This window comes from Paramormyrops kingsleyae, chromosome 2 (genome assembly GCF_048594095.1).
Source record: "Paramormyrops kingsleyae isolate MSU_618 chromosome 2, PKINGS_0.4, whole genome shotgun sequence".
NCBI lineage: Eukaryota > Metazoa > Chordata > Actinopteri > Osteoglossiformes > Mormyridae > Paramormyrops > Paramormyrops kingsleyae.
This window is the reverse complement of record NC_132798.1, coordinates 2,099,990-2,244,168: the sequence shown is the minus strand read 5'-3', so window position 1 is coordinate 2,244,168 and position 144,179 is coordinate 2,099,990. Positions and strand designations below refer to the sequence as shown.

General features: G+C 40.5%; 3 protein-coding genes and 1 long non-coding RNA gene across 8 annotated transcripts; 1 reads left to right on the top strand and 3 right to left on the bottom strand.

Moving 5' to 3' along the window:
- Positions 1-24,255: 24,255 nt before the first annotated feature.
- On the top strand, positions 24,256-40,052 carry LOC140581297 (uncharacterized). 2 transcript variants are annotated; one of them, XR_011984354.1, is made up of 3 exons: positions 24,256-28,048; positions 34,467-34,540; positions 38,583-40,052. It is a non-coding gene; the product is annotated as an uncharacterized lncRNA (long non-coding RNA). The 2 variants fall into 2 exon arrangements; XR_011984355.1 differs by lacking the exon at positions 24,256-28,048 and adding an exon at positions 31,595-31,628.
- Positions 40,053-57,987: 17,935 nt separating this feature from the next.
- Positions 57,988-82,624, bottom strand: LOC111842687 (endoglin-like). 2 transcript variants are annotated; one of them, XM_023809580.2, is made up of 14 exons: positions 82,473-82,624; positions 81,806-81,904; positions 75,777-75,940; positions 68,085-68,195; positions 65,144-65,297; positions 64,739-64,910; positions 64,547-64,646; positions 64,096-64,324; positions 63,656-63,753; positions 63,347-63,574; positions 63,186-63,249; positions 59,897-60,004; positions 59,711-59,746; positions 57,988-59,552 (listed from the first exon to the last, which is right to left on the bottom strand). In XM_023809580.2, exons 2-14 carry the CDS (start codon positions 81,858-81,860, stop codon positions 59,431-59,433), a joined length of 1,641 nt encoding a protein of 546 aa, XP_023665348.1. In that variant the 5' UTR covers positions 81,861-81,904; positions 82,473-82,624; the 3' UTR covers positions 57,988-59,430. The 2 variants fall into 2 exon arrangements, with proteins under 2 accessions (XP_023665348.1, XP_023665349.1); XM_023809581.2 differs by having other exon boundaries at positions 59,440-59,552; positions 59,711-59,776.
- A 6,369-nt stretch (positions 82,625-88,993) lies between these two features.
- On the bottom strand, positions 88,994-109,290 carry ak5l (adenylate kinase 5, like). The gene is made up of 14 exons (XM_023809606.2): positions 108,884-109,290; positions 99,274-99,460; positions 98,578-98,751; positions 98,304-98,476; positions 97,617-97,730; positions 97,300-97,491; positions 96,621-96,705; positions 96,326-96,393; positions 93,525-93,564; positions 92,460-92,495; positions 92,189-92,352; positions 91,318-91,434; positions 90,500-90,691; positions 88,994-90,142 (listed from the first exon to the last, which is right to left on the bottom strand). Exons 1-14 carry the CDS (start codon positions 108,941-108,943, stop codon positions 90,074-90,076), a joined length of 1,671 nt encoding a protein of 556 aa, XP_023665374.1. The 5' UTR covers positions 108,944-109,290; the 3' UTR covers positions 88,994-90,073.
- Positions 109,291-110,469: 1,179 nt separating this feature from the next.
- Positions 110,470-142,863, bottom strand: LOC111842693 (G-protein-signaling modulator 1-like). 3 transcript variants are annotated; one of them, XM_023809595.2, is made up of 13 exons: positions 142,729-142,863; positions 131,171-131,392; positions 130,493-130,628; positions 129,977-130,119; positions 128,727-128,850; positions 128,516-128,631; positions 128,166-128,321; positions 127,852-127,960; positions 127,079-127,202; positions 123,335-123,402; positions 116,347-116,509; positions 115,962-116,170; positions 110,470-112,967 (listed from the first exon to the last, which is right to left on the bottom strand). In XM_023809595.2, the coding sequence occupies exons 1-13, from the start codon at positions 142,785-142,787 to the stop codon at positions 112,767-112,769; spliced, it is 1,830 nt and encodes a 609-aa protein (XP_023665363.1). In that variant the 5' UTR covers positions 142,788-142,863; the 3' UTR covers positions 110,470-112,766. The 3 variants fall into 3 exon arrangements, with proteins under 3 accessions (XP_023665363.1, XP_023665361.1, XP_023665364.1); XM_023809593.2 differs by lacking the exon at positions 142,729-142,863 and adding an exon at positions 131,950-132,133; XM_023809596.2 differs by lacking the exons at positions 131,171-131,392; positions 142,729-142,863 and adding an exon at positions 131,129-131,157.
- Positions 142,864-144,179: the final 1,316 nt, after the last annotated feature.

The following is a 144,179-nucleotide window of genomic DNA, read 5'->3' as shown; positions in this document are numbered from 1 at the left end:
TGTAGTTGCTGCAATCTAGGTAATCACCCTTCCCTTTCAGGATAGGGAGAATAAGTCCTAGTTCCCAGTCAGCTGGGATGACATCTGTCTCCAAAACAGAATCAAAGATTGCAATGCCAGGAGGACAGCCTTACCTCCAGCTTGAGGTAAGTGTATCACTTCCTCACAGATTCTTCTAGTAAATGCCTTCTTATCTGCCCTGAGAGCTCAGTTCCCGGTACACACAGTAGTTGCCATCAAGCCATGCACTGTGACTCCTCTCGATAATATCCAGGGTGCCCGGTGAGATTCCAGAAGCACCTCCCTCAAAAACCTTCCGTGCTTATTACAGAAGGTCTCCCACATCACATTAGGGTCAGCAGGTGCACCCAAGTCTGCAAGTTCCTCAAACAAACTGTGGGAATACTCATTAGAAACAGCCTGATCTTGGAGTCTGGCCAAGTGTAGCCTCATTCTGCTAGTTGGTAGTAGCCTCCTGGGCCTAGGCTGAATCTTTATAGTAGCAACAACACGTCTGTGGTCTGAATTCACAAATTATGCAGTTCTGTAGACTTTCAGTTCTGCAGGAGCCTCCAGCATCTGCCCACAAGGATGTGATTGATCTCTTTTGCCACATCACCACCATTGGAGTACCAAGTCCAACGATGCAGCTTAGGGGACTGGAACCAAGATCCAGTGACCCGCAGACTCTGACATTATGCAAAGTCAGAGCCACTTTCACCATGGTCACCACAACTGTGGGGACCGACACAGTCCTCACAGCCAGCCCTGTCAGTGCCAGTGGTCACACTGAAGTTACACATGACCGGAGGAGTGTCACCTTGTAGGCACCCATCAACCACTGAACAAAGACAAGACACCAAGAGAGTTACATTATCTGTGTCTCATAATACACTTATTGAAAGGAGTAACAACAGACACCATGGAGAGGAGCCAATCCACAACAGCAATAGCTACTCCTTTAGTAGCCATCAGAGCGACCAGACCAGTAACAGGTGTTATGCTAAGGCAGTAAGCAATGTGAATTTCATATTTAGTACAGATGTCAACGTAGTTACACATGAATTCAATACAGTGGTTAGTCAGGTTTTGGATGAAACAGTGCCTTTGAAAAATAAAGTTGTCAAAACCTCCAGACATTCTCCATGGTTTAATGACCACACACATTCTTTCAAACAACAATGCTGTAGATTAAAGTGCAAATGAAAATATACGGGTTTAGACCTGCAAGAATACAAGCAAACCCTATATTGGGTGCATTCAGCCTATTACTCTAACCTTATTGATCGCAACAGAAATAACCTTCGCTACCTTTTCAAGGCAATAACTTACCTAACAAATAAGGTTGAACCTCTGCTATCAAGTAATATTGATAGGGAACATTTTATGGGCCTCTTTAATAAAAAAATTACAAACATTAGTCTTCAAACGTGTTCAAATGGCTCACAAGTAACTCTGACGCAGAACGCACACACACCCTTAATGTCTTTGAACTAATCAATTAACAGGAATTAAAAACTATAATAATTAAAACCAAACCGACCACTTCTCCACTGGACCCAACCCCCGCTGAATTTCTTAAAGAATCCTTGGGAGTTCTGGCAAGACCAATAACCACTATAATGAATGTGCCCCTGTCCTCAGGTGATGTGCCTGACCAACTTAAAGTAGCAGTAATCAGACCACTATGGAAGAAACCAAGTTTGGATCCACAGGAGCTCAGCAATTTCAGACCTTTCTCTAATGTTCTAGAGAAGATAGTTGCTGCTCAACTTCAGGCATACTTGGAAGCACAAAACACACTGGATAGATTCCAGTTGGGCTTCCGCTTGGGACACAGCACTGAAACCGCCTTAATTAAAGTTGTAAATGACATAATAATGGCAACTGATGCTGACAAAGCAACTGTGCTAATGGTTTTGGATCTTAGTGCAGCTTTTGATACAATTGACCACTTTGCTCTATTACAAAGACTTAAATTTGATGTCAGAGTGTGTAAAATGGTGTTTAAGCGGGTTAAATTCTATTTAACTAATCGATATCGATATGTTCATGTGTTGAATAATTATACTCCGCCGTCTATGTCACCAGTCAAATAAGGAGTATCACAGGGATCAGTTCTTGGTCCTTTATCATTTTCTTTCTACATGCTGCCATTAGGTAATATAATGAGAAGCCATAATGTTGATTATGCCGACAACACCCAAATATACATTTCAGTTATGCCTAATGACACTGCATCTACTTCGTTAGCTAATTGCTTTAATGAAGTAAAGACCTGGATGACTAAAAACCTTTTATCACTAAATACTCAGAAAAGGAAGATTCTGTTGTATGGCAGCAAGCCCGCAGATAGGAATGTTATAAACTCCGTACTCTACTCCAAGGGGCTGAACTTTTTCCCTCAGCAGCTACTTAGACTACTGTAATGCTCTCTTACCTGGGATCACACACCGCACATTAAAAACCTTGCATTGTATTCAAAATGTAGCAACTCAATTGTCACAAGGAGCAGGAAGTTTGAACACTTAACCCCTGCTCTTAGTTCCCTGCACTGGCTTCCTGTTAGGTTCAGACTGACTTCAAAGTTCTCCTACTTACATTTAAGGCACTTAAAGGTCTAGCACCTGCCTACCTAACAGAACTACTTCAAGTTTACAAACCCCATTGTCCATTCCAATCACAGAATGCAGGTTTTCTTGTCATTCCACATATAAATAAAGTGACAGTTGGTGGTAAAGCATTCTGCTACAGGGCCCCTATATTGTGGAATGGTTTGCCTGCCTATATTCAAAATGCTGAATTGGTCTTTAAATCTCGACTGAAGAATTACCTGCAATTTACCAAATAACACACTGAAACTATGGCTCCTGGTGCTGCTATACATGCCATATTTATCTACTATGCTTGTCCATTAATGTGTCTATGCATGTTCTGACCACCCGTGCTCTCCCCCTTCCCATATGTCCGGATGGTGCCTGGGGTGAGTATTTGTTCAGTGCCATGAAGGGTGACATGTTGATGTTAGATCTGATCTACAAACTGTAACATCGTGGGTGCAGACTTCAATCTGCACCCTACACAGGTCGGTGTGGAGAATCAACTCATTGATGGCCTTTGGCTTGACCTGATCACAGTCTATACCTTGCTTTTAGCAAGCAAACCCACTCTCTTCTTTCTCCTGTAACATTAGCATGTCCAGGGGGGTTAGGCAGTCAGTTGACCTTGGACCCCCCCATGGTTTTTCTCTCTACCTGGGAGTTTTTGTTTCTTTGTTTCTTTAATTTCTTTGTTTTTCCTTTTTATGGTTTTTGTATTATTTTCCCTTAATGATGCTGTAATGTATCACAACATATAAACCCATATAAAGCACCTTGGGGTGACTCTTTAGTGAAAGGCACTATATAGAAATAAATCGAACTGAATGAATCTAGCCACTCCCTGGTCTGCGTACCTTAGAGAGTGCCATCTACTGAAATATGGAGTTTTTGAAGTTCCTCCCACAGCAGGAGAAGATGGTCATCATGCCAGAGAGACAAGACGTTTCACGCACATACCTGGATGGGCCACTTCAAGTCAGGACCCAAGCTGAAACTATCGCGATATTTGAAATCTCAGTATACTGTATCTCAAAGAAATAAACCAGTGTTTTGCATGCTGCTCACATTCAAATGTTCAACATTTTAAAAACACAATTAAACACAATGACGTCACGAAGACGGACGTACTCTTCTGTCCCAGAGTTGCCAACTTTGGTCAGCCTGCTGTCATGAGATTTTCAATTAGAGACAAGTCTGCACACACATTTACATGTATGTGACAGTTTAATTACCTTGTAAATAGTCTGTATTGTTTGTTACCCAGACACTTCTTATGTAGCTAATTTTAGGTTTATAATACAATAATATAGATTTGCTGAAAGATTTCTTGCGTGAGAGTCTGAAAGTGTGAGTTTTATGCCAGATCTGTGAGAGTTGACAGCCCTGCTTTCCGGTTGTGTGTCTGACATTCGCTGGCTACTGATTCAGTTTTACTCAGCATTAGGAGTCACCTGCATTCATAATAATTTATTTATTTTTCCCGTTACAGTCTGCTGCCATGAAACATGGCAGCCCAAACACCCGCGCCCGCAACCTCCTAATATTTACCTGCAACTGTATTTTCAAAATAGCCTAATTGGGTGGGAAAACCGCAGACCTGACAACTCTGACATAGGTGCTGCCATTCAGCAAGCGACGCCTCAACAACATTGGCTCTCCAGCGGTTTGGGCTCCACCAGGGATGAGGCTCCTGAAGGCTTCCCACATCCCCTTGGGAGAAGGTTTTACGGTGGCTGCAGTGCCAATCCCGCCACCAGCCTCCAAAGAGGGGAGAATATTATATTATATTATATTATATTATATTATATTATATTATATTACTTGTTTAGGCAGCAATTATTCATCATTTAATAATTTTCTGACTTTGGAAAATAAATATTTTAAAAAGCCTGTGGGGACCAAGTGCAGTTATATCCTCCGTTTGAACTGAGCTGACTGAACGTTACTCTGTGATTTTCTGCTCAGCTTGAGTAACCCAGCTTTTCCTTGTGGCTATGTTCCGTTTGGATTTACTACATTAGAATGTACTCCCAGGAAGCTTTAAAGCTTTGCCAATCCAATGTTTTCTAACCTTGTGCAACTTTTTCCCTTTCTAATGACTCCATTTTAAAAGTATACGAGCCCCCCTTTCCTTCACACCGTGCTGTGTTGTGTTGACATTGTGTTTGATCTGCTGATTCAGTTGTGTGACTCCACTGATGCCAGATACAGGTTTATATATAGACACACACACACACACACACACACAAATATTTGTTAATTAACAAAATGAGGGATGGAGGTTTATACTTTCTGATGGCATGGAATGTTGTTCAGTTTTATTTTTATTTTATTATTTTTCAAATTTTATTTTCAGTTCGGCATTGAGCTGAGGCAGCGTAATGGATGGGTACTGTGAGAATCATCCATTAAATAATTTTCCGAGACATAATGACTGCATTGTGGCTCAGTGGGCAGCCCTGTAGCCTCACGCCTCTCAGGCTACGAGGCTGATTGCTGTCCCGGTTCTGCATGTGGTTCCCTCTGTGTTTGTGTGGGTTTCCTCCTGCAGTCCAAATGCCATGCGGTTTTGCTGAATTGGTGGCTCTAAATTGCCCATTGTGTGTGTGCATAGTGATGGGCTGGCATCCCATCCAGGTTGTGTCCTACCTTGTGCAATGTGCTCCATTGGATGGTTTCCAGGATCACCACAACCCTACATTGTTTAAGGGGTTACGGAAAATGAATGGATAATAATTATACCCAAATCATTATGTATGCTTAATTTAAATAGTTATTTATTTAATGTAAGGACCAAAGGAAACACATAGCTGTAAATGGTATTACACAAAATGATTAGGAATTCTCACATATTACTATATCATTAGGATAATGATCCTGATGTAGAAAAATGGATACAAATCAATAATTCAGTTTTCTTTTTGATTACTTATGGTGAACGTCAGAAAACCAGTGGCCGTACTACTGTGGTCCATAAGTGTCAATGATTCATTTCAGTGATTCTCTCATTAACACAGGTGACAGTGTTGATGAGGACTAGGCTAGAGATCACTCTGTCATGCTGATTTATTTAGAATATCAGACTGGATGCTTTAAAAGGAGGGTGGCGCTTGAAATCGTTGTTCTTCCTCTGTTAACCATGGTTACTTGCAAGGAAACACGTGCAGTCATCACTGCTTTGGACAGAAAGGGCTTCACATGGAAACAAAAACCCACATCTGACAAAAAGATCTACAAACACTGAAGCAGCAAACTTTGTGAAAACCAATACTTGTGTCATTCTCAAAAATTTTGGCCATGACTGTACATTCAGCTAACAAAATAACATACTGTCTTTTTTATTGTTTGTAACTGATCATTCTACAGAATATTATATCATATACAGAGGATGAAAGTTAACATTGAGAACACGTCTTACAGAAGAAAAATTAAAATTAAAAATTTAAAAGGCAAAATGAAAGTAGTACACAATGAACAAGTCTTTGTAGCTTTCTCAAATGTGCTAAAATGGCAAAGGTAAACTAATTTTTTATGGCTAAACAAAAATGCGTGAGACTTGGCTGGTCTGGGCTAGCAACATAATTTAAAACATAATTTGGAATAATATTCCAGATGGATAATGGCTTCTTCAAAAAGGACTTCACCTGTTTTATCTTAAGAGAATTGTTCAATGAAGAAAAGTTTAGCAAATCTTGATCTGCATAACACTTTCTTCATGATATATTACATGAGAAAGAGCATCAACTTTAGAAAGCAAAATTCTGCCAGAAACAGAGAGATCTTGCTGAGTTTTTGACTTGGAAAACACAGAGGTTAAGTATTCAGTTTTCCAGCTTTAATATCTTTTAACAGAGGCAAGTTAGGCAGTTTTTAATGACAGAATTATGATGCCCAGTACACAGACAATGATGCACACCAATTATTTTTGCAATTTAAGCCATTTCACAATTAGTGCAAAGTCGTATTAATAGCTAAGATAACAGGTAATTTTAGCTGTAACGAGATACTGGGTGAGCATGCACTGTACAACCTAAAAATCAAGGGGTATGTATTGTCCCCCTGGGTCCACTGATCAAAGCACATCTACTTTACTAGATGTTGTTCGATTTTAGAGCTATTAACCCACATGTGTATTGCTCCATTGAATATTATATGGATACATGTGGACATTAAAAAAATGTATAAAAATTTTCCCATAAAGAAATCTGGAAAAGCAGGGGGGTATGCAATAGTTGCCATAAATCCAAAATTCTCAACGATTATTTTGTTGCAGCTGAAATGACATATTATTTTAGCAATTAACAAGACTTTGCAGAAATTGTAAAATGCAAAAGTAATTAGTGTGCATCGGTGTCTGTGTACTATAAATCACAATTCTGTCATTAAAAACAGACTAGCTTCTGTTAAAATATGAGGCTAGTTTAACTGAGGTCCCTCCTCTCTTCTGTATGGTTCATCTCATTTCATTGACCCACAGAAACTTCTATTGTGTTGTGAGCGGATTTGCAGCTGTTTTTTTTTGTCTTGCATTGCATGTGTTTTCAAAATTTGCACCGCATCTGTCAATTGCAACGCGTCTATTAATTTGCCCTGTATTTTCGGAATTTGTAAGTGCTTTCTGTACAGCTTGTTTTCAGACTTTGTGAGTGAATATGCAGCTCGTTGACACTTAGGGGTTGCTGTACCTTAAGCTAATTGAAAATAGGTTAAAAAAATTCTTCTACCCTCCCTGGTTAATGTGATGTTCATTTTTACTCGCTCTCTCCAGTACATGCACACGCTGTATATTTGATATGCAGATTCCTGCTTTGCTCCATTACCATTATATTTACTTAATTAATTACATTTTTGCATAAATGAGGCATAAGATTCAATTTCATGGCTGCTGTAATCATAAACACTGGAATGCTGACATACGGGGCATGTGAAGTAAAGGTAAGTGTATACGACCTGGCCTTATTATTTCTTCAAGAAATGTCTTTACTGTGCTTCCTTAGTGGAAAAACAAAAAAACAAAGAAATAACTATTGAGGGGGCATTTGTGATCTGAGTCCTACCTGTGGTGCACCACAAAAACATCCATTTTCGATATGCCTTATCGCATTAGAGTCACTGTCATCTACAGATCCCTGGGGGCACAAGGCAGAACGTATCGTGGATGGGATGTCAATCCATCACAGGGGTCCAACTCACACATTTATACAATAAAACAACGAAGGCGATTTTGAGTCAGCGGTTCATCTGAAACACATCTTTTGAACTTTATCGAAAACTGTAGAATCACCCAGAAGCCCATATGAACTCATTTTGCAAAGTATGGATACACATAGAGAGCTAAGACCAGATTTGAACTCAAATGTGCCCAGTAAAAGATGCTTCCCTTAGAGAGCATATTATCCTATATTTAGGTCATACGGAGGATTATTTTGTAAGGGAAAAGCTTTCAGTTGCTAAAATATTCTGTGATGTGTTTTTGAATTTCCCCTCCAGAAGAAATGGAATTCAAGGAGGAAAAGATTTTCAGAACATATATACTGTACTTACACCGAGTTAATATTCTTCCAGACAATTTTTAAAATGTCTTGCAACATGAATACAGACTGGCCATCCTTTCTAATTCTGCTCTGAGGATTTGCAAGGTTATTTTAGGCGGTTTATCTTTTATCCCTGAATCTTTATGTTAGTGGCACATGTTGTCCCTCTGCTGTCACGTGCAATAGCAAACATTTCCAAAAAGGGTATGATGGTGCCTGAACATCTGCTTTATCTCATTGGAGAATCTGCCATGTTACAGTGGCTTGGATCAGGGCTTTATGGGTGGCTGGCTGGGTCTCCACTGCTTTTGTCGCTTCTCTTGGGGAATGTTTCCGCTGCTGCTACCTTCTCCTGACAGCATTCCTAGATTGACGTTCAACCTTTTTCAGCAGCCTGTATTTCTTCATCATTACAGTTGCAATAGACAACACCTTCCTGGTAGAGGAGAGCAGTATACTTCAGGATTTATAATCAGCAGGGTGGAATTCATTGGAATTCCACCCTTGGGTATAACCCTGTGACCTTTCTGATAAGTTCAGTAACCTCTTCATTAACCTACCAGCTTTCTACTTTACTTTGCGTGTAATACATTAGAAATGCATACTTTGATTCTAATGTCTCATAATAAGGAAACCATGACTAGAATATATTTATTATCTCTTGAATGTAGATTCTCTAAGGACACGCAAAGGCCCAGATGATTATTGGGAATTGCTGCTGTGACCGTAAGCCCTTCAGGGGATGATGAGTGGCTCTGTGGGCTAAGCTTCTGTGCCTGTGATCAGATGGTTGCTGGTTCAAGCCCTGGCCTCAGCAGAACAGTCACATGCCTGTGGGCCCTTGAGCAAGCCCCCCCCCCAAACAGCTCTAGGGGCAATGCATGCTGCCTGACCATGTGCTGTGACCCCCAAGCTGTGGGGAGCAAGATGGGGCTGTCAAAGGGAAGAATGCCAATGTACCTGCACTCATAGCTGTGCAAATGAAGTATTTATCAGTGATACTATTGAGCCCATAACATTCAAGGAATTTTAATATCAAGGCCTTGTTTTGATGTGTCTATACACTGAAAGTAATGGAAATGTCCTCTTGATATATATATTAAGTACACTGCATAGCAAGCTGTATATTATGTGTATTCCGGCCTGCAAAAAATAAATAAGTAAATAACTGCTAAGCAGCACTTCACTGATAAAAAATGTGAAAACTGCTAGCATGTCAGAGGAAAGTGCCTCATAGATAATTTCAGCTAAAGCAGAAATTGAGAAAAGACATGGTTATCAAGGAGCCAAAGAAGTCCTATAGGAGTCCGAGCTCACTGGCATTGGGCTGGACCACAGAAAGAAATCAAAAAGCAGATAGAAGTCTAAGTAGTTCAGATTGAGGGTCATGAGAATCGCAAACAAGTGAAAATAGGACAAATTCACAGGACTGCATCCAATAGCCAGTTTGCAGTGCACAAACCGGTGATAACAGCTTTTTAGTCTAATTTATGTGTGCAGCAGTGTATGAAGTATTGACTGCAGATTTCTAAGGAGTGGAAGGACTGCTTTTATTTGCAAAAAAGAAAAAAAACTCAAATTGATGGCTTCAGCAACTTTTTGCTGAGCATTGCACGGACATTATTCCACTAAACACAGCAAACCAGTGAATTAGCTTTCCTTAGACAAATGGCTAATTAATCCACTCAGTCCATGCATTAAATGTTAACATCAGAAATTCAATTAGACTTATTAAACATCCTTGGTTACATTATTCATACATTCCTACGCTTCTAAATGTACTGTAAGTAAAAATGCAGTCTATGTAGGTCTGGGATCTTTAGAACCTGTAACATCTAAGGAATGAACCACAGGACAAGGGGCAGCCATTTGCTGTTAAAAGCTTTTTCCTAATCTATTTCAGGTTTTAAATAAGTTATATTTTTTAATCATATCGAAACACATCTTGACTTCCTGATGTGACACATAGCCTTTTTTTTTCCAACAGGCAGAATTCACATTGTATTCTCCTTTTCTGAAATGTGTTGGGTTGTTGTTTAAGCCTGAACTCTGGATGTACTCTGCTGGCAAACTTTCAATAGTATTTTAATCAGGAATTTCAGTGCGTATGTGGCATTTATTAACTATATTTCCAGTATTTTATCCTGTTTATTTTCCCACAGAGTATGCTTGTTCGCTGAAGGTCATCCTCACCAGTGCGAGCAAACTTTGTCGGAAGAAAACAAAAACAATCCCAGGAACACTGATAAGGAAGAAACTTTAAAAAATGAATTTCATTCTAGCGCTTGTATTATCGCCATTGCAAGGGCTTTTGGGTTATGAGGCATGCTGCAGACCGGCTACTATGATGGATGGGAATAATCTTGCCAAACACCTCTGCACAAGGTGGAGATATGTGTGCGTGGTATCCATTGGAGGACACAGCGTTTGTTTAAAAGGACTTTAACAAACTCTGTCGCAAGCACGCTCCTTTCACTTTTTTTTCTAGAAAACTGCCTGAGGGACATTTTCAAAAACATGCTTCCCCTCTCCTTATAAAAGGAAAAAAAAGAATCAACCAGAACACATGTGAAACAGTGTATAGCGTGTGAAACAGTGTATAGCGTGTGAAACAGTGTATAGCGTGTGAAACAGTGATGAATAATATTAATTATGTTTTTTATCTTGCATAGTGTTTTTTTTTTTTTTAAATGAGCAGTATGATTTATTAATTTCCAGGACTATTGATCAGGAAACTACTTGCTTTAGGGATTTAACACTAATTTGTTAATTTGAGATAAAGCTGAATCTAATAATTTTATAGCAACAAACAGACACACACAACACTAATATGGTTTAGCCATAGAATTTTCTTTTTAACATCAACATTGCTGTTGCAGTAATAGATGCAGTAAGGAATACAACTAAAATAGTCCTCACAAATAATTCTTCATTTAATTTGGATGTATGCTATAGCCACAATTAGGAATAGTTCCCAAAAACAGCATTTTTCAGAACATAATAAAAATGTAATTTTTTCAGGGTGAATTAGTTTCAAAAACTAATTATTGTTGTGATTGCATAGTAAAATACATCTCTCCTTGGAACATAGGCAGGTATAAAATTTCTATAATTATTCCATCTTCTTTTCCTACTAAAATATTTTATTTTCTTGTGGGCTGCATTCATTTTGCCTTCAGCGAATTTAGCAGAAAATAAAGCAATAATAAGCAGTAAAGCAATTATTCTTAGTCTTTAAATTAGTGCAATAATATATATGGAAAGTAACATATGTGATATACAGTATGTATAGGTTAACAAGTTAAAATTATGCAAATGTACCGTGACACACAGCAAAAATATTGAGAACATAGTATGTATTAGGTAATGAGGTGCAAAAAATTCTTACTATCATTATGAACTGTGATGCATGTTTGTCTCTGTGTGTGTATTTATACAGCAAACATATTACCAGCATCATGTCATTACATCATGTGTCACATTAAGGGCATCTTCAGGTCAGTCTGTGATTTGGCTGCCCCAAGCTCAAATCTCTGCCTCCTGGCCACCACACTGTGAAAGCTCCAGTATTCCTTTATGGCAGACATGCATCCCTCAGCAAACTGCGCAAAAGCAGCTAAACATGGGTGCTGACCAAGAACACGATTCCTCACAAGTGCACTAAACTCCAACACGGAGTGTCCTGGATCTGCACACACAGGAAGTGCCCCTCCCAGTCTCACATGGATAGGTTATTCATAAACCATGACTGTGACACTCCAAGCAACACAACTAACAGTCGCATTAAAACCCTTCTACAAGAGACTAACAGTGGTAGCTTTGTAATGGTGATTTCTTCTGCGAGCCCCTTTCTGACAGGAGTAAACAAGGATATTCATGGGGGCTGTTGGTAAACTAGCCTCAAGTGCTCAGCTAGGGTATCACATTCACTCAGGAACAATAAACAAAGCATTTCGCCTGCAAACTGCAAGCAGAAGGGAGGACTGTAAGATAGAAACCTCTTCCTGTCATGTTCTGTTTATCTGGCAGTGAGTCGTGTAAGACGCTGAGCTTGCGATGTCTGTACAAACCCTGAGGCTGTTTTGAGACTTGAATGAAAAGTAGAAACAGGGAATTGGGTTTTAGAGTCTTACAGATTAAGAAAAACTACCCATTGGCTCCACAAAGTCATAGCCTGGTAAATTTTTAATAAACATATCTGAAATACCTGCAACCCCATAACTAAACATGATCATTCATTCCAAGTGTTTTTCTAGCATTTCAGTTAAACACACTTCTAATTTTATTGTTCAGTGTGATTTTTTCTTAGAATTTTTAAAACGCTACTGGATTACATATCTGTTTAGTTAAGGAAATCCAACAAATGCCTATTCATATGCCTAGAAATACGAATGGAAAATTGTTCATTCATTCATTCATTCATTCATTCAATGACTCTTCTGACCCAAGCTGCAGATGTAATGGAAATAGCTGATTTAATGTCCTTTCAGGGGTTTTCATTTGTATGTAATGGTAAGCAGCTGTGATTACAGTACTATTAATTTAATTAACTGTAAGGGGTAAAATATGTGCATATCTAGGTGCACCTTAAAAACAGTTAACCTGATTTTATGCGACTTATATGTGTGAGTATGGGAGGATGTGAGATTAGCTTAATCGGAGGGTCAGGCTGGATATTCACTGACGGAGGCTATGTCGTGTTAATCGACTGTTGGTGAACTTCTAAACTATAAAATTAGCTACATGCTTTTTGTATCATACTATTATATCAAGACAGATGGCAATTTACAGACTAAAGCTCACCCTAAGTCACCTGCCTCTGAGCTACAGTATAGGAGGAAGTCAGTACAAAAAGAAACCAATATGATCTCCACACACAGAGCCAGGGGCAGGAACAGGACCCACAAACACAGTGATGGGGCTATGGTACTGCCCACCAAGGCCCACCAAGGCATGCTGCACCAGTACTGTACGTATGGAATGTTGGACAGATACAGACAGTTTTGTTTTGCCAGTTACTCCATTGCTAACACTATTAAAAACATAATACAAACAGATATACCAGCCCATTCATAAAATCACAAACCTTTAATGTTACATGTCACTAACATACAGTATGACTGACATTGCTGAGAAAATTACTTAGAATCACATTTTACAGAGAGTTGACGGACATTACTAAACAGGGCCCCGAGAGATTCGCTGAGCAGATTGCAGATTGAAACAGCAGAAATGAAGTGCTAACAGTGAAGGTCATGATGCGTAGCCTCTGCCTTGCAGTAATAGTGCGATAATTCTTTGCTAGTTCAGAAGAGGCCCTGAGCAATGATGAGTATAGCAACTACCTGCAGTGGCCAGGTTCACTTACTTCACATTAGAGGATCCAGAAGTGATTACTATAAAAACACACTATTATGATGATATGACTGTGGCTTTTGCGATATATAAGTAGCACTTTAATGTGGCCGCACATGAGTGTCCTTGCTGATAGTTTTAATCTCTTATTCACTTGAATGATACAGGAAACTGTGGGCACCATATAGGCCTGTCCCCAGTAACAAATCATTTAGTAACATTTAGTAACAAATCATTTCCGCCTTCCTCTCACAATACTAATAAGATTATAATATAGGTTCTCATTTTGTTTTCCCTTATCTCCCTGCCAAACTTTAAGTTACAGTTCGGTCGCCACAGAGCATAGGACAGAGGTAGACTGGATATATAGGCGTGGGGCACATACAGCATAGGACAGAGGTAGACTGGATATATAGGCGTGGGGCATATACAGCATAGGACAGAGGTAGACTGGATATATAGGCGTGAGGCATATACACCATAGGACAGAGTTAGACTGGATATTTAGGCGTGGGGCACATACAGCATAAGACAGAGGTAGACTGGATATATAGGCGTGAGGCACATACAGCATAGGACAGAGGTAGACTGGATATATAGACGTGGGTCATATACAGCATAGGACAGAGGTAGACTGAATATATAGGCGTGGGGCACATACAGCATAGGACAGAGGTAGACTGGATATATAGGCGTGGGGCACATACAGCATAGGACAGAGGTAGACTGGATATTTAGGCGTGGGGCATATACTGTACAGCATAGGACAGAGGTAGACTGGATATATAGGCGTGGGGCACATACAGCATAGGACAGAGGTAGACTGGATATTTAGGCGTGGGGCACATACAGCATAGGACAGAGATTTAGGTAACCAGGGTTGATTCTATAAAATCATCCCACTGATCCCATTTCCTGTACGACACAAACGGGTGTGCTGTGCTTTCGCTGCTTCATTGTTGTGCCAGTTAATGACAAGGTTTTAAATGCCAGTTCCCCTATTTGTGTGAACCGCCCGAGTGCCTTTAATTTGCTTTCTTGCCTGAAACGGCTCCCTTGTTTAACTTTTTATCCTAGCTAAGCTTCTGAACCCGTGTGTCACGCTGTATGTGAGATACGAACAGTGATTCTTCGACCGAATCCCATGCCACGTACCTTTAATCTTCACTCCGGGTGAAAGATTGTATTGTTAAAATACATAAACAGGGAGGAGATGCTATAAGAAACTTTGTGTTGTTTTGATGTCTTTGTGCTAAGTTTTTATAAACAGCTATACAAATGAGAACAAGGCAAGTTTTACTAAGAAATGCACAGGGCTGCAGGTGGGGATTGATAAATAAAGTGGTCATTGGTCCTTCTCACATGCTTTTGTTTATGAAACATCTAGATTATCAGCAGTGTAATGGAATGGAATGCTTGTGCAAACATTCATCTTGGCTTCTGCACTGATGACGTTGCTCAGTAACATAACCTGCCTACACATGCAGTTGATGACACTGTTGATGTTGCTTAATCAGAGGATCAATAAATCAATTTGTTTTTAACATATGCTTTAGGTAGTACAGTAAATGCCATTTAATACCCACATTACAATGACGATCAGAGCAAACTGAAAAGTCAGTTATCATTATTTGATTGATATACACACACACACACATACTCACACATATATATACACACACACATTACAGTATGTGTGTGTGTGTGTGTTTGTGTGTGTGTGTGTATCTCAATCATACCTTCAACATCCACAAGGGTTAGGGGCAGAAGATCCCACAAAACTTTAAATTAAAATTCTTGTGCACTGATTACCTCAACCCATAACTGGCCTGAAGGATAGCAAAAAAGTCTATTTATTGGCAATTTTTAAACAAACACTGCTGTACTGTACACTTTGCATATCAAACTGCTTTGTCATTTCCAATCTAGACCTTGTTATATCCTAACATACCCTACAATCAGTCTAATTTAAGGCCCTGTGTGTACAATGAGACACATGTGCGGTGCACCCAAGCCAGGGTACTCAACTCTCGCGCATATAGCCTGACACTCATGCTGTCAGACTCTCAAGTTCATGCAGGAAATCTTACGGCAAATCAATATTATTCCATTATAAACCTAAAATTAGCTACATCAAATGCGGTGGGGCAGTTTGCAAACTATACAGACTACGTACAAGGTAATAAAACTGTTACATACATGTAAATGCATGTGCAGACTTTGAATATTTAAGGTATAGTAAAAGATGTTATATAGCCCAAATATTTAGATGTATGAGTTTCTGTGACCCACATCATTTTCAATATTGTTTTCCACATACGCATCATCTGTGAGTTTCTGCAATTTTTGGCAAGCTCCAAAAATATTTCTGTTTAATTGTACATGCCGAACTCATGAATTACCAAAATCATGAATATCAAAACTGTGAATCTGGAAGAGCAAATTTACATCACTCTGTGTATTTTACCAAAAAATATGTACCAATACTGAATGGCAGCTGTTAACTGACAGAGGGAGTAACAGACAGCCTCGAGGGCTGGAATGAGATCCATTCCTCAAGCCTTTAAGAGCATTTTCACACCCACAGTTCAGTTTCTCTGGTCCAAATCAGTTGAGTAGTTTTTAAACTTGTTGCTTTTTCCCCTCGGTGCAGTTTGCTCTGACATGGAAAGATCCAAGCGAAGTAACAATGCACCATTAGAATATTCATGCTGCTTGTTGGTCAGATGAGTTGGTGGCAGGAGCAAGAAAGTAAATAGAGGAAGGAGGGTTAGATCCTGGGCAATGCAACTGGACATCTGTTTCTTTTATGTATTGTTGCCTCAGTTCTTTTACTTTCACAGGGCACTGTACAGTCCACTGGTTGAATTCTCTCTCCATCAACCACTGACTGAACATTTTGAAATCTTCAGAGTTTTTATGAGTAGTTTTTAGGAGCTGACAGATGTAATCATCTGCCCAGATTTCAAGTAGGCAACATGCCTCACTGCTAGACCAAGTAAGACCTCGGTTCATTTCTTCTTCTCTGCCTACCTGCCGCTACTGGTTAGCGAACTTTGCTGCATCCCAGAATGCAAAGCACACCTGGTTATAACAGCTGTTTAGTTGAAAATTGCAGATTACACCTGTAAATTGGGTTGGATTGAGGTTGGGCCATATTCATACCACAAACAAACCACTCCAGGGTTTGTTTGAAACCAGACCGAGACCACCTCCTCTCAAGGGTTTCGGTCCAGTTCTTTTGGTCCACACACAAGTGCAATTACTGTGTTCAGACCTGCCCAAACGAATCACATGAAGGGGGAAATTGAATCAGAGTCCTATTTAACCGGACTAAAAAGTGCTGGTGTGAAAACAATTGAATTCGTAGGAAAGTCGGAAAAATAATAATACAGTACATAAAAATAATAATTAAACAGTAAAAATAAAAGTACCTGCATACAAAGTAGTACATTATAAGAGATAAGAGAGCAATTATAAGAGATGTTAGGGCTTCATCACCACTTTGATGCGTAACACATGACAAAAGGTCTCCTTCACAGTTAAACCACTTCAATATAACAGCCGGTTACTGGACCAGTTGGGAGCTGCCGGGAGCACATGCTCAGAAATAGTTAGCTTAGCTTAGCTCAGGTTAGCTTCCCTGTTCCCCAAACACACGCGACAGTAGATGCTTATGTGCGTGTTTCTTTATCTGACTTTTGTATCTGTGTCTGTCGGGTGCCATTTGTACGGTGTCGGCTTGGGGGGGTACCACGCATCGCCATGTAGGGCGTGAGATTATGGATGGTCTTTCGCGGTTCATTTACAGCCTTTTGAGTAGTGGGACAAGTCACTACAAATATTACAGTATGTGATTGTGTTGGATCCGTCTTCTGTGAAATTTTGTAAAAAAAAAAACCTCTCTATGGCCGTGTAACTCGAGAAAGCGTTAATGTCTTTACAGCTGGACGATCACTACATGTGTTACATTGAGGAAACAATCAAGCACATCTGCACATGAATGGAAACTGTGCCAATACCAAATTACACCAAAAATGTGGAAAGTGCTTTGTCGTGAGGCTTCCTTGCACAGTCAAAAAAGGGATTATTATTATTGAGAAAACATGCCTTGTTGTGTAAATTAGTGCAAGCCTGGCAGAGTAGATGTATGCACCGCAGATTTTGCTAGAAATGACTGGTGATACGACACTAAACGTGATTGATGGCAGACGGAATGTAATACATTGAAAAAGGGCAATATCTGTTATTATATACTCTCTGTACAAAATGTAAGGCAGGCCTTCCTATTTACATGAGCTAAGGATACATTATGTTATCTTGAAATGCACAAAAGAAATAGTAAAAAACTTATGATGCATATAGTAAATGGTACATATTGATGAATGAAGACGACTTTAGTGGCCAAAACATGTGGATTCAATAACCCTCTGAGATGTTTTCACAATAGAGACTGATAAAATCAGCACCAGCTGTGGTGAGATAAAGCTCTCAGATGGGTAAGATCCTAGATTTAGATGCTGTTTGTTTTTTTTTTCCAAGCATGAACAGCCTACAAATACCAGGCTTCCAAATGATCTGAAAATCTCCCTAAAGAATAAGTCTTCAATAAGGTGTGTCATCTGGTCTCAAAAGGAAATTCTAGCAAAAGTTCACATCTATTTTTAAAGTTCTCTTTTTAAAATGTTGAGAACATCTATCATTATATTACGTAATATAATTATTATTTGCCCAAGAGTATCAATCTTCAGTTAATGAAGCGATTAAAGGCCAACTTAGTTCCTTTGTGTAACAGCACAGTCTTTTCTAAGAACAAGTTTCATGCAAAAGTCCTTATGGTTGTTCAGTTATCATTCATAATATCCCCATTTTATGTTTGTTTCTTAAATGTCTATTGATGACAGGAAATTCCAATTTTATGGATGAATAAATACTCAAACGATATAAAATGTGCTACCAAGGGAGAAAATGAGATAATGGATAACAAGAGATTTTTTTTTAATCACTTTTTAGTATTTTATTTAATTAAGGATTGTAGAGAGTCTGGATCCTGTCCCAGATTACACAGCATATGAGGCACGGGACACTCTGGGCAGGATGTCCGAACATGAGACTGAACAGACAGCTAGAGCGCAGCTAGAACCAAACCCAGAGGCTTGAAGGCATGAGCTTACAGTGCTATCCAATGAGCTGCCAGGCAACACTGTTAGACCAATGAAAACCAGTTATTGGGCTGAGCATGACCACACACGCTGTATGGCATTGCTACCACATGACATAAGATCAAGGCTCATAAATATAATTGCAATAGAAATACAATTATAAATGTATTCTTACATTAATCTCCGATGCCTCTTTAAAATTTTACAGCCTTTTTTTCCTTATAGTGACCCACTGCAAAAAAGAATTTTTAACCTCAGCCCGAGGATTTAAAAGAAGCTTTATTGGTGCTCTTTTAACTTCTCAGACTTTCAAGACTGAGCAAGCTCACCTAACAACATGCACTTTTAGGGACATTCCTCTGGCTGTTTCATGGCTGCCACACAATATCTTCAACACAATATTTCAGGAAAACTGTATCAAATTATACCTTGAACTTTCAGATCATCTTCTATTTCTCATATTTTACAGGATGCTTTCTCTAGCAGATGCTGTCTACAGACATTTAAGGTATCTTTCTTTCTCATTATGGAAGCATTCTGCTCCGAATAACTGTAGTAGCAGTCATTAGACACGTTGTTGCTCTTACATGTGTTTTGATGGTTATGTGTTGTATTATGGAACATTTTTGCAATATTCATGAGTAGATTTCAAAACATCACCTTATTAAAATGTTCTTGTCCAAAGCAACCTTACCTGACAGGAATTCCCTTCAAACTCTTTGTTATTGTCAGTGTGCTGGAGCCGTCCCGGGCAGCAGAGGGCACAGGGCTGGCGCACATCCTGGGTGGGATGCCAGGCCATTGCAGGGCACATACACACACAAACACATGCACTATTTTGAAGACAACAGTTAGCCTAATTTGCATGTCTTTGGACTGTGGGAGAAATCATCAGTACCTACAGGAAACGCATGCAACATGGGGAGAACCTGCAAACTCAGCGCTCTGGTTTGTCCCATATTTTTGAAATATCATTTAATATTATTTTTTTATTATTACAGCACATGCATTTACCAACATTTTTAATATAGGTGAATGATGTTGATACAGCATTTAACAATTAAACGTCTGGAAAATCTCAAAAGAAAAGTGTTTGCACAAGGGTAGGGAATCACAAGAACACTTTCCTGGAAAAATGGCCCATCTGACACAAAAAAATGAATGTTTAAATAAAATATTCCTACAGAATGTTCTCTGAAGAGTGAAACATTTGTTAGCTGATCAAGTCTTAAATTTAAGGTGTATTAGTTTGAGTTATTTTTAAAAACAGTGTCACAATGCAAACCATTACTATGTTCCTTTTTAGGTTCAAGGCCATTAATGTTCCTTCATTTGGAAACTTTCATTGTGCGTCTTCTGCAGTGTAGGCATCTGCAATGCAACCTCAACAGGAGATTATGCTGTGCAAATTCATATTTTAAGAAGTCATATGTGGAGAAATATATGTGAAAGGGCTGATTCTGTAGTGTGGTCTTGCAGAGTTTACTTTCTTGGTTAGCATCTTTTTATTGATCTTATTAATTTGTGTTTTTCAGCCCTGTTATTACGAATAACACAGTATTGACTTGTCCAAGAGCTGCTTTCACTCTCCCAGCATTCCTGTCAGAAGTTAAATGATAGTGTTTTTATTCTTCGTGGAATAAAAGGAGTTCTTTAATTTTCTTTAGTGGACTCTGTTCCATTTGTCAAGGCTGGCCGTGAAAGCTTGTTAATAACTTCTATTAAATCTTTTCATTGCAAATGAAGTCTGGGTTAAATGGCGATGAGGGTGGTGTGTACCGGCTGGTCACTGACAGTGACCTTGTCAGTAATAGGTTTTTCATCAAGAGGCTTTGAATTCTCTGGCCAGGCTGTACACAATGTAGCTCAATTCTATTAACTGCATTCAAATAGCACGTCTGCCTTTATGGCAACAGAGGCAGGGCTGTGTCTGACATCACTGATTTCAGGGTCAAAAACACAGGGGATGCAGACGGAAAATGGCACTAATCACTTTCCACTTTCTGATTTCGAATAAAATTTCTTTGTCTTTTCCAAATTATTAATTACCATTTAGTATATTATATTTGGAGGGTTGTTTTTGGTCAAGGTTTCTTTGTCTTTTCGAGAAAATAGATGTCTTCATCATTAAATGAATCATATCGATTTTGATTTTTGTCCCGCTGTGACTGAACTCCTTGTACATTCAGTCCTAAATCATTGTGTCTGGTCATCCTTGGCTTAGTTATTTATGTATTTGTGATTATGCTTTATTTAACATCTCCTAAAACCAGGCAGGAATTGTCTAGAAATCAAGCTGGAAGTAAAAAATGTTAATGAAACGGGAAATAACTGAAACAGAAAGGTACATCAGTAAGTAACCTGACATTAAACATGAAATTATATTGTATTTTTTTGTGTGTCTGCAAGTTACTTGAAAAAGAATGTCATGATATATTGAAATGAGATTCCAAAGTTAGGCCCTAAAAGAAAATGTGAAGAAGGTGAAGGTTTTTTGTACTGCTATGGAAATCAATCATCACGTTTAATATCACACCTCCTGCAGCTGCTATTCCACATAACCATACAGAGCATGACTCATCAGTGCCAGTCAAGACTTGCTCTTAGGAGCCCTGGGAGTTACTTCCCATAATACACATAAAAAATACCGAATGAAAATACACACACACACACAAAAACAAATTCGCACAAAGCGCATAAATTCAAGAGGCATCCTCCAGGACATTGCAAGAGGAGCTCAGAATGAGCATGGAGAAATTTATTAAGGGTCAGCATCTAATCAATTAAAGTAATCTAATCAATCTTTTCCTTATTTATTATCATACAAATTGCATGGTCAAACCAATCACCTAAAAGTGGCCCATAAAGATTGTAATCCATTTCTATCAGCAGTGCTGAGACAGGACAATAGACGACAATTTCAATCACTTGTGACAAAAGTTCTGTAATCTGCAAGTAAATCTGGGAAGACTTTCATTTGTATCCTGCAACAATGATTCGTAATATAATTCACTGTGATATGATGCTTGTATCTCAGTTACAGTTTCTTTAAATGAGGCAGGGGCATTCATGATACCTCCATAAGGAAATACACGCTGCTATTACAGTATATCTATTTCACCTCAGACACCCTTTGCAGTTCCCCTTCCTTTGTTTGATCTGTATGACTCTCAATTGCAATGCTTGCATTTTAAAGGAGGGTTAGCATGCTATGGCTACTTGCAGCTACTTTTCCCAGCAGTTGTCAGTGAAGCGAATGTCCCATTTCCAACTCAGACCTTCAAGGATTCAAATGACTAAACATTAAAAATCACAGGATGTATTTTAGGATAGCAATTAAAGATTAAATATCCCCACAGCGATATTATCTGTTTCCTATTAAAGCAAAGAATATTCATATTTTTAGAATGAAAGTGTTCAGATATTTATACACTTTGCAGCACTCAGATATTTGTGTTCAATTACATTAGTCTTTGTTGCTGATGAAGCTTTTACTCATGGTAATTGGAATCCTAATCCCTCTACAAATTCATGAGGAAATTTTTCTTACATACGTTAAGATTCTGTTTTAAATGTAGCAAAACAAGGTCACTACTTGAGGAAGTTTTCAGACGATGTAATCATTTACACTTCAACCCATAGGAAATGTCCTATAGAAAGATAGCCTTTCCTGATTGGTGCACTTTATGGTGAGCATGCAGTGTACTGGTGACAACAGCAGTGTTTTACATTCCTTATCTATTTCTGTTGACCATGGCAAGAATGGCTTCATTTCTTTCATTGCAAGGGTTCTGTTCAGTTGTTTGAATATTATACACACTAGCATAATATTATAAATATCTGATACACTAATCATAATTATTAGTAATTAAGATACATACTGTGGCAGGGTGAGAAAGCAAACTAAGAGTTTCCCAATTATTTTGCCAAATGCAATGAGCAAAACCAAAGTCAAGGGCCACTGCCCTAATATAATTTGGGCTGATAATAACATTTGCTGGGGTGGGAGGAATAAAAAAACTGTTTGACATTAGGCTGAGGGAAAAACTTTTGCTCCTGGTGCTGTGTTCAGTACGGATAAAATCGCATTTCAGTTCCGGATGTGGCCCAGAGTCTGCATCCTGCTGTCAGTGGTACAGTATAAACACACACAAGAATGAACCTGGAGAGGCTGATCTTTTTATGTGCAAAGTGGGTTATTCTCTTTGGTCAAATGGATGTTCAAGGATGGAGGATGGTGTGGCCAGACCATGGTGAAGTCTAGGGTTGGATGCAGGTGGGGGGGGGGGGGGGTCACTGGCTTTCATAATTGGCTTAATCTTTCTGTTCTGGAGCTAGCTGCCCAATCAGAGACTCCCAGCCATGATTGATTAGGGGCGGGACCCTGATCTAGCTGTTCACCACCCACATGCTGTAACTAGCTCAGGGCTCCCTGTTGGGCAGTGACATCATGATAATATGAATTTTATATGTGTGTTTTATTGGATTCCAATGATGAGCTATGATGATATGATGACATGAACACAAAAAATTGATATAATATATTTATAGGCAAAAGTTGATCAGGTAAAACTTTCACGATAGCCAGTGTACATTATTTTGAATGCATAACAAATAAGCCTTTGAATCTTATGTGTATTAATGGATAAATTCTTAAATGCTAACATCCATTTGGCAAGTCACATAACATAACTCGCATAACAGCATATGCAATGTCACACAATCTGTATTATCGCCAAATGTCCTTATAAACTGCGACAGTTATTCATGTGAAACAGTATGGCAACAGTTACCATGCTAGATTATGCTTTATTTTAATGGCCTCTCATAAAGTACATGGTACACATGGATTTATCGTCTGCTGCTTTAAAAACCTTCACACTTAATGTATAACAGCCTTATGAACAGAAGGTGAACGATGCAGCTCAAACATACTGATAGTCAGCAGTTTTTCCTCTATAATCTTGTTATAAAATTAAGAAATAGCTACCATGCTTAGATGCAACTCAATTTATGTAGCCATATCCAGTACAAAAAACAATAGCATTTCCGAACACCTTGAAGTGCTTGATGAAGTATGATTTCTAAGCTATTTACACATTGAATTAATTCACACTCTTACGTTATGTAGACTGAGCTTTTGAGCTGAGTTGATTAATCTGAAAGAATCAGAAGTTGCCATTGCTCTTAAATTCCTCTTTAAACCCCACATATTTGAAACACAACTCTTTTCTGTCAGTGTGCCTCCACTTGTTTCTAAAACATGCCGAGTATCTAATAAAAAAAAATGAATCGGCGGAGAATCATCTCAAAACGCCCTTTTTTGCTGCGAGGCAGATGAGGCATCACCTGACGAAGCAGAATTGACCCAACCGCTGAGATGCTGGGCGAGTTCTGGCAGCGACGGGGAGAAATGGGAGGACGGTTTGAGGAATGGGGTGGGGAGGTGAGATATTAAGGTTTGGCGGTGGAGAACGTGAGAATCTCCTTCTCTCACCACACATCGCTCATTCTCTCCATGTCATTGCCATGTTTCATCGTTTATAGGCATCATTCGGTTTCATCTTTCAATGCGTCAGCTCCTGATCTGGGGCCTGAAGACACACGCTGGGATGAGCTCACAGGCAAACAAAGACAGTCGAAAATGCCGAGAACATAAAGACGGTCCTGAAGTCAGCCAAGCAGGTCTTTATGAGACCAAAGCAAAAAACCACACAAGTCTAAATTATACCTTGTAGACTTAATTTAATATTCCAACCTCTCGTTACATTTCATCGAGCCCCCAGCAAAGAAATTTTGAACAAACGCACTTCAGAAGCTGGTGGCTGCTGATTATATTTCATTGGCACGGAGACTGTGAGAAGCTTGACAGAGTAGTCTGTGTGAATCAATATGCCAGCCCACTGCAGGACTCTGAAGACTAATGCAGTGGGGCTCACTGCTGGGAGGGTAGGTAGAGCAGCGCATACGGAGCAACACATGGCGCGTCTGGGCTGGGCAGGACAGGCCGGCCTCATTACTTCTCAGGTTCGCCCCCTGTTGTCTTTCGATTACTTGTCTATGCATCTCTGCTCATAGATTTCTATTGGTGTTTCTCTGTCTCTATGGGAGAAGGGCTGTTTGTGAGTTTCTCTGAGTTCTAACGGCAGTATTTTACAGTATTTCTGTGCCTGGCAACAACATGAAGACACTGTGCCGTGTTGAAAAATGACACCTTTAACTGTAATTCATGCTCACAATCAGTCGACGGGAGAGTCAGAGCGGCTCTGCCCCGATCCTGTCATAACTGTGATAAGTTGAAATGTGTCTCGCAGTCACAGTGCTCTCATGTTGAGTGGCTGTGACCGAATGCTAGCAGGGTCCAGGCCGATAGATGCATGGCTTTTATTGAACCCTTGGTGGAAAAAGGTAGGGGAAGCATCTTTAAAGCAGCAACCCCAGGAGTGTTTCTTCTTTGTTCGTTTGTTTTTAGTTTTTCAAAATTCACTGTACATTTTCCAAGTTCCACACAATTTACCTATACTTCATCAATGTCAACACGACAATGGAGTAAAAGCCACAAGCCTACAAAGAAGATTAGAAGGATTAAAAGAAATTAGGGGACTATATTTTGTGATAGCCTTTCTGAATAAATGCATGAATAACAAGACATCATAGCCGTAGTTATTGTTATGCTGCGTAATTAAGAGAATATGGTAATTATATTGCACACCGGAAGAGCGAGTGATGTCCTTCGCTGTTCCACTTTGGATGCCTCCCCTCCCCCACGCACCTCCCCTGAAAATAATCTGAGACCCATTCCTCAAATCTTCCTCTCATTTTTCCCCATCGCTGCCAGAACTCACCCAGCATCTCAGCGGTTGGGTCAATATATGCATGTATTTGTGCATTTGTTTGCAGTGTGTTTATGTATTTGCACTACGCGTTCTGTCTTTGCACCCTGCCTGCTTGCCATTAAATTAATGTTTGTCTGTGCACTATGTTCTTGCTGCTATATGCACCAGAATTTCTCCCTGGGATAAATGAAGTACATCTTAATGTTAATCTTAAAAGAAGGAACCAACTGGAATTTGTGTATATGCATGTATTATATATAGTTTAATAACTGAATTACTGAATCATTTTGTTTCTGCAGTATATTGCATCCTTGCAGTTTTACCAGAAGACCAACAAAAGCTAATGGTTGTGGAGCTATCAGGGCTCATTGTTTTATGAGGCTGTAGAGCTGGAGGGCAGAGATGATCAAATTAAGGATCAACCAGTATATAGAAAGCCCTATTCTAGCCCAGTTAGTCCTAAATGGGGCCTTTAATGAGGGGATCAAAGGGACTTTGTGTCTTCCTCGCAGGGTTTAACAAATGAAAATGTCACTATTAGCAATGCTGGCCAATTTCATAGGTCAGAGCCCAGCTGTTTTTAAATAAATGCAGTGGGTGATACAGCCATTTCAATTTCCTCTGCTAAAGTTCCTCAAGTTGAAGATTTAGTCATGAAAGCAATGTAATTCTGCATGTCATAATAGGAGGCCCCATTATATTCCAAAAAAGAGACTGATGAAACTCATATTTGCGTTGAGTCTACAGCATTTGCAAAATATTCTTCCTCACTTTTTCCACATTATTTAAGTGATGTGTAATATAGGGTTTTAGCATTTTGTAGAGTGAAAAAGACAGAATGCGAGTTTTAATGGAATATTTCAATATGTGAAAAAAGAGATCAGCTAATAACTATTTAATGTAATAATAAATTTAATAAGGGTTTATTTGAAATAGCAGAAATTATATAAATTAATTAACTATACTGTTTAAATTATTTACGATATTCACTCATCCATACAACTTTTTGCAATTCATCTTTGTCAGTCATGCCATATTCCTATTTGGCCAGCAGGGGTCTCTGTTGGACATTCCATTTCCTCCCCTCTTCTTCCAGATCACTCACACCTGTCCCTCGTCTGATCCTTGTTACGCTTGTATATAGTTACCAGCCTGAGTGTTGTTCCCTAGTTTGTTTATTTTTCTTGCTGTGATGTTAGTGTTGGTGCTCTGCATTGGTTTCTGCTCATAAATAGTTATTCCCAGTGTTTTCTTTTACTGTTTACCCAACCCTCCCCTATGCTTCAGGAAGCCCTGGCCTCTCCAGACTTATCCTCCCACCCTCCTATTCTGACCCCTCGCAGTCCTTTTATTTGCTACCCATCGTATGTCCTTTCTGTTCTACGATAAAGTTTACCCTACGCTGCATCTGGATTGACACTCCTTCCCGGTCTTCAGTCATGACACCACTTACCCAATACAGGCTCACAGCATATGCTATACTATAAGCAATTTAAGGACAATTCACCGAAGTGCACATAGTACAACCATGCAGACTCTACACCATGTCACAGGCCAACCCTGGTGGTGAAAGGCAACAATGCAAACTACTGAGTCACCATATTCAGTCATAAAACAGAAAGATATGAGTTACTATTAATTAAATGCAGTAAAAAAATGCAGAGGACTGAAATGGCTGCGCCAGAGGTTAAACCCAGGTTTAACAATCACTGACAACAGGTTAAATTTAAATATTATAAATGTATAAGAATACACTTAAAATATTTTCCATATTCAGCATGAGGCAGCAAGATGGTGAGATATCATAAGCACAGAGAAAGCAGACAGCAGGTTTAAATTTATGTCTCTAGAGAGTAAAAAGGTAACAATAAAATGTGCCAATTTCATTTTTTTGAAGCTAAATGGGTCAGAAAATACTAAATTAGATTAAAATATAAATCTGGGGTCAGTGCATATTTTATAGCTAAAATACCTTGAATTGGTCATAGAAATAGACCAGCTGGAAAAAGATACCTCTACACACTCATGTTACCAAAATAAATATAAAACCAGCTGATAGCTGAGCTGTACCCACTGACGCTAAGTTTGGTTGGATGATACAAAGCCTGACAGTAAACTGACAAGATGGGGTTCTTAGGATGAAGAAATTCTGCTCTGGACATTATGCTTTTTTTCTGTAAACCTGTCCCTCCAAACCCACAATGTTAGTTCCATAATCTTTAAGTGGTTTTCTTTAAAGGTTCTCTCTCTCCAGGAACTCACAAATATAGGTTCTTACTCCAAACAACCTATAAAGTGTAAAACCAGGCAAACAAAGAAGAGGCAGACCCTGGGATGCGGGAGAACGGGACTTTAATTAGGGAATCAGGTGCACCAGAAGCCAAGGGGAGAATCCAAAAGAGTGGTCGTGATGGATTCCAGGGGTCGGAGAGGTCAGTCCTACGAAGAATGACGAGACGGGGCAACGACGAGATGTGAGGAACGAGGAGGACGGGTCCGGAGAGCAGGGCGAGGAGGGCAGGCAGGGCAGGCGAGTCAGGCACAAGACAAAAGAACGCTCAGTAAGGCTGATATACATGGCAACAATACTTCGCAACGTGTGACGTCACTTCCGCTTTAAGTAGGGGAGCGATTAGTCGGGAATTGGTTGCATCTGCCCTGCCCAATTCCCGTGACATAAAGTATATCCTGTGTCAATTAAGTATTATATTTTACAGTCTGCCTGGGATTTGACTATGTGTTTGTTGCGGGTTGTGTTTTTTGTGCAAACACTACAATAAACTGTTGCTATGGTTATATGGTGGTTGTAGTCGATAAAGCAATAGGTAGCTGTGTACTTTTCTTTACAGATAAATCACCTATAGAAAACCATAAAAGCCTGGAGCAGAATGCTGGCAAATGGGCAGTTCCAAGCGCCCTGGGCTTTATGAATGTAGAGAACAGATTGTGAAGCTGCTTGGTATGAAAAGATACTGTAAATGAAAAGACTTCAAGTAGGGACATCTAGAGCCCCCCTGAGTCCCTGCATGTGAATCTTTCCTTTTTACCCTTCTCCTACCTTTGGGAAATAGCCATTTTTTACTGTGCAAAGATACAACAGGGATGTTTTAAACTCACTGTGAGAAAGTTGTGCATTCTGATGAATTGGAAAAAAGACAAGGCATCATTCTTGCAATAATAATAATATCCATTTTTAGGAATAAACCATGTTTTGATATTCCACTAATCATATTTTAATAATATTTCAGCAATACTCCATACAATTACAAAGGTGAACATTTGTTTACCAGGCAGCCTTCTGACGTCGCCACCTGCCTCAGTTATTTGCCGGCACATTCCGTCAGCACCCATTTAGCTAGCAAAGCAGACTGCGACTCCTGGATCAGTCCCTTTCAATAAAATCTCCCTTTATTTCAGATAAACCCATTTCGTGTTGTCATGTGCAGGTATTCAGGAATAAGGTTTCAGCACCTCATTCCTGCTCCATGAGAGCACTTTACTTTAGAGCACTTTATGCACCTTTTATGCATGCATTACCTACATAATTCTGGACACACAGTTTCTTTAATCAAATGCACTGGTGAAATCTGACCTTACTGTTTCTTTTCTCATTTAGTCTCTATTATTGGCACTTATTGGCATGTGATGTTGACGCTGCTTTTTTCTTTTGTGCGATTGGCCTGAGGTACCAGAAAACCCAAAGCCATTCTCAGCGACGCTGTGCTGGATTTACCTAATTAAACGCCATTGTACTTCTGTGGCCTATCTCCTTTGCAGTGTTCTATCATTCCATAGCATAAATCTTGATAACACTTTAACTTTAGAGATATTTCACGATTACTTCAATGTATTTTTAACCCCCCCTCCCCAAATAATTTTAAAGCCTCCTCCAGGAGACATCTACATTGGCATTATTCCCAAAAGTTGCTTGTAGTTCTTACATGCTAACTTCCCTATCTGACCACCGCCCTTCTTATTCTATGGAAGAATTCCATCTCTGCTGCGTCCATCATCTACACCAGCCCTGAAATTTGCTCAAATATTTGGTTCGAGACTTTATCATCTTTACTGGTGTCATTTTATCTGCTGGATTCCATAGCTTCTGCAAAGGTAATTGGTTTTATTTTTTCCAGCCCCCTGAGACTGCTGTGTCAAATGTATCCCAGAATTGTCTCTGTCCGGCTTTGAGGACACAAATGGGTGCTGCAAACTCCTAATCCACTGAGATAATATCACCATTCTATATATTACTGCTGAAAGACAAGTCAGATTCCCATCCAAATCTGAATGTACTTTGCTGACTGATGTACTTGGGTGTCTGTTTCTGAGCAGCTCTTTCACCAAGCCAGACATCACCTTGGGTACACAGTGAACCAGCTGACTCCTTTTATAACTCCATCAAAATTCAACACTAACTCCTGATTTAAAGACTAGACTCTGACTCTGGTAGTCCCAGACACTCAAGCTTACAGTTGACTATACCTATACTCAACCACCATAGAGACCATGGCAAAAACCATCACAAATGGGAGTTAATAACCTGTATCAGTCTTTCCCAATCCAGTCCATGGGGACTTGCAGACAGTCCATGTTTTTGCTGAAGCTGGGAAGGAGCAAAAATGTGGACCATCTGGCAGTGAGCTGGGAGGGAGCAAAAACGTGGACCGACTCTGGATCCCTGAGGATTGGGTTGGGAAATACTGACCTAAATCAACATAGGAAAATGTTCAAACATACTGCAGGCTAAAATAGACTGAATATTTCCAAACTACAGATCTAAGCTCTCAGAGCCCCCAGTAACTTCATATGCCTGTCAGTCTATTTCATTGGTCCGTGCATTCAAATATGCATCACTTAACATCTGTTTCCCTCCTGCACATATTCGACAGATATCTCTTCAAACTCAACTCTCTCAGCCATTATGAGTTTCATAATTCTTATGTAATACATTTCATATAAATATCACATGTCAAAATTTACATAAACACTACTCGCCAACGTATATCACTATACTACCAGCCTGCATTATTACCCTAAACTTCAATCGCCTGCTGTTCTGCTATTGCTCTGGACATGATTCAGCCACATACAACATACTAACCTACCTACAAAGTTACATTCTATGTTTCTACTGCACACTGCCATGATCAAACAATGTCATCAATACATGGGGAGTATTGCTTCAGAAACGTTCAGCCAGTGTCAATTAGAAGTGTGATAACTTTATTATAGACACAGCTAAAGAAACACATTTACCAAATAGTTCCCACAATAATACTTACCTTTAACAGAATTGATCTTTTTAGATTTTACAATTAAAAAACAATCACAGCACATGCATTTTAGTTAGTCTCTTCTTATTTGTGCCTTTTAATCTATGTTCAAAGACTCATACCATATAAATAAATGTCACATTTAGATTATCCATGATAATGGCCAAAATTGTTAGTATTTGTAAATGAAAAATATATTAAGGAAAATGTGGTAAAATTGGCGAGTGGATGGAAGCTTCTACGCAATCATACATTCACATAAATTGAATCAAACTATTATATTTGTTCTGTTTCTTTCATTGTAATAAATGGGTTCCCTGAATATGCTGAATTGCTGTATGGGTATAGGACTTCACGGGCATGCAACAGGAACAGGAACTGAAGCAGCCCGACAGTCTTACTGTAGTCGCTGAGCCACCAAAGACAAACAGAGAGAGAAATAAGGGTGTATTATATACAAGCATAAGAAAAGGATCCTTTGGTCATAGACCAAAAACAACAAATTTCTTCAATTTTCTACATTGTCACATGATCTGTTATGGATATGTATTTAAATATGAGCTATATTATTACAACCCATGACCCTGAAGAGAGTGTATGACATATTGCTGCATATTAAATAAACCTTTATCACAACTATGAAGACAGAAGAAGCCCAAAGCCGTAAACAGCTGAATAATGGAGGCTTATGTAGGTTATATCCACAGTTTAAAAACTTTAGTTTTGCTTACTAAAACTGATCTAGCTATTATTCAATGTATAAATAAGGAATATACATGTGGTCCCTTGACTGGGAGCCTACTTACTGTTCTTATGCCTCTTTTTGATCTCTAGCAGGACAGAAGAGATTCAAGCCACATATTAGTAAGTGAGTATTCCCCTCAAATGGATATATCATCAATACAGGTATAAGCTAAGGAAAACAGACAGAATGCCCTCTATCACCACAAGCATGCTGGCAAGGTCAATTCCAAGGACTCACACACCAAAACTGTCTCCAGCTGTGTGCCTGTTGGGTAGCAATGCGGTTCGTTTAGACAGAAGTACACAGGCAGTAGGAGAATGAACACGCAAAACCATATACACTGAGCAGAGTGGAATCTCAACCAGTAGGGACACAAAATCCAATTGCATTTCTGTTAGCTCCCAGTTATGCTGGAAATATCAGGCCACAGCAACCAGTACCTCCTTACAGCTAAGGCTTCTGTTCTCCTCCAGCTCCAAGTGCGTTAGCCGATGGGAGAAAGGCTCAGTGTTTCTGTAGATTACATAAAATATGCCACAGCTGTGCTCACTAAAAACCCTTGAGCAAGTTCCCCAAAAACAAAAGTAGAAACAGTAACACTGCAAAATAACAACTAAATAAAATAAGTTTCAAAATAACAAATTTATAACAATACTTAGTGAAAATGCGGCTGGCATCCACACTTTAAATTAGACTACATATTTATGAATAACCAAACCGGTCTTTCACCTCCAGGCAAAGAATACCTCACATTTAGAAAATCCTTTGCCCACCTCTAAGTCTGGATACCAGCACACCCCGGTCTTTCTGCCAGTTTCAAACTGAGAGCCTTTTTCCTTAAGCACGGCTCACATGCATACATGTAATTAAACTTATAATTAAAGTGCTCTCTCTGCCTTCTAGGCTGAATTTTACCTTGCTATTTATAAAGCCATACCACACAGACACCGATTTCATCTTATTAATTTAAAACTATACAGAGTATTTATACACAGTAAGAGTCTTACATAGTGAAGAGTTTGCATTGATAAAGATTGAAGTAAACAAGATATTTGAATATGCTAAAATTGCTATAAACTGCTTAATAACCCAATTAGAACTCAGAGTTGCAGAGCTCTGCTCTTCTGGATTAGGGGAACCTGTGTTTGTAATTCTGTCTGAGTGACCTTGAAGGCGAAAAGCATTACAGCCATTTTGCTTTATACGTTGTATGAAGTGTTCTTTAACAAAATCCTAATCATAACAACACAGATGACATTATGTACTTGCAATTACATTTATGCCCCCGTTTAGAAGATTCCATTAATCTAATGTTTGCGAGTCTGAATAACCCATATATGAAACACTGAATTGGTGCTGTGTTTATTAATCTGGATACATATGGGGTATAACTGAGTATGTTCATTAGATTAGTACAGTATGTTTTGTAGGAAGGCAAAGAGTTTTTTTTTTGACATATTAGTCATCAACTATCCTTTCCCTTAATCAAAGCAGCAGTGGTAAACATCTCCTGCCCCTCTGGCCGGGCAAACACACTACGCTTAATGAATATACTCTGGCAAACTGATGACACTTGTGACAATCCATTAATTTCAGACCAAGGAAATCTGCCATTGTCCTCTGATGCCAAGAAAATCGTTAATCACCAGGAACAAAACAGTGGTGTTTGCTGTAAAGAGATTGTTTCATTGTTCTTGCCATTTTTTTCTGATTTTGGAATGAGTCTCTGACTTAGATGTCATCATTTTTCATCATTTAATTTGTTCTGAAATAAAGGGACATGCATACTAATAGGCAATATACAGAATCAGTTCAGGAAGGAAAGTTGCCAGAAGACACTGTTTTTGATTGTTATTAATAATTTAAAAGTAAAAGAGCAGTGTTTGTGAGCCGATTAAAGTGACCAGCTGGTGAAGCTGGCATTCAGCTCTGACTGTGTCGTGTCCACTGCCCGTCATTTACACTGCATAAATTAATATTCCTTGGCCTTCCCTGTCACCAGATTGGAGCCACACTGAGCATTTACAAGGTATCCCAGAATGATGCCTGCGTGTTTTCCTGCGTCTGCCCCTTTCAGCAGATTGACATAGTTTCTCTTTTTCTGTCACCAAGCCACATGATGCTTTGTTGTGCTGCAAGCTTCTCTATATTTCACAGGAATAGTTTCATACACAGAGCCACTGATGTGGCTGCTGTACAAGATTGGGCAAGTTGGACCAGCTCTCCACAGCTGACCTGGCACAAAGGAAAGCGAAAGTAACTGATACAACTGCATATATATATATATATTATTTTCCCCAAAACGTTTTGGTGTGACACTCATTTCATATCAGTCTTTCACTTCAAGGTTGTCAGAAACATTATAAAGAAAATCATTTGAGCAATAAACAGGATTATTCAATATCAGGGTGTACTGCATTTATTATAACGTAGTGCTAAAAAACTCTTGTAAGTGTATTTTCTAGGTCATAAACCTTCTAAAATAAATGTGATGTTAGGGCAGCGTGATAAACTAACAATACAACTAATATCATCTTCTGCAATCAGCATATTCCAACATGGTTTGGAATATGTGGTTTCATGGTTCATGGTTTTGTTTATTTAAGCCATTCTACTGTACTGTCATCCTCACCAAAAACAGTGGCTTCAAGACTGATGGGTGAACACGAGAAATTCATAGGAAATCAGAACAATTGATATTTGCCAATGCGATGCAATTTAACATTCAATACGCACTGAGCTGCATGCCAAGCAAAGGTCTATTTTTTAGGTCGAATTTAACAGCGCCACCTGGTGGCTAGTTGAAATACAGCAAATGCAAGGTAGGAAGGGTAACATCAGCATGTACAGCTGTACAGAGCATGTTTCTTATAATTCAGAAAAAAAGTGAGATAAGAAAATGATAGCATAGAATAATTTGGGCATCCATCCAAGTATCCATCCATGTTTCCATTGTTACAGGGAGCCTGGAGTTTATCCCCGGAGCCACAGGGCATGAGAGAGCAGCTCCTCAGATGTACAGTGAATGTATCAATGTAAGTTAAAACTTTCACCATGCAAGCCCTAACAAATGTATTAGATATTTTTTTGAATATTTATTGGAATTGTTTAAAATTGTTTTTTTTCATAGTGTGAATTTGTGTGACATATATTGCATCTTTTCTTAAGGATTGTACTTCTAGACATCATTGACTTTAGTAACATATAAATAGATTTAAAGAGGTTTGTAAGCAAAAGCTAGACATTTATCGCCATACATCACGAGATGCTGCATGATAAATTTGATTGGAAGCAGGTTGGTCTCTGGGGGTTTTTCTGCTTATCTGTCTGACAAACAGACGCCTGGAGGCACTTTGGTGTGATGAGTGATTTTTTTGTACTGAAGCACAAGCTGTCAGAGAGGTAGTGTCAGAAGACACTGGACTGTGAGGAAGAGCGCTGTGTGTGACATTAGCGAAACCTATGTCAGGGGAAGACACTGGACTGTGAGGAAGAGCGCTGTGTGTGACATTAGCGAAACCTGTGTCGGGGGAAGACACTGGACTGTGAGGAAGAGCGCTGTGTGTGACATTAGCGAAACCTGTGTCGGGGGAAGACACTGGACTGTGAGGAAGAGCGCTGTGTGTGACATTAGCGAAACCTGTGTCGGGGGAAGACACTGGACTGTGAGGAAGAGCGCTGTGTGTGACATTAGCGAAACCTGTGTCGGGGGAAGACACTGGACTGTGAGGAAGAGCGCTGTGTGTGACATTAGCGAAACCTGTTCACTTTTGTTGTTATGTAAGGTTTTTCAGATTCATTGCCACCATTAGAACTTCAAGTAAGTGATTCATAGAGTAATGTTCAAATGTTTGAGGATTGTATCACTTCAATATTTAGTTATGATTAATAATTTTTCATCAGCCTGAATGATTTTTTACTGTAAATTGGCATGATGATTTATAAGCTTAACCAAAACTATCATTATTACCCCCATCGTTACTGCTGCTGCTGTTATAGATATCAATGTAGGATGGTGTTGGTGCTTCACACCTTGATGGTTGACTGTTGAAATCCTATCCCAGCTCTCTGCGTGAGTTTTCATGTTCTCCCTGTGCATGTGTGTGGATTTCCTCCGGATAATCCGCTGCCCATCCCCCCCGCCCCATCCAAAAACATGCAATTGGACGAAGCAGCATCTCCCAATGTACCCCAGCGTGTGATTATCTGTATGCGTGGTTTCCTGTGCCGGATGTGTCCTGCCTCGTGCCTTGTGGCTCATGGTGACCCTGCCGGATAATTTTGTGGCATTAGAGCTTGCAGCTTCCTCGCATTAACTCCACACGTCTAAGCAAGGATGGTAGCATATCCTGCGATGATGCAAGAATCTGAGCAAGGCTCTGTCTCCTCTGTCAGGATCTACTTCAGATAATGGGGCCAATATCCCATACGACAATCGCAAGAATAATATCTGAACATAAAAAATCCCAAGAGAGCCTCTGAATATCGAACCAGCACTATCGGTTCGATAGCTACTAAGGCAGAATATGTGTCACCATAAGGGAATCCTGTGGAGTTGTTCAGACGGGATCTGCTTCACTGAATGGTGTTGTAACATCCATCAACAATCCATTATGCAGACCGAATTGGCCATAACATAAGGGGTTCTGGCCAGCTGGCAAAGTCCTGCTTGAAAGACTAGCCCGTAGAAACCCATTAAAACCAGAAGCGACATATTCTTTCCCAGAGTCAACACGCAACCCATCACATCCTGCTACCCCTAGAGCACACTTATTGTTGTTTCTTGCAAAATATTAGTGTCCATTTTGCCCATATTTTTGCACTATTTCCACTGTTTAATTGCATTGTGGTACTTCTTAAAATGTGTAGGATGTATGCATAAAATATAACAACTATGCCCATTCTCTTTTCATAACCTCGTATGTATACCATGTATAAGTAAGCATAAGTAAAAACTGTCATAATTACTCAGGAATATTTATGAATGTGTGAGGTGTAACTGTGCCTCTACCTCATAAACACCACCCCACTATCTTGGGTTTAGTGAGAAGATGAATTGCGATACAGCATAATATCAAGTGATCTCGGTTTAAGAACATGATTTTTGTCAAGTAAAACTAATAACAAATTAAATAACAAAACCAAAGCCATAACACAGTATTATTCACACAAAGTTTTGAAGGCCTGGATCCTGCAGTTAAATAACTGATGCATGTTCAGACCAGTCTTAGTGACTGACACAACAAAAACTTGCCTGCCAACTTACCCATGTTCCTTTCCTACAGTAAGGAGACAAAAAAGGTACATGAATCTTCTAAATGTTTCTTTGCTTTATAGATTCCTAGCCACCTGACAGCAAAGCAATATCCCAACCTGAGATATTCTTCACTGACACTGGGTTTGTTAGAGTTTATATATAAAAAAAAAAAACTAATATGAGCATTAATTTAGCAAATTCTTGTTATTGTTTCAGTAGATGGGCGTCCAGCATCACAGGCTGCTCTCGAAGCCACATGTTCCCTCTTCTCATGACCTCTGGTGGCTTAATTAAGTCATTCTGTTACTGTCTGCTCACCTATTCATTGGACCAAATGTGCTCCTGTAATAAAATACTTTTATTACTGAGTGCACATTGTTGTGGTGGTCAAATAAGCCTCTGTCCTCCATAGTATAAATTGTCAATTATGATAAAAACACATTTCCCATTTTCCGGCAGTGTTCAGGGGGCTAATGAAGTACATTTCCGTATTCCGCAGTGGATCTTGTGGCAATGGTTGGTTTCCTACTGGAGGCACAAAGACAAAATGGTAGCAAAATGCAGTATAACGCTGCTGTTGTCAGTCCAGGGTTTGTGGTGGCATGTCCACATTTGCCAGGCTAAGGTGAGCGTCTACCCAGGTACACCCCCTCCCCCAGGACATGTATTCTCATCCTTCTGCTTTGGTAGTCTTGGCTTGCATTTCACCCAATTATTGTATAACGTCTGCAGGTGAGTTTCGTTCCACTATCTTTTAAGGAGAAACTGGCAGCCTATTTGGCAGCTACAGTATGTGAGCTGCCTGATCACCATGACTTCTGCAGCATCACCTCAGCACCCCCTCCCTGACATTTAATAACAGCGGGTCTTTCTGCCAACACACTTGGTGCTATCAAATTCCCCAATGAGAATTAGGGTCCCAACTCAGGTCAAAACCTTCCCCTCCTTCTAAATTAACCCCATATTATGTGCGACACCAAAAGCATATCTCACATCTCTGTAAAAGTTGGCTCATTTCCTGGTAGCTATTTCACAAACCTTAGTAAGTACAGTCACACTGTAACTTGTACAAGCAAACAACAGACTAGGGAGTATAGGAGAGTACAGTAATACTGGGCAGGAAACAGGAAACACCCAACCGTCATGATGCTGCATCAGCAGTGTTGGAGGAAGTACTCAAACAATTTCCTTAAAGTAAAAGTGGAAATAAACAGGCAAAAATGTAGTCCAGTAAAAGTGGGAGTATCCCATTGGTGGTTCAAATTAAGTAAAAGTAGGTTAGTACTTGTTTTGCAAATATACTTAAAGTATTAAAGTAAAATATTTGAACTTGTAGTCCATGATGCAACTGTATGAAACATGGCATTACGTTTGTATGTATGTATGTATACTTTGTTAAATACAAAAGTTCAGGCATGATACTGTTGTATTTTCCAATGTAAACATTTCTAACATGAAATGTTACTTTAATACTTAAGAAGTAACATATGTCATTGTGTTAACTGAAATTAGTATACATAATTAACCAGCAACAATGATTAATGCATATCGAAGCTGAGCAAATCCTTTCAGCCAGACAGTTCTACAGTAGTACTGTCATTGATAAATGTGTGTAATTTTTTAAAAAACATTTATTCATCAAATTTACAGAAAACGTGCTATATCGTGATATTTCATTACCGGGATATGAGATTTTGGTCATATCGCAAAGCCTTATATGTGTGCGTGTTAAATACATTAAATTAAACTTACCAGTTAATGGCCACAGGATGCAGATCCATCCATCCATTCATCCCTTTTCTGTAACTTGTCCTTTTCAGGCTCATGGGGAGTCCAAAGTCTGTCCTGGAGGCTACGGGCGCAAGGCAGGGAACAACCTATGATGGGGGGCCAGCCCAACGCAAGGCACAATCACATACCATTCACTCGCACATACACCAGGATCCAGGTTTTAACACTTCTGTCATGACATTATCACCACGCTATTCACAATTCACCAATAAGTGCTCACAAACATCTGAGGATCAGCTCTCGCTGTTTCCAGAGCCACTTTTCATAGTGAATCTAAGGGCGTTGTATGTAGTACAAACTGTATGGCAATCAATCAGTCTGCAACAGGAAAAACACACAATGCTGGTTTCATCTTGCTTTTATAAAGGTTTCTAAGAGCTGACAGGATTCGACACCTCTGACACATACTCCCACCTTAGAGTCTCTGGCCTTTTTTTGATGAGAAAAGCTCCGAAATCTCTGTATTATCAGTACCATAGCTACCGTTCCCTGACGTCATCCAAAAAAAAAAAAAAAAAACGGAAATGTGATGGTAAAATGTAATGTAAAGCTAAGTGGAAATGTTGTAGAGCAGTAAGCAAACGTATTTGCTGTAAGATGTAGTCGAGTAAAAGTCAAAAGTCCACGGCCAAATCTTCTTAAGTGAAGTACAGATATATGAAGAATATTCTTACTGTAAGTACAGAAATGACTTTTCACCACTGTGCATCAGGTCGTGGAGTACCTAGGAAATGTAGTATAAATCCTTCATTGGGCTGCACAGGCTCACTGAAATCACTGAAGTGTCAATCTCATCCAGTTATCAATGTCAACTACAGTGTTCATTGCCTCTGTCTGTCTTTAAACAGGAAAGTTGGGCAGCCAGAGGTTATACAGGACATACGCGTAAGGCATAGTTATCCCACCTCTGTAATACATACATTAACTTTGAGACATTTCAACATATCCAATCCAGCAAGCTTAGATTATTACCACATAAATAGTTGAATTATGTCCTCAGATTTCACTAAGACTCATTTTCTTACTTTAAGTTCCTTTCTCTCAGCCTTATGTCACCTTTCACATTTGTCCCTCCCACTGCATCTCCCGCTGTAGCATCATAATGACGAGGCCATCAGATGCCTTTCCAGACAAGAATAAAAATATACCCATGGGTGACCACTGTCGATTTAACAGTGGTGTTTTTATTTGATTCTCTGCACCTATACTGGAACCCATGCTTCCCATAACACATTACCAGTATTAATTAACTGTGCTTTCTTTTACATCCTGCACAGACCAACTTATCTTGTCTACAGTCAGATGATAAGTTGCAGCACATACCTGTACAAACTTTTACTTTCTTTTTGTTGCATGAATCAAAATAAATGAATCCTTTCGTATTTTTATGCCAAATTCAAATATCTTTCAGGAATTTCCATATCATGCAAGGATTTTGTGTGACACACAAACTTTACATTATACATAAATTTACAGTATATGTGGTGGAAGTGACTCATCTAAAATTTTCTGCTGTACTTGGCCTCAGAGACGTCTTTGTATGGTCCAGCAAAAGTCAGCCAGCAAACTGATCCCACTTGTCTTGATGTTGTTTTTCCATATCAGGGAGAGCAGGATTCTGTCTCAATATGGCTAAATGTGTCACTGCCTAAACTTACCCATACAATGAGACTTACAGTATTCAGTGCTCTTATGTAAAGTCTTGAAAATATTCAAAAGTACACCATGGACAGGATGCCAGTACATCACAGAGCGTAGGGATGGGGTACACCCTGGGCAGGATGCCAGTCCATCACAGGGCGTAGGGACGGGGTACACCCTGGACAGGATGCCAGTCCATCACAGGGCGTAGGGATGGGGTACACCCTGGGCAGGATGCCAGTCCATCACGGGACACAGGGCTGGGGTACACCCTGGGCAGGATGCCAGTCCATCACAGGGCGTAGGGATGGGGTACACCCTGGGCAGGATGCCAGTCTATCACAGGGCGTAGGGATGGGGTACACCCTGGGCAGGATGCCAGTCCATCACAGAGCGTAGGGATGGGGTACACCCTGGGCAGGATGCCAGTCCATCACGGGACACAGGGCTGGGGTACACCCTGGGCAGGATGCCAGTCCATCACAGGGCGTAGGGATGGGGTACACCCTGGACAGGATGCCAGTCTATCACAGGGCGTAGGGATGGGGTACACCCTGGACAGGATGCCAGTCCATCACAGGGCGTAGGGATGGGGTACACCCTGGACAGGATGCCAGTCCATCACAGGGCGTAGGGATGGGGTACACCCTGGACAGGATGCCAGTCCATCACAGGGCGTAGGGATGGGGTACACCCTGGGCAGGATGCCAGTCCACCTGATTGTACGTACACACACACACTTAAACACCCACTCACTCATACTATGGACAATTTAGAGACACAGATTAGCCCAGTGTATCTCAAACTGGTCGTCAAAGTACGGACCTGCAGATGGTCCATGCTTTTGCTCCTGGGAGATGGAAGAAAGCCAAAATGTGATTTATCTGACAGGGAGCTGGGAGGGGGCAAAAAGCATGAACCATCGGAGGCTCCCTGAGCACCAGTTTGAGAGACACTGGATTAGTCTGTATGTCTGTAGACTGCAGGAGGAATCCAGCATGACACAGGGAGAACATGAAAACTCCCCACCCAAACACTGGATGATCAAACAACGCTGGAGGTTTGAGGCAACAATGCTAGTCACTGAGCCACCATGCCAAGGGTGTGATCATATGTGGCACCAGCAAAACATTTTAAGGGAGATTCTAGTATGAAAAACAGCAATGGCAAAAGATGCATGGGAATGATTAAGCAGGATCAGAACATACAAGAGAACAAGGAAGGTATAACTAAAGATTTGGGAATGTTTAGAGATTCTTAGTGGCAACAATGTTACCGCATGTATCAGTTTAAAAAAAGCATACAGCTCTTATGCTATGCTAATAATAATAATGAAATGTGCTGTTAATAATGGCAGCAGTGGTTCAGCCCAGGGCTTGCCCCCGAGAAGCAGGCAACCGGCCCACACAGGGATATGGAACAGGTTGGCGGAACCCAAGATGAGTAACTTGTTTACCAGTCTATTTATAAACCTATCTGTCTATGCGCTCCAGGGCTGTCAAGTCCATTTAAGGAAACCAGGTGACCCTTCAGAGTCCTCTGATTCATTGTGGCCAAACTGATGTTTCAATAGCAAAATAAATAGACATTTATTTAGGGTTTATATATATATATACATATATATATATATATACATATATATATATATATATATATATATATATACATATATACATATATATACATATATATATATATATATATATATATATACATATATATACATATATATATATATATATATATATACATATATACATATATATACATATATATATATATATATATATATATATAAAATTGTTCACCAGTACAGACCTAATAAATTATAGTGAGTAAATGTTCTACAGAATGCATTGTTGCATGATGTCAGCTGCATCTTATGATTCGTAAGGTCACACTGCTTATTTGTAGCATCCTGTAAATACGATGAGCTTTTGAGTGAACTTCAGTAAACAAAATGGAGTCACAATGAAATCTTGTTTGCCTTTGAATCAAATTTCATTTCATTTTAAGGAGAATGTATGTGAAAGTATTTGGTGTTAGAATATTGGAAAAAAAATCTATTCTTTGTCACAAGAAATTGCATTGATTTCCATAATGAAATATAAGTATTGCATGGTATTCGCAGTTCACCTCTGAGCTGTAATAGGTAATTTGACTACTATAGGGATTAGTGCAATTACTGCTGCATGATTTCATCAATAAACTATTCAAATATTGAAGCTTCTGGTAAAATTATTTAATCGGTCTCCTACTAGGATATCCTGCTATATACAGGGGGTGTATAATGTGTATAATGTGATTTTGGATGTCACTCTTTGATAGGTCTGTATTCTTCCATTCTGTTCTGAAGTAAATCAACTTTAGGATTCCTGGTACACAAGACAGTGAGATGCTGAGACCAGCACATAAAACCATGGACTTTGTACTCATATATTGAAATTGAAAAGGTAATTAAATATGCCTCCCTGTAACAGAGGACAACAGGAGAAAGAAAAGAGGTTTCTCTCATAATATGTGAGCAATATAATTTATAGATAATTAGCTGGAGATGAGTGGGGTTGTTAACTGCATAAATATTAATTACGCTTTGAAACAGTGGAGTCATCAAAAAATAAATAAAAAACACAAGCTTATGAAAATCAAACAAGGTTTCACACAGCGAATGCCTCTCAGGTTTCTGGAAGCCATGTCACTGTCCTGCGTCCAGATGGTCCCAGTGTGAGATTACACCTCTAATAAGAACAGCTTGTCTTTTGTTGAATTGGATTCACCAGGTCCTGCTCCTCTAATTTTTCTCAGAGCATTCCCACCGAGTTCAGTGAAATCACTTAGCCTGTCCTACCGTATTCTATATCGGCAGATTTAAAGAGAGGGGGAGAAAGATCCTTTCTGCAGAGACATTGTTGAAAACCCCAAAATAAATCAGCTACTGGAAGCATAAAGGGTACTGCAAGCAGATAGAGTCCAGGTTTCTAGATTAATTTGTGTTGTTTCTGCTAGAACATAAATCCTTCTGTTTTGTTCATTTTCATTCCTAGTGTACCGCAAGACATATTAACACATATTTTGCCATGGGCCACAGTCTTTTGACAGAAATTGAATATTGTCTGCTTTCCTACAGAAAAGTCCCTCTCGCAAAGTGCTATGGTAGCCCGTTTAATTTGTTTTTATTGTATTATTGCTTTATTTTTTTTGTCTTATGTGGACTGAACGGCCAACACAAGGTAAGACACACAACATTGCCCAGGCCTTAAGCTCACACAGAATGAGACCAGAACCAGGGACATCTGGCAATGCAAAGAAGCCAAGAGGCCACTGGACTCTTCAGTTGCCTGCCAGCTAAACCCTGATGTGTTACGTGTTGCTCATCTATTTGTATGCAGAGCTGCGTGGGGCCACATCCACGGTGGCAGCACCTGACCGCGGGTTGGTTCACCTTTGCCCTCTCTGCAGTGGGAGCTGTTCATGGGATCACAGAAAGTCTTCACCCCAGTTTGGAAACTAGCTGAGAATCTGCCTGTTGTACCCTGTTCAGTGCAGCAACAAAGGAAATTTGTTGGATTTGAGCCTTTTATTGTTATTCTTTTCCAAGAATGAAATTCTACTCATGGTACAAACTTTGTTCAGGCAGATGTTGTGAACCTTATCTGAACATCTGTCAATAAGACTTTGTATGAGGTGGAATCAGATATAATTTCAAAATAATTAATCTGTTATAGTAAATTATAAAGGTATTTTAGCAATAATAAACTAATACTGTTAAATTTTTGCTATCAGGTATTCCATTATAGAATGTTATTTATAAATTAGTTGTTTCTTTTTTGAAAATCTAATGGTTGACTAATTTAGTTCTAGGTTTACAACAAGAATTAAAACATAAATTAAATTGTACATAATTTGAACACTGTACATTTAAAAAATATTTCATTTGATAGGGTTGCTGTTTCAGAAATGTTTTTTTCTTCCCTCTACCACAGCTACTGCGATGCAGGGTCACAATGAGCCTGGAGTGTTTTCCAGGAAAGACTCCAGCTCAAGGCAGGATACAACCTGGAAAGGATGCCAGTGCTTCACAGGACACATGCACAGCAATTTAGAGAGAGACCAGTTCACCTAAAGCATATGTGTTTGGATTACGGAAGGAAATCCACACAAATACACAGGAAAACGTGCACACACACACACACACAGCCACAATCAACCCTCTATGCAAAACTCTGACCCTATTATTTATGCATATTACATTTTAAATCAATAAATAAATAAACACTATGTGTTGGACAAATATGGAACCTTTGGTTTTCAAATGTAATTTCCATTACCCCTCATATATCATATCCTGTCCAGTATTATTTCTTCAACATAGTTAACATAGTAATGAAGAGAAATATCTTGTAGTTATAACTCTTTTCACATGTAATTAAAGCAAACAACATCAGGCACAACAGAGCTCATATTTTGGTAACAATAAATTCGCTCCACACTGCATTCAGACTGTGGGCTGCTTTTTGAATCCTTACAAATGGTTCTTACTGGTAAAATTACATCCACATGACAGTCATACAGTAATTATACACCACCAAACACAAACAGATTAAATAGCTACACGTTATTATGGGTTTGGAAGTATTTAACTCACTGTTATGTTCATAGTCACCATGTCTGCCTAAATTTGCCATATGTATAAAGCAAAATAGAATTGCTATCTTAATTGTTCGCCACATACTGTGCAAACAATTTCACTTTCAGGAGCTAATGCTCCTAAGCAATGGACATTTTTAAATTCTTTATGCTGCAACAAATGACAGTTTGAATAAAACATTATATTAGCAACTATCCAGGGTACACACAACTGGACGGGAGGCTTTACAGTTTTTTGTTTTCTTCAATACATTAATTTAAAAATGTCTCTGGTGTGTTCACTCAAGGATGCCATTGAGGGAACACAAAAGCAGGCTACAGTGAATGTTTTTATACCCGTGTGTGTTTACACCTGGCCACACGCACCAAGCTGCCAGTTCACACAAATCTCTCCACTTGAGCAAATTAATCCACTGGTTACTTTGTTGGTTCCAATATGGTTATACATGAGGATAATCAATCTAATCTCTTATTTGAGATATATATATATAATATATATATTAAAATATGATATAATGACATATGTAAAGAAGAGCCACACATGAACATTCCTTAAGCAACAGCATTTTAGAGCACATGTACTACAGACACATTCCACATGTGCTATAGACACATTCCACATGTGCTACAGACACATTCCACATGTGCTATAGACACATTCCAGTTTCTGTTCGTTTGCATGATTAAATGAACCTTTTTTGTGTAAATCAAATTTTCTTTTTATTCAGTATTTCATACATTTGTTTTTGCTAATAAAATGGCAGGTTATATATAATGAGACTCAATTGATTTTAAGCAGTTCCACTGCCATAAAAACAGCCATACAGAAATTTTATTTTAATTGAAATCTCCAGTATTAAATTACAATATAACATTGTTACATTAATTGTCACATTAAATATTACATGAAATCTGATTTTTTTTTTTTAATCTAAATTCTGAAATATAAGGTTTCTTTGGAAACATTGCACAGTATGTAAATACTCAGCCTTTATTCCCAGGAAACATTATCTTAAATTAAAAATCATCTTGAAACATCTTTACCTTGCAGCCAAACCATTTGGTTGGTCAGAAATTCACAATCATCAAAGTCAAAAGTCAATGCAACAATGACACCAAACGCATCAAGCTTTTTCCAGAAGGTTCCTGGGCCTTTAGAAAGCACACAAAGCAAAGGGGGAAAGGTGGGAAATAAAAGAACTGTTGGCTGTCATAACCTTTTAGCATTTGGGTGTCTTTGAAATTCACGGCTGTATGTTGAGGTAGTCAGATTAAAAGGCCTTTATTCACAATGACCTTTCTCTCACAGCCCTTCCTCCGAGAAATCTCCTTTCCACGCGGCCTGATGTCACAGCAGACCTTCCCCTGAAACAAAAGGGCAAACAGCCAGTTGATAAAGTCTCTGAAAAAGGTGCAGCCGGTGACAGCAGTGCATGCTGACCTCTTTGCTGAAATGTGGGGTTTCTATGCCGTGGTCCACGGGGTTTCACTGCAGTTCAGAGTATTAAAGAGCAAATTTAGAACAAAAATACATGTTAATTAATTTCACCATCTTTATTTCCTTCTGAATTCATTGTAAATTTGATAGGCAACACTTAAACTTTAGCTGGACACATAAGAAATCAATTGTATAGAAAAATGAATTATTCTACATTATTTCTTATATAAATCATATAAATTGAACTAGAGCACTGAATGACCAGGGTGCTGCAGGTTACCTTAGACCAGAGGATTTCAAAGCCCAGACCGCAATCAGGATGTAGACTGGGAGAGAAGTGAGGAGCAAACACTGATATGGGAGAGAGGTGAGGAGCAAACACTGATATGGGAGAGAGGTGAGGAGCAAACACTGATATGGGAGAGAGGTGAGGAGCAAACACTGATATGGGAGAGAGGTGAGGAGCAAACACTGATATGGGAGAGAGGTGAGGAGCAAACACTGATATGGGAGAGAGGTGAGGAGCAAACACTGATATGGGAGAGAGGTGAGGAGCAAACACTGATATGGGAGAGAGGTGAGGAGCAAACACTGATATGGGAGAGAGGTGAGGAGCAAACACTGATATGGGAGAGAGGTGAGGAGCAAACACTGATATGGGAGAGAGGTGAGGAGCAAACACTGTTATGGGAGAGAGATGAGGAGCAAACACTGATATGGGAGAGGTGAGGAGCAAACACTGATATGGGAGAGAGGTGAGGTGCAGGCCTTGCTCAAGGGCTCAATGGAGCAGAATCACTCCTGGTATTCATGGGGTTCAAACCAGTACCTTCCACCACAGATCCCTAGTCTCAGACCCACCGCTCCACACACTAACACAGACTCACCCAATAATAACCATATACTGTAGGTGAATATGGTTAACATAAAGTCGACTTAAAATGATTTTAAGTAAAAAATACAAGGTAGAACCACCAAATTTCGTACACCCATGATTCGTCATAATGCCGCCACCCCCCTCAACAACAGAGTGTTGAAATGATGAGTCAGCATTAAACCAGTCATTACGTTAGTTTCCCGTTATTATTATATATTATATTGAACCGCCTACATATGGACAAAGTTGCATGGTGACCATTGTATTGATCCCAATTAATGAACTCAATTAAGCCAGGAAAGAAATACTTTTCTTAGTCTTTTTATGATTCTCCAGAAGACTACTTTCAGTTTTTTCTGCACCCCGTCGTTGTCTTATTCTGCATCCCATCTCTTCCAGCACGAAAATACAATGTGACTCAAAACCATCTGTCTTAAGGGCCTTTTCCCCTTTATTTGCACCTGCTGATTTATGACAAAAGTGTGGCCAATTCTAAAGAGGAGTGACACAGCAACCAGTTCCTTGTCATTTTCTGTCTTAATTGCTATGATTTTCTCTTCACTGGTCTTTCCAATATTGCTACCCATGCTCTATGTGTAATAGAATTGCCCTGCTCATCTTCTTTCCATCCTGTCTCTATCTACTTAATTGCATTCTTCTAAGAGACATGATGTATGCTTGCCAGGGTGTCAACCGTTCAGCCCGTCTTCACCTCATTATCATTTTTTCTTCTTTTTCTTCGTTTTTTGTGTCTAATCTCCGCAATCGGCAGGCTCTGGATCCCTGGTGGTAGAGAGCTGTGTATCTTCTTTGTGTTCACTGCATACCACACTCTAACCTCCCAATTTGCAGCTGGTTTACTTTTTTAAAGACTTGATTGTACAATTAACCTAAATGCACTTGTAAACCAATATTTTAAATTTAGCTTTCCGGACAAAATATGATGTCTGTTAGATTCAAAAAGACAGTGAGGAATGAGTGTTTATTCATTCCTAATGAGCCAAAATAGCTTTTTTTTTGCTTTGCATGCCTATGTATGATTCATTACAGAAAACTGCCGCTTTCTAAAAGACCAGTTTGAGGTTTGCCCGATGGGGCGATGGACAAAGGTTTTGTTACGGTTTCTCTCCCTCTTGTATAGCAATGTCTACTGTCGCCTGGATACCCACAAGGCCACTGGGGGACTGAGAAAATGACCCTCCCCTCATCCCGTAAATCCCCAGAAATAGACCAGCTGACAGACTCAGTAGAGTGATTTCCTTCACCCATACATGTCCCATATCTCCACCCCACATGTCCTCAGTCACCCTTCTAACTCTAACACGCTCCTACAATAATTGTTACCTGACGTGTGCCATTGGGGTCAATTTGACCCCAGGGTAGGTGTGACACCTCTCTAATTACATCTTCCCCTTCCCTCCCTATTCTGTACATCACAGTTGACTAGGGGAAAGGACTGCAGAGGAGACTTCAGGTATAAAAGGCAGCAGCTCCTCGTGGTGTTAGTGCCCAGAGCACTTAAGGTCTGCACAGACCAGCGGGACGAAGTTCTGTGGAGCATCTTTAGCCTGAGCCTGAGGCTTGTAAGGGTTCCTGTACCCCAAAGCCCTACAGACAAAAAAACTGACATCCCACCAGTTGAAGACTCTGGAAAGGCTTACCTTGAACCACTTCAAAACCCTGGAGACCACAGCACTGGACCTCCTGCCGTTTGAGGATCAGTCAGACATCAGAGTGGAGGATGCGGTCATACGCCTGCTGTCCCCTGGAGGAAGCAGGGAGCACTGTGAGAGTTATGTCCTTTGACTTTAGTGTTTTAATACCATATAGCCCCTACTGCTTAGAGATCAGCTAAGAGCTGAACAGGTGGCCACCCCACCCTGGTAGTCTGGATTGTTGACTATGTGACCTACAGATCAGAGTATTTAGGGCTACAGAACTGCATGTCCAAACAGTTTGCGAGCAGTATGGGGGCTTCACAGGGGAGGTGCCCATGCTGCGTTCCACTTTACCTTCTACACCTCTAACTTCAAATACAACTCTGAGGCTTGCCATCTGCAGAAGATGTCAGATGCCTAGGCTATTGAGCGCTGTATTAGTGCAGGGAGGGTGGAGGAGAACGAGAGAACAAACTTGTGACCCAATGTAAGAGGTGGTGGGGAGGGCGTACTGACAAAGCACATTGTTTTGGCACAGAAGAGTGTCTTCAGTGGAAGACTCCTTGCTCCAAGCAAAACATTTACAGATCCTTTATTCCTGCAGTAGTCAGGGCTTTACCACACAGCCCTAAGCTGGGCCTAGTCGCCATTAAGGTCCATCTATGACCAGTCATTCCTATTGTCAATTACTTCTCAATATTTTCACCTGTCTGTCTTTTTACTCACATCTCAATATTTTGCTTATTCACATTTACATTTAAGGATTATATATTTGTTTATTCATGTCAGTACATTTTCTTTTATTTGTAAACTATTTATATTCTCACATTGCTGTGTCAATCTGAGCTGCTGTAACATTCCCTCTGGGGAGAAATAAATTACCATCTCATCTCAGAAATCTTACTTATATGTCAATAATTACCAAAAACAGACAATAAAAATGCTTATCAGTTTAAAAAAGAAACAAAAGGTATGCATTTTCAATAAATTTTAAGCACATAAAAATAAAAAAAACTAGTTGAATAAATCAGGATTATGATAATTACTTTAAAAATGTAGTATTATATGGTTATATAGTATTATAGCTCCCCCTATCCATTTTTTTTCACCCATCCATCTTCCAGCCTGTAAGCCAGTGAAGGGTCACAGGCCAACATTTTTATGCATCTATAATTTGCTAGGTGACTGAAATCGATCTTCAGTAGAGTCCAGCATATTTTTCTGATTAAATCTGATACACGACACCTCTGATACAGATCTCACACTGCATACAGTGATACAGATCTCACACTGCATACAGTACTGCACCAAATATCAGTGCCACATGGTGGCACTAATCACCAGCAAAATAAATTAGGAGCTTTTGGGGGGGGGTCTCCCTATACAGTGAGCTGTTTAATGCTTCATTTAATTGAAGCTGTCCTATATAATATTTACCTTCACCACATCATCCTTTTTTAATTTAAGCTTTAAAGAAGACAAACTGAAGATCATATAATTAAAACAAATCACAAATGCTAAACAAAACAACAACAACAATAAAATGGAATTTTAATTCAGATGTTTTACTTTTATTCCCATGAGCTGCGAATAGAGCAGATCATTGTTAGTGTAAGTATATAGTAAGTATATAAGTTTATAGTAGTAAAAATTACAAGCAAAAAAATTATAATAAATGGATCATATTACAATTACTGAGATAACCTTCTATTTTATATGTATACAGTCATAATAGTAATGTAATGTAAAATCATAATTTTACATAATTATTACTACAATTAATATTTTGTTGTTACAGTTTTCATCCTTATTCACAGATATATTACTGGAGCAATTTAGGGTACAGAAGGACAAAATCAGCCTTTGAGGTCTAGCTCTTTAGCAGATTAAAATCTAATACTTTGAGTTAATTGTTTACTCAACAGACCATTTCCTATGTTGTAGATTTACACATCCACACAAATAATTTTTACAAGCAAATGTATGAGTAACCCAGAATACATTTACAATAGCAGGACAGAAGTACCCCGTTACATTTATCCACCACCCAACTCCCTTATCCAGTACTGCGTTGGGTGAGCCTGTAGCCTGTTCCAGGCAAGAGTGGGCACAAGGCATTAGGACCGCTGTTTGGGATGCCAGTTCATGGCAGGGCACAAACACACACACACACACACACACATAGAGTTATAGGTACAGAAAACTGAGAGAATAATGATGGATATCAAACAATTGACCACCAGTTGATGGGTTTCTGCTTAACAGACCAAATTCCAGTCACACCACTACATGCTCTGCACTGTCCCCTGAGAGTGATTCGGTTCTTATTCTACATTTGAGCTCCATTCTAACATGCAGTGACTATAACTTCCCTGCCAAATGCCCAGTGTATCTCTGACACTGACAGTGTCCTGTTTTTCACAGTTTGGAATCTCTGCTAATTTTACAGCATTATGCATCTGAGGCTGTTTCACACTTTCTTTCACACGTACGCAAAACAGCCTGAAAAAACAGACTGTATCCACGTAGTGATAAAGTAACAATGAATAAAAGAAGCAGGAGGTTCTGGTGAGCTCCAAAACACTCTTTACCATCAGTCTGTCCATCCTGTTTCCGTATCACTTATCGATTACAGGATCGGAATGTTCCTGGATCCTACCCCTGACAGAACAATGCATGAGCCAAAGGACATTGTGTCTGGGACCCAGACCCTGCAAAGTTCCAAGAAGAATTACATCTGTGGACACATAAATATGTACTTATTATTAAAGTGTATTCAATTTGATTAGTTTTATGGATCTGAATAACACAACATATATCACAATGAAATGAGGGTCTAGCTAGACAGAATATGTGATGTTTCTGAAGAGAGCAGTTTATAAATGCCACCATAACTTCTCAGCCATGAACACCGTATATTATTCAGATCTCTAGTGAACTTCCATCTATCATGCCCCCCTCCACATCATTTCCTTTTTAAAACCATTTATACATTGAAATCTTTGCATGCTAAGTGGAAAAAAAATTTTGAAAAGTTTATCAGTTTAATGTATGGGAAATATTCTGCTCTAAATTGTATTTCAGCTAAAATGAAAATTCAATAAAATTAAAAAAGTAATAATAAATACTTTATTGATCCATACGGGGAAATTGTCTTTACACCTCCCTCAACTTGCTCTTTGTAGAGCTGGGGATTAAGGGTCTTACTCAAGGACATGCTGAGACTGGGTTTGAACCAGCGACCTTGTGATTACAGGCACACAGACTTCGCCCACTTAGCCACATTAATAGTAAATATAGCAGAAAATACATTTGAAAGAAAAAACAATTGATTTCTGATCTTAGCCAACAGAGCTGAGATGTAGTCGAGAAACTTAATATATACTGTTTCTTGAGAGGTAATGTTTAAATAGGTTTCTTCCTGTATGCATCTCCTTTTTGATGAAAGCAAGCATCTACTGTACCTATTCAGCAGATGGATGGATGGATGGATGGATGGTGAAAGTCTGCATCCACTACGAACTTTCAAAGTAAGACAGCTTCTGCGGCAACAGATTTGTGATCAATACGGTGCTCAATACTTTATAATAAGGTATTCATTTTGTGGGAATACAAGACATACAAGACCTTACTATCATATAGAACATGAGAGAGAATTGCAAAAAACAATTAAAAATGTATAGCGACATTTTTTTTTAATTATTAATCTTTTTGGAAGCATGCAGCATTTTGCAAGGACAAAACTATGCAAGTCTTTAAAGATCTCCCAAAAGCTTCCCGGAAATACACACACATTTTCAGTTCAATAATATGTTGACCTCTGTCTACACAAACCTACAGGTGACCTTTTGGATGTTGAGATTTAAAGGTGCTTAAAGATGAGTAACTTTACTAACGGTGTTGCAGTTTTCTGGGACAATATTTCTCAGCAGAGAAAATGCATTGCATTCTGTACTGAAGACTGCGTTAGTCTTGTAGCGAGCACAGAAAGGTTTTAGCGGATGCCAGCAGGAATTTTTCAGGATTATTGAACTGCTGGTAAACAATTTCATATTAAGTGAAACCTGGGAGGGTGTGAGGAGAGGTGTTTTACAGTAGGAAGTGGACCAAAATCTCCAGTTAATGGTGCTTTGTTCTGTTTTATTTTGCCCTGGTGGGAAACTTATTGAATCCAACAGTTTTCACAGATGAAAGGTCTTTATGAACCACAAACCCAAATATACTCGGTGACAAAAAGAGTTAAGCACCCAGATGGACTGTTGGAAATGAAATTAATCTGCCTGTGGTGAAAGGTCATGTGACTGTATTGCAAGGATTATAATATTAGATCAAACGGACAGCAGAGTTGGCAGTATGGGCACACTGGTGGTGCCATGTCAGTAGGGTGTGGCACCCCCTCAAGCCTGAATACATTGGCAGGATTGGTGCTCTCGTCTCAGCGCCACCATACACGGACACGACTGTCATATCTGTGGTAATGCAGAACCGACATTCATCACTGAATATCATACGATGCCAGTCCATGCCTTCCGGTTACGGAACCACTCCAAACACAGCCGTCTCTGCGCTGGTGTTAATGGCAGCCTGTGGATGGGACGGTGAACCCATAGTCTGGCTGACGCCAGACGTCGAGACACGGTGCAGGATGACACGGGGTGATGTGGAGAGTGCAGTTCCTGTGTCCGGATGGCAGGTGCAGATGTCATGAGGTTCTGTAATGCTTGGCTCAAAAACGACGATCCTCCCTTGGTGTGGTCTGTCTTGGGCAACGGAAACCTTTACAGTGTGTGTGGGTGCCCTCACGTGCCCATTGGTTCCAACATCAAGCAACTATGACATCTGCAAGTCAAGTCAAGTGGCTTTTATTGTCTTTTCAACCATATACAGTAATAAAGTACATAGTGAAATGAGACAGTGTTCCTCCAGGTCCATGGTGCTACTTATAACACTACATCCACACAGGACTACATGAAGTGCAAGTGTGCAAGAAGTGCAAACATTGCAAAAACAGTGCGACACAAGACAGTGCAGTATAATAAATAGAAGAGATGACAGTAAGACATGTCTTATGAGTAAGACAGGCTAAGTGTCAAGTGCAAAAGTGCAATAGGTTGTGCAAAAAGTTATTGAGGTAGTGGACTGTGTAAAGGTATGTATGTGTATCAGTCCGGTCTCTGATTGTTCAGAAGTCTGACGGCTTGGGGGAAGAAGCTGTTGCACAGTCTGGCAGTGAGGGCCCGAACGCTCCGGTACCTCTTGCCAGAAGGCAGGAGGGTGAGGAGTGTGTGTGAGGGGTGTGTGGGGTCCCCCACAGTGCTGGTGGCTTTGTGGATGCAGCGGGAGTGATAGGTGTCTATGATATAGGGAAGAGAGGCTCAAATGATCTTCTCTGCTGTTCTCACTATCAGCTGTAGGGTCTTGCGATATGGTGCAGTTTCCATACCAGACAGTGATGCAGCTGTTCAGGATGCTCTCAATAGTCCCTCTGTAGAAGGTGGTGAGAATGGGTGGTGGGAGATGGGCTTTCCTCAGCTTTCACAGAAAGTAGAGATGCTGCTGGGCTTTCCTGGTTATGGAGCTGGTGTTGAGAGACCAGGAGAGGTTCTCCGCCAGGTGAACACCAAGGAATTTGGTGCTCTTGATGACCTCCACAGAGAATCCATTGATATTCAATGGACATTGATCGCTCCGTGCTCTCCTGAAGTCGACAATCATCACTTTTGTTTTGTCCACGTTCAGAGACAGATTGTTGACTTTACACCAGTCCGTTAGCTGTTGCACCTCTTCTCTGTATGCTGACTCATCGTTTTTGCTGTTGAGACCCACCACAGTAGTGTCATCGGTGAACTTGATGACATGGTTTGAGCTGTGCATTGCTGCGCATTCGTGAGTCAGCAGAGTGAACAGCAGTGGGCTGAGCACACAGTCCTGGGGGGCTCCAGTGCTCAGTGTGGTGTTGTTGGAGACGCGGTTTCCGATCCGGACTGACTGAGGTCTCTCAGTCAAAAAGTACAGGATCCAGTTGCAGAAGGAGATGTTCAGGCCCAGCAGGCTCAGCTTTCCAATCAGGTGCAGTGGAAAGACTGTGTTGAATGCTGAACTGAAATCTATGAACAGCATTCGTACATATGTGTCCTTGTTTTCCAGGTGGGTGAGGGCCAGATGTAGGGTGGTGGCAATGGCATCATCTGTTGACCGGTTGGAGCAGTGGGTCTAGTGAGGGGGGCAGCAGGGTCTTAATGTGCGTCATGATGAGCCTCTCAAAGCATTTCATCATGATGGATGTGAGTGCAGCAGGACGGCAGTCGTTGAGGCAGGACTCTGAGGACTTGTTTGGCACGGGAGCGATGGTGGTGGCCTTGAGGCACGTTGGAATGACAGCAGTGCTCAGGGAGAGGTTGAAGATGTCAGTGAGGACATTGGAGAGCAGGATTGATGGAAGGGCCGGTCAGCTTGAATTAGCCCTTAGACCCCGGCGCGTTTGCCGCGCTTCCGCTTCCTTGCACAACGCTTACAGCAACTCCGTCTCCGGCCACCGACATCAGGCGATGCCGAGGACTGGAGATCTGGTCTCTTTAGCAACCCGAGGACGCACAGCATCTCCAGCAGATCATGTTGGATGTCAATCTCCTATCAAACTCCATCAAGTGCTGCTAATGCTATATAATGAGTCTATGTGGCATCCTCTGTGTCTGGCGACTAGACGTGCCAGCTGAGATTATTTTATGTGTTTCAGTTAGTGATTAAGGAAAGAATAGAGAAACAGAGAAAGCCTACTGGCAGACAGGTGGATTGAATGTGGTTTGTAGGAATGGCTTAGAAAAGGGTTTGGGGGCCTTTGATAAACATGGGCCTCAGGGCATGGGAGAGTCATAACCTCATGCTACACTAGTTTATAAGCTAATTCAAGAGATAAGGCCACTTGACCATATCAATGGCTGTCCTTTCCTCCAGCACTGCTCACTGATTGTCACTCTCTTAAGGTCACAATCTCTGTGAGAAAAGGGAAATACATTCCAGTCTTGAGGTCAGGTCAGGTTGGGGAACATGCGCTGATGCAGCAAGTTGCTGCACCCACCACATGGTGAAATTCCTTAGGATCCCAGCTGGCAACCCCCCCAGGCAGACACACGGTCCAATCCCACACTCTGGAAATGGTCAACTATCTGCCACACCCAGGTGTTACGTATCCAGGTCCTCAGCCAGATCCTCAGCAGCAAGACTCCTGTGAGCCCAATCACCCTCAGGGAACATAGCTGTAGTGCCGTAAATGATGCTCCCTGAAAATCAGGTAATATGCCTCAATCGGGACTCCTCTAACAACCGCTCAATTGATACAAAGTCAAAGCAATGGTACCCAAGGATTCTCCAAAGAGACACAGTCCCGAAGCAGTCGTCTTTGTCTCAGCTCACTGGATAGCATCTACATCTCACAGCCATACAGCAAGACAGGGAGCACCAGGATTCTGAAGACTTGGACCTTCATCCTCTTGCAAAGATATTGGGAGCATGACACATCCCTTTCCACCAACCTCATGACCCCCATCTGCTAACTTTACAGGAAGAGTCACCAGAGACATGAATGTCACTGCCGAAGTAAGTGAATCTCTCTATGAGGTCTCGATGGATTCTCTCCACAGACAGACACACTACTGATGGATGTGCCTAAGAAGTCATAAAAGGCCTAAAAGTCATAAAAGTCAACACCAGTAAATCTTTCTTCACCAACAGACTCCTGGAGAACCCCAAAATCAACTGGAAAGAATGGGGAGGTTCTCCCTCCACTCTGCACAGCAGTACCAGTGTGTAGGCTGGCCATGACGTCCAGCAACTTTGGGGGGATCCTGCAAAGTCTCAAGATGTACCACAGGGAAAGTCAATCAACTGAGTCAAATGCTCTACAAAAATCGACAAAGGCTGCAAAGAACCTCTGCTGATATTTGCTCTTGCGCTCGATGAAAACCCTCAATGCCAGGATGCGGTCAATGGTAGACTTCAAACCAAAAGTAGGAATACCCACCTACAGAAATCTGGCCACTCCCCGGTCTGTGTGCTGCCACTGAAACGCAGAGTTTATGAAGTTCTCCTGACAGCAGAGGAAGGTGGTCATCTTGCCAGAGAGTCAAGACGCTCCATGCACCGACCCGGATGGGTCGCCCCAAACTGGGACCTCAGTGCCCCACCGCCCTGGATCCCCAACAGGCCTGACGCTATTAGCTCTCCAACAGTTCCGAATCTTCTGGGGAAGAGGCTCCCCCATCCCCTTCATGATACGTGCAACCTTCCTGTGGGCAGCTGCATCGGTGCCACCCCCGCGGAGAGCAGTGCCTGTTTAGAGTTGTTTTACGGTGGCTGGAGTGCCAATCCTGCCACCAACCCCCAATTTATTTATTTTTTTTGTGAGCTGTAAGTTGTTTGCCTGTGTTGTAATGTTATAGGAGGAATTTATGTATGTTTTAGGATGGGATGTGCAAAAACAGATTAGGTTGAGCTACATGTTATCCAGTGCTGTTGGCCCTCTCTCAACTCTTTAAGTACAGATATATTTAAGTAGGAAATTGCATACTATTCTCACAGAATGACAATTCAGTTCCAGATTTAAAGGGTGTTTTAATAAAAACTTCTGAAAAACTATTATTGTTACAAAAAAGTACAGCTTACATTTTATATCACTGAATGCTGACAGAGAAAGCTTAACTTATCCTCTCCTGAAGTCCATGAGTGCTTACTGTTGGGGGAAGTTTAACCGATTGAACTGATGGCTTAGGGGGAATCAGGAAGTTCAGGGGTAAAATCTTGTCAAAGTACACTAACGGTCTCATGATTCAAATTCAAAATGGTTGTCTGCACATTTCAGCATCTAAGTGATTTCACCCTTATTGCAATTTAGGACCTTTGGCTCAAGAGGGGAGTGCATGTTTCCAAATGTGATAAATTCAATGAGGATTTTTTTTTATTATGAATCATCATAATAGTGAAGGAAAACAGAATGTAGGTAATAATTCATTTCTTTCAATTTTTTCTAGAGCAAGGAAATGGCAGTAACTGAACTGGAACTCACCAAGAGAAATGTGTGATAACAGAGTTATTGGAATCAGTAAAAAGCCGTTGACACACACTTAATTACGTATTCAGCAAAAGGTACAATAAACCGTGAATCATTTGGTCATGTATAGCGTATTAATCATTAGACCTTTTATTTTAAACAAAAATATATAGACTTATAGACTGTTACATTTAATACTCGAGTGGCATTACTCAAGATTCCCCCTTTGGTTAAGCCCACATATTCACACAGATATCATACAAAAACACTGTACAACTAACATAACGGGATCCATATAACTTCACACTTGCACACATAGACAATCAATCGTCTTAATTCATATTTGCCCTTAAATAACATAGAGATATGTAATGCAGTATATATGTAATTCAATACAATTTCATTTTGAAATACATTAAAATTTCACAGAACTTAGAGGAAGGAAAGGCAGGGGAAAGGTGCATTTACTATGATACTAAATGTGTCCTAAATTAGAAATGGAAGTTGCCTTAGTGTTCTGTCAAGTTTTAATTGGAGAGAATTTGAATACCTCAATAGGAACTTCAAAACATGTTTTCAACACAGAATTGCACATTTTTAGACAGTAATGGTTCAATAGGGCCAAAATGTGTTTTATTAAAGAAAAAAAAATCTAGTTTATGCTTTTACAATTCTTAAACCACTCATAATTTGGTTATAATCTGACACTGCACTAGACCATACGATATACAATAATCACTTGGCACATATACTCCTTTTCGATTATGTTTAAAAAAATAACTTTTATGTAATGATTTGTGTTGCTCTGACTGTTGCATTACAGTACTGGTTGTGTGCGTGACAGTAGAGGCTGCATTTACCTACTGATTGTCAGATATACATCATGAATCTAGCGTTACATGTGACACTCACACGTGTGTAAAGAGGTAGCGTTTCCTTTCTCATTCCAACAAAACCAACTTCTATTTACAAACGTATGTCATGCTTTAATTTACACCTGTTTTTTTTTTTGTCCTTCAGTTTGTTAATCTGTTCCAGGGTCTGGCTAAACCCTGCTTCCTCAAATGTACGTTGCTTTGAATAAAAGCGTATTAAATGAATAAATGCAGATGTAAAATTCTAGGAAATTCTGGGGCCAATATGAGGAAATACTATAAACAATTATGTTAAATTAAGCTAATCCTCTGAAACTGACCATGATTTCTCAACATGCTTTATTGTAAAAATTGTAGCATATTTCCTGTTTATTTAACGGGTGATATATGTTCTTCCTTTAGCTAGGAACTGAGTTTATTTAGGGCTTTCCTGGAATTTTACAGAGGTGAGTACGAAATTGAAACTCTGACCTTCCCTGAAACCTGCCGGTGTGTGAATATATGACAAGCAGCATCTTTTTCACAAAAATAAATCGCCATCTGGTTCTCATGGCCATATTTTCCTTAATCCAGAAAAAGAAAATAGTTTTTAGAGCGTAAAACTTTTCTCTTTCCCTAGATTAAGGTCGCATACTCAGCACCTGAACAGACTTGTCTGGCCGCATGTTTGTCCTGCCGCTGCATTTGCTCCTGCGCTATGCCATGCTGCTTGTGGGTGTGCTCTGGGTGCTGCCAATGCTCGGGCTGGCACTGCTGTCCTGCGAGGGCGCGCTGTTCCCGGAGACGGGCTGCCGCTTGGCCAAAGAGCTGGAACATCCTGTGGAAAAAGCCAAGCAGGAAGTAACAGTGCATCAGCAATGAAACCACTTTGGTGTCCTTAGTCAGCAGACTTCCTTAGATTTGCAGATGTTTGCTTGCTTGTTGCCATGGCAACAAAGCATGCATTTTAAAAAAGCACACACAGTTTGCTCTTACCTGGGATGTGAGGTGATGTCGAAACAACACCCATTCCTGAAAGGTACAGTTAACAATTCAAATAATCTGTAATATTGAAAACAAAAATATGCATTTTTATATGAGAGGCGTTTTCGGTGTTTTTTCTATAGTAAGACAAAGGTGGAAAAAAAGGATGAATGCTATGAAGTCAGATTAGTAACTCACCTGTGCGAACCTTGATAAACCACAAGGCTCCCATAAGAAGCATCCCTATTAAGAATCCTCCTAAGGCGACACCTAGGACAGCCGAGAGGTTGAAGTCGGGGCACGACGCTGTGTACAGACAAACACCAGAGAGTTAATGATGCCCATGATGGTACCGTAATTACCTATATTCATATGGACTCATTAGACTAAATAACAAATATATTAATACTGGGAATGTAGAAGTTAACGCCAACATGCAAAAAGAAGATTCAGCTGACCGGACATTTGAGGGATACCAGTCGTCTCTGAGATTTGTATAAACTGATGTTGACACTCCCCCCAACCCAGAAATCCAGAGCACAAAAATCAAAACTGTGTCAAACTAGCATACCATTGATTTTTTTCTTGTCGGTGTCTCTAATATCCTAAGTATATATGTTGTGACTCTCCCAAAACCACAGCTTCATTGTTATGTGCATTTTGTGTCATCATGAGTCCCTCCTGGATCTGGAAAAGATCCACCTACCCGGATGGGTCGCCTCAAACTGGAACCCATGTGCCGCCAGAGTGACACTCCTGGGTCACATGGTTCTGCTAGCCATCACAACCAGCGTGCATTTCATGACACAAGGACTATTTTTTCCCCACAGTGGTTTATTATTGCCTATAAGATTTCAGTAATCCTTATTCAGTTGGAGTTACAGCGACCTACCCCAGGAGACACTTAGTGTATACTGTGCTACTGCTGTATATCACTGTGTACAGGATGTCAGTTCATTTTCAGACACACACCCAGACAAATTACACCAGCTAAGAGTCAGCTCACAGAAAATGGGCATGCAAAGTCACTTGGCTGCCAGTCATTCCCAAGCGTGCGGGAAGATACACACTCATTTCCCAACACAAACTTTCTGCCACATGCCAACAGTCCCTGACTCCCCTTCCTCCCCCGGCGAATTGCCTGGGCTCTGATATCAGGAAGCCCACTGCTCATCCTGTGGCAGGACTCATCCTGCAGGGTTTCCCAAAACCTTCCCTAATTGCAGCGTTTACACCTTCCCGGCTGCCAGACGCCTCCTGCATCCTGTGCTGTGTGGCGCTGTGCTGCTTCTGTTTGTCCAGATGGAAAGTCCCGTACTACACTGCTTTTGAACTTTTCATGAACTCAAATGCTGCTGATTTAGCCCTTTTTAATCAGCTTCTCTGAAGCTTCACATCGCAAATAACGATTCAACACATTTACACCAGCAGACTACTGCTGCAAATCACAAGTGTTTCACTGTGATCATTGATTCAATTCCTGTCTGGAAGTGTAATCAGGTTTTTAATTCATATATTACCTTGGTTACTATGAGAGTATATTAACTAAAACATTATTTTCATAACAAATGTTCAATTACGAAGATTGACAATCTAACCAGACTGCACACTGACTGAGACCAATGTGGGACATTTACATATCAAAGCACCTTTTTGTCCAGAATAAATTAAATTCACAATGACCAGGACTGACTCAAACTATTAACATTATACTTTTAACAATTAACAACAATTACACGATTAACAAAGCAGCAGTAAAGCTTCTTGCCAACCCATAAGAGTTTGTCTTGTATTGAACCTTCAGAGAAAACACGAGGCACGTGCCATCCCTTAAAATACATGCCGTCTGTTTTGATGTTTTGTAAGTGTGTACCGGTTGCTGTTTAGACAGGAAAAATCCAGCGGCTCATCTATATAAGGACCCATTTTTCACTCTCGTTCATCCTGTTTTTTTTTCATCCCAGGAATTTAAAAATCGCTTTATTTGCGCAAATAGGAGTGAATAGAGACAGGATGCTGGAGCTAAGGTGGCTGGAATGCTGGGGGGCAGCAGGGTCACAGACAAAGAGACGTCCACTCTGCACGGCCCCCGAGGTGTCCCAGCGGCAGCCCCCAAACAGGAAGAACAGCTCAGTGGCGCTCCTAGCTCTCACAAAAAATAAAAAATAAAAATCAAAGCGGCAGACTGTCAAGCCCCCTGCAATGGATCCGGTCAACAAATTCCAGACCTGTTTGCGAGGCACAGAGTGCTGCTTCCGGAACAGAGACCACTGCAATCAGCAGCAGGTGCAAACAAATACGTGATTTACAGTATGTTTCACAAGGATAATCCTGTGTAACTGCCAACAAATCTTGGATCCAGGAATTCAAAATAAAAAGGTATAGTGCATACTTGAATGAACTTGAATAAAATAAAAAGGTATAGTGCATACTTGAATGAACTTGAATAAAATAAAAAGGTATAGTGCATACTTGAATGAACTTGAATAAAATAAAAAGGTATAGTGCATACTTGAATGAACTTGAATAAAATAAAAAGGTATAGTGCATACTTGAATGAATGACTGAATAAAGTATTTTGAAAAAATATAAACTCTGCAAAAATCAAATTGTATTTTGCAATAAATGAGACACCAATCTTTAGTGAGTCCCAGCTAAGTCATTTGCCACTGGGGTCACAGGCCAGCTTTTTATGAAAGAAAGTCGATTCATAGATCATACTCTCCAGTCCTGTGTTTCCCATTATCTAAGTACAAACAAACAGTGACAGTTGCCCAAGTCTGCCTTCCTGTATCTGGCCCAGAAGTCAGGCTCTTGTGGAAAGGTAGACAGTAAACAATGGAAAACATGTGACTATGTCGCTATCCTTCAGAATGACCTTGATGGGGGAGGGGGGTGCAAGGATTGGGCTGTAAGTAAGAATCTGCCGTGAGATGGTCTTTCCTTTGAAGAGCAACACTTTCCCGTCTTTGTGTGCTGGTGACAATAGCCCGTGGTTACGCTGGCACCTGCCCAACGTTCAGCATAATAAATCCCCCAAAGGCTAATCATTTCTGATTGCTTCCACGAGGTCAGGCATCTGGCCTTCCTAAAGAGCACGCCCCAGCGTGCATGGCTCACGTCTCTAACCCAGACCCCCCCCCACTGGCTTCCCTCTCCCCAACGGGATCACGTCTCTAACCCAGACCCCCCCCCCACTGGCTCCCCTCTCCCCAACGGGATCTCCTAGTGGAGTCCTACAGTTTTTTTTCTTTCTTGAGTTTTCACTGTGGAGATAATCAGAAAAGCCATGCAGTGTGACACACTGCAGAAATAAATGCCTCTTCCCTATTGTGCCTCAAATCATTGACTCATCTCCTGCAGAATTGGAAAAAGGAAATAAAAGCGGTCACCTCACTGATAAAACTATACACAATGGTGGCCCAAAAGCTTGTGAAAACTGATATAGGACTATAACGGCTGTCTGTTCAACATTACAAATACTTACCAGAAGGCACACTCGATTTGACAACTTCAACAGCTACTTTGACATAGTCTTCATCATGACATTTCTAGAAAAAAAGAAAAAACAGTTTCAAGTAATATGATTAAGCTGTTCTGGCACAAATAATATAGAATAAAGATATATATTTCACAAATGACTCTTACCATATCACTGTTTTGCCTGAGACAGATTTTGATCTTACACTGAAGATCCCAGACAGTTGACGGTGTATCCTGGATCTGCTGGAAGGAAAGGCTGAACCTGGTCCTGTTATGGCAAACATTCCAAGGACAGTGCTCTACTTGGAAAGGCATGGACAATCCCATACGGCAGGGATCCTGAGACAGCACTGAACACGCCACCACCTTGACCTCTTCACTCCTGCTGGAAATCTAATGAGGGTGAACAGGAATTGTCAGTGACAAACCTCTGAAAAGAGAAATGTAGAGTCATCCACATACTTCACTGATTACCTCTGCATATATCCTCTTTTCACTCTGGACCTTGGTCACGGGGTCGATATGAGTCTTGTAGTCCGCAGACTCAAATAACTGCATGGATACTACAGACCCTGGGATACAACGAAAGGCAAGGAAAAAAGTGTGAAAACCTTCTTAAATCTTTGTAATAAATTATGACTTTTTGTACTTAAAACCTAAACAAAACTACAATGGCTTCTACTTTTTAAGTCCTTCTGAAAACAATAAAAACGCCAAAAGACATGGAAAAATGTCTCTAAGGAAAAGATCTGAAAATGGTGCTTGCACTGATGACCACTAGGTTTATAGCATTTTCCCACCAACAAAATGCCTGAGAAAATATTATTAATAATAGACTTGAACAGAAGCAGAGAATAAAGGTGTTGTATGAAAGTGTACATTCAGAACAAAATTAAATATAAAAATATACATACCTGAACCTGGGGTTATCTGTGGATTAGACACATTGATTAAAGAAGATGGTTCTTTAATCTCCAGTCTTATCTTTGAAATGGCAGCTGTAATTTCTATATAAATGAAATTTAAACCTATTTTTTTCATAGCTAAATGCTGGACATCTTTATAACTGTCTATAACATTCTCTATTGAAGGCTGGACGGTGATCTGGGATCCATTAAATTTCATCTGCACCTGGTTGTTAGACTGGGTGGAGAAACAGACATGTTTAATTTACTGATATATATATACTGCATTGTATTGCTATTACTTATCTTTACACAGTCAGTATTCAAAATTTGGTTGAGAAGGCCTGTAATTTGCTACATCAATAAAGAAAATAGCAGGCAAGTTAACAACAATAACTTTAGAAATATTTAGAAAAAAGTAAGTCATTTAAAAATAGCTTCAAAAGTAATAATGTCTTACAATTAATTTGAATGGTTCTTCAACATTCCACACTGTAGCATTTGGTCCTCTCAAAAATAGTGCTGTTTCATTGTCCGAAATGACATGAATGAAAACCTCTCTGGGAAGAGAAGTGACATCGAAAGTAGATGCAGCAAAATTAAGCTACACATCATCATCTTTTTCTTAAATAATTCATAAACATGCACTTACTGGATGGGGACTGAATCTGGAATGTTGATAATGTGCATTTTCTTTCCAGGTGCATGATTGTCACTGGAGCACAGCTTAAATGGTGGTTTAAAAACTGGATTTTTAAGATACAATAGGTATTGCTTTGGGAAAAATCCTTTTTCAGCAATGCACTCCATTGAATTTATATCCGCTGCAATGACAAATAAGTTTAAAAAAAAAATCACTCAGCCCACTTTCTCTTTTATAAAACATATTAATTTTAATTCTTTAAAAAAGCAAATGTAATTATTAAATTATAATAAACACTAAATGTAATTCAACTGATCTATGTTCTAGAGTTGTGAGGACAACAAAATATCACATTTTTACATGGATTAAAAGCATGTTTTTTAATGCTTCTGCTTCACAGCTAGCCAAACTCACCCTGCTTTCCAGTAAAGATAATTTCAGATGGGTCATAAATTGTTGTAAACGATGTAACCCCTCCAAATCTTTTTTTGGCCAGTTCCAAGATATTCATATGACAGATTTCATGTACGACATGATCTTCTTGGATGTCAGTTGCATTATTTATATCCTGTGAAAAGAAGGTAAATGTGCTTTTCAAAAGAGAATGAAGTGTGTTTAAATGACAGATGTCAGATGGTGTAAGTTTTAAGTTGCTGTGTTTGGGAGCAGGAACCCATTAATAGAGTCAGTAAGCAAACAGAGCTGTATTAAATCATAGTTGAGATGAATACTGACATAATGAACTACATAGACTAAATAAACGACAGTTCCTGTAATCCAAACCAAATGTGGATATTTCACATTGGCCTACAGAGAAACAGTGGCTGCAATCCTCCTTGTTTTTTCTGTATGCTCTTGGGCTCCCCCTATGTGTCACACTGGTTAAAGGAGCCCCTGACCCCTTTTAACTTGTGGAATTGGATGATTTTAAATTTGGTGTTTGTTACAGAAAGTGTCTAAGAGCCTCATTTTTCAAACCATTTGGAGCCAAGGTCTCCCCTCTGTTTCCTGAGTGGGGACAGGAAATTAGACGTTTTTAACTTTGTGCGTCAGCAAAGGTCACTGCTTTTTTCCTGCACAGCCACGCGATTCCACATCCAATTGCTTTTTTGCTTTGAATGGCGATGAGCTCATTTATAAACGAATCAGCAGAATTAAGAATGTGGTGTGTGATATCAATAGACAATATTCTGTACCTCATGTTACAAAATAATTTAATCTTAAATACTGAGGGTGAAATGCAATGTGCATCTGTGCTACAATCAATGAAATTAACAAAATACATACAAATCTTTGCAGAGAGTTTATGGTTATATTTTTTCTCACACTGGTCATACAACAATTCCTTCAAATATTCATGGACCCAGCATCACCATATTCTGAAACCCCATAGCTTAAAAAAGAACAGTGAACAGAATGACTAAAAATGGAATTTTCAGACCCCCCCCCCCCCCCAAAAAAAAAAAAAAAAATCTTTAAGCTAATTCCTTATATGGACTCAAAGATTAAGATGGTATTGGGTCAGCCTCTTTTTTTCTGATAATACTGCTCAGACTGCATTTTTTGTAGATGAAGATTAAAAGAGGACAAGAGATATACAACATTGCATGCAGAAAAGTAACACGAAAAATTACAGGGGGGCAAAAAGGCAGCGCAGAACTGATTAGATTTATGGCCGAGGTTTAAAAAGGTGATGCCTCTCACGAGAGTCCAATAAGCGTGTGCAGGAGGTGGCAAGGACAGCAGCAATTCAGCCTGTCATCACATCCACATTGGATTTCCTTCTTTTGTTTGTCATGATAAAACTGTGATGTGTTTAAACCCAGGCTCCTTCATGCCTGATAATCTCCCTAACATTACTGATGTGTCTGAAAAGGCTTGGTAGAGTGATATGAGCAGAATTCAAGGAAAGAATTCCTTCAGCAAAACTAACAGCTCTCAGTCAAGTATCAGTCAGTCAGGTAAAGCAGACTGAGATCAGTCTGAAAAGTGTCGAGGTTCAAGAGGAGTAACTTTCTTTGCCTTAGCAATGCTAATACACATCTGCAGAAAAAATAAGTCACGGTACAAGTTTTTGTTCCCTTTATTTTTCAGTTTATATGGGTGTGCGAGTCTTAATTTTTTCTGCAGCTGTATTTCTGACCAGTCATAAGTAGCCACTTTGGAGGGTTGGTGTTAGTTACTGTAGTTAGTACTGGTAGCTCAGACAAATGTTGGTTGAATCTCTTTTGTATGTACAGTATCACTCAAAAGTATTAAACAAAAAAAATGCTAATAATTTGTTGGGGGAGGGGGTTTGTGAGTGGGGACTCAGAAGGTTGCCAGTTCAAATCCCACGGTTGGCAGACTGATGTCAGCATTGGGCCCTTGAGCCAGGCCCCTAACCCTAACGGCTCCAGGCACTGGCTGAACCTGCTGTCTCCGCTATGCTACTCCCATGAGGTGGCCTCCTTCGATGCTTTCCCAGCCGTCCTGAAGGAGCTCCCACATATATGCTCAGCATTCATTGGCCACTTTTCCTTCACTCTGTGGTGAAAATCCTCCAAAACCATTTCTACTGCGTTTAGCTGAGGTGGGCAGGTCACGTGACGTGACACTCTATCACTCTCCTTTGTACGTGGATGGTGTGTTCACACTTTTGACTGGCATGAGATGGGCATGTTTTTCACAAAGTGACATCTTGAGATGCACAAAGATGTAGCAGATCGCCTTTATAATATGACATCGCATCTGTTGACATGCATGTTCACTATTAATAAAGCCAATGTCTTTTTCTCTGTGGTGGTGACTTTGCATTATTCTAAAACCTATGCAAATATAAGGTGAAGAACAGTGCACTGAAACTTAAGAATAATACAGGTATTGTCCTGCAGTTTATTTTAACACCCTTTCTCTTCTTATGTACATGTTCTTCAGTCTTAATAGCTGTTTCGCTAATAAAAACAAGGTTAAATCATTTGCAAACTGGGAGGTCTCCCCCTACACTGCTGGTATTGGGCAATCATCTTATATGAAGTGTACAGTCTAAATATAGAACAGGAACGGTGGGTAGCTGTATAGCCAAATAAGAGGAACAACCCTAATGTGGCAGGAAGTGGCTACACTGTAAGGCTTTCTACTTCCTCAAACCCAAACACAGCAAAAGCTCATCGATTTGACAAATAACTCAGCAGCCTGGCTTCAGACAGAGGACTTTAAAATGTGTAAAGAAATACAATTTAATAAAAACCGATGTATAGACTGTACAGAAAAAATATCATAAAATGTAAAATTCTCTGACTGAAATTAATAATATTCCTGTAGGGTTCCACAACACTGAATCTGTTACTAAACATATTATAAAAACCATACTTACATGAAAGTTGATTTGTGTTCCGTCACGTTTAAAAGCCTGAAAGGGAGTTTCCCTGCATCTCTTCAGCACCACATGAGCTTTGTTAAGTTTCTGAAAATCCATTATGAAAAACTGGAAAAAAAACACAGAAAAAGAGAATCTTATTACATGTGTTTTTCCAGTACATTAAAACACCTTGTTGGAATTACCGAGTGCAGGTTTCTACCTTATTATATTGTATTACCTTGCATACAAATAAAGGTACGGCTTGTAAATGTAATACATTAAGCTGAGAGTGTCAGCTTAGTAAGTGAGCATATGAACATGTGGCTGAGCTCTGAGGCCTGGGATTGGCAGATGAAATGCTGTAACTTTCCCTAAGACAGGCCACTAACAGCATGACCGGCACTAAATGAGAGCAGGACACCTACTGCTTCACAGCCCTGAGCCTGCAGTGGCAGCCCTGCAATGCACTCTGTCTGACTTCCTGAAAGCTCACAGGACCAGCCTTTTCATTTTTGCCCTCGTTCAGGTCAGCACTACAGCTACATAACAGTCACCATGTACTTACAAAAAAGAACAGCTCCTATCACTCCTATCCGGATCCACTGACCCGACATGTTGCTGCCTCACACTAATGTACTGTCTACTATTTACTTATAATTGCTTATTCTTCATAATACAAAGATATATGCATTCCTCAAAAATATAGCAACCGTATCCATTTACATTTCAGCAAAATAAGCCAAGCATATTAATGGATAGTAATGACTATAAATTACCTCATACTGCCCAAAATGAATTATACAACCCAATTAGCAACTATTAGCAGATGGACTGTTTCCACAGGCTGCTAACACTTTCATTACAGTCATTTAATGTCTATGTGCTTAAATCTCAGAAACACTAGGTGAACGATAACAATTATCGATATTTCAATTGTTGGGTATCACCAACATGGGTAACCAGGAACAGTACTGGATATACTTGGTGTCCTTAACACTGTTTCAGATAGGGTTGGTTTGGTTTGTTTTCCTTATAAATGTTACACCAGGGACAGCAATATTATGACCAGATGTTTAGAATGTTCCCAAACAAAAATGCAAAGATCTGCATGTTTTGTTCATTTGCTAATACCTTCTGTTTTTTCAGTGATACAGGTGCATAAATTTAATAAAGTCTGAATTCTGGAAACAGTAAAATTAAATGGAATTTTAACACCCAGTTTACCAGAACAGCATACTCTTCACTGTAGATTAACCTGTATGTTACTACACCATATGTCTAAGTTCACGTGTCCATCAATAAAGAAGCAAATGCGACATTCAAAGGCTTAGAGATCTTGGCAACATTTCACTGGAAGAGGCACAAGTAACTTAGTAACTCAGTTACTATTCGAGTACAAATCATGAATAATTATAGTAACTGCATGCAACTGTTAAGATTGATTAATGATGAACAACCCTGGGATCAGTATGTAACCAACATTTAGTTTCTGGTTAATACATGGACAGTCTACTACTTCATTGTTTGTGCCCCCTCAAGTAAAGGGTTACCAGGGTCTTTAAGACAAGTTACAATCACGGAAACACAAATACCCAAAGCCACCATGAAATATTTCCTCAATGAAAAAGAACTTTATGGAAATACAGCAAGAAAGAAGGGTCTTCTGAGGCAAATTGACAAACGGTGGGGTGATGCAGTGGATAGCACGGTCTCCTCACACGTCTGGAACCTGAGTTCAAGTCTCCACCGTGACTCTGTGTGTGGAGTTTGCATGTTCTCCTTCTGTGTTTGTGGTGTTTCCGCAATGTACTCCAGTGTTTCTCCCACAGTCCAAAAATATGTTGAGTTTAACTGGAGTTTTCAAATTGCCTGTAGGTCTGCATCTCTGAGTGATAGATGTATGACAGGAACTGTGAGGAACTGGTGCCCCATCCTGGATTGATCCCTGCCTTGTGTCCTCTGGACCCCCTGTGAGTCTGAATAGGGCAAGCAGTCTCTGAAATGGATGGGTGCTTTTACAACTGATTAGGCTTGGGCATGCAGGTGTAGAGTGGGCACTTGTGTCAATAATTGAAGGGTGATCATTTTAACTCTTCAACAAGGAGTTGTCCCCCAGTTTCCATAGGGCTTAACTTCTCCATTGATAAGACCATTTAGGCTATCTCTGATTCCACAGTTTACAGTACACTAGATGATTTGTGTTTTTTTCTTTAAATACCATCATATACCATACACTGGAGTTGTCTAAAAGGTATGACAGTATGATAGATAATGACCCTGCCTACAACTGATGTTGCATTAATTCCACAGGTCCTGAAGGCAGATGGAACAGGTAATGCCAAGACATTTTGCAAGCTGCCAGTGCTATACATGCATCAAATAGAACCCATAAAATCCCTGACTACATCAGAATAATCAGAAAAAGTGTGGTTTTAAAAGTAGTGAGAAACACCCCGGTCAGGGAAAAGCATTCGTCTTCCGCTGTATGGAAATACTGGGAGAATCAAAGACCGTACTTGTGGTCTTGGCAAGACCGGTCTTGTGACCTTGCCTTCAAATAATGATCTCGCAAGATCTCAAGGACAGAGAATGCACCAAATGTGGATTGAGACAGATGTGCACTTGTCGTTCCACAATGCTGAATGCCCAGCTGATTACCCTGGCCATAATTTTTATTACTTAATACGTAATCAAAATGTCCAGTTCAAATAACTAATTATTTCTGCAATGATTACTTGTCCTTTATTCACAAATAAAGTTTACACTTAAAATATTCATATTTATTTCAACTCTGTAAAAATGCTATATGCTGGTGTTAACCATTCCAGTTCAGCAGTCTCACGAGTCAAAAACAACGTGAAAATACTATCTGACCGCAACGACAGACACGTCACTCCAATTAAGGTAACCCCGATTAAGGTAATAGTTATAGCTCGCACCTTCTTCCTCTGCCATCGCAACAGCACGCGATGCATCATGGGATTGTTCTCGTTTGGTAGGGATGCACCTGATGCCTCCTTAATATTTGGGGTGCAGCAAGACCTACATCCAGGGATTTGTACTGTGCAGCCATTTTGTATGACATAGAGGCGATATTGAGCAGAAGCAGGTGATCGGTTGGCACTGCTTTGGGTCTGCTGGCACGGCAGCACCAACAATTTGTTTGCCAGGCTCTGTTGGTAAATGAGTTCTACTTGGCTATACAGTTAATTTTCAACGGCTAAATATCTCAAAAACTTAAAATCGACTTTTTCCAACATCGTTCAACCCTGAAACACAATGCGTTCAAAAAAATAAATATTAATTGGTTATATGTATTATGTAAAATAATATGAGTGAACCTTCATTTTAGCAAAGACTATTTTAGATATACAGGAATCGCAGGAAGTAAATTAAATAAAATTATTTAAATCAAAGTGATGATAAAGAGAGGCTAAGCTACTCCACGAGGCTAAACGGCACACACTGTATTTATGGCTAACCTCGCATTATTGGGTGAGTTCTCTTCTTTTAACATGTATTTGAATTGCAGTCTGCAATACTGACAGATGACAACTTTATTTTCGTTCACTTTTAATGTGATGTTCTTCCACACAAATGATGATTTTGCTCTTTATTTGGACCCATATCCTCTTACTTTCTCCAAATTGCCGAGTAATAATAATAAAAAAAAAAAATTATCTATGCTTTTTAATAATCGAGTAATCAAGTTTAATCGAGTAATCGTGATGGCTCTGTTTACAAGTACAACTTTTATATCGGGAGCTTGGTCCACCTGACCCTCCCGTCTCCTCCCTGGTGTGGGAGCTACGTTTGTTACTTATGTGTCTCAGCTGTTCTTCCTAATCCTCATGTGAATCACGCCCAGCTGCCTCTCTTTAGCTCCCTCATTAGTCTCGCATATATGTGCTTCCCAGTGCTGTATTTCTGGCTCCAGTCACTGATGTCATATCTTCCTCCTGCTGCCTATGCCCTTCCTCATTTCTAGCCCTCCTGTTTCTGATCCCTTGCTATCCTGTTTGTTTACGTCCCTGTTCATTTAGTGCAATAAAACCCTTTTCTGTTTCGCCATCACAGCTGCCCTCGAGGCCTTCGTGACCTCAAGGCACGACAATCAGGCCTCGTTTAAATCACAGTTCCTTTTAGTTGTGAATGAAAGCAGAAGATGCTGTATAAAGTCAGCTGTCTGTCACCAAGCAAATTTTAGCTAAGTGAGGGATATATGCCACGCAAACACTTTACAAATCCATTCCTGACTTTTCTCTGATGCACAAACCACTCACCGATTTTATTTTTAACCAGAAAATGGCCGTTCTTCAGCAGTTTATTCATTCAGTTGCTAAAAATGAGTCTAATCTTGGCTCAGACAGCTTAGTGGTTTTCTTCATTAAATCATTAGATAGGGGAGGTTAAAATGCTACAAAAAGATCTAAAACTTAAAATACATTTTTAATTGAAAAGCTACAAATAGACTTTTCGTGAATTTTGAAGAACAGCAGTGCTGCAGTGGAGCTTACTGTATAATTTTTTTCTTTCAACATTAAATAGCTCAGGAAAATTCTGTTCCTGGAATACTTTTTTTCCCAGTTACTGGATGAGTTATTTATTTCAGTAGAGAGCTGCTAATTTTCTTGAAGCCTGAAATGTTATGCCTGTGAGCTGAAATGTTTTGGTTTGGGAGCCTGGTTCAGCAGCTTACATTCCAGTTTACACCACACTCCCCAGAGATGTGCGCAGAGACCTTCCTGAATTCAGCCTGGTGTTTGGAGATTCCTGTGGCGATGCGTCCATACCCCCCCAGACACAGAGGTCCCGGCAGCAAACTGACAAACCTTTCCGAAATCGTCACCATCCAAGCAGAACTGTTACAGCAGTCATCGAAAGACCATTAACTGTGTTTAAGCAGCACTGACAGGATACCACAGATAACAGCTGTACCACCCACATGTTCACTTGGGGCTCTGCCTAACTTTTGCCTGGAGTCTGTGAGCAATGGAAGATATATGTCAAATGTTGCAAGCAAGTTCCAGTCTCTTATTTATGTTATTTATGGCAAAGGAAGGGCATACAAATACGTCCTTGAATGCTTGATACTTTGCAATGTTGTAAGACTGCAAATATATGGATTACATTTAACACTTTCTTCTTTAAAAATGTGCAAACATAGAATTAATCCAATCATAATTGTGTAAATAAACTTGCTACTGAAAAATAGACCATCACTCCGGAACGAACACTGAGGGAGTTCTCTGCTGAGTGAGCATGAGGGCCGTCGTTCAAGGATGATGATATAACGTTGTTTCATTTTGTATGCTTGACTGATTGATTATATCATGAATAACTTTTGTTTTTCAACTGCTTCAATCAGTGAACAGGTGTAATTGATTAATCCTCTGCAAAATACAATTAATATTTTTGTGTATTTTTTGTATATTAATTTCAAGTAATTAGGATAGTTTGACTTCTGGTGATATTTCACATACAAAACTAAACAAACTGCAGACAAACTATTTGTTCAGTTCTCAAAGTCAGAAAGCTGATGGAACTTCAAACTGATTCTCTGAAAGTTCTGATTAACAAAAATGGTCAGACTCCTGTTATTTGAAGTATTTTTCAGTCAATATTTATGAGATTAGACAGTGGGTGAGCAATTGTTGTGGTAAGCAATTGGAAAAAAAACCCAAGGAATATTTTGAAATAAATCACAACCAACCAGGCCAAAGGCTACTTAAATCTCCTGATAAATGTCTTTTAGTCTGTAACATATTTACTCAACAAAGCATTATTATTTATTATTATTAATAATAATAATTATGATTACTACTATTTTAACAAAGAACTCAACCCTTACACCCCCCAATACTGTCTTCATTTAAACAAAAGCATCCAATCCTTGATCACTCACTCTTGCTATTTTTGCTCCTGCATTTTCAACATTGAATTGATTTCCTTTTCAGCTGTTTTTTCAGGGCACTTTCGTCAAGCTTTTCTGATGTAAAGCTGCTTCCCATTATTCTTTCACCCTCCCGTGACCCAAGACGGCTCCAGCAGTCCAGTCTAGGCTTTCTGCCAAGTGGCAAAAAAGTTTCCAGACTATGACATCAATAACGACTAAAGCGAGCTACTGCTCACTCAGCCAAGCTCCCATTCGCAGCTGATTACCCCCCCCCCCCCCCGACATACCCAAACATACTTCTTGCTTGTGCACTGTAATTTTTTATTCACTTCAACTGTAATTATTTTTCCCCCATTTGTGATGCATTACTGTTAAATCCCAGCTGAATTTAAACAACCATTAAATCCAAGCTCCTTCATGATGTCAGTATATCCTCAGTTAACTAAGCACACATTGCAGATTTCTCAGAATTTGTTCCAGCTTAGATGATGATGTCATTATGACATAGAAAGTGTGCAGAGGATGTGTACAGAAGGGGTTGCATAGACCAAGGTTTCTCAACCCAGTCCTCGGGGACCACCAGACGGTCCACGTTTTTGCTCTCTCCCAATTGGCAGGGAATTGGGAGAGAGCAAAAACGTGGACCGTCTGGTGGTCCCCGAGGACCGGGTTGAGAAACCCTGGCATAGACTGTATAATACCTTCCTATACCTGCTAACATAAGCATGCCTGTGTGCCAGGATGTTAGCAGCAGCTAAACAAATTTACCAAAAACTACTCATCATCATGTACATCACCATCTTCATCATGGTTGTTGTTCTTGGGCCAATATGGTGGCTCACAAGGTAACAGGAAAAAAGTAAACAAAAAATCTATTGCATCCTCACCAAAATAGCAAATGTGCCCAATGGAAAATATTTTAACAATATATCTTTGCAAAAGTTTAAATTTATTCCTAGGCACACATATTAGGTAGAAAAGTTTAATACACTCCAATAGTGATGTTTTCATCAAGCAACATGTGAATCTGTACTCTTAGAACAGTAGAGACATTGTGAAGCCTGTTTTCTGCATTTGGAAGATCCCCCAAAATCCACATTAGTGATATTGGTGGGATCACCAGTGGGGATCTTTCTTCAGAATCATTAATGATGGCTCACAAAAACCCTCTGTAGTGCTTTTTTTACTTCTTATGTTTCTGGAATGCTTTCGGGTTTAGTCTGCAATGGTCAGAGCATGTGTACCCCTGCAGATCTACAAGTTCTTACACAGAGACTCCTGCGGCGTCCCTCATTTCACTAATGGAAGTTGTGGGGAGATCTGTCATGCACTAGCCGTTACCTACTGGCCCAGATGAGACATCACACACATTTATTTAATGAAGAGAGAACTAGAGTCTGGCTATGAAGTTCCTCTCAAATGTCTGTCCTTCCAAATTTAATAACTTCTTTTTGTATTTCCAGCAGCTTGTCCTCAATATGGGGTTTAACCATAGAAGAATCCATGGTCATATTTTTACATCTACATCTGTGAAAGTTTGCAAATACTAAAACAACTCAATACTTTCAAGGACATTTAATATAGAGCAACTAAATAACAACTGAAGCATATATAGCAATTAGGCCACAGTAAATTTCTTTAGTAGGCAGGGCTTTTTATAATTTACTAATGAAGCTGCAAAATGCTACAAATGGCAGCAAAAATGTGCAAATTTCCAAGACAATATAACAATTCAGCATGCATCTTCACTAGGATCTGACAGTAGACAGTTCTGCACAAAATAACAACTAACAGCTTAACAGCAGACTTACCATGGGAGAGTTGGTGCTGAAGACCAGGTCCAGGATGTGAACTTCGAAACCCTCTTGCTTATATCTACTCCAGCACCTGGGGGACATGCCTGATGTCACCTCAACATCAATGCCCTTTTCACGGCTGTTGTCCCCTGGTTCCTTTGGCTCACATGTGAGGGATGCTGTATCATGGGAAAAAAAGTTCAGTACAACTGTCCCCATGCACCATCTCTTTGTGTGTGTGTGTGTGTGTGTGTGTGAGACATGTTTATATTATATTGTGGGGACCAAATGTTCCCCACAATGTAATTAAAAACCTGTTATTTTGATGTTGTGGGGACCATTTTCCAGGTCCCCACAATGATCTTTGAATGCAGTTGAAAAAATAAAAATGCCAAAAGTCTCGTATTTAATTTGGTTACTTATGGTTAAGATTAGGGCTGGGTAGGGGTTAAGGTCCTCATGGTTGGGATTAGAGCTTTCCCCATAGAAATGAATGTAAAGTCCCCACAAAGATAAAATTAGAAACATGTACAGTGTGTGTGTGTGTGTGTGTGTGTGTGTGTGTGTGTATACACACACTATAGTATTTGGATACACCTGTTTGCTGGTAGCAAAAAGCTCTTTTAGTGAATGCAAGGTGTTCGGAAAATGTGTAATTTTAGATGGAATTCTTTTGGCAGTCGGTAAATATTTTGTAGACGTAAACACCATTCATTCTTAGGAAATAAAGGTCAGGTGTCCTTTCCTAGGCAAAATCCGGCCTGGCTTATAATCACTGGTAAAGATGAAAGGTCTGTTTGGGTAAGCGGGCGTCACTGTGAAGATGCAGGAGGATTTAGACTGTCTGTCTGTCTGTCTGTCTGCCACTACTCAATGTCTTATTGTGTTTTGATAGTTATGGATTCCGTTATATAATTTATTATTTCATTTGCAGCATAAATTTTGAGTTTTCATTTTTTAAACAACATTGACCTTAAAAAGCAAGACATCACAATAAATATCTCATAAAATATAAACATTCTGGTATGTTGTGTGTTGATCACTGGGCATAAATGTAGCATATTAACAGATTTCTAGATGTAGGGTGGTCAACAGTCGCAAGAATTAAATAAAACAAACGTTAGCAGGTTATAACAATATTCATTATCTTCTTGTTTTACAAACCTAAGACACTTTACTCTCACACTCAGTACAATTGTACAACAGCATTCTATTAAAAGGCACCATTGTGTTTGTTTTCATGCAGTACAACTTAAAATGTTAAATTTCCATATCTCCAATACCAAATGTGACATAGTAAGCAGCATAACTGCCTTTTGTCCCTGTGCAGTATCTCAGCTGTCTGCCAGGCGCTTACTCTGGTCTTCTCGACTACTTCCTGTCTCCAAGGGTAACAGGAAATGCCCTGTTTAGACAGCATGCTGATGACGGCAGTAACTGGCAGGAGCCATGGCGTGACAAGGGGGATGTAAACAAGCCCAAATCACCAATCACCAATCGGCAACACTTTCCACCAAAATCTGGGATACCTCCAAAGGTGTTTAATTAACACACCTTTCCATTTACAGGCAGCTCTCGACTTATGTAAAAGCAACGCAAGTAAATCCGCATTTTAGGAAGCAACCACACAAAAAGGCAACATACATCCGTAAGTAAATTTACAATTTATCTTTTGATTTATGTAATATGTGTCCTTTAGTATGAATTAGTAATATATTTTTGTTTTACGTGATTTTGCTATTAGGTGTCTTGAATGGTATGGGAAGGTAAATTCGACTTATGCAAAATTTGACTTACATAAGGGTTGATAGCTGTCAACTTGTCAGTTGAGAAATGCCTGTAATTCACATTTTTTCACGTCTTGAGCATCGAGCACAAACTAGAAAGTCAAAGGACCCCTCCCTACACACACACACACACCACACACACACACACACCATACACACACCACGCACACACACACACACACACACCACGCACACACAAATTCTTCAGTGTCAGAAACATTAAAGCCCCCATTCTCCTTAGTTACTTCTGTAACCAACCAAGAGCAGTAGCTCTGGGCTGTCTTCATTTGGGGGTCCCTGACCTTAGAAGGGTTGACAGCTTCTGGCCTAATTTTCTATACATTACCTAATTGTGAATTCACATTTTCGCAATTTAAAAAGTGGTAGAATGTCACTGTATAACTTCACCAACAGTCCAAATTATCTCTTTGAACAACAGGCAAGAGGCCATATCCTGGAAACAGTAACTTCCTTTATTGAATCTTCTTTTAAAGAACAGGCAATTGGCACCTCAAGACCCAAAGCAGATAACAGATACTGTCGACAACAAATGCTTAAAAAAACAGGAAATAAATTAATAAAAACATGTATAAACATTCTTTTGGTTATACAGAAGATGCTGATCTCAAATAATACATATTTAGTAGGGATATGCTTGATATTCCCACATGAACAAGTATATTTATTTATGTTTATGACATTTATAAACTACCAAAAGCAACTGGAAGGAAACTCAACTGTGTAATACAGGGCTTTTTTGGGAATGATTGGGTTTATAAATTCAGTATTCCCATTACCAGAGAGAGACGGGGATGGGATGGGGTGGGGTGTGGGGTGGGATGGGCTGTGATGGGATGGGATGGGGTGGGATGGGCTGTGATGGGATGGGATGGGATGGGGTGGGATGGGGATACTATGACACATGTGCAAAAACAAAACCCAGGAACTGGTTAGCTATTAATTTATACAGGTGTTGATACCTAGGATTCCTGTTACTTCCATGTGAAGCAACGTCAACTCATTCTTGATAGATATTACATTTGGGTCAATATGGTTTAATTAAGGGTAATTCATGGCACAAAGCACATTTAACTTGTTCACCTTATCCTTTAGTATTTGGTTAGCCGGACTGACTGAGGTTGTTAGCCATAGAGAGAGAGTTGGAAAACCTCCACATGCCACACCCAACCAATGGAGAACTGAGTAATGCTGTTTTACAGAGTTATCCATCACAACGTTTTTCATTCTTATCATATTGTCAGATAGGAAAATGTAGTGATTCAGGTAGAGTTTCTCAAGAGTAATATAGGGAAATGACTTAATTACAATGAAGCCTTACCGCTGTGATGTGTCACTGATGTTTTTAGAATTTGGTATGATCAAAATGCAACACAGTGAACAATTTGCTTGACATCACTCTCAAGTTCAATCTGTCCACTCAAAAATCAGCCAAATGAATCAGTGAATAAGATAATTTGCATTATCAAGGCACTATAAACGAAAGTCAAAAATACAGCCAAATACTTCTGAATAAACGTTTTACATCCAAAGAAGCCAAGGTTTGAGAACACATGGGAGATGATTCCCAGATTGCACCCTGCTTCCCACACCTATTATCTCAGAGTTTCCTCAGCTGCAGACGGAGGGTTGACAATTTACAGTAAGCTAAACAAGGTCTTATCAAGGCACCACAGAGGCTTGTGCTGTCTCCCTGGGGCCACAGCACCTCATTCCCACTCAAAACTGCTCTCTGAACCAAGTCTGTCAGCCGCGTCGGACAAAATTACAGCAGGTTATGTAGGACCAACAAAAGAAATGCTCAGCACCTGAACTTCAACAGAACTACAGATTCTGTTTGTCCCCACATGTCAAAATTGCCACAAATTCCAAGCTAAATGGAAATAAAAGGCATGTAAAAAACATGTGGCTCCATCTCTGCTGGCTTTCCTTCAACATGCTAGAGTAATTTTCAAAAGCATAATTCTTCTGATGCTCGAACAGTAAATGAAATGGTCTCCTTTCTCCAGCAAAACACAGCGGAGTTGTAGGCAAGAGCTTCAAGAAATTTGTTCAGCTCTATAACCATGGGGTGGAGGAAATTCTTAACTAGACATCTACCAAACAGCTGAAAAGTTCTGCCATATTTAATACAGCAGTGTTTATGCACTATGCTATTATACGACTCAAAGCAAGACAGGAATTAGAAACATTACAGACAATGCAAATTAAATCCCATTCCCCTACAGTCTACATATTTTATAACAGCTAAATATTTTATATTTCCCAGTATAATACTAATAAATGGTGTATTTGTTACTTATGTTTTTTTATTATTATTATTTTATTTTTAATTATTTTATTTTACAAAGCTGCACGACCTACACAATGGCCAATTTGATCATAATATCAAATTTAGGAGAAAAAAGAATACATCAAAACACAATGATAATACTTCATTAACACCCCCTGGGGAAATTCTCTTTTTGCTTAACCCAGAGGAAACTCAGCAGCAAAGAGCAGCCACCTTGCTCAAGGGCCCCCAGACGCACGGAGGCCAGGCTTGAACCAACAACCTTCTAATCACATGCACAGTGGCTTAGCTCACTGAGCCACACGCTATGAGGAACACCCACAATCCCTCAGAGCAGCCCGAATGTTATAGCTGACTTACTGTTTCATTGTGAACGCAACATTCATCTGTATGTCCCTTTGTTTTTAATTCAAAATATATTACATGTTTGGATAATACCTAGTACTGGCGAACCATGACATCATAAACACCATTCCAGCTGTAGTGTGTGTTGCTGTGTGACAGGCAAAATTGGAGGGAAAAAAGTGAAAAACCAGCTTAAAATCTTCTTACAGACTGTAACAGGTCTGTCCTAAGACTCTGCCAGAATGCCGAACTCTACTTAGCAGAGCGAAAGTTCACTGGATTCATTCAGTGGATGAGAAACTGTCCTGGGCCTCCCATGAACTAAAAATAGGGCTTCTGCAAGACTATTATTTCTACAGATTCCAGCTGCTGGCTGGGGGATAGTTTATCTTGACATACTGTTAATGAGCCATTGAGGGCTCCGTCCTCTACATGACTGCTTGTCTGCCCAGGGCTAATAAGACGGCCAGCATCATTACACCAGCACTTCTCTGTAAAACCGTACATAATAATAAAGACGGAACGGCAAACAGTCGGCTGGGAAGATGAAATGAGCTGCTTCCTGTTTCCATTTATCCATGAAACAAATAATCAAATAAACAGAAGTAAGTGGCATATTTAATGAGACCGGGCCTGTCACGAATCCCTATTGGCCTATGTAAGAGAGAACAACCTTACAAGCGCAGATTTTAAGAAAGGAAAAGGGGAGTCGGATTGTTAATTGCGTTGAGATAGAAATCGGTCTCCTTAGGCGACAAGTGGTCGCGTCAGTTGGTCTCCCTGCCACCCAGTCTGGCAGACAGGCAGTATAGTACAAGGAAGCGGCTTATTTATCAATCTGTTTGATTATTTTTCTTTGTGGAGCTCTGTCTGAAACCTCTCCCCAAGAGCTCACCCTTACGTTATCGTAAGGTTATATAATGCTCAGCAACCCCCACCCCCAGGGCTTGCTTCCTGAAGAGTGAGCTTTTCATGTCTACCCGGGCCAAATCGTATTTAAATCTGTAATAGCTTTTGTACTTTTTCCTCTGCCGTAGCACCCAAAGAGTAGTAGGGTCTGACAGGCTGCTGTAGGACTCTCCTACACAATAACTCGGCTGCTAAGGTAATGGATCACAAATGTCTGCTTTAAAAGACTTTATAATAAAACAGTGCAGCACATCAAAATGATAACTGCAGTGCAGGCACACTCACCTGGTCACCTTTAATACTTATCTTATACTAAAATGCATGGTATAACATACACTTCCATAAAAATAATTCCTAAATATGTCATTTTGTTACTCATAATAATAGAAAATGTGATATATTATGTAGCGACTCACATGAAAAATAATAATACTGACACATATTTTATTTATCCAGCCATTCATTTTATATAACCATTTATCCAGTAGAGGGTCATAGCCACAAATAGTTCATATTTTTGTGTAATAACCAGAAGTGGAAAGTTGAGGTCCAGAAAGTAAACGGACCTTTCCACCTCTGGTAATAACTACTCAATACACACAATTATAAAACACAGATATGTAAGGGATTCCGAAAAGAACACTGCAAATGAACTGAAAATTCCAGAACAAAGGAAATCACACTAGACTCACCTGAGGACATGTCCCCAAAGATCAACAGAAAAAGAAGAGCAGCCATGGAGTCCATCTCAAAGTGAGGGTTTTATGTCAGTGGGGGCTTTATGAGTGTGTCTAGAAGGTCAGGCAAGAGGGTTACATACTGTGGGTCAAACTCATGCTTCTCTGCAAATCTCAGGTCAGGTCATTTGTTCAATACGAAATATGCAAATATAAACGCGGAAATACCCACAGTCCATCAGGACAGCATTTTTTCCAATTTACTTGGAAAGACGAAAAAGAAATATCGGTCTGACCGAACAATTTAAAAGTCAATACTGATGGTGGCGATTAAAAGTCTCAATCTACACATTTCAACAAAAAGCAGCGTCTTTTACCCGACCTGCCAAATTCAAATAACAGCAGCAATAAAACCATTACGATATTAACAAACTTATGTATTCTAAGGAAGTTAACTTCAGACTACAATTTAGTAATCTGTGAAAAACCTAAATCCTACAATCGTTACTTGTCATTTAAAAACTTAACTAGGCATTTTGTTCGTGGATTTTCGATTGTTTAAATCACATAACGGGAAAAAAACAACCAGAAACTGCCCCAAGAAAGAGCGGATGACTTATAACTCCCGAAATAATTAGAACTTAAATGAATTGTAATGCATAACAAAAACCTTAATACTCACGCGTTTGTAGCAGATCCTAAAAGCCGCAGTTACTCCACAGCCGCCGCGAATGGTTTCAGGGGGCGCCGTACGCTGCTTTTCGTAGCGCCCCCAGCCCCCGTCTCGCGGCATGCTGTCATTCCGCGGAGGCGCGTGACCGCCCAACAGGAAGCGCCTTGGGATGCGAGCTGCAAATACATGGCCGAGCTTTTACTGCAAATCGGCGCTGAGCTTTCGGGACGCTTCGCTTGTGACACTCTACCATATGCTATTAACCAGTGTTATTTATTTCCAGTACATAGTGGATGGCATACACGTTTTACCACTTGATTGGGTATTACCTCTACATTTTGTGATCCATTACAATTAACACTTTGATTCCTTAAGTTATTATACACGAAAAACTTCCTTTAGGCCTAGTTGCACAACTCCCAAACATATACTGTAGGTCTATTCATTACAGTATGGTATCATGCATCATCAGCTCTAGAAACGGCATGTATAATTTAACTTACTTTTACTTTATGCATAGGCGAATACTTGAATTATTTAAGTATTCGGTTATACAGAAAGTAAAATACAACAGTAAACATTACAGTATTTTTTAATATTTACATATTCATTTGTCAGGCTATTTGCCTTAGATGCAATTTTTTAAGTGATGAATGTTTCATGTTAGCCCGCGTTCTCTTATCTTTTTTATCTTAACGTGGAATGCCCCCTTGAGGAGACATCAGATATCGTACTATGCTGCACACTGGATCTGCATTTATCCATTCACCTTCAAGCCGTTTGACCAATAATGGAGGTCGGCACTGAATACCACAGAAAGCAATCGGAATTAACCTTTTTATCATTGTTATTTAGTGCCAAGATATGAAAAAAAGGAAATTCTATTAAATCGTATTTGCCATTAAGGATAAATGTAACAATCACTAACAAGCAATAATTACTAGGGTGATTATTGTGAAAATCGGAAACCTGTAAAAAGTGGTCAGTTAAACCTTGCGATTACTATATATGTATTTAGTTATGCTTATTATGATTATTGTTTTTACGTATATTTAATATCTATTATACAGCAGTTAGTTCTCACCAAAAAATCTGATAGGACAAGAGGTACGTGTTCTATGAGTGCTGCTATCAGAGCAGAGTCCTGCACCGGGTCGGGTACCCGCAGATAGTTGCTGAAACGGGCGGATTTTAATGTTCTGGAATTTTACGCGCGGGTGCACGGGCGGGTGTGGAGCTGTACTGTGCGGGTGCAGGTCTCCAAAAGTGGACCCGTGCAGGACTCTGTATCAGAGCAAAACCGCACTCAGCCGTTTCATAGCAGCTGTATCACTCCGCTTTACAGGTGTACTGTATATAAAGACCGTTACGTGTGCCTGTTACACTGAGCCGCTACTGGGCTGTTTCTCACTGGTTTGGTCTCTTAAGAGAACCTGCCCGCTCCACTTATTTAAAAAATGAACGTAGGCGGAAGTCAGATAGTAAAGCTTTATATGCATTCTGTTTTGTTGGATTTATTTTGATTTATTTCGGGCCTTGTTTTTATAAGCTGCCGAACCAAAAAAATATATTTTCAAAGTATTACTCCTTGTGCTATGTCTCCACTTGCCTGTATTCACGTTTATCTTCCCTTCTGTGTAAATGAGGTTATTCTCGCTCGCTGTTTTACCGCTGTCGTTTTAAGGATCGCGCAATAAAACAGTCTTCTAATAACTAATAAATTTGCTGTCCACCTCGTGATCACCTCGCCACTCGATCGAGCGCCTGGATATGTTATTAGACTTGAGTTTAATTTACAGGTCAAAGTTATTCCGCTTATAAGCTGGCTATAGTTGTTTCACTTGGCACCGGCGATATTAGAAAAACTATGGGTTATAGACTTAATTTTCCGGGTGTGCGGAAGTTTTGGACACAATAGCTCATCCCACCTTCGCTGACGTTACGGGAACTTTTTTTTGCGGAGGCCCGTACCTGTGCAAATAAATAAACAAAATATGGTGTATCTTATTAATTACTGTTACTTATAAATGCTACTCTATGAACTATTTTATAAAAGCAATAACATACTCGACGTAGTACGGTATATTCCTAAATATTACAGCTGTGATTAGGTCATAGGCACGAGGCTGCAGGCCTTTATTGCAATACAATATCGAGTACGTTATTGCTTAGATATATCTTACTGTTCTGGTAATATATGTATGTTAAAAAGTGTTGATTCTTGTATATTGAATACATCATTGGTGATATACACTCACCTAAAGGATTATTAGGAACACCTGTTCAATTTCTCATTAATGCAATTATCTAATCAACCAATCACATGGCAGTTGCTTCAATGCATTTAGGGGTGTGGTCCTGGTCAAGACAATCTCCTGAACTCCAAACTGAATGTCAGAATGGGAAAGAAAGGTGATTTAAGCAATTTTGAGCGTGGCATGGTTGTTGGTGCCAGACGGGCCGGTCTGAGTATTTCACAATCTGCTCAGTTACTGGGATTTTCACGCACAACCATTTCTAGGGTTTACAAAGAATGGTGTGCAAAGGGAAAAACATCCAGTATGCGGCAGTCCTGTGGGCGAAAATGCCTTGTTGATGCTAGAGGTCAGAGGAGAATGGGCCGACTGATTCAAGCTGATAGAAGAGCAACTTTGACTGAAATAACCACTCGTTACAACCGAGGTATGCAGCAAAGCATTTGTGAAGCCACAACACGCACAACCTTGAGGCGGATGGGCTACAACAGCAGAAGACCCCACCGGGTACCACTCATCTACACTACAAATAGGAAAAAGAGGCTACAATTTGCACGAGCTCACCAAAATTGGACATTTGAAGACTGGAAAAATGTTACCTGGTCTGATGAGTCTCGATTTCTGTTGAGACATTCAAATGGTAGAGTCAGAATTTGGCGTAAACAGAATGAGAACATGGATCCATCATGCCTTGTTACCACTGTGCAGGCTGGTGGTGGTGGTGTAATGGTGTGGGGGATGTTTTCTTGGCACACTTTAGACCCCTTTGTACCAATTGGGCATCGTTTAAATGCCACGGCCTACCTGAGCATTGTTTCTGACCATGTCCATCCCTTTATGACCACCATGTACCCATTCTCTGATGGCTACTTCCAGCAGGATAATGCACCATGTCACAAAGCTCGAATCATTTCAAATTGGTTTCTTGAACATGATAATGAGTTCACTGTACTAAAATGGCCCCCACAGTCACCAGATCTCAACCCAATAGAGCATCTTTGGGATGTGGTGGAACTAGGGTTGCAAAGGGGCGGAAAATTTCCGGTAAATTTCCATGGTAAGTTAAGCTTGGGAATTTTGGAAATATTCCATATTGGAAACTTTCCATGGAAATAATGGGAATTATGGAAATTAATGGGAATTTAGGAGAACTAACTGGGAATATATTATTTCCAAGCATAAATATAAACAGAAATCATAAGAAAACCTCCATGCAAAATGTTTTCAACAGATTTATTTGTAAGTACAGTAGAATAGAACACGTTTCAATAACTTGTTTCATGGATGAATAAAAACAGAAATGTTGAGTTCAATATTACCATCCCCTAACCCCGCTCATTCAAAAATGCCCCCTGTCCAAAAATCTCCACAAAGTCCCATTCAAAAGGTTAACTGAGTTAGCGACGTACGAAGAACGAGCCCCTGGAATGATCTTCAAAACAAAACAGCCAAATGAGGAAGCTAGCATCTTCTTTATGTTATACTAGCTATGGCTTATTTAGCATCTAACAGATGCTAGCATTTTATTTAGCATCTTATCAGATTGCTATCTACCAGATTAATACATTTTATGTGATATTCACAATTTAAACATTTAATGAATATATTTTCCCATAATATCATCAAAACTTACCTCATTTGTTAAGTCCACAGGCTCAAATGTGTGCCTTCAATACTCTTTGTCCTTCAGGCTCAAAAGTGTGGTCCATGTGTACATGTGATGGAGGCATGCACAGTGCCAGTAGGTGGTCTCAATAGCCATGCAGCAAGCATGTGCTCTGTACATGTGATTAAGGAATGGCATGGATATTCAAGTGTATTTGAATTGCATTTGTTTGTTTTTGTCAATATTATGCTAAAATATACTTTGCTCAACTATATTTAAGTTCCCTAAGAAGAGCCAACCTTCAATTTTGAAAATTCCCAGTTTATTCCCATAAATTCCCGTTTATTCCCATTAATTCCCGTTAATTCCCATGGAAAGTTTCCATCTTTGAAAATTCCGGGAATTTTGCAACCCTAGGTGGAACGGGAGCTTCGTGCCCCGGATGTGCATCCCACAAATCTCCATCAACTGCAAGACGCTATCCTATCAATATGGGCCAACATTTCTAAAGAATGCTTTCAGCACCTTGTTGAATCAATGCCACGTAGAATTAAGGCAGTTCTGAAGGCAAAAGGGGGTCAAACACCGTATTAGTATGGTGTTCCTAATAATCCTTTAGGTGAGTGTATATATATATTATATGGCCATGTAAATCAAGGATTACTGACGTGCACGGGCACACACACCATTTATAAATTTGGGGTAATTTATATTAAAATGATATTTCAGCCTTTTTGTAATCATTTAATAATATTCTCAATGAATGAATTTCAGTTCCTGACCTCTGTACAGCTGACTAATTGATTAGTTTTAAAATGTTTTAAACTGTAATTTGTATGGCACAAATTAAGCAGATGAAAGCATTTATCAGCACAGATGCCTGCAAGTGTGTAATGTTTTTTTTTTTAATGACCAAGTCTTCAAAGACCCTGTTAATCTGTTTACAGAAAACAACATAACCTGGAATTTATTAATTAAACCAAATTAGCAAAAGATTGTGTTATTTATTGATACTTTGGTCCTAGCGTAATTATGAATTTCTTCTTAGCAAAGGAACCTTAAAGCATAGATGATATTATTATTATGTTATTTGATTCTGTGAATGATTATCCCTTCCTCCTGTTTTGATATCAGCTGTTCTTACATAAGAAATTTACAAACGAGAGGGGGGTGTATTGGACAGATACACTGTGACTGTCCTGATGTTTCCCCACATGGGGCCTTTAGTTGCCATATCCTTCCTTAGAAGCTGCTTTCCATGAGTACAGCGATCCTCATAGGGTGGTCTGTATTTCTGCATGGAAGTGTTTGTGGGTCTCTTCATGAATTTATCATGAGGTCTAGGGTTCCTCAGAATAAAACACTCAGGTTACAGTTTGGATGAAGCAACACTGGCTTGTTTCCTCATCACGTTAAAGGCTCACATGAAAACATGGCAGAAATGTTTTATTGCAGTTTAAACTCTATACTCTGCCAAAACCTTTGACACCTATCTAGGGATTACCTCAGAGATTGTATTTTAAAAATTCCTTATTCTCTTAATGTTCTCTACAGTTTTCTGAGTATTTCAAATTTCCAGTTTTTGTCACTGTGCTTCACATGGATATGAAGGTCAGTTTTCTTCCATCCGTCCTTTCATTAATTTTCTGCACCCGCTTGTCCTATTCAGGGTCACCAGGGGTCCAGAGCCTGTCCAGGGGTCCAGAGCCTATCCCAAACACAGGACAAGGAACAATGCAGGATGTGGTGCCAATCCATCACAGGGCGCATTCATACAAGCAAACCCACTGGCAATTCAGCAACTCCAGTTAACCTCAGCATATTTTTGGACTGTGGGGGGAAACCGGAGTACCTGGAGGAAGCCCCATGATGACAGAGGGAGAACACGCAAACTCCACACACATGGAGCAAAAAGCAGATACTCAAACGCTGGCCCCAGACATCTGAGACAACTTTGCTAACCACTGTGCCACCCTGCTGCACTGTGAGTTGTCTTTTTAAATTCTAAATACATGTATTGTTTTATTGCCCTGTACAGGGACTGAAAAAAGAGACCTTCCCTATTAGAGAGCAGTTCTAGATTTCTTACTCACTACAGCTGAATTTTCAATGAATGACTGAAAGTTGCATTTATATAGAACACCCAGAGCGCCCCACCTGGATGATGCAGCCATTCTGCGCCAGATTCTCACCACATACAGTAGTAGCTAAAGTGGTGAAACGGCAGGAGAGAATTCACCAATTAGGTAATAGGGGATGATTAGGAGGCCAGATCTGATAGGTCCACAGTGGGCAATTTTAGCCAGGACATCAGAAGTTTGTTTCGCATCAAATACAGTACATCTACATGCTATTTATATTAGGATCCAGCTGATTATTCTATAAAACCTAAGAACAGCTAAAAATGATGTCGCATATTCTTGGACATCTGTGACTCAGCATTCCAGTGCTAACCTAAAAAAAACTTTATTTGGTAGCTTTCTTGTACTGTATTTAAGCGGCTTAGAACTGCAGTGCATTACTTATGTATCTACGTGTTTTTGCACATTTTGACAAACTGCTATTTCAGCAGTTAGTCAAGAGAACTTCCTTCTTGACATCTTTACGCTTCAGTATTACCCACTGGAGATTACCCACGTATGCATGTTTTACAGTGAAGAAGCTGAGAAGACCTGATAAGTATTATTTTATATTTTTACCATATATTTATAATTGAACATAGCATTTTTACATAGGTAAATAAGTAATACTTCTCACAAACAGCACAAAAAATGGTATTAAACAACTATTAAAAATTCTAAACATTACAGTAGACTACAATGTCACTGTAGGATATAGTTCATTTTGTAAACAGTTAATTCACTATGCTTCTCTATATATATACAAGTATGTATATGCTACATGTCTCCTCATGTCTCCTGGGAGTTTTCTGGGGCAGTGAATGTTCCTTTGTCCTATATTACACACCCACAATGCATTTAATAAATTCAATCTAATACAGTAAATGAAAATCTCCGTGCTTCCGATTTTCCCTTAAGCAGACTTTGTTCTGATTGCATTAGCTGCCGGGTACCTGTGCTTTTGCACGATAACTTTACATCACTAACAGTGCTAAGAAAACGCCACAGGCCCTGCTGCTCTCTCCTGAAATAGCACTGATTCCATGAAGCCGTTTCAGGCGTGTCCTTATTCTGCACTGTGAGAATTGACGGATTTACTTGCTATTTATGGCATAGCTCCCATTAGGATATCTAAACTGGATGGCTCAAAACACACTAATGGCAAATAAAATGAAACAGAAGAGACTGCAATTATTTCAACACTTCTGAACCTAAAAATGTTAATAAGAAGGAGGGAAGCGAACGAGGTTCCCATTTCATTTGGTTACATAACATGGCTCCAGAGATCTGACAGATTACCTAGAATACAAAAGGGAGAGTCTATTGCCTCAAAGCACAAAGGACAGCTGAACGTTACATGGACCCTTGGTCCAGCAAGCTTTAGGGCTTGCAGAAATATATACAGTATATATAAAGCAATAAATTTGCACATTTGTAGAGAAAAAATCTGGCTGGAGAATTGTGAAGCATCAATGACAAGCCAGGCTGATTGTGGGAGGGTTGTGTGAGTTAAGGCCATTTGTTTCTCTTAAGGGACTCATTTAAACAAAGTGACTCAGCAGTTGGTTGGTTTGTGCATGATGGGAATTTACAAAAAGCCAACATGGAACGGTTAATTCAACATCCAGACTATTTCAGCGACTCAATAGCAGTAACAACGGAGGTAAATATTTCATCCACCGGGGCTTCCGCATTAATCTGTAGACAGAAAAGAATGTATAATTAGTCAGAATGTTATGCAATCTTTGTTAAGACAGTAGCAAGGCCTGTCAGTTGCAAAATTATGTATTGCTATTGAATGAATCCAAAGTTGTCAGATCCTGTGAGTCCTAACTGCTAACCAGTGGACTTTTAGGATATATTAATGGTCATAACTATTTGCTCTTACATCATGTGCTTGTCTTTATGCAGAAGACCAAAGATAGTTTTAATCCATTCCCTTGGCTATACCCACACCCATGAACTTCACTCTCATTTAATCTTCACTATAGTCCCCCATCTGGATGCTGCTTGAGCCTCTTTAATGAAGTCCAGTTCCTATGGCTCGTGTCCCACCTTCCACACAATTCCACGGCCCTCATAGAAAGTGATGACGGGCTCTGTGGCCTTGTAGTACATCTCCAGTCGCTTCTTCATGGTGGCTTCGTTGTCGTCCGCCCGGCCACTGGTCTCACCACGTTTCAACAGCCTCTGCACCATAGTGTCTTCCTTGGCATCAATGTACAGTACCAAATCTGGGGCCCCAATCTACCAGTTAAAGACATCATTACTCTTGGCAAACCAATTTCACCTACCTATAAAGTTAGATATTTTACTAAAGCATTTCAGGTTAAATAAGTGAATACAGCTCCCCTGCGACTTCAAACTGGCAACCCTAACATTACAAATCTGTAACCAATATCAAACTGTTGTCCCCATTCGACCCTAGTAAACAGCACCTTAATGTAGCTGATGTGACCACGGCCTTCAAACCAGAGGCAATAATGGAAAATAGAATAGAAAATTGTAAAATGCTGTCAGCTGCCATAACTGCTCTTTTCATAAAATTATAGATTATGGTTTATTTCATAAAGAAAAGTAAACACAGCTAGTTTCAGTGGTATACCAGTATTCCTTTCCCAGTCTTCTCTCCACAATAACAAGCCAGGCCAGGTTTCCTGGCAGTGAATGAATGCCACGAGCATTCAGAGTCAGAATTCAGATGAAAGACTGTTCTTAGCTACAATTTGTTCGGAGATCTTTGTCTGCATTGCAACGATTCAGCTACAACAACAAGCAAGCTTTGAAACATTTCTATATAATTCACATTACCTTCCCCCACAAGTGAAAAAGCCATGCTCTCAAACATCCCAACGTCATTTACATTCTAATACCTTCTTCTCAAACTCCTGGCCTTGCTTGACTTCTCGTGGGTAACCATCAATGAGGAATCCTTTGGAGACATCAGCCTTAGCAATCATTGCATCCTTCAGCATGTCCACAACCATGTCCTGTACAGAAACACCCATGGGTCATGCTTCAGAAGCTCGCGTATGAATGACCTTCATAAGCCAGGCTAGAAGTTGGACTTCTATACATTTGAATATTGGGAGAAATGGTCTCAGATTACTTTTCATACAATTATGTATTCAAGTGACCTACACTTAACATGAGTAGCAGAATGCCTCAGAATACACTTGTCATTTCTTAAGTCTTACATTCAAAAACCTCTGATTTACAGAGTCAGCAGTTTGGTTTAGACCAAAACTGTGTGGTTGCGAGCCACATTCTTTCCACGAAACATAGATAACTTGGCAGGAAATAGTCACAGTGTGAATTTAGGGTGAAATTTCCCAGACATCAAGAAGGAAACTTATTTTAAGTGAACTAAGACAGTGTATAAATATGAATCAAAAACCACTATAAAATGCCAACTGAACCACTCAAAATATCTAGAGAAAAAGACAAAAAATAAGCACTACAAAGTAAATACTATTAAACGAACATTGGGACTTGCAGTCTGAATTATGCAAAGGATGGATTTGAACAGGGAAAGGTCAACACAGCAAGCAAGGTATATACACACAGAGATTAGGCTAGCATTCATAGTTTTAGTAGGTAGCACTTCATATGTTTTATATCTTTGGTTTTCAATTTAGTTACTGGCCAGACAAGCTAAATACACTGGCAACTAATACAGCTAAAATGTGTTTTTCTCCTGGAGTCCAACATCTGACTATGGTGGGTGTCAATAGCTTCGCTCACCAAGGGAACCAGCTCTGCCTTCTGCATGATCGCCGACAGCTGCTTGCCCCTTTCCGACCCCGAGTCGACCTCGGAACGGAGTAGGTCCCCCGTGGACAGGTGAGTGTATCCATACTTTGCTGCGACCCTCTCACACTGCGTGCCCTTTCCGGAGCCGGGTCCTCCTGCAGAATAGGAGGGAGGATGAGGAGGCAGGTACAGTGTGACATCACTTAACCACAGGAGCATCCCTGCCATGAAACGTAACCATGGGGGTAACACTCAGACTTACCCACAACAAAGAATATCTTGTGATCCTTAAGTTTATCTGAAAGATATACAGACATACATGTTTTAAAAAATCCAGCTCTGCCAACAGGAGGAAAATGCTCTTGAGATGTAGTCGGTATCACAGAACACAGCACCAAAATCACAAGTATTCAGTAATAATTATGTACAAATTATGTGCTAGATTTCAATTAAGCACCATTGTGAAAGGTAATACTGCCCTAAATGGGGAGAGATTTGTAGGGCTGAGATGATTGAAAGTTTCAAAGGCTTGAAAACTCGATTTGGAACGCAGAAGTGTTCATTCAGAAATGAGGTGCTGAGGTCATGGATGGAACCAAGATATGAAAATTTCCTATAAAATCTGAATAACATTTCACATTTCAACCACATTGTTTTCCATGTTGGTGTGGCAGTGTCATTAAATGTGCACAGTTTTATACTGCAGCTTACAACTACCCAATTGGTGTCTGAATTACTTACATCTACAAATTGTTATTTTAACTGGTATTACCCATATTATGCCCTATGCATTTTCCTCCAATTAAAAGTTTTGACAGTTAACTACAATTCAGATTTCTTCCACAAGGTGTCAGTATTCTCTGAAATTAGTGAATTTATAGTGACTTGTCATAAAGCAGACACCTGTAAAAGTAGACTATTCAATACTAGCTGATTAGCATAATTTGCAGATAGTATATGTTACTCAATTTCTGCAGCAATACCTATTTCTATCCAAGTTCCATTTCAGTGATAAGTCAGTCATGTACAGTACATGAAAAACAATACCATACCATCTTCTAGTTATCAGAAGTGAAGAACTCATTTTAAATATTATAGTTACAAAAGAGACAAGATATACTGTAAGTAACAGAGGAATGCAAATACAGAATGAGGTTAAATATTTTATCTAATTTTCTTACATTCATGATAGCATACTGAACAGTGCATCATTCCAGATGAGAATAAATTTCCTGACATCACAGAGATATAAAATGGCTCAGGTTACTTTTCTGATGCTACTCTGGCTTGTCTGAGAATTCATGAATGAGTCCTAAAGGATAATTACCTGTCACGGCAATCTGCTCTGTGAAGAGCAATCCTTGGCCCTGAAACAATATTAGGAAGAACCAGTCACACAGACTTGTGATTAGTGATCAGAAATGAGACGGATCTGGATCCTGACTGCAAGGCCAACTTCAGTGAAACGACGAAGCAGCCATGTGCAGTAAGAAGGTACCTGCATGGGAATGTAGAATGATGGACTTCAAATTGGACTTCAAACCCTCCCCAGATTGATGGACAGCAGCAATTGCTTCTCTAAGATCATTGCTGATGTCTTTCCTCCTTGGCATTGAGCTGACCCACACCGGAATCCACCAGAGCAACAACTGCCAAAGCTTCAGCTTTTATAGAGCTGATCACACTGGCTGATGATCAGTTTATCAAGAGCATTTGATTAGCAGCATCTGACTGCTACTCACCCTCTTCATTTGTCACACGCCGCTTCTGTATTTTGGCCTAGTTTTTGTTGAATAAATAATGACACAGTGTAATATGTCATGTGTTGTTCATCTTGTATTCAAATAATTTTAAGATTTGCTAAGGACCAGATCTTTTATTTAATTATGTTCTGATACATAAAACCTTACAATTGAATGAGGGTGTACTTTCTTTTGCACACGACTGTCTGTACACACACACACACACACACACGTGCATGTGTGTGTGTGTGGATTAGGTTTATATTACATTCTGGGGACCAAATGTCCCCTGTAGTGTGATAAAACCTGTTATTTTGATGTTGTGGGGAACATCTTTCAGGTCCCCAGAAAAATCTGTGAATGTAATCAAAAAAATAAAAATGGCAGAAGTCTCGTATTTAGTTTGGTTACTTATGGTTAAGGTTAGGGCTGGGTGGGGGTTAAGGTCCTCATGCTGGGATAAGATTTTTCCCCATAGAAGTGACTTGAGTATTCCCACAAAGATATAATTACAAACCTGTGTGTGTGTGTGTGTGTGTGTGTGTGTGTGTGTGTGTGTGTGTGAAAGAGAACAGTACGTAGTTCCTTGAATTTTCTTCTTACAGCCCTTTTCTGAAAAACATTATAAAGAACATCTTTTCCTGGCTACTGCATCGTAGATTAAACTAATCTTTCCTTGTCTGATAGCAAATAGTATAATGTACACTATTTTGATACTAGTACTGAACATATAGGCATGATGAAGCTGTTGAAATGGTCGCTGTGTGCTCATCCATAAAAGTGTGCTGTGTTTCCGTAGTTATGTCTAAAGATACCTGAAGGGGAAACTGTGGCTTAGTGTCAAGGCCATAAGTATAATATATATTGGGGGTGACACATACCCCCCAATATTCAGATGTGCTCACAGTGTCCCCACCCTCTCCCCCAATATATATTATAATTACGGTCTTGGTCCCCCCCCTACAGCCTTGCTTAGTGACACACTGCACGCTGACAGCAGTACATAAGTCTGCCACTAGATGGCACTCTACACATTCACTCATGTTATTCTTAACACACTTATTATAGTATTAAATATGTTTTATCAGGAATCTGTTTAGTCTATCTAATGTTTTGTGTGGATGATCATGCATATTTAAAGAAACAATTACTTTTTTTTTTGCTTGCAAACATGAAGCGGAAACAGTTGTGGCAGCCTGTCTATACTCAGTCGTTCCTTGAATGTGTGTGTACTATAAAAAACATATTAATGAGATTCCAGGATAAGCAGAAGATTTTTCCAGAAAGTCAAAGTGAAAGACAAAAGTATGTAGTTCCTTGAATTTTCTTACAGCCTTTTTCTGTAAAACATCTTCAAAACAGGCTTTTCCTGGCTATGGGATCTTAGACTAAACACAACTATAGAGTTTCCTTGTCTGATTTTGGAGTCCAAATAGCCTTCAGTCCTTGATTCAGGAAACTCACTGGCACACACTTCTGACTATTTTCTGTCGATTTCTAGTAATACCATGACTCTGCTATGCGGATGACAAACCTGGAGCAGATAACGGAGCAGGAAAAGCAGGGCAGTCTGATGGGATTTCCTTTGTGAGTCTCTACAGTGAGTCTCTATTCCCCTAGCAGACTGTAGCTGGCCCCTCAGCCCTCCAAAGCACCATCTAATTATGCTGCTGAGTCGGAAATGAGCTTGTTCAGGTAAGACGCCATGTGGCGGCCTGTCTAGCTCAAAGACAATGAGAAAACGCACCGTTTGAATTCCCCTCTGTGCATACTGACCTCTCTCAGCAATGAGCCTGTGGTGCCCTATCCGGTACGGCAATCTGGATCCTGTCGCTTAAAGCGACATTCCCTACCTCCCACCAGCCCTGCCTCTTCTTCCTATTGCTTTTTTTATATTGTTCGGGCGGCTTGTGCTACCGTGCATTGTGGGAAAATGAGAGGAAAAGGAAGAATGGATGGCCCGGGGTGGAGGGCCCTATGTCTGTGGTTTGCAAGCGTTCTTCCACAGCACGGGGCTGGGGGGTGGCAGGCATGGGCTACAGCGAGCCACGTTCCTGCTTCGCTTCCAAACCGTGGCTCCTTTAACAGACCGAATCAGTTGCCACTTCCTCCATAAGCGCAGTGCACTACCCCACGCTCCACACTGATCCGGATTTCCATGTTAGCTCTCCTGTCGGCCCCAGAGATGATCATAATCGGCTTGTGGCTCAATCTGCTGTAAGAATGTCATGTGTGCAGGCTAGAGAGGAAATATGCGCAGCACCGGTGTCGTTAGGTCACAGCTGATGCATTTCTAGGCTGGAAGCGGAGTATTGGGAGCCCTGGGACGGGCAGGGTCGGTGCTAATTAAGGCTTGAGGACGGGCCTGCTGGTGCTGCCTTCTCACCTCTCCCGGGGCTTCTGGTCTTTCCACCTCCCCATCATCTGGTTGAAGAGCATCTCTGTCAGTTATACCTGCAACATAAACAAAGTATCATTTCAGGACACAACTGCACTGAAAACACTATTTGCAAATTTATTTCCTTCATTTTTTTAGGAATGAGGTCATTAGACTCATAAAAATCATATTTAATATGAACACTAAGTTATATACATATAAGCACACAGTCTGATTTCAGCCTCATTAGCCTCTCAGTTCCAGTCCTCTGCCATAACTGGGAGATCCAATTCACTTTACTTACCAGTATCTCCATTGGGAAAGAGCCTCTCCAACACTACAGCTCTGATATCAGCGAATATCTCATCCTCATCTCGCTCAGCATCAATCTGGACAAAAAGTGTAGGTGGGACAGAAGAATTCATAGCGCTATACCCATGGTGACCAGCAGGGGGCTGTGTGTTATCTAATGCAATTTGTATATGTGGTCTGAATGCTAAATTATTTTGCCTCAGGCAGCGCAGTTCTATGCTATAAAAACAAATTACAAGAATAAACAAATTTTGCAATTACGTGAAAATGCAAGAGGCTTAGAGAACAAACAAGGCCAATCGGCAAAATTAATCAGCCATCCGACGTGTTTTGTACATGTAAGGCTTACAGCATTTTCTGACCATTTTCTGTGGATGACTGTTACCATGACAACAAACTTCAAAGCTACTCAGTTATTTATTGTTTATCATATAAATATTATATTAATACAGGTAGTAATATATTTATAAACATAGAAGTGAAATAGATAAAGTAATGGAATGGACCATAACTAATTCAACACATGTTCTATATGTTGTTCTTTACCAAATGAAACACTATGAAACAACCTGTCAATTTTCACCAAGATTCACGACTGACTGCCTTAAATGGTAAAATAATGAGCCTTATAATGAAAAAGGGGCTGTGAGAGTACAGTATGTGAGTATTACCCTCACGATCAGTCCTCTCTCCTGATAGTACTTGGCGATCAAAGTGATATTCTGCTTGAAAGTTTCCAGCCGCCTCTCGATGGCGTGGGCATTGTCATCAGGGCGTCCCTGCAGGGCTGCTCTCTTCTCCAGACGCTGGCGGAGCTGTTGATTGGAGCAGGCTAGTAATACCACCAAGTCCGGGGAGCCAATCTGGAGGTGAAGAGTGAAGAAAGTATTTGCAGTCAGAATATAAATAAGGATCATATTTTAGCTGTATTACTGTTTCTATGTTCAAATACTGTTGTGTTTTTCAGGTATAAAGCCTGTAATTCTACCTGTTCCTCGAAGGTAAAGGCCTGAGATATCTCACGGGGGAAGCCATCCACGATGAAGCCCTCGGCACCCTGCCTCTTGATGAACTGGTGCTTGAGCTCCTCAATGGTTGTGTCCTGGAAAAAGAAAACTGGTAAATGAGCAGCCATTGCCTAGGGCTGCAACAAGATCCTAACAGCTTAGCACTTTTGCACCATATCGCCAAATGCATAGCACAGCACCAGTCAAATAGCATATCGCCAAATGCATAGCACAGCACCAGTCAAATAGCACATCACCAAATGCATAGCTCAGCACCAGTCAAATAGCACATCGCCAAATGCATAGCTCAGCACCAGTCAAATAGCACGTCGCCAAATGCATAGCTCAGCACCAGTCAAATAGCATATCGCCAAATGCATAGCACAGCACCAGTCAAATAGCATATCACCAAATGCATAGCACAGCACCAGTCAAATAGCACATCACCAAATGCATAGCTCAGCACCAGTCAAATAGCACATCGCCAAATGCATAGCTCAGCACCAGTCAAATAGCACATCGCCAAATGCATAGCTCAGCACCAGTCAAATAGCATATCGCCAAATGCATAGCACAGCACCAGTCACACAGTATAACCCCAAATACGCATAGCAGCAAATGCATAGCATAGCAGCACATTTACAGCCTAGCAGAGTCTCATACTGTACCTGTGGTGCTAGTTCCCCATTTGCAATGATCTGAGCAATTAACTCCCATTTCCTATCACTGGGAGCATGGTGCAGCAGTTGGTTCCGTAAGATTTCTCCCACCGAGATGCTCTCATAATTATAGTGGCGTGCCATTTTGGAGGTCTGGGTGCCCTTCCCACTACCCGGCCCACCTGGTGAAGGGAAAGCAAAGATGTGGTCGAAATGGGGTCAACCAAGACCCCCAAAAACCATTTCGACACACATTTTCTGTGGCTCTAATGACAAGACTCACCTATAACAAAAATGATCTGTGGCCGGGGTTTGGAAGGACCAAAGACGTCATATTCCTGAATCAAGCCAGAAGTCTCAGTCATGTCGGAATCACTTTCAATTGAATACTGTGCCTGGATAGGGGGTAGCCGTTCATATCTGCGGTATGGACCTATCCCGGGGCCTGGGCCAGATTCTGTGTGGACAGGAATAAATGCCCAACATAGAGATTAGATGTGCATTAGCCTTAATAATTTAGATATCTGCACTCATTCAATATTTAATAGTAATTAAATCAAAGATTCCAATATATGTAGATTGCTTCTTGCATCACCCAATATTTTAAATTAATTCTCACCTAAAAAAAAACTGTTATCTCAAAGCTGAAAGGTTTTTTAATTAAAAAAAAAACCATGGAATATAAAAATCTTACAATATTCATTAATCCTTCACCTTCAAATGAACTCTTATTCACACCTATGGACAATTAGGCAACTCCAATTCACTATAGTACATTTTTTTGACTGTGGGGGGGGGGCATGGAAAGAACATGCAAGCTCCACACACATGGAGCCTGGCCAGACACTCGAACCTTGGCCCAAAAGGTGTGAAGCATCAGTGCCAGCCTGACCAGACTATTCTATATTCAAAAATAAGGTGTTTGGCTATATAAAGGCAATTCAGTAGAGAGTGGTTACCTTTACAGCCAAGAACTCACCCGACCTTGAAGCAACCTTTCTGCCCTGGCCTACACTGAGAGGGGGCAAAGGTCGCCGCTCAGGGGTAATGAACGTGTCCCAGGACACACGCTCTGGCCCCCCGAGTTCCCGCACTTTCTGCAGGCAGCCTTCCAGGAAGAGCACAGGGTCCTCCGGCCGGTGGTACATCAGTCCAGTCAGCATGCTCTGCCAGGGAGTGAGGACACACATCAGGAGACCATTCGCGCCAAAGGGTGCTTCTGATCTCCGTGTAGAAACATGCAGAAACATCCCAGTGTTCAATAGCGGCTTCTAGAACATCACAACCTCCATTACATCATAAACGAGGTAGACGGTGGATTCGAAAAACTTACAGTATTACTGTTATTAACATAAGGGCAAAATAGGCTGTTAATTAAAATAAGTAAAAATAAAGTAAATTAAACTATCACAGGCTTTCAAAAGGTGAAACTGAATCTGTCCCTCAATCACTCAGGAAACTCAAGGTTTCCCATTTCCTGTATGAGTAAACAAGCAAGCAGAAATCAGATACTTGTGAGAGCCACTGCTTCCACAGACAAAAAGGCTTTATAAACCCTGTATTTAGAACTTAATTACACATACCTGATATGCTGGTAAAGGACTATATTTTGCATTTTATACTACAATGACGATGCCTTATACACGGGGAGGAATGCATTAACATATCACTCTTAATATTCATTGGAATATGAAACATGAAAATATTATTGGGTACATTAATTTTAATTTAAATGTTTCATAACTTCTATATTATTTATATTAGCAATGAATACTTATATGGTCCTTCTTTTACTCCCTGAAAGTATCCCTGAAAAAACAAATTAGCTGCTATATCTTGCTATTATATTTCATTGAAAAATCAGGCTTTATCCAGATTAAGATTTTAGTACTTCACAAAGGTATTTAACCAAATCATTTTAGGTTTAAAATCATATATAGAAGCTCGTATACATTAAGGAAATATGTCAGCAGTAATTCCACCCCCAGAGTCTCGCTACGTTTCTGGTTTTCTTCCTGTGCTGACTGCTTCACCCCAGTTGAGCCTCAAAATGGATATGCAACAACTCCGAGGATTAGCTGTGAAAGTGAGAAGGAAGCAGGGATTGTCCTCTGTGTTCTGGAAAGAAATGCTGGGTGAAGGAGAGGTCAGACAGGAAAGGGAATGGAAATGCGCCAACCATGTGGTACGAGGAAACAAAGTTATTACTGGAATGCACAATTTAGACTGGAACCAGTTATGAAGTTAAGAAGACTGTTACTAAGATAAGGAGGCTATGTGCGTTACACCTGTGAGTCTGGAGACTCTATAGTCTGGGTTAATTATACTATATTAAACGCATAAATATATTACTATATCTACTCCATTTATGATTATAAAACACAATACTCCCCAAGAAATACATTGTTCCATAACACCTCTTTTTGAAAAGCTGGTCATTCTAACAGCTACGAATAATTGACATGTATTCAGAAAATCAACAGTAAGGCTATAGTTTTTTTTTTTTACTTAAGTAGTAATAGATATTCCACGGTTTCTCATAACCACCAATGCAGTGATCCGCAAGCCTATAACACCTGAATAGCGTAGAGTAATTTTCGATTGTGGGAGGAAACTTGAATCAACATCATGAAATAACAAAATCTATAGCAGTGTCTCCCAATCAGGTTCTCGGGGACCCACAGGCAGTGCACGTTTTTGCTCCTTCCCAGGTCCCGGTAGGGAGCAAAAATGTGAACTGTCTGACAGGGAGCTCAGATGGAGCAAAAACATTAACCGACTGTGGGTCCCCGAGGACCAGATTGGGAAACACTCATCTATAGGAACCAAACGATACCACTGTTTACGCAAGTTCAGTTGATAAAATAAGATAGCAGTATTGCAAGGGACGAGTCCGGCCAAAATGAACATTAAAATAGCTGTGGGGAAAGTTGGAAAGTGGCCCCACGCCTCCTGAGTTGTGTGTATTATTCCCTGTCGGCTCTCTGTGAGCGTGGAGCTTGAAGTTTCTCCCTGTGTTTGTGTGGGTTGCCTTTGGTTTCCTCTCAGTCTAAAAACAAGCTGTTACGGAAAATGGATGGATGGATATTAAAACAGGCAACCACTCACTGTAGGTCAGCCCAGTGAGCTTCAAAAGAAGCTCTAATCCCTTATCTCTCTCTCTCTCTGTTTTTCACTGCGTAAGAGCGTAAGCAAGCAAATTGAAAATAAAAAAAAATCTCGAATTGCGTTTTCAGTGCTCTTATCAAATGAGTTGAACAGCTTTCAGTCCTCAAACAACAATTATCAACTAATCCTAGATTAATCTTCTAAAATGTCAGAAAATGTAAAATATGGAACAGGAAATACAGGATGCTGAAAAGGTGAATTTGCCATCATTTTCAGGAGAGGGGAACATCTCGTCCATCAACAACATACCCACAACATATCCACAACATGCGCACAAAGCTACCTCAGGAGGTACTATTTTTCAGGGCTCAACTTACTCTACCTGTATCATCACCTCATTCTGGCAGAGTGTGAGAGTAATGAGATGACCAGGGGTAAGAGACAGAGTGAAAACTAATTGCAAATCACTGCTCTATTCATTGCTTCAAGTCTGAATTCTGATTTCCAAAGCCACCCAGAAAGGACAGAGCTCTATAAACAAAGAGAGAATCTCCTCCTTCAATTCATTTCTTCTTGAGATGCAAATACCCTGAATATCATAGCTAAGTATTTACATGTTAATTCACTATAGAAAAGGCACAAGCAAATGAATAAATAACAAGCCGAATACTTAACATGGAGAAAATAAACAGAGTTCATCTTGATCTACTTTCATCACTAAAATAAACTTGAAGTCTGTTAACAGGATTGCAGAAGGCCGATTTTACTTTATTTCGAGCGTTACGTTGTACTGAGTGCCCCCCTTCCAGTACATGCTAATTCAAAAGAGCTACGCAGCACAGCACAGTGACAATCTGTTCATTTAGCAAAATGTAGGCATCTAAATTCTATGAAAAGAAAAGAATAAAAACCATCTATTGATGAAACACAATGTGCAGAAGCCATTAAGAGGAAAAAATCGAAGTAGTAGTACACCAGTAGTAAAGAGACTGGTCTAGAGGTATCCAACAGTAAGACATTAAATGTCTTACATACGACATCCCACCACCGACACAGTCCACATATTCATATCTGTATGGGGACTCTCATTCATTTCATTTCTCATTCATTTATATGGGCATAACCCTAATTCCAGTTACCTTAATGCCAACCCAGCCCTAACTTCAACCATAAGTAACCAAAGAAAATACAAGACTGTTGGCATTTTTTTATTGCATTCACAAGTCTTTCACAGAAAAATGTCCCCACAAAGGAAAAAAGTTATAGGTTTTTATCACAAGTGGGAAAATCTAGTCCCCACGATATAAGAATCACACACACACACCCTGGCTGGCTTAAGCACAATCCAGCCAGTATTCTGGCTCAGGATACACCTACATCAGATCATCCCCTTGGGATCAGCATCTTTTATCTTACCAGAGAGAACATGCCTGCATCTCCACATTAGATAAAATATTCCCAGTAGAAAGAACATCATGTAAATAACGTGGTATAAAGCAGAAGGACCAATGTGAAACAGTCTATTGATGTGGCATTCATCAACCTGCTGATGGGTCATCTGGAGTTCATGTGAGACCCACAGAACTTCTACTTAACTGCATATTTTAGTAAAGGAACAACAAGACTGATAAAAGCTGAGTCCGTTACTTATCATAGTAAACCTCAATTTACCTCACTAACCTAACTTCCATGTCATTGAACCATTGAAAATCTACAACCCAAAAACCTGAACAAAAAAATATGCAGCATCAATGAGTTGCAGGTAAATTCAACAAGATCACGAGCTCACATGCCCTAAGAACAAAACTGCAGATTGATTCACCTTCAGAAATAACACAACACAAAGCTATGGGAGTCCTGGGAAGCCAATGGCAGAGTTTTTGGAAATCAGACAGAGGCAGGGGAAGCATAGTAAGTTGTAAATATGTAGTATTTTTCATGGTAAAAAATAGGATTACTACATAATCACACCGTAGTAAGGCAGAAAATCACTCTGACTGACCAATTGCTTTTAGTTAACAAAAATCTCAATGCAAACCCAGAATTCTGAAGCGCCTCTTCATATGTTACGTTCCTGTCACCCCTCAAAGCCCTTCACCTTGCACTCACAAAGCAAAGGAATGTAACAGCTGATTTATAGGTACGGCCAAGCCATTGAACACCTCAGGCTATTTTGTCCTCGTCAATATATAAACTTTAACAAACTCTAAATACATGTTTCTCTTTCACAGCAAAACCTTGACACAGGGATAGCTTGAGTATAAAAACATGGCTGGGTGAAGAAAGACTAAAGACAGATATAATTTGTAAGAGAATATAATATTTAATCTTACAGGAAAAGAAAGGTATTCTGTACTTAAGGTTTAATACCTTTAGAACACAAAGCAAACGCTTATGCAACAGAAGTGTACTTTGAACAGCTTGACCTGGAATCTAATGAAGGATAGAAGTAGTCTAGAAAAATGCAATTTGCATATATACCTCTCATTGAGTCCTGTGTATAAATTACAATAATGCAAAATCCAAAAAATCTCCCTTTGCTTTTCCCTTCCCCCACTAGACAAGGTTTAATGTTTTGTCCGTCCTTCATACAGAAAACAACCAAATACTGCAAGTAATAAGAAAAGGAGAGGAGGGAGGAGGAGCGAGAAAAGTCCCTGATCAAGTGACCAAAACTCCCCAGCAGACAGGCACAAGCATATAGATTTCAGTTACTCTGCCTGGTTCTAAACACGGGTAAAGGTGCAGTTACCATCACAACCTTCTGAGAGCTGTTAACTGTTGTAACAAGGACTTCTTTCGAGATGCAGACACCGATATTCTTTGTCATTTCACTTCCGGGTTACTGTAATGTAATTGTTTAAAATAATTTTTCACCTTTGCCTATATTGGAAAAAAAACTTATGTAGAAAAATCGAGGAGGCCTGCACAGCACTGGTGCACGGCTAGGAGGCCTGCACAGCACTGGTGCACGGCTAGGAGGCCTGCACAGCACTGGTGCACGGCTAGGGGGCCTGCACAGCATTGGTGCACGGCTAGGGGGCCTGCACAGCATTGGTGCACGGCTAGGGGGCCTGCGCAGCATTGGTGCACGGCTAGGGGGCCTGCGCAGCATTGGTGCACGGCTAGGGGGCCTGCGCAGCATTGGTGCACGGCTAGGGGGCCTGCGCAGCATTGGTGCACGGCTAGGGGGCCTGCGCAGCATTGGTGCACGGCTAGGGGGCCTGCGCAGCATTGGTGCACGGCTAGGGGGCCTGCGCAGCATTGGTGCACGGCTAGGGGGCCTGCGCAGCATTGGTGCACGGCTAGGAGGCCTGCGCAGCATTGGTGCACGGCTAGGAGGCCTGCGCAGCATTGGTGCACGGCTAGGAGGCCTGCGCAGCATTGGTGCACGGCTAGGAGGCCTGCACAGCATTGGTGCACGGCTAGGAGGCCTGTGCTCCATTGAGAAATATAGGTGCCAGAAACTCTGATGAGATGAAGGTCCACAGAAAAGCACATTCATTAGCTTATACATTATTCACATTTATGCCGCAAAAGCTTAGGAGATTACAAGTCAAAACATGAGGAGAACAAGAGATGGCAGAACCATCAGTCATCAATGTCTCGTGCGAGACGAAAACCATCCTTCTCACCCTAAAAACCACAAAATAGTCATTTTTTAACATGTAACATAATGATACAGCATTCATGTACAGGTCTACAACCACCACTATAAAACCGTATATACTTTTTCAAATACTAAAGGACAAATCAAATGCACAAAATGTTTCTTTAAATCTTCTATATATTTTTTTCTTTGTCACAAGAAACTTTTAAAGAAACAAGCAATTTGCACAAGCACATAGGAGTGCTTCACTTTACTGGTCCCATCTTGCTCTCCATAGCATGAGGGGGGGTCACAGCACAGGGTCAGCTAACGTGCAGCACCCCTGCAGCTGGGGGTTCAGGGCCTTGCTCAAGGTCCCACAGATGTGACGGTTCTGCCAAGTGCAAAGCTTCATCCGCTCACCACCGCAAAGGGAGGAATGGGGAAGTTTAAGCCTGTTATCTTCTGATCACAAGACAGACACTTGGCCATTTGGCCACTTTCCATTTAGCTATTGTAATTAAAGTACTATTCAATAAATTATTGTTTAAACCATCATTCATCCATTTTCCACCTGGTTATCCTAGTCGGCGTTAAGTGGAGTCCATCACAGAGCTGGGGTACTCCCTGGGCGGGATGCCAGTCCATCACAGAGCTGGGGTACTCCCTGGACGAGATGCCAGTCCATCACAGAGCTGGGGTACTCCCTGGACGGGATGCCAGTCCATCACAGAGCTGGGGTACTCCCTGGGCGGGATGCCAGTCCATCACAGAGCTGGGGTACTCCCTGGGCGGGATGCCAGTCCATCACAGAGCTGGGGTACTCCCTGGGCGGGATGCCAGTCCATCACAGAGCTGGGGTACTCCCTGGACGAGATGCCAGTCCATCACAGAGCTGGGGAACTCCCTGGGCGGGATGCCAGTCCATCACAGAGCTGGGGTACTCCCTGGACGGGATGCCAGTCCATCACAGAGCTGGGGTACTCCCTGGGCGGGATGCCAGTCCATCACAGAGCTGGGGTACTCCCTGGGCGGGATGCCAGTCCATCACAGAGCTGGGGTACTCCCTGGGCGGGATGCCAGTCCATCACAGAGCTGGGGTACTCCGTGGACGTGATGCCAGTCCATCACAGAGCTGGGGTACTCCCTGGGCGGGATGCCAGTCCATCACAGAGCTGGGGTACTCCCTGGACGAGATGCCAGTCCATCACAGAGCTGGGGTACTCCCTGGACGAGATGCCAGTCCATCACAGAGCTGGGGTACTCCCTGGACGGGATGCCAGTCCATCACAGAGCTGGGGTACTCCCTGGGCGGGATGCCAGTCCATCACAGAGCTGGGGTACTCCCTGGATGGGATGCCAGTCCATCACAGAGCAGGGGTACTCCCTGGGCGGGATGCCAGTCCATCACAGAGCTGGGGTACTCCCTGGGCGGGATGCCAGTCCATCACAGAGCTGGGGTACTCCCTGGTCTATTGCAGGACACATGCACACATGACAGGCAATTCAGAGATGCCACTTAGCCTAAGTGCATGTCTTTGGACTGCCAGAGGAAACCAGAGTATGTGGAAGAACACAGGGTAGTATACTGTATGCAAATGGCGAACACACAGAGAGCAGAGGTGGGATTTAAATCCCCAACACCAGAGGCCACCATATTCCTTAAACAATAAGAATAAATTCCATATAATCAACACTGCCCAAAAGCTCTCCCCTTTATTTCCTCAAGTCATCGTTTGTGCTCTTCACTGTAGTCTTTGCAGAACCTTCCCAACTTTTTCAATAACTCCACTGCCTGTCTAAACAAGAGCATTGAGTTACTCACGGCAAATTAATTCTCGTTGCCTTGGTTACAACCAGGCAACTGTACAGTATGCACCTTGGCCTAAACTTTGGGGCTGCTATATAAATTATGAAAACTGTTGGCTCTGGCCCTTTTCCTCCACTGTGCCATGGTGTTTTTTTCTTTTTTTTAATAAGTCAAACAGCTGCCATAAAACAAAAGAAGAATATCAAAATGATGGTATAATGCAATATTTTCCACTGACTAGTACAACAGGAGAAACAAGTAAATTTCCCAGCAGACACAACGTGTTACATAATCAGAAAAGAAAAATGTCTGCTCACTACTCATGTGGAACACTATTTAATATGGAGAACCAAATGGAACGAAACAGATGTCCCACTTAGTCTTATGTGCTACACCAGACCCAAGGAGCTTGGGGACCTGACATTCCAGCCAGCCAAGCAAATTATTATGGTATTTAATCCTGATAAAATTCATACTGCTTTTGTGCCAGAACACCTGATTTACACAGGACTGCGGAATGAATCCCAATGTAGGGAATATGGCCACTTCTCATTCCTCTCCTAAGGAAAACCTTAAGTCTTGGTTGCCTTACAATTACCCTCTTCTGCTTGGGTGTCTCCATGGTTTCAGAAGCCTCATCTCCCCCATAATTGTTAGAGTGGAACCCATGCAGCAATTATTGCTTTTATTTTCCAGGCCAAGTAAGGGCTTGTATTACTCATCCTCCTTCAAGCCCATTAGCCATGCAAACTCTGTGCACACAATCGCCCTCCATGAATACATTTGAACACACACTCTCACTCACATAAAGTTGTTTAAACATACATACCTTAAACCACCGAATATCTTAAAATACATAAGCTAACATATTTTATTCAAGTAAAAGGCTCATTTTATTTCCCTTCTTTGCACAATATTAGTTGTGTCCAATGGTATTATACCTGCCATCTTATCTATAATGTTATAAGCCAAAGGCTTATACAAGTTATGCAGTAGTTGACCAGCTTAACATGGTGGAAGTGAAATAACCAAGTCTGCAGTCTCTGGGATCAAACTCCCAAATTCTGTCAAGACTATTAGTAAAAATGCTGTGAAGAAATTAACACAAGACTTGGATGAGTCCTAATCTCCATCTTCAAGTGCACTTAGATTAGCTGTGCATGTCCTGTCCTATTGTGTGCCGTCTCCTAAAATTAAATGGTATGAGGTATCACATCTGTTACATAACTCACTCAAGACAGTTGCCCAGAGGCTAAAGGCAGACATGAATAATAACCCTTGAATAAAAACCTAAGCCTTTGTTCTGGCTTTTATCCTTCACTTGTGTTTTCAGATGCACTCCAAGCAAACTGGATGGTCACCACAGGATGTGAGCCTGACATAGTGTCAATAAACTTTGCTTTTTGTAAAACACCACAGGAGATCTGTATTTAAGTACTACACTAACGCCTACATTACAAAAAACAAAGACATAGTCATTTAGTCGTTTGGGGGCAAACATGTTTCCCGATCAGCGTGGTATTCTATTAATCTGTTAATGTGCTACTTATAGTTTTTATGTTATCTTTTAGCTTTTAGAATGTAAGATCTTACATACATTTTATACCGGCATGGTACGTAGTTTACGACACTCGGGAACACTTTTCCCGCACGTTTAACGAAAGGTCTTCCATGTTAGAAAAAAGAGTTTGTTGTGTAACACTGTTTACTTAACTAGGAAAAATCAACCAAATAAATTCTAGTAACAAGCAACCCAAGTGGCATACTGTACTATCTAATACTACACATTTAATTTTCGATTTGAAATATGCAATATCTGCACTAAAGATAATGTGGATCAGGATCAGGGTCCGGTTGTTCAGCATAAAACCAGTGACTGTAAACGTGCACACCAGCTATTCGTGTAAAATCGCATCTTTTTGATCATTCTGACCAGTAGTTACAATTGAATATATCACCATTAAATTTCAGAAACTATCGTGAAGTCAAGCATAGTGAAGTACTACAGTAATACTGTATATAATGCACTTATCGTAAAAGCGCATGTTTTTCATTTTTAAAAGCAGAAGAAGAAGCATATACCTCGAACAGCTGCGGGATCTCACGTTTGGAAAGGTATTCTTTGGCATCCGTAGTATTCATCTTTCTTTAACCCTCTGCTTCGTGTTCGTCGGCGATTTGAGAAGCGGAACAAAACTTGACCAAAATGAAGAAGTTAAAAGCTTGTAGTTTCCTCACTTGTCAAATCCACGATCGTGAGCGCAAATATGCACCGATGCATTCTACTGTAGATAGTGCTGTGTTCACATCAAATTTATTTATCATTTTTTTGTATTATTCAGAACCATAGGTATTCAAAACAGGATGCAAGCCATCGGTGCATCAAACGGGGAATTTACAAATGGACTTTGACGATTTTAACCAGCTACATGTTGCTTCCCCCAAAAGAATCGCACTAGCGTAACACAAACCAAGAGGTCTTGGTAGAGACCACCCCCTCGACTGCGTCCGTCACTTTTTTTTCAGTATATCAGTATAGTTCTGCCAAAAATGTATGGATATAGACCATTTTATGCTTACATGAAAAGAATTTTATCATATGGTTTATTTTAAATGGCAGACGTACAGTACAAACGAGGGAAATACGTTTTTGTCTCTACATGCCAATGTGAGTAGAAATTAAAGAATGAGCCATACAGTATTTTGCATCGAGCCCTACGTAACTTAAATAACCTACAATTTTAGTATTTTCTTGCAAGTATTATGTATGTGTAACATTTTTCCTGTGAGGTTATCAAAAGTAAATTATGTATTAAACCTATTTAGATTATATAAATGTCTATTAAATGCTTGATGTCATCTAAAAGAATAAATGAAGATAAAAAATGAAGAATGAAAACATAAACTGAGCCGAAATGTAAAGCACATTCTACATTAAAATATGGTAATGGGTACAATTTGGATTATTTTGGGATGTAGCATGTTCCCACATAACCCATATTAAAGCCTCAATCAATGCGACTAACGGTGTACAGTAATTACTGTTGGAATAGACTCTTTTTTTAATCGTGAACGGGAACTGGGCAAGCAGTGAGAAAATGTATATTAAATTCTCAATAGGAAAACTACAGATATAAAGGTATTAACTCAATATGCAATTAATGTAAACGCACTACATGTTATATGAGGACGTACAGTACCAAGTGGAATGATGCTTCGGTGGGTAGGACACCTCCAACGGTTCGAACCCAGCTCAAGCAGCCTCAAGATAAGCTTATGTGAACTGGTGTCTTAAGATCGCCCGGAGTCTGTGTGTCTAACGATTGATTGGTATTCTGCCCAGGTGTAACCCTGGTTCAGACAGTCCTCCAGCCTTGTTTTGGGAAGAGTTGAGTTGCAGGAATACTGATGTTCGATTAAAAATGTAATTTACATTTGGCAATGCATGATGAGTTTATTCTTGCTTACACAATACTGGAGATAAATTAATACAAGGTTTGAAATCATTCTCAGGAAATCACCCTCAATTATAATTCAGTGGAACTCTGGACTACAACTTTTATCTTGATAAAATAATTGTGCATAATGTTCAGCTCGACTAATAAAGTATTTACTGTATGTATATATTGGCACTGGGTAGAAAAATTACTTGAACATTTCTCCTTAAAAAGAGTAGAACATTTCATATTTATTTAAATGATCAAAATGATATAAACACTAAAAATTTAACAATTTACTCCAAAATGGCACAGAGACAACAGAGTATCCATCATACCACTGCATGCATCTTTATTCCCAGCCTTCATCCAAATGTTCCATGAAAAGTCAATAAAAATTTCCAAAAACTGTTCAAGAAAAATCTACAACCAGCAATAATAATATTGTAGATAACACCCTGAGCGCACTTGGGGAGCGTTTGACTTTGATTATTGCATAAAAAACTTTGTTTGGCAGTATGGATATTTATTGTGTCCTGTACAAAAACTCTACCTGGGTGGAGGATGTCATGGAGCAACAACAGACCACAGTGTCATCTGCAGGTCACGTGCTGCAATGCAGACCAGAAATTGTAAATATCCTTCCTTTGGAGAGTAAGTGTTCAGTCTGACATTTCTACCAAACTTGTCTGAACCACAGGTAAAGCACATCCCATAACAGCTTTATTGTTAACAGAGGGGAGGTTCCCACATTCACAATCTGAAAAATACAAAAGCTTTTTGTATTGTACATTTGACAGTAAGAAAGTATACAAGTCAATGGGATCAATTTAACTTTTCACTTATCATTAATACACACAAACACACATACACATATGCATAATGATTCTGAGGTAGAACCACAATTCCTGTGAAAAGTCAACCTCAGTCCTAGTACCATGTTTCAATTTAATGTCTTCACAGCTAAAATCTAGAGCTAATACGTAACCAAAACTGCAGGCCAAATGACCATACTCCTACAACTTTTTTTTTATATAAGTAATACTTAAATATTTTTTGCGTTTCTTTCACAATTTTACTTTTTATTATATTGCCTGCTTGGGCTGCATCTAATTATGTTATAATTCTATCTCTCCATTCCACATCAGTTCAGTAATACGTTAGTCCTTCTTGTATTAAGGGGCAATTGTGTTCACAATGTAATATCCATCCATCTATTCATTTCTGGTACTGTTTACCCAGTGCAGGATTGCCCAGAATATGAAAACAACAGTAAATATCCTCACTCTTGGTTGCTGAATTAGTTCTTTTGCTCACAAGGTGCTTTTTCAGAATTCGTATTTTTTAAACTCTAGCTGGTTTCAGCTTTTGGTGCAGTAATGCAGATTATTCATCCAGTGCTGCAGGAAAAAATGCAGTTATGCTGTGCAAGGAAAACATGTTGTGGAAAACAGTCAAAAAGACCCAGGAAGTGCAAAAGTCCTGGAGCTGCAACCTGCTGGCTCAGAACAGAGTCCTGAATATCCCACGTTTAACATGTGCCTGACTGTACTAGTCCTATAGGTTGACTGATACTTCAAACAATGCAAACACATGTCAGGCATTGTTTATGAAAGCAATATTCCAAAATATTTTAATGTTAATATTATTATATATTTCACAACCTAAAATTATTATTTTTATTTATCCCTGATGTTTAGCCCCCAGATTTAAAACTTAACACTATATTAAGTTCTGCAAGGTCCTGTACAATACAAAGAGGAAACTGGAGGAAAACCAAAGTGGACTGAGTGCAATGTTCTGTGTGAAGAAAAAAAAATTCTGCCCCCAGTCAATTATCTAGCCATAAATAAAGTATGACCCGCATGGATGCTATGTTGGCTGCACACAGTCTCGCTCCAGCTCCTCAAACCCCCCCCACTCGTCCATTTGGGGGATCACAGACAGGGCAATGACAGGATCCTCACAAACTACAAAATGTAAAGAAAAAATCCTTTTCAAACACCTATAATCTGTCCTCCTCTACCATCACGCATGCTGTATATTGACAAGTAAGCCAGCATTAACCCTTTTATTCTTTTGGCCAATAATAATAAAGTGGTTTTACATTATTCTCAGCTCACGGTGTAATTGTATTATCCCAAACACTCATTTACAATTGTTATTTTAGTGGGAAGCATGGGAATAGCAAACTGTGTCTCACTTTCACACAATGGTGTGCATTTGGCTTTCAGTCATTCTTCCTTTTTTATTTTATCCCTATAGCGGTCAGCTCTTTAGCTAGCTTCAGTTTTCTTAAATTGACCTTACTTTGTGTGCGATGTCTTGAGTCCAAAGAATGTAAAACCTTCCAAAGAATGTAAAAGACTTCGACTTTATCTTGACTGATCTCTCTTAATGGCTTCCAGAACTTGACTTTCTCTCTGCCTTTATACTGACATAAATATTTTTTTAAATAAATGAAAATGGAAATTGGTGGGTGGCTGAGTGTGTCGCAGACTTGGAGGTCAACCTGGGGTTATACAGCCCTAACTGGAATCTCCAGAAGGAGGGGTTGCTGCGTCTGAGCTGGCCTCATCCGGCTCATTCGTAGGAAGGAAGACTCGTTGTTCATCCATGCGTTTTGCCTGGACTCTCTGGATAAGGCTAAAGAAGTCCTCATCTGGCACTGTTGGGGCTTTGGGACCCAGATCAGGTGGGGAACACCTCTGGTCATCGATTCTAGAGGACTGAAAAGAGTGAGAGAAGAACATAATAGTGAAACAGGAAATGTACACACGTAATACCTTAATGAAAAAAAAAATCACATTATTCAGTGTCATTTACATGGGTTTAAACTTACACTAGCAATACTGCATTAGGGTAACAGAAAAGAGAGAATGTATGATTTGTCCCAGGTGTTGCTGGTTCGCCGATTGCTCTTTTATCCACAACTTTCCTTTAGTCTCTTATGTAGTGAATAGCAATTTGCAAGAAGCGAGGCAGCATCCTTCCAAACACGGGGCTCTTCGTTGTCAGCCCTTACAAGGACTCTTGTTCAGCATAAGCACAACAGCAGCCATTCTCAGCAGCAGTACCCCAAAATACACACAGACCAGGGAATGTGGGGAGGTCCCATTGCAAACAGCAAGTTACCCACATGGTGAGAAGTTACACCTTACAAAGAGACAGGCAAAGATCAGGCAAGGATGGAGTACAAACTCAGGTAAGGGCACACATGACAGTCGGGTACACGGTGCAGCTATTTACGTAATGCGGACAAGCGTTATTTATGAATAGCATGGAGCATGCTGGGAGAAGTTATTGAGCTCCGCTACACGGAAGGCAGCTCACGGATACTACTATAGCTTTATGTGCCTGTGGATGGTCTGCAAATTCTTAAGCAAAGGAGAGTAGTTCAGGTCCAGAGAGTAAAAGGCCAGAGCCAGATTTTGCCTCAACCAACCAGTTGAGTACTTTGCAACTGTGATGCTTTATAATCAACTGGTTGTTTGAAACAAAATCTTGATATGGACTTTTACTTTCTGGACCTGAATTACTCACCTCTGGTCTTAAGGCTCAATGTACACACCAATGGGAGTAACTCTCTCCACAGAAACCACAGAAACGCCTCGTTTGAATTCCAGCCCTTACTTCCATGACATTGTGAGGTCACCTTGTAACACAATCATTACTGGCTGCTTAACTGCAAGGATCTGTCTGCAGACTGCAAAACAGGGACAGAAGGTGTCAGGCAAGCTGACCAGTCAGAGCACACTGGGCTCATCAGGTGAGCAAATGAGCATAACAGGCTCCATTTAAGGGTATTCATGTTATGTCCAAAACAGCTTCAATCTGGTCATTTTCTAATTCAGTGGAAGGTTCAGACTTGATTTGATCAAGAGTTTATTTGCTTGTTTTTCTTGCAGTCCATGATATGCAGTCCATGAAGTGTTTGCTGTCAGGGTCAGCTCCTGTTCCACTCTGTGTCCCTTCCCCGTTTGGCCAGCAGGTGTCGCTGGTCATCCCGTCCCTCGTGTTGTCAGTCTTTGTGTTTTCCCTGGCACCCTGTTAGCCGCATAGCTCAACTTGTTGAGCATGTGGGTGTCTGTGATCTCTTCTGTTCCATGTTTGAATCCCACCTCCTCTGTTTTTGTAGTTGTTCCCTAGTGTTTCATTGTATGAGTTTTTCTAATTCCTGTGTCTTCTGATTTGTATTTGGTTTTGGTTAAATTCTTTGTGCCTGTGACTGTGCTTTTATCTGTCTAATTCCCCAGTGTTAGATTCTGTTTCCTTGGTTAGTTCTTAGTTTCCCTGTTTTAGTTCCTCTGAGTTTATTAGTTTCATCTGTGCCCTGTTTTCCCAGTCTTTGTTAATTAGCCTCACCTGTCCAGTGTTAGTCTCGTTACCCCTTAGTACTTTAGTCCCTGCTTCTGTTTAGTTCCTCAGTGGTTCATTGTTTGAGATGTTTGTGATAGTTGTTAGTGTAGCTTTTGATATTCTGTTAGTAGCCTGTCTGCCTGCCTGCCCGCCCGCCCGCCTGCCTGCCTGCCCGCCCTCCTGACCCCCTTTGTAAATTTAGTCTTTGTTTATCCCCTTTTGTTTGTGACCCCTCGTGCTCCTTTTGGTTTTGTTGTGTTCGTAGTGTTTTCTGTTTTGTTAAATAAACCGCTGTTCTTTGAGCCGCAAGTGGGTCGTCCACCTTTGTGCCACCAGGCAGTCTCATCCCTGTTCCAAACCCGCCCAGATTCATGGCAGTTTGCCGGCACTAATGATCAAAGACATCAATACTGTACCAGTGCTGTGTCTTCATTGTATCTCACATCCATAAAGTGTCTCTGGAAATACCATATTCTAGGAATTTCTGATCTATGTTCTTAGTGATATGTCAGTATTTTTTCCAGGTCCTTGACTGATGACCAATCTTCACTAGTGGATCCTTTGCTGCATCCCTGTCTTACTCTTAGATCAATAAGGAAACACTTAGTTTCTCCATATTATATCCTCACTGTGGTTTCTTTCCCAGTGTAGAGATTTCTAATAAGGATAATGAGATGCCCTAGAATTTCCGGAGAACAATCCAGTTTGACATCGTCAAATACAATCAAAGACTTTGAGTTAATCAATGAAGCTCATTGACCTCCTTCTGCCATCCCTTGTTTTTTTTCAGTTATCCATCGTGTGTCAGCAATGATGTCTCTTGTTCTTTAGCCTTTCCTGAATGCTGTTTATGGAGCTCACGATTCTCTTTCTGTGTAGGGCTCTAATGCGCGTTGAATGATCTTTAGCACAATGTTATTCATATGTGATAGGAGGAAAATTGTGCAACAGTCTGCACATTCTGTCAGCTGTCCTTTCTGTAGTATTGGAACATAAACTGATCTCTATAGCTCATAGCTCCCCTTTTGAGGGAAGTTTCCTCACTATGAGGGGGCAGGAGGCCTGTATCAGTATAAGAAAAACCATAACAATGCAGAGAACATTGCATACTCCAGGCAGCAGGTCCAGAAAGTAAGCCACTGAAATCAACAGAAAACACATCAGCAAAAGAAAATCCTGAAAATCATCAGGATCATCAGCAGTGGCTGAAAATACCTTATACCTTATCTTATACCTTATACCTTATCTTATACCTTGTACCTTATACTTTACCTTATCAATGATGCACAAGCCTGATCACATAATACTGCAGAAAGGCTGCACTGTAAGAACTTAGAAGCTTGTAAAAAATCCCTAGCCCTCACCTGGCACTTGACGAGCATGTTGAAGAAATCATCTCCTGGCTCCTTGGCGTCAGTCTCCCCACACAGGTGACTCAGGTTGTTATGTGTGATCTTCAAACCCGGCAGGTTTCCCACGCTGGCCCTCTGGTCGTCCAGCCTCCGACTCTGGGAACTAGCAATGAGGTCGAAGAGCTCCTCTGTTTGTGATGAGGAAACGTTGGAGCAAGATTCTGCAGACAAGAGAGAGAAGTATATCTGATAATGCAGTCAAGCAAAGTAGTGAACCTGATCACTGAATGCCAGCTATGAACTTCTGGTCAAAGTATATAAGTAAAGATTTACGAAAAGACAAATTCAAGTGGAAGCCATTTGTTTTCAGATGAAGAAAGAGCAGATGACAACTGACCCTTCACATTGTCCACCAGTGAGCCCCGACTTGAAGCAGTCTTTCCCTTCTCCCAGACCTGCTGCTCATTGAGATTGCAGCGCTGGTCATCCATGCGGCTGCTCTGGAACTTGCTGAGGAGGTCAAAGAAGCAGTCCTCATCTGAGGGATCCCGGCCCAGCTTCTGAAAGACAACACATTTTATATTGGAGATTTCTAGTCAACCAAATGGACATTTATCTCACACAAAGACTTCAGTGTTGTTCATGTGATGCTATATGTTATTTTCACATTGTCTTCACATAGTTTTATTTATTGGCTAATCTGTATCTAAGATTTGGAGTCTTATAGAGCCATTTACCCAAAAGTTGGTTGAGTTGGTTGAGGTTCAACTGGTTGAATCCTCTGTTGAAAAGAAGCCTACAATGTGGTCTGTTGAACACAGATCCACCATAAACTAAAGATTCAGCAGCGTGTAGTATTCTCCTTGACCCTACATTTGACTCCAGAAGTGGAAATCTAGGTCAGTGCAGCATGCCTGAAGTCATTGTCATTGGCTGACATTGAAAAGCATTTGGTTCGTACGGCCCTAGGGTGCCAATATATACAATGTGCTCTGAAACATCTAGGGCACACATTAATCATTTTTCCTGAAACCACTGATCTGAATAGCGCTGTCTCTGTAGAAATGATATGAATTAGACTTTTTTTGCCTTTGATTTTTTAACTGAAATTCTGCAGTATTTGCATGTTTGTGTAAAATGAACAGTACAAGCATACATTATATAACATGATATTTTTCGTGCTTAGTTGTGATTATTCCTTGGTGACTGTGTTGTGTGAAACGCCTTTATGGCAATCTGTAGAAACTACAAACATTTTGTTTAGATGATGTTTAGACCTATTCAGGAAGAATGTCAATAATGGGAAAAGTAAAGCAACTTGTAAGAATAAAAAGTACAGACATGAACTGGAGAGATGACAAAAGCAAAGGATTAGCCATCTAAAGTGGAACTCTGTAAAAGCCTATTGGACGACAGGATGCTTCCGAGTGTGTAGTAACAGTATCACAATGGAGCCTTGTCATATCAAAGATTTGTCAGAAAGTGTATATACTCTACCAGTATAAAATGTTACTCTTTCATCTGAAACCCTTTATTCCTACCTCTGCCTGCTGTCTCTGCCGTAAAATGGGTATATTTTGCCTCTACACATAAGACTGAATGTTATACATTTGAGGTCTACCCTTGTATTCTATGTTTGTAAACCATAAGCTACCCAGGTAAAGAATTTGGCTCCAAACTGCAGTACTTCTGGAATTGTTGGTATTTATATGTCAATCATTACTATCCTGTTTTATTTTAATTCACTTTAGACATTCCTTGTTTTGTGTTGCTATGTAGCTGTTGCCTAATATGCATAGTAAGGATTGAGATTCCTTTGAATTTTTTATGTTTAACATTTTCCACTTGGTTATATCGCTGATCATGCTATTATTTAAAATGCAGCAGAACTGGCCATATCATTTTGATGCTCTGCCACAACATATGTCATTTTGTTGAGCTACTCTTGTTTTGAATATCTACCATATTATAAAATGCCTGCTAACATGTGCATATTTACATCACCACAGATTAGGGAAAGGTAATTTATACAGAGACAGAATATAATGGTCCATCAGAGCATCTACCAGCCGGTTCCATTTCCCCTGTGTAATGTTGTGTGACTTTCAGTGTGACAAATAGCCTTTAGCGAGGAGGGGTGTGTTTTGGAGAAGCGTATCGTCTGCCCTTGGTCTGTCCTGTCGCATATGGAGCAGCATCTCGAAAACACAAATATAAGAGGTGAAAACGCGGGCAGGAATACTGGGGGGAGACTAGCAGGCTAGCTTTCATATTTTTACGGAGAAATAAGGTGTAATGGTGTCTTACAGGTTAAAAAAAATTTGCCTGATAATTGTCTTAATATTGAATTTACTCTGTGAATGGATTCACCATCATTTAGCCATCATTGACCCGGCTTACTCAATTATACGCTGGATAATAGAATCTGTTAACTATAAATATATGCATAGCAGTTAAGTAATGTCATCTCACCTACATTCAATAGCGGTAGAGAATCAAAAATTATAAATGGGATCTTTAATTTTTTAACTCAGACAGAAATAAATATGCAAATAGGCAACTGTAAAGGCCCTTTGGTTTTATGAAATTAGATCCTGGTCTAATTTGACTGCTATGTTCTCTAAATTAGGAAACACATGGACAATGTGCTAAAATAAGTGGCTAAGGGATCTCAGAGAGCCTAAATCGGGCACATATTCACAGCTACTGTACCACCATTACACCTTATTAGCTTCTCCAGTGGGTGCTGATGCTGTACCAAAAGTCAGGGGTCGTCCCTTTGGCAGAGCAAAATGCAAGCTATTTTTTGAACACTTCAAACACTCCCTATTTCAACCCAATAGCACAGAATGTCCACTGAGTTGAAGCATTTGTTTGAGGCATTTGTGCACTGAATTAAATTAAATTTTATTCAGTAAAGCACAATATTTTTAAGAGGAGAAAAAGTCACAAATATTGGGGAAAATCATTCCATGATCCCTTCAAATAAAGCAATCAAGAAATTGTGTCCATAAGTGCATGCATTACCCATCACAGCTACAATTATCATGAGCAAATGAGTCTCTTGATCATTCCTGACTGTGGCTTCGGCCAGAGAATTGCGGTCAGATGATCTGATCGCCGGAGGCAGGACACCCAGAATGGGCTGATGCAGAAAATTGGATCAGCAGAACAGATCATTCTGATGCATGAAACCTTCGGGCACGGTGGCAAGCCGGACATCTGGCTTCGGTTCATTGTCAAATTTAGCAAACAGGCTCCATGGAGGCTAGTTTGCAAATCCTTAAAGTCATTTGGCAGTTATATCAGTGCTAAATATCTTTATTTTAAATAAATAAAACATTCAGAGCTAGGATAGGGATTCGTAAATTTGTAGTGACATTTCTAGTCCAAGCATTCTGGTCTGTGCAAAACTCATTCCCTAACAATCTTTCCGTAATCTTTTTATTTCTCATAAGAATATGATGATTGATACACTTCCAATTTATTTAAATCCTAAATCCTATTTACTTAAAATCATGCATATGTCATATATAAGGCATTATTAAGGGCAGGTTATATTAATAACCAAAAAAATTACAGTAGACCATACATATCGCTGTCTTTATAAGACAAACCAGGGGGAAAAAAAACATAAAATGGTACCACAGAAGTAATTAAAAGCACATTTTTCATACAAAACGTTTCAATATTTGCTAAGCATAATACAGAACAACTAAGACCTGGTTTGCAACAATCCAATTTAAGTGCAATCAAACATGCCAAGAATCATTATTCCTATAAGAAAGATGAAGAAGCATATATCCTCTCTACAGCAGAATTAAATTATGCTCCCATACTCTAAGATACACCTTTAGAGCGTAACAGGTTTTTTCAGTCAAAGACTTATTGTATCACCCCAGCCATGAAACAAGAACCCAGGCTAATAGATATCCCAAGAGATTGTGACAGATACTATTACAGGAAGTGCAGGAAATCAATGCAATACTAACGATAGCCACTTTTCTTAGCACATTGTCCTGTTCATACACTACAGTAGATGCAAAATGTTGGTGTACAATACACAATGATAATTAAGTCTGTCCTCCAAATGTCATTCATTTGTATTTTATATTTAAATGAATGATAAATCTGTGTTTTTTCAAGGACAGAAAGCCCCTAAACAGCTGCCAACTATTCAGCTTGCATAACATTTTTCTCTGAAAGCTATAATTATAATTAACAGTCTATAGGTGGAATCACTCATATATGTCTTTAAAGTACTGTATGCCCAGAGAATAAATGCAAAGAAGAATAGGTAAGCAACAGTAATGAAATGTCAAATAACACAGAGAACACATGCAAATAATTAAATCAAAGTATAATAAAGAACCAACATAACCTTAAAATAACAAGTCACGCATACATCTAGCAGAAAACAATTCTTGCCCATAAAATTTAATTCAATTAATATTTCCTCATTTTCTTCACAATTACAGCCTCAGATTAAAAACAAATATCTGACACACATGTGATAAAAAGCAAAACAGTCTCATGTAAGAAGACTGACCAGCACAGCAGCTGACAGTGGGCACCTCCTTTGGTTCCTTCAGCCTCTGCACCTCTTTCCTAGCTGTTGCCCAGGTTCCCACTGTGGGAAAATGTCTCATTACAGACTGAGGGGTTTGTCTATCAAGATCCCATTTCTGAACCAAGGGAGACATAGGGAGGGAGGCGAGAGAGAGGGAGAGGGAGAGAGAGAGAGGGAGAGAGAGAGAGGGAGAGAGAGAGAGAGAGAGAAATTGGGGGCTGCAAGCCACAGGAGGAAAAGCAGAACCACTCAACCACATAAAAAAGCCCAGAGACAAAAATCAAAGTATCGCCATTGTTACCACACCCTGCAGCCCAAACCCTCAAAGGGGGTGTTAAAGGGGGTGTTAAACTTAAACCAATCCAAACTTCATCCTCTAGTCCTAATAAAAGACCTTGACCGTTCCTACTTCAGTCCTCTGCTTCAATAATCCAGCTCAAAGTGTCCAGAACCCAGTCCCATTAGTTTTGTCCCACACATTACTGGAGAAAGAAGAACAGGCAAGGGGTGTGTTTGAATGACAAGGTTCAGTTCCAGAGTCCCCCAGTTTAAATCATTGTCTCTATAGCAGACGGTTCACGTTTTTGTTTCCAAAAAACATGGACTGTTTGTGGGTCCTTGAGAACCAGGCTGGGAAACACTGCTCTACAGGAACAGGAACAGGAACTCTGTTTCCATGTCGTGTTGTGATGTTGTGCTGGTACCCCGGGTGATGAGCTGTTCCATTTATGACACATGGATGATTATTTTACATAGATAAATTAAAACATAATTCTTTGTATGATGATAAACTAGTGAACTTGAATGCAAGTTACCAGTCCTTTCATATCATAGAATGATGTTCATTCACTATAATGTGTTCATACCTTATTTGTTCTTTCTATTGTAAAGCACTTTCTGACCAGTGTCTGAAAATTGCTATATAAAATTTACTTGCTTACTCAACTTTACCTTGAATCTGAGGCCCACAAGATACGTTTTTTCACTCCTCTGTTGAGAGCTATGGAGTCAAAATAAGCCCGTTTTGAATTAATAGTTGATTTCTCATAATGTTCCATTCAGTGTCCGATCATCCTGTTGGTGGGAGGAACACTGGAGATCTACTATAGGACATTCATCAAATAAATCATTCTGTGCCCAAGTACACCCCTTGAAGTCCCTACACTTGCAGTGAGGTAGTGTTTTGACTCTAGTCTGAACTGGTCTTTCAGACAGAGGCTCTGGTTTGGACCTATTTATCTAGATGTCCATCTCCACTGACAATCTTCTTTGAGAGTAACAGAGAATCAGCACCATGTTCCCTTATGGATCCCCTGCTGATTCCCACATCCTAGTTCCTTCAACCTCATCCTCCTCTAGTCCTGAACATATGCAGCTGGATTGAGCAACCTTGTCTTAAGAGGACCACTTGTGATACCTTCAGCATCATCTATTTACATTGTGCAAAACTTAGCACTCCTAAAGGCAGGGACCATTTGCAAACACCTGAGTGATGGTATCTATCCTGTCTCCCACAAACAGTTTGGTTGTCTCTCAGTTCTGTCTCCATGTCTCTTACCACACTAGTGGATTCAAGTGGAGACCAGAAACCTTCTGGAAGTGGATGTGTGGTTCTGGCAGAATGGTCCCCGAGTCAGCCCATGTGTAAGGTCTGAAGCCTGTTGGGTGCCAGAAGAAATTCACAGGCTATCAGTGTTGTCCCTCTCCACTGTTGGGAGGACTGTCAACTTGGGACATCACACTTCGCCTTCCACTCCAAAATCTTGGTCCTTTTTATGATAACAAAATGCATTAACACAATTTTCTCTTCTTTACAGTTAGTGCTTATGTTTCAGATATGACCAAATTTCCATGTGTCCCTGCTAAAGCCAGTTTTTTAATGTATCTTGTACAGATCCTCCATTTCTGCCACACCTCCCCCTCCATTGGAGGTCATAGGGAACCAATATATTCAGGACCCCAGATACCACTAAGGATGGTTGGAAAATTTGGTTAGATTGACTCCATCTAAAGCATCATCCATTTTCTAAACACTTATCCTGGTCAGGATCGCAGAGGTATGGTTCCTATCTCAGGCAGCACCCCGGAGGGTATTCCTGTTCATCTCAGGGCACAGAAACACACAGTCACACTCAATGGGCAATTTAGAGACACAAAATAGCTTAATTGCATGTCTTTGGACTGTGGGAGGAAACCAGAGCACCCAGAAGATTTGGCAAACAAGCAAACTACAGAATGTGAGGCGACAGTGCTACCCATTGAGCCGTGGAGCCTCCCACCTAAAGTAAATTTCAACAAAGTCATTGTATACCTGTTATGAACTAAATATGCTCTGTTCAGGTGCAGGAGTGGATAAAGGATGTCTACTGGCCCTTACAGAAACTACAGATTTAGTTTCCAAAGATGGAAAAATGTCTAACAATTTAATAATGGGGACTGTATTCAGTGTACTCTTCTGTATTCAGTATTCAGAGGTAACCAATCACATTCAAAATCCAGCCCAAAGGTTAAAAGCATAAACTTGTTATCAATGAAAGTGATGAAGTATCCATCCATCCAGAGTGTATCACCTTTGAGGTTTATTTATTTTGTTTATTTTATTTCCATATACCTTATATGGATCATATAACGGTATGGAGTGAGTATTTGGATGACTGGAAAGGCAATACTCAAATCCTAACTCACTCCAATTATCTGAATATTTCCTGATGTATATGTGGAACTGGAAATTGCATGACATTTAGATGTACCACCTACAGTAGGAATACCACTTTCTTACTTTTGTTACTGCTAAACATGGGTACAAATCTCTCACCTTTTCTGAAGAGCACTTCCACAATTCGATGTTCTTCTTGCTGCTTTTGTTGAATTTCGGTCTAGCACCTGCAGGACAGATCCAAGCAGACGACACATCAGATTTACGGACTTACAGGCAGCCTCAGTGCTGTATTACTCTGGGTTCCTCTTTACCTTTCCTGTGATATGACAGTACCAACAAGTCCAATAACTACTTTTTGCACATTATATGGTACCCTTTCACATCCTTTCCACATGCACACTTTCACTTTATATATCTCATCTTTGTATCCTTTTCTTTATACTTACATTTTACTAGCAATGTTTTACACTTACAGTATTGTACTGGGTCTCTTTTTATTTGGTGTTTTTTTGTGTTTCTTGTGTTCTTTATTTGGATATTTTTAAGCACAGTAAGAGTTATGTCTTACCATTACTATTTCTGTCAGGAAAAATAAAGTCTTGTCTTATCGTAACTTATCGTGACGTATCCTATCTTATCTTATCGTGAGAACAAATGAAGGACATGAACACACAGTGAACACATTACTAATGCAGGAACGTTATCACAGTGTCAGTCATTCTCAGAGTGCTCTCTCAGAGACACCTTTTCATGGACGAAAGGACAGCACACTTGCTGAATCCAGATCACACTCTCTCTCTCATACAGAGATCTTGCAAGGGTTTATATTATGGTTTAATACAGGTTAGTGGGGTGTCAAGACTGTACTATAGCAGAAATAAATGAAAAAATTGGTACAGAAATAATCTGCTCTGCATTGAGATTATATGAAATAACAGCAAGTATAAAGAGAGTTTTTTGCATTAAAATATTCATTGTTCATTAATCAGAATCTTTTACGTTGAATAGCTTTTCCGAAATGACATAATAGTCTGTGACGTGTATATCACTGACTGACAGGAGACATGTGAACAGAATAACAGTATTCATTGTAGACCTATTACAATTATCTTCTTTTAGGAGTTTTATCTAAGATATCTAAGTTTTATCTAAGCACTCATTCTAACCTCACAGCAACTTACTCCTGCATAGACTGTAGATATATAGTAAAAATGATTCTACACCAAGGTGCGGATTATACATAGTGAGCTACTGTAGAAAGGCCAGCCTTTTCTATTAGGTGAAAGCCAGCAGGCCTTCCACTGAACAAATGTCAGTGGGCAGCAGTGGTATATAGTCACTCTTCTAGTTTAACCAGATCGCTGTGTAATATTTTCAAAGGCCCACTAAATTTCCACTAAAGTTACCCTTTACAACAAATATAACATTGTGTTCAGCAATTATACACCACCTACTGGTTAAGAACCTATATATCGTCAAACCCGTGTCATATTAAGATCACCGAGGGTAGATAAAGTGTTTAATTTTGGGAAATGTAATTATGCATCAAATTCAGCTGTAGAATCATAGAACCAAAAAGGGTATGCTATATTTTGTGTCTTTTATATGTTCCAGTATTTACAGGAAAAACATATTTATTGAGGTTTTAAGATTCCAGAGAGGAGATTTTTAATCAATTCCTAAGCAGTTGTTCAAACCACTCTAAACTGCTTTTCGGCAAAACCAAAAAAGACCACTAAGACCACTAAGACTGCCCCTCAATCTTTATCTACATTTGCCACATATGATCTCCTAATGGGAATCACAAACTCAACCAAATGACATGGATAGTTTAGTAGGTGGGTTCCAAACAAATGTACCCATCTTCAAACAAAGCTTACTCTCACTGCACTATTATAGAAAAAGTGTAATATATTCAATTTGTCAGAAAAGAACTCTCACCAGACCCAAGGCCCACTTCAAAAGCCCTGGAGTATGTTGGTACAATGACAAAGCTTGAGAGCATGTGACACACAGCTGGCTAACAAAAGACCCCCCAAATTTGCACACTGGTCTCTAATTTCGTAAAAACCAGGCTGTCCCTCAGTTACACGCTCAATAAATAAATATATATAGCCTGGAGTGACCTTTATATAACAGCTGTGTGCAAACTGCTTTTTCTCAAAATCAGATGTAGCTTACAGACACAGAATTACCACTTTGGACAGAGATTTTGCAGTTAAATTAATATTGTTTTAAGATATATGTGGTTGCCTTACCCAAAAACTATAAACCAAGAAAAAGATGAACATTTATGGTTTATCCAATATCACCATCCACACCTCAGCTTTCAATGAAGGCCAATGGTAATATACAGTATTATTACTGTTACAATTTATTGAGATCTGTGGTCAACTGACAACAAATGGTGCTTCATCAGACATCTAACATTTGAAATCTAAAATGTGTTTTAAAATTAATAATCCACTTAATCCAAGGACATCTAGGTGACAACCAAACTTTTCTCTCTTCCCTCTGGTCAGCAGTAAGTGGAATGGCCTGTCAAGTAGAACACCATTATTATCCCTTATTAATTAACCACTGATTCCTCAGATATTAAGTCCTGAAGACAGCTAGTAGTTAAAAGTTTTCCCATAAATTACCTGCTCCACCATAGGGAAAAAATAGCACAATCCTCAAAGGATACAAGAAGGTTCTAATTTCAGTAGAAGTAATCTATAGATGGTTTGGTTTTACTTTAGCCATTACGTATATCAACTTTTATAGGCCAACAGTATAATGTTGGGTGTAGAGTATATTCCACATCCTCGTGCCCTGTATTATGACTCAAAGATGTGTTTGAGGGAAATGTGATCAATTCAACAGCTGGAAATTTCAAATACAAACAGTTCCAAGTGGAACCATTTTATGACAGATGTATGGATCTTTTCCACAGGTACCACTATTGCATGGGAATGGTGGCGGTCCTTGGTTGCACAGCACTGCATGGGTTTAGTTTGCTAGTCCCTGCAAAATCTTGGTTATAGCGGCATTTGATGGGTTATAGCAGCCCTTAGAGTGATAGCGCGGCTATGGACCTAGTACCCAGTCCATCCAAGCACATGCCATCATACAAACAGAGCCAGACAGAGATAAAGCTGATAATGGCACAGAAGGAACTAAACACAGGAACTGGATCATTTGAATTATTTGCAGGTTTAAAAAACATGTATAGAGAGAGAGATCAATTTATGGTGCAACTGCAGAACTTTCTAATTGATCTTTTAAACAGATACAGATTAACTGGGCGATCCTGTAAGAACACCTATGGACTTATAATAGGGGATTGCCTTAGTGTAACTGGGCGATCCTGTAAGAACACCTATGGACTTATAATAGGGGACTGCCTTAGTGTAACTGGGCGATCCTGTAAGAACACCTATGGACTTATAATAGGGGACTGCCTTAGTGTTGAGTGTGCCTTACATTCGGATGGTACACAGCCCTGTTAGTGTGATGTGACGTCAAGGTCTTACATGTAGCTGGATCCATGACCCTACAGACAGAGACCCTGCGCTTGAGTGGCTGGGAAGCTGTTGCCATAGTTACAAGATGAGCAAACAAAACAGGCTGTGTGTTTGATACGTAGCTGTTGAAAAGTTAATACAGCCAAATCTTTAGACACTTTCTAATAGTTATTTAAATACTGTAACTAAATGTTTTATATTGGTCTAATTAAACATGAATGAAAATAAATGGAGTGAAATTAGAAGTAAAAAGTAAAATTAGAAGAAGTAAAATTAGGTGAAAATACTAAAAATCACTTCATTTAAAGATTTTATGCACATGAAAAACCAAGCACTCAATGCTGTGCATTTGTGAATAAGCTATATGACACTAATTTTAGGCATGTGATCCTACCTTGTTCTTGTGCTTCAAACTGCAAAGATCCAGAGCGTGACAGGTCCACTTTGCTCATGCCCAGTGCTAACATTAGCTGCTCCACATTCATGCGGGCTGTGAGTTCTCCATTGCGGTCGCCGATCTGTAGAGAGGCAGGGGGATCCCCGGATGAGCCGTTTCACACTCATGGGTCGATGCGGAACAGATTTGATTTAGGAACTTAAAAGCCCCGACTTAGAAAAAGCTCCATAATCAGAATATCATTCCCCTTGAGTTAGCATGACCTTATCTCTGTTCCATCTACATCGCACATTAAAATATTTTTAAAACTGTATTATAATTGTATGCAGGTCTGCAAACAGTCCTCCCCCATGTCACTATACAGCAGCGGCTGCTTGTAACCCTGAAGCCAAATGCAGATGAGCAGTTGTGCTGTGAGCCCCAGAACTAAACTGGGATTCCAGTGATCAAAGTGGGTTCAACTCCACTGAATGAGACACATAGCCTTGCATTTATAGCTAATCCTTAGCAAGGAGGAGAGGAGGAATGAAGGGAGAGGAAAGAGACATTACGTGGACCATGATGTGACTTTGCCTTGACAATGATTACATCTGACTAGAAAGATGGCAAGCTGACTTAGGGCTTAGGGCAAGTCACTGAATCAGTGAAGCACATGAGTCTGGGGTGTGCATACAAAGAGGTTCCAGGCCAGGAAAAGTGAAAGAAATAACGATTACAGCCACAAATAAGTAACATGATGGAATGAATGTCAATATGGTGAACTGCTATACCTCTGTGGAGATCTCCAGGTGCTTCTGAGCATAGTGCAGTGCCTGCTGGTGCTTCCCTTGGGACACGTAGGCGTTCCCCAGGCTCCAGCAGGCCCGGCCCTCGCCGACCCTGCAAACAGAGGACACGCCCTCAGCATTTTCTCACCAGGGATGGAGATCCCAGCTGAGCTGGAACAACAGCTGCTTCAGTGAAAAGGGGAAGGAAGATCTGTAATGTAACATCAGCCACGGAGGATACGAGTAAGGAAAGGGGACTTGGCGAGAGAAACAGGAAGTGGTGCAGTGTGGCCACGCCCATCAGGAATGACACAGACCTGTCTGAGAGCTGCTGGGCTATTACCAGGTGCTTAAGATGGAACTCGATGGCACGGATGTATTCCTGCAGGAGAGTGTAAGTGTTACCCAGGCTGTAACAGGCCTGCGCTTCCATCACCTGGTCCTTGAGCTGGTGGGAGAGCTGCAGGGTCTTCCTGTAAGAGTTCGGGATTCACAGAGCAGACAGGTGATTAGACATCACTCCCAATATCTGCTGTGTTGTTTAATTTTTTGCTTACATTATAAGGCAAGAGAAATAACACCTATCTTAACTATCACTAATAATGCTGGCATGTTTTCCATCTTTTTGCTACACACACAGAACACATGGGCCACATCCAGCCCTTACCTGTAATACTCTGCGGCTGCATTGAACTGTCCCAGGAAAATGTGAGCGTTGCCTAGGTTACTATAAGCTCTCCGCTCTGCTGCTTTGTCACCAAATTCCTTGGCAATAGAGAGGCGCTGCCAGGGCGGCAAACAGGCACATGATGTCATTCTGCCCCACAGGATTTACTTATCACATGACTTTGGGCGCTTTAAAGCCAGTCGATCGTCACCTTTCTGTGGAATTTGATGGCTTCCACAAAGTTCCCCAACAGGTAATGGGTGTTGCCGAGGTTTCCGAAAGCTCTTCCCTGGGCAGCCCTGTCTCCCAGCTCACTGATTAGTGACAGATTCATCCTGAAAATGTGACAGGAAGAGTTAGTGACACGGTGGTAAGGAAAGTGACGGCGACGCTGACAGTGGCAGCAACATGAAGTCACACACCCGCCTTTTACTCTCACACACCCGCCTTTTACTCTCACACACCCGCCTTTTACTCTCACATACCCGCCTTTTACTCTCACACACCCGCCTTTTACTCTCACACACCCGCCTTTTACTCTCACACACCCGCCTTTTACTCTCACACACCCGCCTTTTACTCTCAAATACCCGCCTTTTACTCTCACACACCCGCCGTTTACTCTCACACACCCGCCTTTTACTCTCAAATACCCGCCTTTTACTCTCACACACCCGCCTTTTACTCTCACACACCCGCCTTTTACTCTCACACACCCGCCTTTTACTCTCATACCCATGACAACAAAATAAGTTTAACCCCTATCTAAAAAAATGGTTTATTCCAGGAAATAACTCTGATCATGACATCTAACAGCTTAGCCAACATGAATTAAAAAATATACTTAAAAAATATTTTCCATTTTTAAGACTTAAGGGAATTTTAAATCACAGTTTGTTTTTCCTTTCGTCCATCAGTCATTTTCTTCAGGATCTCACACCTCATGTACATGCTGGCTGAACTGTGACTGAGTGCCTGCTTGTTAGGGGGAGGTAATGTGAAGTAACCACAGTGTGGGGGTGGGGGGTCACAAGGCTCATGGGCTGCACCAGCATGGCATGAACCCAGAGACACCCAAAGTTAACTCTCACAGATACCAGTGTCTGTTAAAAGAGGAACATCTCTGAGATCCAATACAGAGATAAACCAACCAGTAGTGTTACACTGTTAAACTAGCATTATTATTACAGCTACAAACTGAACAATCAGTAGATTTGAATGTCTTGCACAGGGGTCTGGAGACAAAATTTAGTCCATTGCTGAATTTTCATACTTATAGTGCCATCTACTGTTGAAATTGGGAGGGGCAATTTAGTCTGAAGATGATGCTGGTTTCTACCACTGTACAGAACTCTGCGAGCTACAGCATATACCATGCATAATGGACTGCTCTCATGTGCCCGTCAGCCCGTGTTGCCACGTGTCAGTACGTCAGCTGGGCCGTGTGTTTGGCAGACTCACTCGTAGAATTGCGTGGCCCTCTGCAGCGTGTCCCTCACATCAGGGGGGATGTCTCCGGGATCTTGGGGGCAGCCCCACAGTTTCTGCTTGCCCTTGGTGTGAAGCACATTGCCTATATTGTACAGGGCTCTTGCTTCTCCGACCTGCTTCCAACAACAGAGAACACAGTCAGCCTTTAGCTGCTAGCTGAGAGTCGCTGCTAAATGACGAACCTATTTCTGATTGCTAATGTGCAGTTTCTCAGTAGTTTTCCTTTAGTTCTTCTTCCCTCAACAGTCCAGCACTTATAAGATAAATTACCCTGGTCTTGGATAGAAACACCTGATAAGTGAATAAATGTATGTAAATGTGATGTAAACATAGGTGTTAGCACTGTGTGTTCTTAGTTGTGTCATTTCGACATTGATCCATGACACAAGCCTACATATAGCCGGTTAATACATTTGGAGGAACCTCATTTCTATACTTCCCTATGTTCCTCTTATATATACATGGCCGTCTGTGTCTTGCCCGCACCTTGTCCCTCTGCTCGCGGGCGATGTCTAGGTGCCGCTGGCAGCAGACCACCGCCTCGTCGAAGCGCTGCAGGACCTTCAGCGTATTCCCAAGGTTGCTGCTGGCTTTTCCCTCCCCTATTCGGTCGCCTATGGTCCTGTAACGAAATGAGTCATTCAGTCCAAAACCTCCAAACAGGCAGTAAAATCTTCAGCATACATGCTGTTTATTCTCAAAAAGAGTAAAGTTTACTTAAAGGCTGTGAAATCATTCATTTGTTTACTTATTTATTTGCATTTTTGTTTACTTGGTATTATGTTTAGTATCACTACTACTAGTAGTACTACTATTTTTTAAAAAAATCACAATTACTGCACAATTACTCCCCCAGAATACATTTCACAATATACAGGAATTAGTGGAGAACCTTGAAGTTAAATAAGTCATAGTCACATTATCAAGATAAAAAACAAGCAGAGTCTTGTTAGAGCAGCAGTGGGAGGTACCAGGTAACGATGCCTTTGTTCAAGCAGCAAGCCACCGATCTCAAAACTGCTTTTGTCTGACTTCTTTAGAGTATATGGATGATTGAGAACAGCAGTTCAAATCCGTTACCTGGCAAGCATGAGATCGTGTTTGTGGTACTCCATCGCTTACCTGGCGAGCATGAGATCGTGTTTGTGGTACTCCATCGCTTACCTGGCGAGCATGAGATCGTGTTTGTGGTACTCCATTGCCTTGCTGTACTCCTTAAGATAAAAGTAGGCATTGCCCAGCTGGCTGTAGATGGCGCTGAGGGTTTTCAGGTCTTCCGTGCCCACCCTGACGGCAGCCTCAAAGAAAGATGCTCCTTCCTTGTAGTTCCCAGCTTTGCAGAGTCGCTCCCCCTCCAAGGCCAACTCCAGGGAGGAGGCTTCCATCCTGGGTGGGGAAGGACAGGAAGAGATATGGGGATGTACAATGTTACAGCGTTTACAGCCGGGTTGGGGAACCTGATCCATGGAGAGCCACTGTGGGGGCGGGTTTTTGTGATGACCTCCAATCAGAGAATAATAAAACAGTGGTTCTCAACTCCAGTCCTGGGGACCCACTATTATTGGCTGATTGAGAGGTCATCCCAAAAACCTGCTCCCACACCAGCCCTCCATGGAACAGGTTCCCCGCCCCTGGTTTACAGGCAGCTGAAGAGAACATGCTTTCTCTCCTCCAGTTCGAGGTGATGTTCAGTCGTATTGCGAGCACAGAACAGACATGAAGCAGCAATCACAGTCACACTTACACCCCCAAAATCCACACTAAACCCACAGGCATGGCCTGACACGTACAATTGGGCTACGAGTCCTTCTCCTTTATTCTTGGCAAATGATTACCCTCCAACTCATAACCTTAAGTAAAAATACAGAGATTTAAACATGTGACTTGAAATCCAGGAGTCCCGTTAGTCTAAACACTTATTTTAATAATTTTTTATGACCTACCTTTGTGTATAATAAGTTACAGCTGCATTGTTCAAGAGGAGAAACTGTCGAATGTAAACGACTGTTTGTTTCATGACTTTCCTGACTTTCCTGCTGCAAAACAGGTTTTGCTTATGTCAAATGTGTTAGTCACAACAGCCTTGGTGAACTGCGTGCTCCATTGCCATGTTCAGGCCTGTTGAACAGGAATTTCTTATGGTGCGGTTTCTCTATGAGGAAAGACTCTGGAAAGCTGACTGCAAAAGGCTCTGCTCCTATTGATGTTAACATGCTGCAGTCACAATATAAAATATTGCTGATTTTGCCATCCAGACCCTCGCTTATCCTGCCTCTTGTTGCCCATGTCTCCATGGCAACAGTACAGTTGGATGATAGCTTAATCAGTGATCGTAAAACAGATACAACATTAAATACCTGAAGCTGAAACTCAGACTTAATCACTTGTGACTGCAGCTTTCCCAGCACTCAAAATCTTTATTTCACTTCCAAGTTTGACCCAATTATCAATTTTTCTCTTTTTAGTTTTGCTGAATATCAACAGTTACAACCTGGGTCAGTGTTTTAAATTATGTTGTACAAATGAGAAATACATAGAGCATCACCTGAAGAACTCACCAAGTATCATATGGCCAATACTGAGCACCATTTGAACAACAAATATATGGCACTGGTATAAAAAGGGAGCATGGAACAGAATAGTGATACATAATTAACCCCTGTGGAGAAATTCTCTTCGCCTCATCTTGCTCTTCATATTGGTGAGAACAAACTTGGGGGTCACAGCGAAGGGACAGGGAGCTGGGGGTTAGGGGCCCTGCCTCACAATCCAATAGACTTGCGGCTATTTTGTCAAGGCTGGACTCAAACCAATGACTTTCTGATCAGAGTCAGAGAGGTTTAGCTCACTGAGCCACACAGCACTGCCAAACCAAACTAAACCCCGAACTAAACTTTCCTGCCAAAATAGCTGTCAGTTGTATTATGTGTTGAAACATTCAGATATCTCAGAAATGTTATCTCACAAGGTCAAACAAATCAAAACAATCATTGTTTTCATTGAAAATCTACTGTGATTCTTAAATGTCACCCAAATGTAAATGGTTTCACTTTATATATTCTTCTCAGATTGCTAATTTAAATTCAACGCATCGTCAACTGATATGACACAGACCTGGACCATCCAATAGGAGCCAAGCTGCACCCAGCCTAACTGAGACTGTACCTCTTTTTCTGCTTGGTGAGGGTCTTCTGCACATATAAGCTGAGTTCCAGTTGGAGGGGGCGCAGCAAGGGCTGAGGTCTAGGACCACTATGAGCCAGCCTGCACAGAGCCTTTTCTGCCCCACTGAGGGGGCAAGAGTCAGGGGGCATCACAGACCCCATGGTCTCAAAAAAGAGCGCAAACAGAAAGGAGGCATGTCCAAAAAAACCCGTGAAATGCCATGGTGGCTGGAATCTGAGAGAGAATGGGGTCCGCAGGGTGCACAGGCAAATCAGAGAGAGCCGTGAATATTGACTTTGGCAGATGATCTCTTCTGCGATTCCAAGTCTCTGGTAAATACAAACTTCCTTCCCAAATTGCAAGCTCCAGAAAGTAACCACAATGGCAAATTACACAAACATGTTTAAAGGACCCTTGTTCTGATCCATCTGACAACGTCTGCACCTTAAAAAGCAAGTCCACGATTTATATGGCTTGAAGAATCCCCGCCGGCCAATTCAAATAGCAAGGCTGTTGTATCCACTTACTCGACTCCAGATTATCCCAAACCCATTTCCTGAGTTACTGAAGAAGTTTAAGAGAGGATACGCCCTTCTGTGGGCCAGCAGTGTAGATGATACCTTGGTTCTTAAGGGAGCTACTTCTGGGACAGAATGGCTGGAGAATGAATTCTGTTTGGTACATAAGACACCAACCCTGCTGAATTAGAGTGGCTTTAATTCCCCAGCTTGCGGGGCTCTACGGAGGGACATGTCACACATAAACCGGCTCGCTAATCTTCTACTCTCCTGACCCCAATACACAAATTGAATTATAGCTGTAGCAGCGGACATGGTGACTGACTTACCGTGCAGCTGCTTACTATGGAGCGTCTGGCGATCATGCAGATGCCAGCAAACATTAAATTGGACGCGAGACGAAAAAGGTGCCTGAAATGACTGCGGTAATAGCTAATCTACCAAAGCCAACGAGTCACACAGCAATGTCCCTTCTTCGGGGTCCAAGTATATTTAATTAGCTACAAAAGCAAATCCCATTAGTCTTAATTCAGGCTTTCAACTGAATGCTGCCCTAGAAACAATTTAGGCAAAATGCTCAAAAAGCTTTTCTACAGTAAGCTGTCTCTCTACATTCTGGAAATTATATATTCATTTAATAGTAACTTTTTTATGTTGATATATTTTTTCACACTTTAAAAAGCAACATTATTATCCTCCCTGTCCCTTCGGTCATCTGCATGTCATATAAAGTAAAATAAATATGTAAAGATTAAACATATATGAAAAGAATACCTTTGCAGGATTTTGTCCCAGTATAAGACAGTTTTGAAGTGAAGATTCATTTTTGTATCTCTTAGGATGTAATCAGTCAACACAATGCACCATCTGTATCAGCTTTCAATGGTCCAAATATGATCTGACCAGAAAAATCCAGCAGGTGCCGACTGTATGAATGCATGTGTGTGTAACTGTAGGCTTATGAAACAGAATTTGGTGCATTGATGCAACACTCTGAGATGCTTTTATAAATCTTCAAGCCCTTATCCTGTCTATGACTGTGCAGAACCTCTGCAGAACCTTGAATCCTTGATATCCAGCATTTGAAGTTTCCTTAAGAAATCCAAGCATAGTATTCAGAGGCCTATTTCTTTACTAAACACAGACATTGCGGCGTAACTTGAACATCCCAGAGGTGGAACGATCAGATCCAGAAAGTAGAAATCCAGACCAAGATTTAGTTTCAACCGATCAGTCACGTACTGACTCTGTGAATGTCACTCTTCATGCTCAACTGGTCGGCTGAAACAAAATCTTGGTCTGGATTTGTACTTTCTGGACCTGAACTTTCCACCTCTGGAACATGCTATGTATAACTGTCATGCTAACAATCTGGAAAAGAAAATGACTGAAATCATCTCCACCAACCCAATTACACTTATCCATAAAGCATCCTTCAACAGACTTTGAAAAACCTGTTCCTGACAAAGTTCTTGGATAAGATAATAAGGCTACTGTGAAAGCAGGGGGCTCTACAATGTGATAAATATTTCTTAATATAGCAGAAATACATATGTACCAGAAAGACAAGCTTGATCAATCACCTCACAACTTTCTCATGAGAGTTTTTGTTGTGTATGGGAAAACCAGGACAGTACAAAATGCCAGCACACAACAGCACACAACAGCAACATAATTTAAAATATTTAAGATAATTTAGGATATTTTCCTAATATATTTTATGATCTTCAAAACAACTAAAAAAGATCATTTATATTACTCTTTTAAATCTGTAAACTTGACTATAGTGAATCAATATGAATATATAAGCGTAATCTATAAGCTATAAATCTATAAGTGTAAATGAGAATAACAAAAGTAGCATTATTATTACTATTATTGACATTAATTGTAGTTATAATGTGAGTGCTGATGATAACAAAACAATAGTACTAATAAATAAACAAACCACCAAACAGATAAATGGGCAAAATGGCTCCAAATAATCCTCAATAATGTGTTTTTCTTTCCAAAGATTTCTACAGGAAACTTATACTCAGTGACATTCTTTTTTCCAGCAAACTTCAGGGTAAGTAAACCACAGTTTCCAGCAATTTTCATATTTTCGTACCAAATACCTTTATAATAAGAAAACCAGGCACCCGTGAACTCAAAGCCGTCTTGCTTTTGTCAGTTTTCCAGAATGCGAATGATCTTAGTTCAGTTCAGTTAGGCAGTGCAAACTCATCTATGTGTATGAGAGACAGACATACTCATCTACGTGTATGAGAGACAGACATACTCATCTACGTGTATGAGAGACAGACATACTCATCTACGTGTATGAGAGACAGACATACTCATCTACGTGTATGAGAGACAGACATACTCATCTACGTGTATGAGAGACAGACATACTCATCTACGTGTATGAGAGACAGACATACTCATCTACATGTATGAGAGACAGACATACTCATCTATGTGTATGAGAGACAGACATACTCATCTACGTGTATGAGAGACAGACATACTCATCTACGTGTATGAGAGACAGACATACTCATCTACGTGTATGAGAGACAGACATACTCATCTACGTGTATGAGAGACAGACATACTCATCTACGTGTATGAGAGACAGACATACTCATCCATGTGTATGAGAGACAGACATACTCATCCACGTGTATGAGAGACAGACATACTCATCCACGTGTATGAGAGACAGACATATTCATCTACATGTATGAGAGACAGACATATTCATCCACGTGTATGAGAGACAGACATACTCATCCACGTGTATGAGAGACAGACATACTCATCCACGTGTATGAGAGACAGACATATTCATCTACATGTATGAGAGACAGACATACTCATCTACGTGTATGAGAGACAGACATACTCATCTACGTGTATGAGAGACAGACATACTCATCTACGTGTATGAGAGACAGACATACTCATCTACGTGTATGAGAGACAGACATACTCATCCACGTGTATGAGAGACAGACATACTCATCTACGTGTATGAGAGACAGACATACTCATCTACGTGTATGAGAGACAGACATATTCATCTACATGTATGAGAGACAGACATATTCATCCACGTGTATGAGAGACAGACATATTCATCTACATGTATGAGAGACAGACAGACAACTTCAGCACTGTTGTACTGTTGTACTTGTGAATTCTCTTACATTTACTGATACAATTTGCTATGTCATTTTGTTATGTAACAGAAAACCAGAGTCCGCCCCCTTTAGGTACATTTTCCTAAAGGCTAACGGTGACAGCCATAAAAACACACACACACACACACACACACACACGCAACAGCGTTTCATCAGCACACCATCTTTTCTGGAAAACTGGTGATTAGATGGGACGTGTAGAAAGTCCCCATTCTGGCGTTTTCAGATGGAAATAGCAGCAATATTGGAAAGGGGAAATATTACTCTTATGAGAATCAGACTCAGAACAGGTAATAAGCTGAGTGGCTCGCTAATATGAAAAAGGGGACCTTTACAGTGACTGACCAACGCAGGCTGACAGTAGCTACTTGTACCCATCAGCCTGAATACAAGGGGGGGCTGCTACTGAGTCAAGCCTCCCCCAGCCCCCCGCCCCCCCCCCGGCAGAGCCTCGCAGATCCTGTAATTACATGCCTGTGGTTGGCCTGGGCTGGCTTTGGGATTGGGGGTCAGAGTAATGCATTCTTCTGAAGCACAGAAACACAATGGAAGCTCACGTCTCAGGGGAGGGCGTCTAATTATATGTAAGTTAGATTCATGGATATCCCCCCCCCCCCCCCCCCCCCAACGACTGTGACATGCCTGAAGCTGGGGGCTTAGACTTGAATATGCTAATAGGTCAGACAGGCTAAATATAAATAAATAGTCATAATTAGTCATTAGAAATCCCTGCCTTTAGAAGTGTCCACTTTCAGTCCACGTGGTTTAAGGATACATCTGTACTGTCCTCAGCTTCATCAAAGGAAGCACCTCCAGTCACTGGCCATCCACAACACGCTGGGCAACAGGCCAGAGGGCCGGTCTTCTTCTGATACAGCCTGCAGTCAGCCACCGGCTCTCTCGAGCTCCACATGGGAAAGGCCACTCAGTACATCTCACAGCACAAGCGGGACGCTGATTGCAAGGGCTGCTCAGAAAGAAGAAGCAAAGCAGGGAACCAAGATCCCCTCGCAGACTTCCATGGGATATATAATTAGCTGCCATAGTCCTGCTCGAAGACTTCGGATGACAGCCTGCAGGATTCCTCTTGAGAAGAACACCTTTACTAGTGGACCTCTCTCTTTTAACCAGTGTTACTAAAAGCAGGAAGAATCTGGTTGCTAGGGAACGGGCAGAAAGCCCTCTTACTCCTCTCACTGCCCTGTGCTTCCCTGCTGCATTTCGCATTTAACTTTTCCCTCTCTTTCTGCTCCGCAGCAAGTCGTCTTTTCTTTCTTTTTGTCTCATTCTCATTTTGTTCCTTCCCTTCTGCATTTCCAGTTAGAGCTTAGATCGGGCCCAAAAAATTAAACCCGACCCTACCCAAGCCCGTGCACCTTGTGTCCGAGCCCGACCCGGTCTGACACATTAACTGTAATTATGAGCCCGAGCCCGATTTAAACCCGACTATTTTTTAATACGTGAGCCATTGTAACAGACATTCTCAACTACAATTCTAAGTTGTTTGAACTACAGAAATTAGTTTAGATTTATCTTAATGAAAAATGCAACAAGGACGAAGCATGTAAACTGCATTGTTTGTTTATTCAGAATGGATTTTTGAGACACGTTTAGAAGAAAAGCATGTTTTCACTTATCCAGTTCGCTTGCTGCTGGAACCAGTTTGTGTGCTCGGCATCGAACTTTAAGTAAAGGGTTAAGAAAAAGGTTAAATCCTTCCGTAAGCAGCCAACGAGGTATGTGTTAATTAAGTTTTAGTTAAGTTTGTTGTATTTAGCCATGTAAATGTAAATGCTAACTGAGGTTCGTGTTAACTGTATATGAATTCTCTAAGCTGTCTTTATTGTTATTTATGTTTATATTTCATTTGAATTTCAATGTTTGTTAGCTAATATTGTAAGTCAAAGTGCTTGATTTTGTGTTTCCGTATCTGTATTTAGTTCTCACGTCTGCCATGATGGTGATAATAACGAAGCCACTGTCTTTCGAATAAACCGTCGGCTCAGTTAAATGCAAAGGACTCTTGTGCTCGTGTCTTACGGGAGGGAGCTACATTTATAATTATGGCATAGCTCTCCACCCAATTAGGCTAATTAAGTAATGATTTAAAAAAAAAAACCACACACAAATGCTTGATCATGGCCCCGCCCGGCCCGGCCCGGCCCGGCCCGGCCCGAAGATAGTGGCAGGAAATATCGGCCCGACCCGGCCCACGGGTCGGGTCGGGTCGGGTCTGGGCTCGGGCTCGGGCAGAGAATCTAAACTCTATTTCCAGTCTTCCGTCTCACTGCGAAGAGAGTCTGCGGCACTCTGCCAAGGCAGTCGGATGAAAATGGCCAGTTTCTAGGTGTGACTCTTCTAGAAAGGTGACGGGGGGGGGGGGTAAATAAACAGGACAGGGAGACTAACCGAGTTCTAAGGTCCCACGTGATGGGTCAGCTTTCCTTTTTGGTTGAATAAACTTCGATTTCAATACTAACACATCCGGATTAGGTCTGGCCCACACAATAAAGTTCATTTACAGCCTTGCATGAAGTTAGTAATAAAAAGAAGTTATTCATAATTGAAACATACTTTTTAAAAAATGTTACATGACACAAAGAAAAAAATAATGCATAAATCTTCTCTGACATCATGCCGTCCTCAAAATTCTCATTAAACTGACGTTCACTGCAGAATAAGAATGTGTAGCTTGTATGAGGGTTTTACAAACATTTTGCAAAAAAACATTTTTTACCAAAGAAAAATTTTTTTTCTTCAAAATACAAGCCCTCAAAAATTCTAGCAACTGCAACTTTTTTGTCCAATATATTTCTCATCTGGAAAAACCTTTAAAGCAGAGGACAAGTTTAATGTATTAATCATACTGTAAACATGCAAAGACTATTAAACACTGACAGCAATAAATTTGATTACAGATTGTGAGTAATTCCATTGAGAACGATAGATATACTTTAAGCATTTTATTTATAAATGTAAAAATTACCTAAAGAATTCACATAAGAATTCATTAAAATGATAAAATTTAAATGGGGTTTCATGGGTTTCCTCCACTAAAGACAAAACCAAGAAAAAGACATGAAATATGACATCTCTGCTGCAATTAATGGTGCAGGGATTCGCACTGCTGCCTCACACCTCTGGGACCTGGGTTTGAGACTCTGACACGGCTCCGTGTGTGTGCATGTCCTCCCTGTGCTGTTATGGCGAGTGCTGTGGTACTACGGTAGATTGGAGTTGCCAAATTGCCTACAGTATGGGTGTGAATAGTGTGTGAGGAGTGAATGGTGTGTGAGTGAATGGTGTTTGAGTGGATGGTGTGTGAATGAATGGTGTGTCGGTGAATGGTGTGTGAGGAGTGAATGATGTGTGAGGAGTGAATGGTGTCTGAGGACTGAATGTGTGTGAGTGAATGGTGTCTGAGGACTGAATGGTGTGTGAGGAGTGAATGGTGTGTGAGTGAATGGTGTCTGAGGACTGAATGGTGTGTGAGGAGTGAATGGTGTGTGAGTGAATGGTGTGTGAGGAGTGAATGGTGTCTGAGGACTGAATGGTGTGTGAGGAGTGAATGGTGTGTGAGGAGTGAATGGTGTGTGAGTGAATGGTGTGTGAGTGAATGGTGTCTGAGGACTGAATGTTGTGAGAGAATGGTGTGTGAGGAGTGAATGGTGTGTGAGGAGTGAATGGTGTGTGAGTGAATGATGTGTGAGGAGTGAATGGTGTGTGAGGAGTGAATGATGTGTGAGTGAATGGTGTGTGAGGAGTGAATGGTGTGCGAGTGAATGGTGTGTGAGTGAATGGTGTGTGAGGACTGAATGGTGTGTGAGTGAATGGTGTGTGAGGAGTGAATGGTGTATGAGGAATGAATGGTGTGTGAGTGAATGGTGTGTGAGTGAATGGTGTCTGAGGACTGAATGGTGTGTGAGTGAATGGTGTGTGAGTGAATGGTGTGTGAGTGAATGGTGTGTGAGGACTGAATGGTGTGTGAGTGAATGGTGTGTGAGGAGTGAATGGTGTGTGAGTGAATGGTGTGTGAGGAGTGAATGTGTGTGAGTGAATGGTGTGTGAGTGAATGGTGTGTGAGTGCCCTGTGGTGTGTTGGTGCCCCATCCTTGGTTGTTACCTGCCTTGCGCCCAGAGGCTCCAGACCCCTTGTGACTCTGGATAGGACAAGCAGTTAAAGAAAATGGATGGATGATTGACTTAATCAAGGGGGATGTTCAATGTGCAGCTATACAGCTGTATCTACTTACAGTTTTTCAAAACAAGTAGATAGTAATATGAGAATTTTCTACTCCCTCATTTAAATACTTACAAGAAAACAAAGTGACCATGAATACAACTGATAATCAAATTAAGATCTTTTGTGAGTTTTTGGTGAGAGAGGTAATGATCATGCACTGATTACAGCATGTTGCTGCACTCACCACATGACAAACCACCTCAGGGATGAGAACCTGAGTGCAGCCATGGGGCAGGTGATACCTCAGCACCACACTAGTCCAGATGGACCAGTGTGAGTTTCTCCCCAGTGGCTGGAGTGTCAATCCTGCCACCAACCCCCAAGTTTCCCTGTAAGTTGGAGGTCCTCCTTATAGGGCTGGATGTAGATTAACGTCATACTCAGGATGAAGCGATTGCAGATTAAGGGCCTTGATCAAGGTCCCAACGGAATAGAATCACAGCATTGATGGTGTCCTGATGGTGCATTGATCCTGTAGGAAATCCCTGCAATTCATAGTGGATGCAGCCAGCAAGATCATTGGTGCCCCACTGCCTTCCCTCAAGGACATATTCCACACCTGCCTCAACCGTAGAGCCACCAGCATTGCCGATGACTCTTCTCACCCCTTACACTCCCTCTTCAGCCCCCTCCCCTCAGGGAAAATGTACCAGGGCTCCACAAGACTGTCCAACAGCTTCATCCACCAAGCTTGATTTGATTCAAACCAGCAACCTTCCAATAACTGGCACAGATCCCTAGCCTCAGAGTCACCACTCTGTCACATGAGAACACAGGTGGGTGGACTTGATCACATGACTGAGGGGTTTACACGCTCAGCCCATAGAGCCATGCGACAGGCTTCCTGAAGAAGCCAAACGAAAGCCTGTGTTCTACAGTAGGTGCCGCTGAAGCCTCCTGAACAATCACACTAAGGTGATTTCCTCATGCTGTTATGACAGAAACTGCCACGTAACACATCAGTCAGCAAGTAACTTCCAATCCCTTCATGCAGATTGGAGAGCCAGTACCAACTGGATTGAGAGAGAGGCATATACCATGGGAACAATTAACGACACACAGGACTGTTTATCTGCTGGTCTGCTATACATAGTTCACAAGTTCGCACATGCAGACAGTGACGGATGTGGGAAATGCTGCGGGCATGGCAGAGCGCGGAGCAACAGGCATGTCCAAGCAGCTGTAATGCACTCTGCAAAGAAGTCACCCCACAAAATGACTAAACCGGCCTTGGGGCACGAGGCAGGGGTGGGGGGGGCAGGTGACTCGGCGCACCCAGTGTACAATTTGCGCAATGTTGAGAAGAAACAGAGCAGCCACACTGTGCACGTGCCAGGAGAAGAAGAGCTGAACTATCAAGCCGTCAGCTGAGTGACTGGAAAGAGAAGATTTTAATGAAGTATAATCTCCACATTAAGATCAACAGAATCAAAATCTTCTGAATATCAAATATGGCTCATGCAGACATGACAGGACTGACAGCTGCTGGAGGGGGAAACTCCTTCACAGGCCGTGCGTGAATCAGGGAACCCGGCATCTCAGTCCCTCCCCTCCCCAAACTCAACGACTTGTAACCCTCCCACACCAACACCCTCTCCAAGGTCTTACCTTGAATAGAGACGCTTGCTGGCCAGATCCTGGACGACACCATTAACAGACTGAGCCATAAAGCAGATCCTGCCTTAATCCCAGCAGCTCTCCTCCTCAGCCGTGCGCCTAGCAAAGCAAAAAGCAAGGGCTGAGGAAGTGATGTATTCTCCAAATAAACCATAAAGAGTGGCCCCTCCCCCCGGTGACATCAGAGAGCTGGGTGTATGCAACATTTTCTGCTGGAAAAGGCTCTGCTCTCAGCCTGCCTGTTTAGTGCCCTTGATTTTAATTTCCAAGTGGCGAATTACCATAACATTTTGAACAAGATTTTTTTTTTTGCATACTTTGCCTTTTGTTTGAATTCCTAATCAACATTATTTCACAGTATTCTTATATATCCACTTGCAGCATTTCAGGCAGATGCACGCAAAGTTGCTTTGATATACATTTATGAAATGTCTATAACATTAAGATTAGTGTAGTCACGTGACATTTGTATTGTTTAACTATGAAACGCACAATTATAACTTTGTACTGCTCTGTACAAAGCATGTTACTACAAATTAAGTTTCTACCTTGGAAAATTGATAGCAGGTGGTTGCATCGTCTTTATACAGTATGTATAACTGACAGTGTTTTTATTGGATAAAGAAAAAACTAAAATTGAAAATCCACATCAAATATTTCTTTAACAAAAACAGTATGCCGCAAACAGACGTCCGTCGGTGCTCTGGAACTGCCATGAAGACGTTAACGTTAGAATGTCCTAAAAAGAAAAGCAAAGTATACGCAGGAGTTTCAGGCATAATTGAGGCATCGGGATTCTCTTCTGAGATGCGCCCTGCCACGCCGCCCGTCCGGGACGTGCGCCCTGCCATGTCCATTGCAGAATACAGTCCTCATCACTGTGGGGGGGTGACCCCATGATGAGGGAGGGGATAAATCCTGGACCCAGAGGTGTGAATCAACAGTGCTGACCACCATGCCACCATACTGCCCCTTACCAAAGCCTGTTACAATAAATCAGTTACAGTTTAAATGTAGTTCTATTGAGTTCTGTCCTTAAGAAGGAGACTTAAAAGCCTATTTTGCTAATGACACCCAATATCCACTCAACCTCCAGTCACGGAAAGGTAAGTGAGGCTACAATTTGGTTATGCATATTTGCCACGTTTCTTTGATATTAAGTTTTGTCTTCAAAAATGACTTTCAACCCACATTTAACAAGAGCACACAGGTACATACTTGAATGAATGAAGATGCAAGACAACACCATGAGAAAGCTACATTTACTGATACTCTGATTTGGACGTCTCTTTCATTGGAACTAATGTTTGAAGCATAACTATAAGGCTGGTCTCCAAAAATCTATCCAAAAATAAACCCCAAAGGGTTCAAAACAAGACATACAATTAGTTCATGCAGTGAGAATTCCAAACATTCTGGGCTACAGCACAGTGCCCAACATG

Bases quoted from the DNA above. Each gene is read 5' to 3' on its own strand.
- LOC111842687 (XM_023809580.2), bottom strand. From the start codon at position 81,860: ATGGACTCCATGGCTGCTCTTCTTTTTCTGTTGATCTTTGGGGACATG. The intron at 65,298-68,084 runs GTAAGTATGGTT...TTCTTTTCACAG, and splicing joins GAACACAAATCAACTTTCAT to GATATAAATAATGCAACTGA. The intron at 59,553-59,710 runs GTAAGAGCAAAC...CTTTTTCCACAG, and splicing joins GACATCACCTCACATCCCAG to GATGTTCCAGCTCTTTGGCC.
- ak5l (XM_023809606.2), bottom strand. From the start codon at position 108,943: ATGAATACTACGGATGCCAAAGAATACCTTTCCAAACGTGAGATCCCG. The intron at 97,492-97,616 runs GTAGAATTACAG...CTTCACCTCCAG, and splicing joins CCTTTACCTTCGAGGAACAG to ATTGGCTCCCCGGACTTGGT. The intron at 96,394-96,620 runs GTAAGTAAAGTG...TTTATGTTGCAG, and splicing joins CTTTCCCAATGGAGATACTG to GTATAACTGACAGAGATGCT.
- LOC111842693 (XM_023809593.2), bottom strand. From the start codon at position 132,023: ATGAAACAAACAGTCGTTTACATTCGACAGTTTCTCCTCTTGAACAAT. The intron at 128,322-128,515 runs GTAAGGGCTGGA...GAACTCTTACAG, and splicing joins GCAGCCGCAGAGTATTACAG to GAAGACCCTGCAGCTCTCCC. The intron at 116,171-116,346 runs GTCAGTTGTCAT...TCTTGTCTGCAG, and splicing joins ACTGGTGGACAATGTGAAGG to AATCTTGCTCCAACGTTTCC.